This window comes from Aristolochia californica, unplaced genomic scaffold (assembly GCF_029961685.1).
Source record: "Aristolochia californica isolate CCGP_79_NKW_82.1479 unplaced genomic scaffold, dmAriCali1.0.hap1 SCAF_13, whole genome shotgun sequence".
In the NCBI taxonomy this organism is placed as follows: domain Eukaryota; kingdom Viridiplantae; phylum Streptophyta; class Magnoliopsida; order Piperales; family Aristolochiaceae; genus Aristolochia; species Aristolochia californica.
In genome coordinates, this window is record NW_027181804.1 from 9,887,608 (window position 1) to 10,030,843 (window position 143,236).

The following is a 143,236-nucleotide window of genomic DNA, read 5'->3' on the forward strand; positions in this document are numbered from 1 at the left end:
GCCTCTTCCTTTGTTGCTGAGATAATTCAAATCAAAATATGTTGCTCCAATAGCTAGCCTCAAAAGCTATTGCATACCAGAGGAAGATAATTGAGAAGAAGACACTGCTGCTGCAAACAGAGAAGATACCGATGCTGATCTTCAATCAGCAACATGCCATAGATGCATAATCTACAGAATTTCAATAAGGTTGCTGCCATAATAGATGTCTGGGAGAAGAGTTATGTCTTTCTTATGCTGCTCCGAAGATAATCTCTGTTGGTGGTATATTCAAAACAGATAAACCAGACAAAGCAACCTCTGAAGGTGAGCCAATTGTATCTCAGTAGCCACACCAACTGTTGTTAATTGATAGGTTCAGCCTTGTCAATACCAACAAAAGTTAATACGCAAATACAATGAATAGACTCCTGTAATAATCTCCAAAAGATGAGAGCAACTCTAATAACCAAAAAAAAAAACCGCATAGAAGAATCCCGACAAACAAGCATGATATCAATCACACAAAGACTCCAACCAAGAATCACAGGATAGCGCGAGGGAATTCTGAATTCTGAAGCCAAAATCTTGCGATGTGATTTCTGGATTCACAACAACAACAACGTGAAATATTGCCTAGCTTTGCTTGATCTATCGTGACTGAAGCGGAAACTTTCCAAATATAATCTTTCCATGTTTATCACTTACAAAGATAAACATTCCAAACTTTTCGAACAGCAATGCGTAGATTATTACAGGTCCAAACAGAAAGACATAACCTTTCAATATTGCAATAACTTTACGATGTCTATTCTCAATCCATGGAAGCCTTTATCCTAAGATAACTTCATCAAGTCGGTAGTTCAAACAGAGAAGTAACCAGCCCAGCCTATCCGAACAGAATGGCTCTTCATCAAGTCGGGAGTTTTGAACAAATACATAACCAACCTTTCCGAACAAAAGGGCTCATCAAGAGAATGGTAGCAAAATGGGTGGTGTTCAAGAAATAACAAAGAGGATTCAGAATCGAAGAGGTAATTTTCCCACCTTGAATTTGTCTGGTCTTTCATATGCAAGTATTTGCAGGTCCTTCCTTTCAATCGAATTGAGCCAGATCAACTAACATAATTACAATTTTGCCAAGAGATTAACAACACTCTAAAAAAAAACCATGAAATTGCTAGAGAGATGATAAATTTTCAGAAGCAAGATGAACTGTGAAAGATGGAAAAATTTTTGCTCCACCGGTAGATTGGAATCTCGAAAATCAATCTCTGCTCTGATACTATGTTGATTTTCAGGATTCCATAGGTAATAAGGTTAAGCAAAGAAATGAGAGAAGGAAGAAATAAGAAAGAAGAGAGTATGAGACACGTCCAAGAGAGAAAAGAGAGAAGAGAATACGTGATGGAAGAAATTAGGGTCTTAGACTTAGTCCAAACCCTCCCCCTTAAGTTGGTTTTATAGATATGAAAAATACTAATATTACATGAATACCCTTCATCCTAGTAAGAGTGAATAAGAGACATAAATCATAACTAATTACATCAATGCCACCCTAATTACATCATTTCTTCCAATAATGACTAAGAATATATATTGAGAATTATATCTCAAAAGAAATCTATGTGAGACTACTTTTTATCCTAACAAACCGAATTTATAGAGAGATATCCACATTAGAAAAATCAAGGTCATGTTGGTATCCTGTTGCATGTGAAAATCCGAATTTAAGCCGATTTTTTTTGCTTCACTTTTTGAGTTGCTAATGTTGGTTAAGTTTCAAAAAAAAAATCAAAATTTATTCAAGATTTTACCAACTTGTGTATCTTTCCTTAGTTCCTTATTTGATCTCAAATTACTTTAGTTTTCTTAAGAAAAGTCTTTCCTTATATGACTTTAGCTTCCTTTTTGACAAAGTCTGAAATTTTAGAATAAGAAAGTTTTGTTTCCTAATTCTTGATTCCAAATATTAGTGTCTCAAATCTCCCTTATTCCAAAATTTATCTTTTGAATATTTTCTTTCCAAGTTAGTCTAGTTGTGTTAAAAAATAATAGACTTATATGAGAAGGCTATGTTTAGAAAGTTTCCATATTTATAGTCCATCTCAACATTTTCTTATTGAAGGTTATTTTTCAAATTTCCCCAATTACCATATTCATAGAGGAATTATTTTTTTACCTCCCTCTTGAGTCAAACCTAGTTACTTTTTATCCATGCGTTGGTCTAAAAGTACCACCTTACTTGGAAGTATGAGAGTTGTTATCTTATTATTCACACCCTTTATTACTCAAAGTACTTTCTTCAATTTATTTTTGTTAAAATCACTTCAAAGCAATACCTATAGACCACTACCTAAAACTATAGGAGTGTGTCTAACTTCCATCTTGAGTCAAGTCTTTTATTTTTCACCAAGAGGTGAGCAATACCTATAGAACACTACCTAAAACTATAGGACTGTGCCCAACATCCATCTTGAGTCAAGTCTTTTATTTTTCACGAGAGGTTATTTGTGATTGAACTACCTTTACAAAGTGAGTTATCTCTTTGTTGTGCTCTAAAATTGGATTGATATTCCGCCATTGAAATTGAATAGAGTATGTTTAAGACAAGACCGTTTTGACTGGTGTATGGAGCTTGTCGTATGGCTAGGATTGATTTTTCTTCTCTCGCCATTATGTTGTGCAAGTTGGGTCTCTTGGTAAAGAAAAAACTGATACTCAACTTGAGGGGGAAAAGTAGAAAAATTACAAGAAAAAGGTAACCAATAATGAAGAATTCCAGGTGTTGTAGTAATCAAATTTTATGTGACTAGAATATCCAAGTAAGGGAGAGACAAGATGAGAACAAGATGAAGACTACAACCAAGATGTGAACAAAAAGAAGATGAATCAAAGCAAGGCAAATGAAATTTCTTTTCAAGCCATACAAGATTGGAATTTCTTTTCTAACACACAAATTTCTTGACCAAGATGATTTGCAAAGAGGAGTTACAAACACCAGCTTGAAGGGGAGCGTTAAAAGACACTCACGTGTGTAGGGGTGACATAGTTGGTAAATAAGGAAAAGTCCCATAGAGATGGCATAGAGTTGTAATTATTCAAGCTGGTGTATGTTCTCTAATGTCTTTTTTTTCATTTTGAAGCATATAGCCCTAAGGGCATTGTAGTCATTGTAAACACCTTCACACAACTATAAATATAGCCTCAAGGTATGGGGTAGAGCATTCAAGCTTCTTCTTCTTGGCTCAAATTTGTCCCTACACCTCTCTCTCTTTTCCTCTTCTTTCTCTCCATTGGTTTTTTTTCTCCTCTCTCCCAAAAGCTAGAATTCCTCTCTTCTCTCATTCCCTTGAGAGCTCTTGTGTTTATGTGTTGACTGTAGGAATCAACATTAAATAAGATTTGCTAGAGACTTATTTGGTTGAATGAGAAGCAATGTGTCTACAATTATATGGATTGATTACGTTTTAGGGTTTAGAGTACTAAGTGAGTATGAGGACTATATGAAACATAGACTACTTATAATGATATGACTATGCTTACTCTCTTGTCAATGGAGGTCCACAAAGGATCCAAATATGAAAATGGCTTAGACTATTACAAAAATTCAAAGATAAAACAAGAAGAGAAAATATGAAAGATAATGTTATTAATTATTTAAAAAATATAGAAGGATGGTAGCATTGCTATCATCAAGTGAGTGGGATTGGGACCATGAAAGTAAGCGAATTAAAGTGCCTACATATGTTTAAGAAGAATTTTGTTTAAGTAATGTGTTATTTATTATGATTTATCACATAATAGACTTTAAATGATATTTTTGTTGAACTTTTTATACTTTTTTTTTTATAAAAAAAAAATGTTGAACATTTTAGGCAACAAATAATGGGGAGAGGGAAGATTTAATGTTGGCTTGTATTGAGTAGGAGACTTCTTTTGAATACCAAGAGTATTAAAGTTGAAGAACAACTCGTTATATTCATAGTCATAATAGGACAGGGCGAAAGGTATGCAGTGCAAATGAAACGGTTCAGATATTCAGATTTGGACTATTAGTACATATTTCAATACAGTACTAAATGAGATACTCAAAATGAAAAAAGTGATCACATATATTCTATTTCAACTAGAAATACTCATCCAAAAATAGCGGGAATGATAAGCATTATCTATAGTTCAAGGTAAGCAGCTATAGTAACTATGATTTATGTATATGCTTACTTAAAAGAATAGTTATATTGACTTTCAATGTGCAAATTTCATAACTATTTTGGAGCAATCGATGGGACTTACATAAACGTTCATATTATTCAAGGATATTGTTAGGTTTTGGAATAAAAAATAATATTTATTACAAAATATGATGGTGGTTTGTAATTTTTATGGATTTCACTTTTGTAGTAGCTGGGTCGGAAGGTTCGATAGCTGATGCTTGCATTTTGATACACACATTAGATGCACCTAACGGGCTTGTTGTCCCAAGAAGTAATATGTTTGTATTTTTTTATACATGTTATATTTATTCTTATTAATCATTATTGTTATTTCATATTGTAGGAAAGTACTACTTGTTAGACGTTGGATATACTAAGCACTTATACCCATACAAGGCTGAAGTAAAAATTGTTATTGCATATTGTATTGTACACAATTTTGTACAGTTACATATCTCGATTATGAAGAGATTGACGGAGAGCAACAAGTAGAAGTAATTGGGGATGATGCAGGGTTTGAACAAGATAAAAAAGAAGATGACAATGATTTGGACAAAGAAACTAACCAATCTATATTCTAGCATCAAGGTGAAAGAGAACTCAACAAACCGAATTAGATAACCGTTGTGTAACAATATAGGAGTTCAAATGTGAGACAATATGTAAAGTGGACTAGTTGATTTAATTTGATGGATTTGTATATAGAACAAAATGTTTTAAAATTTTATATTTGATATCTTATTTTATTGAAAATTTATCAATAAATATATTAATGTATTAGAGTGATTAATAATGTTTGTATATATCTTCAAAAAATACACTAATAGTTATAAGAAATTTTTTAATAATTTCAAGTAATTCTCTTGTAAACACTAATAGGATTTTATACTCAAGAAAACTATTTTAAATTTTATACTAAATGAGTCTCATAGCCGGCACACCCTGAAATAGGTCCGGTACGCCATGCAGCATATCGTTTTTTTCTCGTGTCATTTCGGGATTTGGGAACCCGATACGTACAAGACCGATAGGCCCGCCCCGGCGGGATGCCATAGATCGAAGAGACGTGACAAAAGAATAAAAATTTTCAATTATAAAAGAAACTCCAAGATAGAGCAAAGGAAGCAAACAATGCAGACGTCAAGAAATCAAAATAATCTCCATCGTTTTTTTCCCAGAGAAAGCAACAGCAAAAGATCCAGAGATTCAGGTAGCAGCAGCTTGAGCTAGTTTTGCTCTCAAATCTTTTCTGAGAATCTTTCCAGAGGGAGATTTCGGGATCGCATGCACGAAATAGACGCTGTGCAGCCTTTTATAGAACACCACCTGCCACACACAACAGATTAATGAGGATTTAAGAGATGAATAAATGCCAGTTTCGCCATTTTGGTTTATCAGCTTGTTGTTGCTTTTTGTGGATTTTACTCTTGTTTTCTTCAAGTCTCGGTAATAGAAAGCTGGATAGGAATCTGCTGAGCAGGTAATTCATGGATAAATCTCTGATCGGTGCCAATCGACCTCATGAAAATCGGTAAGGGCGTCGATTCCCATCTTAGATTTCAAAATAATCGGCAAAAACCGAAAAGTGCAGTCTTCAATTACTCTGTCGACTCTTTTTCTTCAACGAATTGAAACCGATAAACCAGTCTGTGAATCCGACATTGTTGATGAAAACGGGGTTAGCAATTAATTCATAGCTATCGTCTATCGGCTCACCTGTTTGGCTATGAATTCTTTAACAGCTTCCTCCGTTAGATCAAAGTCATTGGCACGGACGACAAAAGCTACCGGAACTTCCCCGGCGGCTTCATCTTTTTGTCTGCAGAAACCAAGTTGTGCAGATTAAAATACGTTCAGAATGTGACTTTTGCTCTAGTAAAAAGACAATCATATCATAGCTTCCAAGAAGAAAATCAAAGTTGATTAGACTCACGGAACAACAGCAGCATCTGCGATGGATGGATGGCTTACGAGAAGAGCCTCGAGCTCAGCTGGGGGAACCTGCAAAGATACCGCATCCTCCCTCTTCATCATCAAATTCATGACAGAAAAAAGAAACCCAAAGAAGAAAGTGAAAGTGACCTGAAACCCTTTGAATTTGATGAGCTCCTTGACTCTATCAACGATGAAGACCTCCTCGTCCTCATCAACATAACCGATGTCCCCTGTGTGAAGCCAACCCTCGACATCAATCGTCGACGCAGTAGCTTCCGCGTCATTCAGATATCCTGTTACTAGAATTTTCAGCTGTTGTCTTCATTAAATCAAGCTGAAAAAAAATCAGTAAAAAAGAAATCGACCTTTCATTATCTGGGGACCTCGAATGCAAATCTCTCCCGGCTGGTTGTAGCCGAGGGAGAAGCCGGTTTCTGGGTCGATGACCTTGAGCTCGGCATTCCGGACGACTGTCCCGCATGAGCCGGACTTGGTCGGGAAAGGCTGCTTTGCGAAACCCAAGCACATTGACAGAACCGGACCGGCCTCAGTCATTCCATAACCCTGTGAAAAAATTGGCAGTTGAAAATTAACATTTATTTTTCAGCTTTTGGTAGTTGAAAATTAAAATTGGTTGTTCTCGATATACTAACCCGATTTAAATGAGAAATTACCATGAATCATTTTTCTTTGATTTCAGTTTTTCATTTTGGTTTATAAATTTTGACCAATTTATTTGCGAAAAAACAATTCTCTGTCTTCCTCTTTTGGCAATCACAGACTGATCAATGGAAGAAAATGAAGACAATGGAAGTGAAACGACAATCTGAAACAATTTACCTGTCCGAAAACTGCCTGTGGAACTCGACTACGTAACGCTTCTTCGAGATCTTTCCCAAGCGGCGCAGCTCCTGACAAGACGATCCTTATCGAGCTCAAATCGAATTTCTCCACCATCGGATTCTTCGCCAGCGCCAGCACCAACGGGGGAACAACCGTCGCCACCGACACGCGGTGCCTCTGAATCAACTCTAGCAGCGACACAATCTCAAATTTATGCATTATCACAACTCCAGCTCCAGCTCTCAGCGAACAAAGCAGAACGGAGTTCAGAGAGTAGATATGGAATAATGGCAGAACACAGAGAACAATGTCGTCGTTTGCCAAATACAGGTTGGGATTATCCCCGTCGACTTGCTGAGCAATGCTGGTGATCAAGCTCTTGTGGGTCAGAATCACGCCCTTGGGTAATCCGGTGGTGCCGGAAGAGAAAGGTAGCGCGACAGCGTCGTCTGGATCAATGCTGACCGTTGGTAGGTCAAGCTCGTCCGCAGAGGAAATTGCAGAGAAGGGAAGACAGTCCGTGGGCGGATCATCGATGGTGATGACGGTGAAATCTCCTTCGGTTTTGGGGAAATTCTCGTCGCGGAGCTTGTCGATGTACTGGGATTGAGTGATGATCACTCTCGCACCCGAAGCCTTGTAGTGTTTGAAAATCTCAGAAGGGGTGCAGAAGGGATTGGCGGTGGTGGTTACAGCTCCGAGGATGGAGGCACCCATGAAGGAGAAGACGAACTCGGGACAGTTTTGGAGGAGGAGCATTATCACCTGGCCTTGCTTGATGCCTAGTTTGGATAAACCCGCCGCGGTCTTCTGGCAGAGTTTATGGGTCTCCGCGAAGGTGTATATCTTGCCAGTGGAGCCGGAGATCAAACATGGCCGGTCTGAGAATTCGGAGACTTTCTCGAAACAGTAGGTGTGAAGTGGGAGATGGTCTGAGATGGGAATATCCGAGAGTTTTGATCGGAATATGAAGGTTTCAGGGGGAGAATCTCCCACTGACGGAGATGAAGAAGAAATCTTCGATTGTGTTTCGTGGGAAGCTACAGAAATCATTCTCACAGTGCAGAAAACTGAGGAAAGTCACAAACCAAAACAGAGGAAAGCAGAGTTTGCCGAACCAGAGCTCAATTCGTCAATGAAACCGAAAACGAAAGCTAACCCGGTTTTCGTTTCTCAAATCGCAACCAGCACGACCTGAATACCCAGAAACAGAGCAACACCGATTCCCTTCACGAAAAGTCAGCATAGAATCACAGACACAAAGCCAAAAACTCCCAAATTCCAAAAACAGAAGAAAAAAAAAAATCCACTCTCACTTCCAATCAGCGAAGGCGGAGAATCGAAACCCAGCTCTCAAAAACTTCAATATCTCGCATACAGGAAAAGCTAGAAACGAAATTTAGGAATCGAACAACCGTTCAGAAGAGAGAAAAAAAAAAAAAAAAGTAAGACGGGAAGAAAAGCAGAGGAGTGGGAGCAATAAATAAGAGCCAGAAGAGAGAAGGGGTTAGGTAAGAGTTCGGAAGCATGGAGGGGTAGCTGGGAAGATGAGGCCCAGGACGAGGCACGCCCCTCTCACAGTCAAGAAAACTCAGCCCCTAAATCCCATCTCCCTTCAATACTCATCACCTAACGTTCGTGTTATTCATTTTCGTGCCTCTCTGCACTTGCTACGGTCTTCTCTCCTGGAAGTTCTGGCATGTCTGCCAAAATGACCAAGAACACTTGACACAGAAAGCTTTCATTTTGCGATAGAAAACAAGAGAGTAGAGTAATACGTCAAGTTTAGGATTAACTGGCGGTATTTGGGTGTACCAGGTAGAGAGTGATGAATGGAACACATGCAACGGAGAAATGATTTTTTAGGTTTTTGTGCGGCTGTTCTTTTTGCTGGTTGGACTGAGTCGCATCTAAGAAAATCTCAACGCGCTCAAACTTTGGCTGGGAATGCTTGGGATTTGCTGACAACTTAGATGGAAAATGGAAATAAAGGACCGCTTTAAAGTTTGGTCCTACCTTTTTAACTCCTAAAGTTAAGTGGTGAGTTAACACTTAAAAAGTGACATCAAATGTTAGCACTGCCTTTACCGCTTTCTTTGCTAGATCATATTAATCATGAAAACGACCCCATCGTTTCGCAAATGCTTCATGAAACTTATTGCTTGATAAATTCATTTTTAGTAGCCAAGTTAGTTAAATTATAAAGCCACAATCCATTAGGCCTCGTGCTCTTATACCAACCATGGAATAGAGCATTTGATAATATGTCACGATTGGTTGGCCCACTTGAAGGGGTGCACCCTACACATGGTGGGTGTTTTTGCATTTTGTTTAAAAATCTGAATATCATAAAATATCAATAATTGTCACTTAAGAATGTCATCTTCTTGTTAAGCATAAACAATGGGATAAATATAAACTCGATCAGGTCTTTAAATGGAATAAAAATATAGACTTGAACCTCAAAGATTCATGTCCTTTTGACTCCTTTTATTCCTTCACCTCTTTATACTTGTGAGATGGAGAAAGGGAGATAAGAAAAAAATTAATAGATATATAAATATTAAGTATTATTTTAAAATATGAAAAATATTTCATCTTATTGATTGAAAATGTAGCATGTTTACAAAATCAGATAAATGGTTAGATAATGAATCCATCAATCATTAATAATAACTTTAGATTTTATAAGCCTTAACTTAGGGGGGGAACGAAAATTTGAAGTTCATCTTCATCTTCTGATTCAAAATCATTTCATTCATCTACATGAACTTCATCTAGGAACTTGGTGTTAGTGTGGACAACTTCATGCGCACAGGAAAACAATTTCTAATGTTAGTGCCCCGATATGAGAAAAATATAAAAAAACAAAAGAATCCCTAAACCTTAACAATATACTTAATTAAAACATAATCCTTAAACCCCAAATTAGGTAAAACATACATTATTACTACACAAATAACTAATTTAATGTATAATTAAAAAATATTAATATACTAATTAATTGAATTAGATATTATATTATTTAATGATTATTTTTTATTATAAATTAAAATTACAGTAATTACGTGAGCCAATGAAATATGCACATGATTAATTATAAAAAATAATATTATAAATAACATAAACGAATGTAATAAGTTCAGTTATTAATTTATTAATAACATATGATATACTTTAACCTAAAAAGGAATGATTAAACAAAAAAAATTGATCTAATCATAACTTTAACACACTATATATTTGTAGGTATTATTAATTCATAATATGTTTTTGTTACATTTAAAACTATTGATTTTATTAAATAAAAAATGGGTTAATCAAACCAAAATAAATGATCAAATGCTTGATTTAACAATATCTTAATTACCACTATTAAATCACTAATATAATACAATAATTAAAAAATAAATATAATGAATAAATAAAGAATTATTTTATTAATAACAAAAGATGGCTTTTTACGTGGTATTAATTAATAATATGTTTCCACAAAATTGAAATAATTCATTGATCAAATGGATATTGTAACTATATTTTATTTACCAAACTTAAATATCTAGTTTAATATAGTAATAAAATTTAATAAAAATAATATCTAAATAAAGACACAACTTCATTAATAACCTAAGAAAGATTATTCTAATAACGAGTTCGTGCCTTTAGTATTAAAATCATCAAATTACAAGCATGATACAGAAGAACAACAAATGTTAAAAAACAATAAGATATAATCATTATTTATCATTCCACATGTAAGTTGCTATGTCATCTAGAAATTGTGCGGCTCTTGTGGATTCTAATGCATGCTGCCTCCGAAAGCTTGTTGATTGGGTATCCTCTTCCCCAAGACCATCACTATCATCGTTGTCTGTATCATCCGTTGTACCTAATTAGACCCCATCACCTCCTCCACCGAACTCGTCATTTGAATCATCATCATCTTCCAATTCAAATATATCATTGTAATCGTCCCCACGGATATAATTATGCAATATGCAACAAGCAATTACAATTTGTGTCTGCATCTTAAAAGAAAATGGAGGAGCGTCTTTCAACATTTGAAATTGACCTTTTAAAGCACCAAAAGTTCTCTGAATAGTACTCTGCAAAGATTAGTGCCTTTGGTTGAATAATTTCTTGTTCATTTCTAGGAATATTATCTCCAAATTCCTGCAAATGATATTGAGCTCCTTGATATGGAGCCAAAAATCTTGGAAGATTTGCATGACCAGCATCGACTAGATAATATTTACCTAAAATAGAAATTATATTCTACGTAAAATAAATGAAGATAAAATATTACTGCATAAAAATATATTATTTACCTTCAAGTACAAATAGTCTATCTCGACGAGTCAATGTGTCCTTAAGTACATGGGAATCAGCTGTTGATCCCTCCCATCCAGCAAGTACATAAGTGAATTGCATGTTAAATGTACATGCTGCCATCACATTTTGTGAGAGATAACCATTTATGTTCCAGAACCTTTGTTGTTCTTCAAGTGGGATGTTCGCTTTGATATGAGTTCCATCAATAGCCCCAATATAATCCTAATTATACAATTTCAATTAATATTGACTAACTTTGTATAATAATCTAAATTTGTTTAGTTAGAGGTGTTAATGTAAATATGTATATGTAAAGGGGCATACTTGTCTTTTTCGTTTTGTCCAAGGGTATACTTGTAATTTCCCCTTTTCATCTTCCTTTCGAATAGGGTTTCTGATGAACCTGTTGGCTAACTTGTAAATTTGAGATTCTGAGTTTCATAAGAAAAAAACTCTCTGAAATCAGAGAGATTTACATGGTATCAGAGCGGGAAATCAAGCGATTTTGCTTCGATTTTTCTGTCTAAGGTGATTTGGTTGTTCTCGCACTCGAAATTTTTTGTTTGCTCGGTTTGAGCTCGTTCTGCTCGTCTTCCATTTCGCGCCGCTCGTCTGCTCCTCGTCCGGTGACCTCGGGTACTTGAAGACGCCTCGCCGCCCCACAAAACCTCTATCGTTGGTTGCATTGTCGTTTCGCTGCCATCAGAGGTCGGTTCCCCTCTATTTCTAGGTTATTTGTGGCTTGTATTACTCTGTTTTCGACAACTTCTGGTGCTAGTTGTGCGGTCTCTATCCGTGGAGAGCATTACGGGCTCATGGAACTCTAAGATTTCTGCAATAGGCTTACCGTTGAGGGTTATTGATTTTGAGGTTTCGGAGGGGGATTCAGCAGTAGCTCTGTGCGGTTGTTTGACGTTCTCATGTTTCTGTTTTTTTTAGAAAGTGTGATCTCGATCGAGCTCCCAATTTCCTTTCCTTTGGATAGAATCTCTGCCCAACGCCAATGAAGCTAATCCAGGTTTCTCATTGGAGCCCTGAATTATGTGTGTCTTTCCACTACCACGTGCTCTATAAGCTAGAACAGCAACATTAAATCCTTGAAATATCTGCGAAAGAAGGGGTTTGACCTCCCATGAGTATATCTTGATTGGTGCAACGATCTTCTGTTGCTTGTGGCCCTTTTGATATTGGACTTACAGTTCTATGGATTCAATTAGTCATGATTTGAAGGTTATCTCTGTCCGGTTAAATGGGAGTAATTACTCCCTTTGGAAGTTTGTGATGCAAAAAATTTTAATTGGAAAAGACTTGTGGGATTACATTGATGGACAAATCACTGCTCCAGAACCTACATCCACTGACTTCATCAAGGAAAATAAGAAGTGGTTGACTAATAATGCAAAAATCATCACTTGGATCAACAACTCCGTGGATCCGTCTATCAGTTTGCAACTTTTGAAGTATGAGACTGCAAAAGAAATATGGGACTATTTGGAAACTCTGTATGAATAGACAAACTTTGCCAAAAGGTATCAAATTGAGATAGAACTGCGGTCCGCTAAGCAAGGTGATCGTACAATTCAAGAATTCTACTCGTTTATGACACCTCTGTGGGATCAACTATATATGATGGATCCACCCTCCTTTCGGAAGCTCCCTGAATATACCAGAGCATGTGATGATCGCAAGCTTATCGATTTTCTTATGGCTCTTCACAGTGATTTTGAATTGATAAGAGGATCTATGATCCATAGAGCTCCGCTACCCACCTTGTCTGTATCTGTATATGAATTGTTGGCCGAAGAAACACGATTGAGGTCTTTGGGTGGGCTTTCTTCCAGTAAGACATCATCGCCTGATATGTCCCAGGTACTTGTTTCTGGCACACACCCTCATACTCCTCAACCATCAGGGGGCATACTTGGTTCTGGAACACACTCTCATACTCATCAGTCATTCGGGAAGCCCAAAATGTTAGTTCCACAAGATGAATGTTCCTATTGTCATGGTAAAGGTCATTGGAAACACCAGTGCCCCTCATTGCAAAGCAACAATAAAAATCAAGGCAATTTCAAACCTACACAACATCATGCCTCCAGTCGTCAACATCAAGGCCATTTCAAATCTGCACCACATCATACCTTTAGTCGTCCACCACCACATAGAGGTTTTCGTGCATCCGCTGCCATTGGATCTTTGGATTATTCAGAGGCACCTTCTGCACCAGCTCCCCCAGCAGTGATTCTACGCCTGATCTCTCATCATTAGCTGTCGAGCTCACTCGCATTCTTGGCAAGTCGTCTGCTCCCAGTACTCAATTTGCATCCCATGCAGTTATGTCTTGTTTAGCTGGCTCCAGTGACACTCACAAATGGATCTTAGATTCTGGAGCCACACACCATATGACCCCCCACTTGTCTCTTTTATATGATTGTGTTAAGCCTTCTCAACCAGTTAACATCCAAGTTGCTAATGGCTCTCCCATACCACTAGCCTCGGTTGGAACTGTCACTCACCCTACTTGGTCTTCGGCTGATGTTTTCTATGTTCCCCATCTCGCTGTTAACCTTCTTTCCATTGGCAAACTTACTGATTTAGGTCTTACAATTTCCTTTGCTTCTGATCATTGTCTTATACAGGATCGCAAGTCCGGGAGGCAGATTGGGATAGGCCATAGAGAAGGTGGTCTTTACTTGCTCGATGACTTAAAATTGCCAGTATCTCTGCAGGTGTCTAGTTTATCAGTTCAATCCATGTTGCAAGATTTACTTTCTATAAATAATCTTTTTTACTTATGGCATAATCGTCTAGGACATGTTTCTGCTTCTCGTTTATAGTTTATGATCACACACAACATGTTGGATTCTACTATTAAATCTTCCCCTCATAGTGATTGTGTTGGTTGTCATCTTGGCAAACAATGTCATTTACCTTTTACATTAAGTCACTCAGTTACTTCTTCTCCTTTTGATCTTGTTCACTCTGATGTTTGGGGCCCTGCACCTGTATCCACTAAAGGTGGGGCTCGCTTTTATGCATTGCTTGTTAATGATTTCACTCGTTTCTCTTGGATATTTCTTATGCATCGAAAATCAGATTTTTATTCTATTTATGTTCAATTTTGTGCTATGGTGCGAACCCATTTTTCCACTCACATTAAATTTTTTCGCTTTGATTCGGGTGGTGAATATATGTCATCTTTATTGCATGATTTTCTGAAGTTTGAGGGCACTATTCATCAGTTGTCTTGTCCTTACACCCCTCAGCAGAATGGTGTTGCAGAAAGTAAACATCGTCATCTTGTTGAAACCGCTCGCTCTTTACTGCTCCATGCCTTTGTCCCTTCTGAATTTTGGGGGGAAACCCTTCATACTGCCACTTATTTGATTAATCGTATTCCTTCATTTGTTTCTGGCAGTATCTCCCCTTTTGAACGGTTGTATGGTGTTTGTCCTACCTATGAGCACTTGTGTGTCTTTGGTTGTGTATGCTTTGTCTTATTACCCCCTTCCTATCGCACTAAATTGTCTGTCAAATCTGCTTTATGTGTGTTTCTTGGTTATGGTTTTGGTCAAAAAGGATACCGATGTTACCATCCTGAGTCTGGTAAACTATTTGTTTCTCACAATGTTAAGTTCTTGGAGCAGTTCTGTTACTTTCGGATTCCCTTGTCTACTCCTGGTTTGCATGATACAGAATTGTTACACATTGATCCCTTTGTTTCTGATGAGCCCCATGATGACCAGTTAATCACTCACCATCCATCCCCTGATTCACCCCTCCGTTCGGAGGTTTCCTCTAGTCTACCTTCACAACAGTCACATGCAGATACTGACTCACCTTCTCCCATGGCGCCTCTCCCTCTCGACTCTCTAGACTCTGGTGATCCGCATCTTGCCACCCCTCGCGTTTCCACTCGTGTTCGCCGTCCCCCTCAGAGGTATAGTCCATCTTCATATTTGTTCTATTCTCCCTATTTGACCTTTTTGTCTAAGATTCATTCGTTTGTTGAGCCTAAGTCATACAAGGAAGCTGCATCCAATGCAAATTGGCGCCAAGCCATTAATGATGAGCTCATTGCCTTGCACCAAACAGGTACCTGGGAGTTGGTTCCACTTCCTCCAAGTAAGCATGCTATTGGTTGTAAATGGATTTTCAAAGTCAAAACTCAATCTAATGGTACACTTGAGCGATACAAAGCTCGGTTAGTTGCTAAAGGGTCCTCACAAACTGAAGGCCTTGATTATGATGAGACTTTTTCTCCTGTTGCTCAAAGGAAGACCATCCGTACCTTGATTTCTATTACAGCAGTTCACAAATGGCATCTTCATCAATTGGATGTTAAAAATGCCTTTTTAAATGGTGATTTGATCGAGGAGGTATATATGCGGCCACCACCAGGCATTCCTCATTCTGCTGGTTATGTTTGCCGTCTTCGACGGGCTTTATATGGTCTCAAACAGGCTCCTCGCGCTTGGTTTGCGAAGTTCAGTTCCTCCTTGATTTGTCTTGGCTTTGTTGCTTCAAACTATGATTCTACCATGTTCATTCGTAAAACTGTTGTGGGGTATATTGTGGTCCTTCTATATGTTGATGATATGATTGTGACTGGTAATGATGAAGATGACATTGCAGACCTTAAACAACAACTTCATTCTCTCTTTGAAATGAAGGATCTTGGCTATTTACGGTATTTTTTGGGTATTGAAGTTGCCTATTCTTCTGAAGGTTATATTTTGTCTCAATCAAAGTACAGCTCTGAAGTGATCAGTCGTGCGGGATTGACAAATGATCGGATTATGGACTCTCCCATTGAACTCAATCATCGCCTTAGCCCTACAGATGGTGACTTGTTGTCTGATGTTACCCGATACAGAGAGGTCGTTGGGTCCCTGGTTTACTTGACGATCACCCGTCCTGATATTACCTATGTTGTTCATGTGGTTAGTCAGTTTGCTTCCGCCCCTTGTACCACTCATTGGACAACCGTTCTCTGTATCTTACGTTACTTACGTGGCACTGTGCATCATGGCTTACTTTTGTCTTCCACCTCTGATTTGGTTCACACTGGTTATTCTGTTGCTGACTGGGCTGGTGATCCGACAAATCGAAAATCGACTACTGGGTATTGTATCTTCCTTGGTAATTCTTTCGTGGCTTGGAAGAGTAAGAAACAATCCATTGTCTCTCGCTCTTCTGCCGAGGTAGAATATCGGGCTATGGCATCCACTGTTGCTGAGTTAATTTGGTTTCGCCGCTTACTTGAAGAACTTGGTTTTCCTCAACTGTCTGCTACCCCTATGTTTTGTGATAATCAAAGTGCCATTCAAATTGCCAAGAATCCTGTTTTTCATGAGCGTACGAAGCATATTGAGATTGATTGTCATTTTGTGCGGCATCACTACTTACAAGGCTCTCTCACCTTGCCCCATGTTTCCTCCACATCTCAACTTGCTGATGTCTTCACCAAATCACATACAATTCCTCGTTTTCATCATCTCATCAGCAAACTTATGGTCCTTGCACCTTCATAAGTTTGAGGGGGGTGTTAATGTAATATGTATATGTAAAGGGGCATACTTGTCTTTTTCTTTTTGTCCAAGGGTATACTTGTAATTTCCCCTTTTCCTCTTCCTTTCGAATAGGGTTTCTGATGAACCCGTTGGCTAACTTGTAAATTTGAGATTCAGAGTTTCATAAGAAAAAAACTCTCTGAAATCAGAGAGTTTTACAAGAAGGCAAGTGATGTTACCTTAAAGTATGGATAAAACATTGAATTGTTTAAAATCTTCGAGTGTGTGCGTTCTGAAGGCCGTTTGATGTAATCAGAGTAAAGTTTGAGAATAACATCCAACACCTTGTTTAAAAACCTACTTATGGTCCAGTTCGATCTATCAAACATCTCTATTGTGACACTATAGGATTGTTGTTGACCAACACTTAGGAGGAAATAGGCAAATTGTTCTTCCACTGAGATGGTCTATGTGGCTGATAAAAACCCTCTACTATTAAGTATCTCTGCCAATTTGTGAAATACAATTTGATTCATCCTGTAAAGTTTTTGAAGTTTAACAGGTGATTTGTCTAGTGCCTTTTGCAAATACAACAGACCATTAATCCCACAAGAACGTGGCACACGTCTATCGCAATGGCATAGATAGTATATTCCTATGATGACAATAATACATGTCAATCCAACAAAAGTTGCAACCATTTCTTTGTCTGTCATAATAGCAATAAAAATATGCAAATTTATTCTTCCTAAAAGTCATAAACAAAAATAAACATCAATCATAACCTATTAATCCATACTCAACAATCTTATTCATAGCCATGAAAATTTATAATTGACCACATCTATACTCATCCAGCATATTCATCCACATAATATATTAACACAATAATCATATAAAATAAAAATATTAACTATACTGATAAGTCTTGCAATGTCATAATTCAAACATCATCATTAATACATAACAATCTTCCCAAAGAAGATACTGTACTTGAAACGCATTACAAATATTCTGTGAGTTGATTTGGTCAACCATGAGCTCCCACCAAGCTAGGGGTGAGAAAACAACATGAACTCCCAGCCTGCAGCAAATGATGTATAGAATCTTTTTGTATAAAATGACACATCTTCCAATATACCTTCATCTTCCAACACTCCCCCTCACGCTATTGCGTCTTTCCATGAGGCCCTGCTGGCATAATATAAGTGAGAGTAAAAATCACTCCTAGCCAGTATGACATTGCTCCATACTCCAGTCCTAATGCTGGATGTAGAGCCGACTCTATCTTTAGTAGGTAGTGTGTCTATTGACATTGCTCTGAAGTGTCCACCACTATGTCCTTCCACAGGATAATGACTCTCAAGTGGTAGGAGTAATAAAAGTCATTAAAATGGGGGGGGGGTTGATTTACAATGGTGTCCCAAACCGACTCTCATGGTGTTCCAACCGTGATATTTTTTAGAGTCAAATAAATTATGGTATAAGAAAAGGTCCTGAGGCCACCTCTTCTTCAATAATAAAGTCCACAAAGAGACATAATAACTGCAGCTGAATATAACACGACCATCTTCCAACTCAAATAACACGAGCTAAAATAATAAACCATGTCGAAGGACCCATGAAATAATCATAATCCGATATAAATATTTCTTCTTAGATGCATAAGCTTCATCTTTTGTGCTCCCCCTTTCTTGAATATTTTGGTCACATAAACTTATCCACAACATATGGAATAAAATACATCTTTCTTGTCCTGATTCTACTTCTCCCCCTCAAGCTGGGAGGTAATGACAGTGATCCCATCTTGAACCAAATATCATTTGGATTTTGTTTAACCGTAAATACTCATTTGCAACCGACGGGTTTCTTATCTAAAGGAAGTGGGACTAGATCCCATGTATGATTTTCATAAAGGGTCTGCATTTTTTTCATTCATAGCCGCTTTCCACCCTGGATATTTGAGAGCCTCCTGATAGGACTGTGGTATAGGTACAGAGAAAATAGCCGATAGAAATTGACAACAAACAGGGGATAGGCGATGATGAGACACAAAGTTTATTATGGGATGAGAAGTCGAAGGCATGGTGCATGATATGGGCTCTTTCCTAACAGAAATAGGACGAGTATCATATTCTGGGCCAAAAATAATGGGAGAAGATGAACTTAACTTGGTAGGATCTGACAACTCAGCAGGTGTGGTGTCAGCCAGTGTTTCTGGGGGCTAAGTAGTTTTTGGAGCACGGGGCACAACGGGTCAAGGAGAACCTGGTACTGAAGATAAACTTGGAGGAGCATTATCAGAATAATATGGAGAGTCTTCAAAAGATATAACGTCCCTAGACACAAGTAAACGCTGAAGAGAGGGATTATAGCAAACATATCCCTTTTGTGTGCGAGAGTATCCTAAGAAGATACATTTCACAGATTTGGGATCAAGTTTACTGTGTTTTTGGAAGGAAATATGGATAACAGAATGATAGCCGAAGACTCTCAAGAGCAGTGAAAAAGGATCATCATCAGGTAATAATAGAGAGTAGGGAGATTTTTTACCAAGAACGGAAGAGGGTCACCGGTTTATAAGAAAACATGCGGTAAGAACTGCATGTGGCCAATAAAAGTATGGAACTTGTATGGCATATAGTAAACCGCGAGCTACCTCAAGAATATGACAGTTCTTCCGTTCGGCTACACCATTTTGTTGAGGGCTGTAGGCACATGATGTTTGATGAATAATGTCATTTTCTTGACAAAACGAGTCAAGATCTTCGGATGTGTATTCTTTGGCATTAGCCGACCGAAGGACTTTAATTTTTTGCCCAAACTGAATGAGTACCATTGCATGAAAAGATTTAAATATCAATGGTATTTCAGAACACTCTTTAAACAAAAATAACCAAGTGGTACGAGTGAAGTCATCAATAAATATAATAAAATATTTCACATGAGAAGTTTTGGAGACATTCAATACATCAGTATGAATTAACGAAAAATGAGAGACATTTTTAATATCTGGATGAGATGAGTATGTAGACCTCTGATGTTTACTCATTTAACATGCTTCACAATGAAGGTCCGATCGTGCTTTAGAAAAAATATGATGAAGAGATTGGGCGGATGGATGTCCCAACTAGTTGTGCCATAACCTGGTTTTAGACATGTGGATGCAATATTTATTTGTGGCACATCCAGGTAGTAGAGTCCCCCCTTGTTCATGGCCTCCACCAATCACCCACTTCATTTTAAGATCCTGAAACACACATGAAATGGGTGAGAAAGTTATAGAGCAATTAAAATGTTTGGTGAGCTGACTAACCGATAAAAGTTCAAAGGGAAAGTAAGAACGAAAAAAATATCAATGAGCAGAAGTGATGGTGTAAACAGAAGTGGATCATTTACCTTGAACTTTAGTTCGTGAACCATCAGCAATGGTAACAAATTTATGTGAAAAAAACATGGAGAAACTGAGTATAGTAGATGTTTGTTACCTATAAGATGCTCAGAGGCTCCTAAGTCAATAATCCAGGATGAAGAGGAGGCAGAAAACATACCTGAAACAGTGGTGGCAGTAGTGGGTGAAGAAGTACTTGGGGAGGACCCCATCATGGTCTTCATTTTTTGGAATAGTTCATAGTCTTCATCAGTAAAAGTAAGCTTTGAAGTTGTTGTGGTAGACTGAGCTTTGAAGTTGTTGTGGTAGATTGCTCTACGTTTGTATCACTCACTAAGGCTTGGTTTGCATTATTCTCATTAGCTTTATAACATCTTTCGCTAGAGTGGCCAATCTACCACTTAAAGAGCATTCTTTTAGGTGAAAGCATGTGTCTCTAGTGTGGCCATATCCCTTACAATGGGTGCATTCCTTCCCATCAGCTCGGTCAAAACCAGTCCTTCCACCTCTTCCTCTTCCTCTTCCTCTTCCTCCTCTATAAATCTGCCTCGGCCTTAGCCTTGGTCAGATGGTGTTCCCCTATGTCCAAAGTACATAGCGGATGATATTTCAGTAGTAGAGGGAGAAGCGTCTGGAATACGGAGAAGTGTAGCACAGACATCATCAAAAGTGGGAACCGCTGAAGAGCTAAGAAGGTGAGTCTTAGCAACTTCAAGATGTGGTTTAATGTTAGAAAGGCATATGGCAATAATCAAGGCCTCTTTCTATTTTTGTTGAACAGAGATATCTGTAGAGGTTGGCTAGGCAAGTTTTCATTCTTGAAGAAATCCTCGAAAGTGGGCCAAATATTCATGTATATTGTCAACTTGTTTGGTGGTAAGCATCCGTTGTAAAATATCATATGGCCTTTGTAAGTTGTCAGAGCTAGAATACAACTTGGCGCATGTCTCCCAAATTTGTTTAGCTATCTCTAGATGAATAACATTATTGGAGACATGTTCCTCCATACTGTTGATAAGACAACTAATAACCAATGTATCCTCCTTTAACCATTTGGTATAGAATATATCATCTTCATCAATATGTGGTCCATGGTTGGTGAGATGACCAACTAGGTCCTTTGTGATAAGAAATCGACGAACCGATGTGGACTAGTTCATAAAATTTGATACCCCCGTAAGGTACAGTGGTAATTCTAAGTATATCAATCTTGTGATTCATATTATCTTCAGCCATAGTAGGCAAATCAAGTAAAATAGTTCCCCAATCAAGTAATCAAAATATGACCAAGTAGAAGGCTTTAACCAACTTGGTTAATGGAGATGCTTAGCATAAATGCTAAGTAATTTTAATGGATAATGACTCATAAAAGGCTCAACATCATCCTTCTTTATCCGAGAATCTTGTTCCCACAGATTTATAAAAAAAACCAATATGCACTGGTCTCGATCAAAGTATTGTGCAAATCGACAAAAAACTACCTTGATAATCTCTTCTAATCAAAGATAATCTAAGATGCATATATTCTCATAATTTCATAAGATGAAAACATGCATAAGGGCATCTCTAAATCACCCCTTAATACCAAACACTAGTAGCATAAAATTAATAATATCAGAAATAAATACTTATCTTTTGAGCTTCAATCTTGATTCATAAGGAGCCTTCTATGAACAGTTTTTAATCATATCTTCATAGACATTAATGGGGATCCTAAATTGGTAGTTCTGATACCATGTTAAATTTAGGACCCCTTGAATAATACCTTGAGCAAGGGGAGAGAGAACGAAAAAAAGGAAAAAGAGAAGAGCTCTTGGGTATAGAGAGAAGAGAAAGAAAATAAAGGAGAGTAGAGAGAGAGCACTTCACATGAGAGAGAAGAAAAAAATAAGAAACCTGCTTGATATTTCCGAGTTCCAATCACCCCTATTTATATTTGAGGAGGTGATAGAGTTCATGTACAATTAACCTTAGGGCTCCTAATTACATTCCAACTAGAACTCTCTAAGATAAGCCTATTATGATAAGATTACATTATCTATTTAAGAGAATAATTTAACTCAACTACAAACACCTTCTTTAAGGACATGAATCAAACTAGAGAGCCAGCTCTTGGTCATATCTTGTGGGTCCCACATGATCTTCCAGCTCATGTAGATAGAGATACCAGCTCGTGGTATCTTTTTGGGTCCCACTTGATCTTCAAATCTTCCATTTAATTCTAGCACATGTTTCTTATCTCTTTGCTAGAGCTACTTTGTATGAGGACTTTTGTTGACACATCTCGAGCTCATGGTGGGTCCCACCAGCTTGTGGGGCTATGGTGGCCCACATTGTAACACGGTTTATATAATCAATCGTGTTTTCCACTTGTTGCTTCATGTTGATGACCTCTATCAAGGTTACAATATGAAAAGTACTATAAAACTGCTCAAGAACCCGTGCTCTAGTTGTTCCCAAGTATTGATGGATTCTTGTGAAAGTTCGACTAACCAATCAAAAATATTTTCTTTCAGGGAACGCTAAACTGCTTCCTCAAGAAGGTCTCCATCATTATGGACATTATTGCAAGTCTAGATGAAGTTGGCAATGTCTTGTTTGGAATTTCCATCACCATTGAATTGTTGGAACTTTGGTGGGTGGTACCCGAAGAACATCTTGAGTGTTTAGAGGCAGCGACTATAAAGCCTTACATAGGATTAAGACACTTGTGCCCCATCAACAAGAGGACTGCTTCAAACAAAAAATTGTGATAATTTTGTTAAGAGCTTCTATGTTAATGGATCCACCAATTAGTTAGAATCCTATAAATGTTCCATGCTGGTAAAGAAACAAGTTCGTTTTTAGATGCTTGTAGTTGGAATTCACTAAAGTACTTATAGATGTTTGGTGTTTGTCTATTGTATGAGAAGGTTCTCCTATATATTCGATGTAAATTCTAACTTGTGCAAGAGCTGAGTGATTTGGGCATCTCTTGCCAATATCCGTTCACCCTGTTCTGTCATCGTTTGGTGGCGTTTAGCAATCTACTCCTTAAGTATTTTTGTTTGAGCCATCATTATTTTAACCTTAACTAAGGGAGATGCAAATGGTATAACAACCTTTGAAACGGATGGAATATTTTCTACAATACTTTTCAAAATACTTGATCATTACAGGCACTATAGTTGTACTTAAGGATTGAAATTGCACCTTTGGTGGGCTGGTGAGAGGGCTATGTGTTGGTGACATCGCCACTACACTCGAGTAACTACATCGCTCTTGAGTCATTTGTGGAGACAATACAATGCTTTGGTTGTTGTCCCTCTCCTAAGAGAAAGTTAGTTGGTGGAGAGATTCTTCATCATTGCACAAGTGACTAGATCGGCATGATCCATGGGAGAAGCACTGACATGTTTCCCCTTTTTTAGAGAAAGGATCAATCAAATGTGTAGTGACTAGCTTGGAGACACACGGGTAGATTGTAGGGTCTCATGTTTGGTTGAGCAGGGGTCGAGTCAATACTGTTAACTTCCTTTCATTCGTCGTTCCAAAAGATGCCACTGAGTTGATAATGAGTAAATGGAGAAGAAGCTGAGAGGTAGAGATTGTCCCACCTAGTATGCCAAAAATGTCAACATACAAAAAGGTTTGATCTATGAAGCATCATGACCATAAGTACAATAACAACAAAATATAATATTTTAGGTGATGTGAGGCTTGATTTCTAAAGAGTCTTCTGATTTGATTTCCATGTCCGACCTTGTTTCGAGCCTTGGTTAATCTAATAGATGCACTAGAATTTTCTAGGTTGACTAGCCTTAATTTTGTACCTAGCCTCCACTTGGTTCTTGATGGAAAGATTTGATCTTTTATTGTGTAACGCTCCAAAAATAGCAATAGAGTAGTGGCAAAGAAGATTGTTTATTGCTACAAATCCAATAGGGCTTCAGGATGATTCGAGATTTGAGGTGTAGAGAACACAACTAGATTTTTATTTTTCTCATGAATAGAGTTTGGACACAGTAAAAATTGGACAATTTCAACGAGTTTAATCTCTCAAGACGGTTTTTTCTCTTCTAAGTTATTCCAAAAGTTCTCCTCTTTCACCTAAGGGATGCATTTATTTATAGAGTGGTGGAGGTGGTGCAACCACCCCACCTTTTTCTCTCCCTTATCTGCTCCCTCTCTCCTTGTTTGGGTACATATACAAAGGGAGAGAGACACATGGCAAAACCTTTTCTTTTTCCCTTTTTCCCATGAAAACATGACATCTCATGTTATATTTTTTCCACCTCTTCTCTTTACGTGGAGGTTTCCTACAACACGATGTGGCACACAAGTGTCAATTCCTTTGCTTGCTTGGCACTTCCCTATAGTGTCACATGTCATCCATTGGTCAACTCTTTTACTTATGTAACACTTAGGTGGTGCTTAAGTACCATTTAGGTGATGCTTAAATGGCCTTCTCCTTTAATTTGATCTTGGTCATGGCCCAAGTAATCGGCTTTGTCATGATCATTGATTGGCCAATAATCAATCCCAATTTTGATCAAAACTCTTACTTTGACCATTGATCGATTGTTTGATTCAACCTTTATGCTTTGATCATCGAGAGCTTTGACTTTGATTATCAGTTCATTGTAATCAAGTTCTTTCAATCTTGATTGTTGATCGATGTCGATTATTTGAACCGTTGATCAGAGTTCTAATTTTGATTGTGTCACGTTTTTCTTGAATAGCACATTTTTTTTTTATGTACAATTTCACACATTGTAAAACATATATGACAAACCTCATTAAAAATAATCCCATTCAGATTTCATGTTTGAGTTAATATAATACATTTTTAGTCAAACTTGCCTTGAAGAATTTCTATGAAATGCATAGACTGACTACAATATCATATAGTAATTCTAACGTATTCGTATTCATGTTCTTGACCTAGATCAGGAGGTAAATTTGTGATCGAGACCAAGCTGCTTAATTTAGAGATAAAACTATAAACATAAATTAAAAGTTTATAGTACAATTTTAATTCAAATTCTAAAGCTTAAGTCCCCATGTTTACAAATAAATAGCATGCCCTTAATGTGGATAAAAAGTCGAGTACATACAGCCTTAATTACTTGACTAGACTCGTCAAATGAAGACCATGATAGATAAATAAAACTAATAGCCACCAAAATAGAAGAGGCCTTTTAATACTTAAACATTTACTTCTACCAAATAACTCCAAAAAATGTCATTTAAAAGGTTCTGTATTTTTTTTTTGTTTACATTAATCATTCAAAACATATTACAAGAACAAGCTAGTGCTATTTTCATAAACTTAATGTATGATTCCCTTTTTTTTTTAATTGATAAATTTTAAATAACATGTCCAAAAAGTAATGAAAAACTTCTTTAAATTTTTATTGCCATTATAAATAGAAACCAAATAAATCAAAATTAAATTTGAAACCATAAGCTGAAAAAAGAAAGCAAAATTCATAAGATAAAATATGAAATTTGAGGCCAGATCATCACAGTTGAAATGAACACCCAATCTTTGCACCAATATCACTGGAATCCTAGACACTTTATTAAATAAATGCACAAGGAGAGTAAGTTTTAAAATCCATTTGGATTGACAAATGCAGCCTCAACCCTTCACAAATTAAGTTCCATCATCTCTTGCCAAACCAAACAAGATATTCAACAACTATAGTAGCTTGGCAAAATCAGTTTGCAGTCCATCACAAAGCCACAGCTTGGCACAGTTTGTTTGCCTTCCCAAGGCCATAGCATGGTACAATTTATTTGCAATCCATCCAAGGGAAAACTTTGTGAGAGGAAAAACTTGAAACTCATCAACATAAATAAGCAAATACATAAAGCCAGCTACTAGTGGCAAAACCATCTGAAAAGAGCATGTCATACTTTTTTTTTTTGTTAAAAAGTTTTTACCTCCTGCAATCTTCAAGGAAGTAAGAAACTTGAAACTTATGAACAAAGAACCCAACAATATAAACAAAGAGTAGAAGCAATAAATTGACATTGCTAATTCATCAAAGCTAATAACACCTAAAGAGCCAATTCATCTCACACATCTTAATAGTCTTTAAGTTTTAGCAATTTCTGGTTGAGATGTCCGTGAATTTCTAGATATTTCTGGACATAAAGTGATAGGTTCATAACAGATAGTCTCCATAAGTATTAGTGATATTCAAAAGATTTTAAAGCGACCCTACTAAGTCCAAGCTGCCACAACCATGATGACAACCATGATATTTCAGGTCCCCTCTACAGCATGTACAACTAGTTAGTACAAAGATGCCTATTGAGAAAGAATTTGCTGCTATCAGCTTGAAACTGTAATAAAATACCTAACTTAAGAAATATTTGAGACGCTCAAGGTTCCCCAAACATCGGTATGAATTAATGAAAATGGAGTAATACTTTTGACTTCTGGACAAGGTGAATATGTACTCCTTTGATTTTTTACTCAGTTGACAAACTTCACAATTAAACTCTGACTTGATTTTAAGAGTAGGAAACATATAATGAAGAGGATGTGCAGATGGATGTCCCAACCGGTTGTGTCATAGCCTTGTCTCATTTTCACTGGTGGAAACAGTATTTATTTTTGGCACATCCAGGTAGTATAGCCCCCTGTGTTCATGGCCTCCACCAATCACCTGTTTCGTTATAAGATCTTGAAAGACACAAGAAGTGGGTGAGAACATGATAGAGCAATTAACATACTTTGTCAGCTCATTAACAGATAACAAATTCAAAGGGAAGGTAGGAACAAATAGAATATCAGTGAGCGGAAGTGATGTTGTAACGGAAGTGGATCATGTCCCTTAAACCATGGCTTGAGAACCGTCAGCTATGGTAACAAACTTATGTGAAAGACATGGAGATACAAAATGTAATAAACGCATGTTACCTATAAGATGTTGGGTGACTCCTGAGTCAATTATCCAAGATGTAGATGAGGCAGATAACATACCTGAAGCAGTGGTGGCAGCGGTATTTAATGAGGAACTTGGTGAAGAACCCATCATTTTCTGAAACAACTCATATTCTTCATCAGTAAAATTTTGTTTTTCAGTTGATTTTGTGGGCTGATCCTCCTTTGTATCACCTACTAAGGCTTGATTAGCCTTTGTCAAGTCTGAGTTTTCATTGGCATTATAACATATTTTTCCATAGTGACCATTTTTTCTACAGTAACTTCCATCCTTGTAATAGCATATATAGATAATGTGGCCATATCTCCCACAATGAGTGCAATCTTTCCACAATTTTTCCATGGTTTTGATTAGCCAACTAATCACAATGGTATCATTTTTTAACCATTTGTTATAAAAAAAATGTCTTCTTCATCAATAGGTGGTCCACGGTTGATGAGATGACCAAGTAGGTCATTTGTTATAAGAAACCTCCAAACCGATGTGGACTAATTCATAAAATTTGATACCCTTTGTAAGGGTATTATGGTAATTTTGAGTATACTACCTTTTCTACTCATATTATCTTTGGCCATAATAGGCACTTCAACAAAAATAATTCTCCAAAATTTTTTTATCAAAATATCCTAGTAGTATTCTTCAAACAAGTTAGTGCATAGAGAACCTTAGCATTGACGCTAAATCATTATTCTGATATTTTTTTCTTAATAAATACCCCTCATAAGAGTCTCAATATCAATCTTCTACATTAGTGGACTCTTGTTCCCATGAAATAAAATTTAACAATCTGATCATGGAGTGGTCTCGGTTAACAAAAATTCCAAACCGACAAAACTGTTTTGATAGCTTCTTTTAGATCGAGAGGCATTCGTATCGACAATCTCATAAGATGAAAAATATTCACATGTTCATCTTTAAATCATCTTCTAAATTCGGAAACGAGTAACAGAAAGTAATAAAAAAATTAAGAACTTATCTCACGGTTTGTGATCTTTCTTCACAAATAGCCTTCTATGACTTGTGTTGACCATATCTTCTTACATCATTCCTTTTGACGTGGGGATCCTAAATTTAATGCTCTGATACCATGTTAGATTTAGGATCTTTTTTCCAATATTCCGAGCAAGAGAAGAGAGAAAGAAAAAGAAGAAAAGGGGAAGAAAGCTCTCGAGTAGAGAGAAGAGAAAAAAGGTGTGCGCCAAGCAAAGAGAGAGATATTTTACTTAAGAAAGAATTGTAGAACTTGATTAATTCTGAATTAAAATACTTTTATTTATAGTAGAGGAAGTGATAGAGTTCTTATACAATTAACCTTTAAGTCTCCTAATTACATTCCAACACTAACTCTCTAAGATAAGTCTATCATGAAAAGATAACACAATCTACTAGAGGTCTAATATAACTTGAACTCTAACTCTTCTTCAATCACATGGACACAAGAGAGGAGGCTGGCTCGTGGTCTTATCTTTATGGGTCCCACATAATCTTCCAGTTCATATTGATAAGATTACCAGCTCGTGGTATCTTTATGGGTCCCACTTGATCTTCAAGTCTTCTAACTTATTCCAGTTGGTACCTCTTATCTCTTAACTCCTGCTAGCTTGGGTGAGGACTCTTCTTGGCATCCTACGTCCTCATGGTGGGTCCCACCAGCTCGTGAACCATGGTGGGTCCCACATTGTAACATAAAGTAAGCATCCTCATGAATGGATGTCTTCCTCATGTCCCATGACCTTAGAAGTACCTTGAGAAGCTTGTCATTTTATCTTTACAAGGAAATTTCTTTTCTTATCACTTATTATATGAGACAACCCTGTTTCATTTTGAATTCATCAGATTGGGCTATCTAAAGACTGATTCTAAAGTCTTTTACTCTAGTGGTTCCTCCATGTATGACCTCAATTTTTTCCCAAAATTCCTTAGTGATCTTACATATGGATACCCTATTGAACTGGTTTGGTCCTAAGGCACATAACAAGTGGTTTATGTCCTTGGAGTTTGTTTTGAGTTTCTCCTTGTCTTCCCTATTTAGTTCACTAAATTCCTTTACAATCGAGATGTTATTTTCAAGCCTTTTGGGCTCAAAAGGGTCATTCTTGGTTACATGCCAAATCTCCCAATCCATGGATTGAAGGGAGAACTCTATTCTTACCTTCCAATATCCATAATTTGTTCCATTAAATAATTGTGGACGATTGGCAGATTATCCTTCGAAAATGAGCAATTTGTCTTGAGATGCCATTTATCTTTTTCAAAATCAAGGGGATTTTGAATTTAATTAAGTACTTAGTCTGCTTTAATACCAATTGTTGGCCCAAGTGGATTCTCAAGAGGGGGGTTAATTGAGATAATCAAATTAAATGTGAGTTGTGTGTGTAGCAAAAAATTCATGCATACAAGAAATTCAAGATAAATATAACATGCACACACCATAGTGACAAAATAATAAATGCGAAAGAAGGAAAAAGAAAGCACGAAATAAAGACAACAACATTTATATAGATTCACCTCAAGGTGAGAATACGTCCTGTCTTCCACCGCTGCAATAATCCACTATGAAGATGAAATAGTTTACAAGAGAAATCGTACACTTATAGGTATTTTTCTCTAACCTCTCACGCTATAACTTGAGATCCTCCTCAGATTAAGAAAATAAAATCCTAATAGCAGCGCCTCTCAATTATAAAGAGAAAATTAGGGTAACTGCATTATAAGAGTGAAATTCTCAAACTGCCCTTAATGAAATAACAGTTAATATACCATGGACAGGTCGATCCGCGACCAACTCAGTGTCGGACATTAATCATGCTTCACAACTTAATAATTTCCCACTTGGAGACTAATCCATCATCAATATCTCCTCTGTAGCGGCAACAACTTCTGAATCCTCAAAAAGAAGTTCAACGAAAGTTGAATACAACTTCAGTTTCTCGATCGTAATAGTCTTTCTCAACATATCTGTCGGATTTTGACTTCCTTGAATCTTCTCAAGAGCTAAGACTCCATCCTCTAGATCCGATCCGATGAAGTGATAACGCACTTGTATGTGCTTTGTTCTGGCATGATAAACAGGATTCTTTCCTAAATGAATAGCACTCTGACTATCACAATACAACATATTCTTCCCATGCTTGAGTCCTTATTCTTCCTAGAAAGACTACAACCATGTGATCTCTTTGTTGGCTTCGGTCACGGCAACATATTTTGCCTCAGTAGTGGAAAGAGCAACTATCTTCTACAACTTAGAGACCCAACTAGCTGTTGTACCACCCAACGTGTATACATATCCAGTGGTACTCTTCCTGCCATCAATGTCTCCAGCTATGTCAGCATCTACATAACCTTGTAATCCCAAGTCTGACTTTCTAAAACATAAGGTTGAGGCTATAGTGCCTCTCAAATACCTGAGAATCCACTTCACTATTTTCCAATGTTGTTTACCTGAATTACTCATATATTTGCTCACAACTCTCACTGCATGAGATATGTCTGATCTAGTACACACCATGGCATACATGAGACTGCCAATAGCATAGGCATAAGGCACATTGGCCATGTTGGCTCGCTCCTACTCTGTATAAGGTGATTGCTCTTTAGATAGCCTAAAGTGAGTAGCTAAATGAGTACTCACTGGTTTTGTATCATTCATGTTGAATCTGTTTAGCACTTTCTTCACATATTCTTCTTGTGACAGTTTCAAGACATCGGTATCTCTAGTAATCCTCATCCCAAGGATTTGTTTTACACCACCCAAATCCTTCATTGCAAACTTCTTCAACAACGCCCTTTTCAAATTATCTATTCATGTTTGCAAGCACCTGCTATCAATATGTCATCAACATATAGTCGTAGAATGATGTAGGAGTCATCAAGCTTCTTCACTTAACAACAATGATCTGCCTAACACCTCTAGAAACCATTACTACACATAAAAGTGTTAAACTTCTTATACCACTGTCTTGGAGCTTGTTTAAGACCATACAAACTCTTTTGAAGTTTGCACACCATTTTCTCCTTTCCTTGTGCTTTGAAACCATGTGCATGCATCATATAAATTTCTTCCTCCAAATCGCCATGAAGAAAGGTTATTTTTAAATCCAACTGCTCTAAGTGCAAGTCTTCATCTGCTAGTAGTCCAAGCACTGTTCTAATAGTAGTCAATCTTACTACTGGAGAGAAAATCTCAGTGTAGTCAATGCCTTCTTTTTGTTGAAATCCCTTTACCACCAGTCTTGCCTTGCACCGCTTGCTGCCATCATGTTCGTCTTTTACTCAGTACACCCACTTATTCTACAAGGCCTTATTTTCTTTTGAGAGTTTGGTCAACTGTCATGTCTAATTGGATAACAATGAATTCATCTCTTCCTCATGGCCAACTCTGAGTTGGTTGATTCATCAACTTGCACGGCTTCCTCATAAGTCTCTGGTCACCTTTATCAGTCAACAAAATATAATTAACTATACGAGAGTACCTTTGTGGTGGTCTGCTAGTTCTAGCAAATCTCCTAAGTTCAGTACAGGAATGTTCTGATTTACTTCTGGGGTATGTTGTCCTAGTCTTTTTGAGCAATATTCTCCATCACAATAACTAGAACATCTCTCAACTGAATCACTTCAGACTTCATGGCTTCATCACTTGTGCTCTCAGACTCTGTTCTCAACCTGTCTGTATACAAGGCACCTTCATTGAAGATCAAGTCCTTGCTTCTGATAAACTTACGACTTTGGTCATCCTAGAAGCGAAAACCAAACTCGATACCACCATAACCAATAAAGAAACATAATTTAGATTTGGCATTGTGTTTACTTCTAGCAGCAGAAGCAATATGAATATAAGAAACACAACCAAACACTTTCAAGAAAGAAAGGTTTACCTCCTTGCCACTTCAAACCTCTTCTGGTATTTTGTAATCCAATGGTGTTGAGGGACATCTGTTGATCAAATAGAAAGCAATGCTAATAGCCACAGACCAGAACATCTTTGGCAATCCCGCATGTAATCTCATGCTTCTAGCACACTCATTTAAAGTTCTTTTCATCCTCTCAGCCACACCATTCTGTTGTGGTTTTCCAGGAATGGTCTTCTTCATCTTGATTCCATTAGTGGCATAGTATGGCTTGAAATCACCATCTACATATTCTTCCTCATTATCTAACTGCAAGTAGGGGTGGCTTCAAACCGAGACGGTTTGCGAGCCGGCTCGATTCGGCTCGGTATCGGCTCGGTTCGATTCGTCATTTATCAAGCTCGAGCACCAAAATCGGCTCGTTTAGCTTAACGAGCCGAGCTCGACCGAAGCTAGGTTCGGTTCGTCGGCTCGCGAGCCGGCTCAAAATGAGTCGGATCGGCATGAATCGGTAACGGATCGCAAGCGAGCGAGTGAGCGGGAGTGGAAGCGAGAGCGAGGGAGGGAAAAAATTTTCCTCCCCCCTCCTCACCGTCGACCCCTCCCATCGGTCATTGTCGCCGCCTCTACCGCCGTCGTAGCTATTCGCCAGCGTCTATACCGCCGTCGCAGCTGCTCGTCGGCCGCCTCTGTGACCGTCCATTCGATTTCTTCCTCTCCTCACCATCGCCTCTGTTTCCGTCGCCGCCGACTCCGTCGTGGCCGTCATCCCCGACGATAGGTCCTCCCCGGCGCCGTAACCCCCTTCCCTTCGCGTCGTCTCGGCGAAAAACCAGAACAGGGGAGAAATAATCTCCCCCTTCCTCGCGAAATCGCACGTGCGAGATCAAAAATAAAATAAAAAAAAACTTTTTTCGATGGAAAAAATTAAAAATAAATTTTATAGAAATAATTTTCTATAAAATATTAGTGTCTCATGTGTTTTTAAACATTTTTTTAATTAAATTTTTTTATTAAAAATCATATAATTTTCTACGTAAGATTTTTCGTACCAAGATGGGGTAGAAAACTGTATAAAATTTTTTTGAATAAGTACTTAACAGTTGATGCTGTAACACTTTTAGCATGAAGCAATTTTTATTGCAATTTTGTGTTTGATACTTTATTTAATTAAAAATTTATTGATAAGTATAATAATATATTAGATTGATTATTAATTTTTATTTATTTCCCTAGAAGAGACAATAAAAGGTCCATTTAACTTTCCTAAGAAAATTTTAAAATATTTTCTGTAATTTTAAAATAAGTCACTAATAGTAATAAGATTTTATTTAAAGGTTTTTTTGGGAATATGTATCATAGGAAAAATATTTTTAGTTTTTTCTAGAATATAAATTTTTATCTAGGGGCACTAAGGAGGCCATAATAAATTATGGCCAGATTCAAAAATTACAAAACAAGATAGACAACAATTGGAGTAAAAAATATTAATATTGGTGTATTTTAATCCATTATTGAAATTCAATCCTAAACCTCCCCCATCATTATATTTTTTAAAAATGTATGCATAATTTTATATATAATTTATTCAAAGCCACCCTTACGTGCGAGATCATAAACAAGGAAAGAAAAACTCTTTGTCCCTTCCTCATGGCTCTTAAATAAATTGAAAAGATATTTTAGTAGAAATACGTTTCTAGAGACTATTAGTGGTTTTTTCAATAAATGTTGAAAAGACATTTTTAATAGAAATATAAGGACCATTAGTGCCTCATATTTTTTCAAAATATTTTTCTAATTATAAATTCTTTTTAAAAAATCATATAATTTTCCAAGTAAGTTTTTCTTGCCAAGAGGGGGTAGACAACCATATAGAAAAATTTTGAATAAGTATTTGACAGTTGATGATATAATACTTTGAGCATGAGGCAATTTTCATAGCAATTTTGTGTTTGACATTTTATGTGATTAAAAATTTATCGATAAGTATAATAATATATTAGATTAATTATTAATTTTTATTTATTTCCTTAGAAAAGGCAATAAGAGGTCCATTTAACTTTCCTAAGAAAAATTTAAAATATTTCTTGTAATTTTCTAGTAAGTCTGTAATAGTAATAGGATTTTATTTAAAGATTTTATAGTTTTTATTTGGGTGATTGTAAATTGATAGTGATATTTTATTTAATTTTGTTGTGTTTGATTATTGTATGGAGTTTATTTATAATGTTATGCAGTGTATGGAGTGTTTAGATTATTTTATGGAGTATATAAACAATTTCATGAAGTGTTTATGGAATGTATAGACAATTTTATGGAGTGTTTATGGAGTGTTTATGCAGATATTATGTATATTAATTATGCCCAATTTTAAGTAAAGGTCATGCCGAATTTTATATAAGTATTATATATATAGATTATGCTCAATTTTAAGTAAAGGTTATGCCCAATCTTATACACATATTATATATATAAGTAATGCCCAATTTTATGTAGAGGACATGCCCAATTTTATGTAAAATGTATGCATAATTTTATATACATTTTATTCGATATATATTTTTTGAAAAGTTTTAAATGTATGTTGAGGCTCGAGCTCGGCTCGAACTCGTTGGGCTCGAGCTCGATAACAATTTTAGGCTCGAGACAAGGCTCGGCTCGAAGATCAGCTCGAAATATTTAAATCAAGCTCGACTCGAACATAAGTAGGTTCGGGCTCGGCTCGGCTCGATGCCACCCCTAACTGCAAGCACTTCACCTTCAAATCTATCTCATTCTCAACCATTGTTCTCCATCTATTGAAGGTATCAAAGACATCAGATTTCTTTTTCAAAAAATAAACTCATACCTTTCTGCTTACATCATCAATAAATGTCACATAGTAGTTAGAACCACAAAGGGAAGTGACAGTTGAAGGCCCCCACACATATGTGTGAACTAACTCCAATTTTGTTGTCTTTTGCTCCTTTCAACCTTAAAAAAGTTATCCCTTTTTTGCTTGTCAAAAATACAGCCTTCACACAAACTTTTATTTATAGTTTTCAACCCTGGTAACTTCCCTTTGGATTGAAGCATTTTTATTCCTTTCTCACTCATGTGACATAGCCTATAAATCACAAGTTAGAATCAATAACAGTATCAACAACTGCAACTGTGTCTGTGCAACTCGAAGTTATGTAAAGAGTTCTAATTTTAACTCCTCGCGCAATAACTATAGATCCCTTTGTGACTTTTCGGGCAACACCATTAAAAGTCACATTATGACCTTAATCATCAAGTTACCCTACTGAGATCGGATTACACATCAGTTTTGGTACATGTCTCAACTTGTGAATTTTTCACATTGTCCCATTTGACATCTTCAAACTAACATTACCAATACCAACAATATCCAAACTTTTTCCATCAGCAAGATACTCCTTCCCATGATCTCCAACAACATAATTCTCCATGATCTCACGATGTACGGTGGTGTGAAAAAAGCTCTTGAATCTAAAACCCAAGAGTCAATAGGGTTATCAACTGACAAGAGTAAAGCATCTTGTACCTCTTCAGTCACCGTATTTGTAGTATCATTTTTCTTTTCATCCTTCTTCAGTGTTGTGCAGTTCTTCTTTGTGTGACCAGACTTGCCACAATTCCAGCATTCCACATTCCTTCCGAATTTGGACTTGCTTCTACCATTCCTTGATTTTCCTCTACCGTTGCCCTTGTTGGAATTCCTCTCGAAGTTCCTACCCCTAATATCAACACTTAGGGTAGAATTAGATGTTGATGATTTGTTGAAGTCCTTTCTATGAACTTCCTCCGTGAGAATGATATCTCGAACAACATTAAAGACCAACTTCTCGTTGCCTACAGAGTTGTTGATCGCGGCCCTCATAAGCTCCCAACAATTTGGTAGAGATGCCAAAAGAATTAAAGCACGAACCACATCATCAAATATAATTTGAACGGATGTCAATTGATAGACAATTGTGCTAAACTCATTCAAATCCGATGCAACTGATGTATTTTCTGTCATATTTAAATTGAAGAGTTTTTTCATGAGATGTACCTTATTATTTGTGGAAGGCTTCTCATACATGTCAGATAGAATCTTCATCATCCCCATTGTGGTTTTCTTTAACGCCACGTTGTGAGCAATGTTCTTCGATAGTGTTAACCAGACTACTCCCAACACTTATATATCAAGGAGATTCCACTCATCATCTTTCATACCTTCTGGTTTCATATTCAGAAGTGGTGCATGCAGCTTTTTACTGTACAAATAATCTTCAATTTTCATCCTGCAGAATGCAAAATCCATACCATCAAACTTGTCGAGCCCTAGTGTCAATCCTTCTCCACTAGCTATTGCTCTCAATCACGAACCAAAGCTCTGATACCACTTATTAGGAATTAGACGCCCTAATTCCAAACTCATAAGAGAAATAATAATAAACGCGGAAAAAGGGAAAACCTAGCACGAAATAAAGACAACAAAATTTATACAAGTTAGCCTCAAGGTGAGACAACAATCTATCTTCTGCAGCTACAGTAATCCACTATAAATATGAAATAGTTTACAGGAGAGATAGCACACTTAAAGGTGTTTTTCTCTAACCTCTCGGGTTGCAACTCGAGAAGTTCCTCGGATTAAGATAATAAAATCCTAATAGTGGCGCCCTTCAATTATAAAGAGAAAATTAGGGCAACCGCATTACAAGAGTGAAATTTCCAAAGTCAGCATAGGGAGTTAATTAGGTTCCACAACTTAACAAGATGAATCTTTCACAAATATAAATAAAATAAAGGTAAAAATTACAACCTTACTTGGAGATATGTATCTCCTTGAGAGATTGAAGCTTCCTCCTCCATTGAAGTGTGATATGAAATGATCAAGGAGCTTGGACTATATTCGCAAGGAGTGATTGAAAGAGAAAAGAGATTTTTCAAAGTGTGAGGCTCTCTCTTTCACTCTAAAGTACTTTTAAGGCAAATTTGAAAGATAGGGAGTAATGGCTTGAGGATTTTCCAATTAATGCTAATTCTCTTCTCTACTCACGGTTTGGTGGGGTGTTTATATCTTCCCCAACTCAAACTAGCTATTATTTGCCCATTTGTAAAAATCAGTACTTTGATTGATTGATCATTGTAAAGTGATTAATCGACCAATTGATCATAACATTTACTTTTCTATCAGACAGTCATTTGTCGATCAATAGATTGATCGATCAATATGTTACCGTTGGTCCTTAAGAGTTAAGTTGATCAACCATTACCAGTGGATGATCGATCATTACCTATGGATGATCGATCATCAAGATTCCCCCTGGTTGTGCAATGCAAATATGATCAATCAATGTGTTTTCCTATGAAAGATCAAGATTTAAATCCCGGTTCTGATTGATCGATCAATCTGGTAGGATGATCGATCATTCCATGAGGAATTTGCTTGCCTAGGCAAAGATGATCGATCAACCAAGTGGGATGGTCGATCATGCATTATAGCATGAAATGGTCATGTCCTGGATGATCGATCAATTGACTATGGTTGATCGATCATGTTTTATATTTATGGCCTACACAGTTCTGGATGATCAATCAATACCAGTAGTTGATCGATCATTCCACTGCCAGTTCAAAAGTGTAGACTTTTATAGCATGGGAATGTTTTTCTTTTAAGTGCTTTAGCATGTTTTAAATGATGTTTATGATGATTCTAAACATGTCTAAGTGTAAATTATAACACAAAGCTCTTATTTCACATAGGTACTTAAAGAAAGGGAATTTAGAATATTCTCTTACTGTTGAATTTATGGAAAAGAAAAATATTTCATTGACTTGTTATAATCAGAGTACATGAACCTCTATTTATAATAGAGGAAGTTAGTAGAGTCCAATTACAATAAAACTATTTTTGTCCCAATTACACCCAAACTCTAACAATTAAAGATAAGCCCTGGCATAATTAAATAACTCAATATAGATAAAAGACAAACATAACTCAAACGAAAACTCTTCATGGTCGTGACCCTAAGATAAAGATATTTTTGTGAGTCCTTCTTGATCTTCCAATTGATGTGATAAGGATGACAACTCATGGTAATCATTGTGAGTTCTACTTCTTATGTGCTTGAACCCATCTTGTGGGCCATCTTTGGTTGTGTAACCAATCTTATAATACTCTTAGATATGTGGGTCTTCTTTGGTCGTGTGGGTTTGGGCCCTATATTCCAACACTCCCCCTCAACTGGGGATGAGAGAACATCAAGAACTCCCACCTTGTTGCAAATGATATATAGAATCTTTTTTCTTTTTGTATAATGTGGCAGATCTTCCAACACTCCCCCTCACGTTGGTGCTCTCGTTCATGAGGTCCATCTGGTATAATATCAGTGAGAGCAAATCACTCCTAGCCACTAAGACATTGCTCTGAAGTGTCCCTCCACAGGACAACGACTCTCAAGTGGTAGAGTAGTAATATATGATATTAATGTGGGGGGGGGGGAGTGTAGTAACATAAATATAATAATAATAAATTCCTCCATAATGGAGTCCCAACCGTGATTTTGTTTTTGGCAGGGCCCATCATGGTTTCCCAACCGTGATATTTTTTGACAGGGTATCCTCCGTCATGGTTTCCCAATTGTGATATATTTTTACGGGATAAAGTAAATGATGATATGAGACCACCTCTTCTTCAATAATAATGTCCCCAAAGAGATATAATAACTGCAGCTGAATCTAACACGACCATCTTCCAACTCATATAGCATGAACCAAAATAATAAACCATGTAGAAAGACCCATAGAATAATCATTATCCGATGTAAATACTTTTTCATAGATGCAGAAGCTTCATCTTTTGTTCTTCCCTTTTCTTGAATATTTTGGTCACATAAACTTATCCACAACATATGGAATAAAATACCTATTTCTTGTACTTCTTCTACTTCACTCCCTCAAGTTGGGAGGTAATGGCAGTGATCCCAGGTTGAACCAAATATCATAGATGTAGCCATAAGCCCAAATAATAGAGGTGTATATATAAGCCCTCAAACCAGGGAGAAGTGAGATATTTTCTGATATATCAACTCAAAAAGTGACGCAAAACAATGGGCATAAATTCGGATTTTTCAATACAACAAAATACCAACATGACCTTTGATCCTTCCAATGCGAATATATCTTTAAATATAGATTAGATTGACATAACTTTTCTCCTTCTGAAAGTAGACTTAAATAAATTTCATCCAAGTATAACTTAACTTCATAAAATATAATTATCATAAGATAAATAATCTGATATATTTCGGTCTCTATCATCTGGCCGAACTAAATTCTATTTCTCCTGTTTTTCCAGAATGACCATTGACTCTTCCAAGATCAATATCTCCATATAAAAAATTATACCTAGAATTAGTTTAATAGGTAAGAAAATAGACTTACGTATCTTTCTTTAGATATATAATTCACTTTATAAAGTCTCTTTCCTGATAGTATAAAATACATCAGAAGTTGAGGCTTTCTGCTGCCGCTCAAACCTCTTTTTCAATCTAACTTTTGCTGCTTCAAATATCGATTTATCTTTGTAGATAACTCAGATAAAAAATTGGTTATATATTTAACAGAATAGACTTACAAATCTTTCTTTTGATATATATATTTCCATATAAAGTCTGGTTCTTTAAAGCAAAAAATACCTCAAAATCTGAAGATTGTTGCTGCTGCTTGAACCTTTTCTTAATCTGACATTCACTCATTCAAATATTGATATCTCTTTGTAAATAACTCCGATAGGAACAAATCATTTTTATTTGTAATGTAGACTTAACTGTCTTTCCATCAATATATAATTTTAAATATGGAAAACTCCGTATAGAGGTAAAAAAAAAAAAGCAAAGCAAACTACAGGTGTAGGGACTAAAAAAAAATAACTACGAACCTAGACCTAGGGTTTAGGGTTTAGAGAAAATGATCATATTACCTCTGTGGGTTGACCACGTCAACTCACAGAACCTGCTCTGATACCATGTTGAATTTATGGAAATTAAAAATACTTCATTGACTTGTTATAATCAGAGTACATGAACCTCTATTTATAATAGAGGAAAGTAGTAGAGTCCAATTACAATAAAACTACCTTTGTCCCAATTACACCCAAACTCTAACACTTAAAGATAAGTCCTAGCATAATTAAATAACTCAATATTGATAAAAGACAAGCATAACTCAAACTAAAACTCTTCTTGGTCGTGACCCTAAGATAAAGATACTTTTGTGAGTTCTTCTTGATATTCCAACTTATGTGATAAGGATGCCAGCTCATGGTAATCATTGTAGGTCCTACTTCTTATGTGTTTGGGCCCATCTTGTGGCCCATCTTTGGTCGTGTGGGCTTGGGGCCTATCTTCCAACACTTACATAAGTGATTGAGTTTGAACATTTGACTATTGTTAGATTTAGAATCCCAAGATAAGGTCCTTGACCAAGAGGGTGAGAGAGGAGAGAAAGAAGAAGAGGAAAAGAAAAGGAGAGGAAGAAGGAAGAGAGGAGAAAAGAGAGAGAGAAGGACGGCTAATGAGATGGAGAGAAAGACAGGGTTTGAGAAAAAAGTCTAAGGATGAATTTTGGAGAGAAGTCGTGAGACTTAATGATCTACCCCATGTCTTGAGTCTCTATTTATAGTTGAGGAAGGAAGTTTACAATGACTACAAGCTCTCAAAATAAAAAAACATACATCATTTTCTTTAATTACACCCTTGTGCCAACCTTATGAGAAGACCATTAAATTACATCATTTGCCACCTCCTAGACGTAGGGAAGGTATTTAACTTAATACCGCTTTGAGATATCTTCCAACACTCCACCTCAAGCTGGGGGAGAGAAAATATCATAAATACCCAGCTTGCCACATATAGTGGTTAAGTTCTTGAATGTAACTAGTTTTGTAAGAATCTCTACCACCTACCCTTGTGATGAAAAATGTCTGAGAGATAAGATACCAGCCTCAAATTTTTCCCATATAAAATGGTAGTCTACCTCAATATGTTTTGTCCTCTCATGGAAGACAAGATTTGAAGTGATATGTATGGCTTCCTGGTTTTCGCAATATGATTCCATAAAAGCTCCTTTATAAAATCCCAATTCAGTAAGAAGGGGTCTAATGCACAGAAGTTCACTAACTATGTGGGTTATAGCTATGTACTATGGTTCTGCATTGGACCTTGCAATAACATTCTTGTTCTTGCTTCTCCATGTAACCTAGTTACCTCCAACTAAGTTACAACACTTTGAAGTGGACTTCCTATCATCAGGTGATCCAATCCAATATGCATCTAAAATACCTTCTATTATTGAAGTGGTCATTATTCTTGTAGAGAAGCCTTTTTTCCCAAAGCTCCTTTTAAATAACTTAGTATCCTCTCCAAGGCTTGCCAATGTGTAAGTTGTAGTTTGTGCATATACTGACTCACCACACTTACTACATATGATATATTTGGTATGGTCATCGTGAGGTAAATAAGCTTCCCACGAGCCTCTGATATTTACCTATATCAACATCTTCTCTAGAGCTTGCACATAGCTTTGCATTGGCATCCATAGGAGTGTCTATAGGTCGACTCACCATCACCCTTATGTCCTCTAGTACATCCAAGACATAATTTCTCAGAGATAATACAATCCCATGTTGTATCTTCTCTTGGACTTCTTTCATGATGTTTGCATCACTGCCAGTTAAGACGATATCATCCACAAAAAATGCTAGTAATACTTTTTCTTTTAAGGTATTCTTGATAAAGACAGAATGATCTACTGAGCACCGACTGAATCCAAACATCAACATTGTTTGGCTAAATTATCAAACCAAGCTCGAGGAGACTATTTAAGCCCATATAGAGGCTTCTTCAATTTGCACACCGACTCCCCCTCAAGTACTAAACCAAGTGGTTGATGCATATATATCTCCTCTTTTATGTTGCCTTCAAAAAGGCATTTTTTACATCTAATTAATATATCTGCCAAGAAGAATTAGCAGCTAGAGATAATAAGATGAGTACCAAGTTAAATTTAGCCAAAGGGGAAAATGTTTCCTCATAATTCACTCCATAACATTAAGTGTATCCCTTGTCAACGAGTCAGGCTTTGAGGTGAGCAACAATACCATTCAGATTGTGCTTGATAGTGAAAACCCATTTTCAGCCCACATGCTTCTTGTTGGGAGGAAGAGAAACTAAGGTCCAAGTTTGATTCCCATATAAGGCATGCATTTCTTCTTCCATGGCCGCCTTCCATCCTGGATGTCTCGGAGCCTCTTGATAGGACTATGGAATAGAGATAGAAGAAATAGATGCAAAAAATTAACAACATGAAGAAGACAATCGATGGTGAGAAAAAAATTGGATACAGGATGAGAAGTGGAGGTCCTAGTGCAAGTCTGAAGCTCCTTCCCTAGAGCTATGGGACGAGTATCAAATTATGGGCCAAATACAATTGGGGAAAACACGCTTACCTTTGAGGGATCCATAAACTCCTTAGGTGGGGTGTTGGCTGAGTCTTCAGAGGGCTAGAGTAGATCCACATCAAGTAGCACAATGGGCTTTGGAGATGTTCAAACTGATGAAAGACCCGGAGGTGAATCTTTTGAGGAATAAAAAGATGTGTCCTCAAACAATGTGACATCCCTTAAAAAAATTAACATCTAAAGAAAATGATTATAATAGATATAACCTTTTCAAGTACGAGAGCAACCCAAAAAAATACACTTAAGAGACATAAGCTCAAGTTTACTGTTTGGAGGCGATGTGGCATGAACAAAGCATGTGCAACCAAAGACCTCAAAGGAAGGGAGAAGGGGTCTTCATCTAGAAATAATAATGAGTATGGGGATTTATGACTAAGTATTGAAGGTAGCCTATTAATAAGGAAGTAGGTTTTAAGAATGGCATGAGGCCAGTAAAAATAGGGGACCTTCATAGAGTAGAGCATGCCACATACTACCTCGAGGAGATGTCAATTTTTTCTTTCGGCTACACCATTTTGTTGAGGGGTGTAGGCACAGGATGTTCAATGGATAATGACATTATCCTAACAAAATGATTGAAATTCACTATATAGATACACTTTGGCATTATCTAATCGAAACACTTGTATTTGTTTTCCAAACTAAGTGGACACCATGGCAAGAAAAGATTAAAATATGGAAAAAAAATTCAGGTTGTTCATTAAACAGAAATAGTCATGTGACTTGAGTGAAGTCATCAACAAAGGTGACAAAATACTTAACTTGAGATATGTTTGAGATACTTAAGGGTCCCCATAGATCTGAATGAATTAATGAAAAGGGAGCAACACCTTTAAGTTCAATTCGAGGAGAATATGTTGTCCTCTGCTGTTCGCTCAACCGACAGACTTCATAATTGAAATTTTATAAAAAAATATTTAAAGATGAATATAAGTCTTGAAGCAATGCTGCTAATGGATGATCAAACCGATTGTGCCATATCCTTACCTTTATCTGAGAAGTGGCAATAGCAGTGATTGGAGGCAAGTTAATGTAATAAAGTCCCCCCTGTTTATGGTCACCACCAATCACCTACTTCATTGTGAGATCCTAGAAAACACAAGAAGAAGGTGAGTAGGTGATGGATCAATTAAATAGTTTTGTTAACTGGTAATAAAGCCCCCCTTTTTATGGTCACCACCAATTACCTACTTCGTTGTGAGATCCTGGAAAACACAAGAAGAAGGTGAGTGGGTGATGGATCAATTAAATATTTTTTTTAACTGGCTTAAGGAAAAGTAAGGGACAAATAGGAAATGAGTAAGTGAAAGAGATGGTGTCACAAAGGAGGATCCCTTGCCAAGAACTTTGGTTTGGGATCTATTGGCTATGGTAACAAACTTGTTTGGTAGACATGGAGATAGGGAATGCAATAGACTCTTATTACCTATAAGATGCTCGAAGGCCCCCGAATGAATGATCTAGGATGAAGAGGAGGAAGTGACAAAAAATTATACCTAAAGCAATGGTGGCAGAAAAAGTAGTCGAAAACACTGGAGAAGATGGAGGGGATACCATCAGAGTTTTCATCCTCTATAAGAGTTCATAATCATCATCGGTGATAGTCTTCTTTCATCTTTGTGACTCAGATTGGTCTGCATTCTTCTCATTTTGAATCGACGCTTGTGCTAGAAGATAGAGCCCAAACCCACACGTCCAAGGAAGGCCCACATATCCAAGTGTATTAAAAGATGGGCCCAAGCCCATAAAACCAAAGAAGACCCATGCATTCAAAAGATATAGAAGACGGGCTCAAGGCCCACAAATCACAGTGAAGACCCATAGGTCCACATACAATTATGGTATGATGGTAAATAATGGGTCATCTCATCGAAATGACATTGATGTAATTAAGTTAAAGTTCTAGGGTTAAAATCTTAAACCCTAAGTTCAGGGGTATTATTGTAATATAATAGTTTCATAAATTTATAAATAGAGCTTCAGGGGGAGGGTTAGGATCATCAAGTCCATAACCTTTTCTTCTTCTAATTTTCTCTCAATGTGTTTCTCTCCCTTTTTCTCCACGATCTAAATCCATGGAGTTTTGAAAATCAACATGGTATTAGAACTTTAATTTTCAAGAATCGTCGTATAGTTTTTCTTATTCCAAAAAAAAACCATATATTTTTTCTTTCTTTGTTCGTATTTTTTCTTCTTTCTCGTTATTTTTTTCCCCAAACTATAATTTTTTTCAAGTAAAGGATTTCTTTGTTCTACTGTTGCTAGTCTTTCATCATCTTGTCACTAGTTTTCTTGGTTGTCTAATTGAAACTACTAATTTATGCCTGGAAGTCTCTGATTTGAGCCATAGTTTTCTTGGTTCTGCTGACGAAGTCTCTGCTTTCACCGGCACTCATCACCGGTGCAAAGGCCGACGCACTAGAAAAATCTCCTATTTGTCGACCCATGGTCCCTGAAAATCTTTACCTGCGACTTATGTGGGGTCCTGAGATGGACACTGGCGCTTACAAAAGATTCATGTTACTGTTTCTAGAGATTGGCACCGGAGACGACGACTCCTCACGGCGAGGAAGTCGCACTGGCAACCGGACTATCGCCGAGTAACCTGCCGTTGAGTTATTTCTCTCCAAAAGTTATCGAAGTTCTTCGTCGGCCTTTACTCTGCTCTGCTGGTAGCCTCTGCTGCAACTAGAAGTATTTTTTCGGTTGCGCCGGAGAAACAACTTCTCACGGAGAGGAAATCGCCGAGCGTTGCTCTGTTGATGTTTACAATCTGAGATGTCTTGCCGTAGTTTCCGTTATAGAGGTGGAAAATGACTACTTCTGTCAAAAAGGTTCTCGTTACTGCTATCGGAAAGATCATTGCTACCTATATTCAAAAAATTATTCTGCGTTGTTGTTTTTTGGAAGTTGTCGTCGTCAAAATCATACCTTCGACGTTCTGCTTGATTCCCGGTGATGTCTCTTATTTCAGAAAGTTTCCGTTTCCGTTTCATCTTCAAGATCTCTCTATTGGATTGCTGTGTTCGGAAAATTTCCCCCCAAAAAACTCTGTTTCCGCTCTATTCAGAAGTCGGGAAGAAGACACACTGTTCAAATATTTCATGTTTCCTATGTTAGGAAACATGAAATAATCAACGCCGATTCAGTGCCGCACGCGCCCGTTCTAGCCCAACTCGGACCGAACCGAGTTCCCAGCCAACCCGAGGGAATTGCTTCTGCACCAGTCAGACCGAGTCAACTCAGACCAATTTGGTCTGGGTCAACCCGGACCGGGCCACTTATTTTCTACCTCAGTATGTGTGCCCAAGTTTTATACATATTTTGGCACGACTCGGTAATTTTTTTTCTCTGGCTGGATTATTATTTTTTAAGAATTGATAAATTATTCCTTAGTCAGCATATTATTTGATACAAATATGTACATTGGATTATTTCATGAGTCATTTTACAAGGATTATTTTGGTTCGTGTTATATGAACCCAAACACATTTTAGTTGTTGTTATTGTGTCTCTTTTAATGAGACATTATTATTGAAGAAGAGGTAGCCTCATACCATTATTTATTTGTCCTTGTCAAAAATATCAAAAATATTTTTGGTTGGGATTCCATGACGGAGGAACTTAATACCCAATCAAAAATATCAAAATTATTTGTGGTTGGGATTCCATGACAGAGGAATTTAATACCCCGTCAAAAATATCAAAATTATTTGTGGTTGGGAGTCCATGACGGAGGATTTTATACCCCGTCAAAAATTTAAAAAATATTTGCGGTTGGGAGTCCATAACGGAGGAACTTATTATTACATTTATGTTACTTTCCCCCATTAATGTCATACATTACTCTACCACTTGAGAGTCATTGTCATGTGGAGGACATGGTGGTGGAGGTGGACACTTCAGAGCAATGTCGATAAACACACTACCTATAGAAGACGGAGTGCGCCCTACATCCGGCATGAGTTAAGACTAGAGTATAGAGCAATGTCTTAGAGGCTAAGAGTGATTTACTCTCACTAGTATTATAACAGTTGGGCCTCATGAACAAGAGCACCAACATGAGGGGGAGTGCTGGAAGATGAAGGCATATTGGAAGATGTGCCATTTTGTACAAAAATGATTTTATACATCATTTGCAACAAGCTGGTAGTTCATGTTGTTCTCTCACCCCCAGCCTGAGGGGGAGTGTTGGAAGATAGAGACCAAGCCCACATGACCAAGGAAGGCCCATATATCCAAGTGTATTAGAAGATGGGCCCAAACCCATAAGACCAAGGACGACCCATACATCCAAGAGATATAGAAGACGGGCTCAAGGCCCACTTATCAAAGAGAAGGCCCATAGGCCCACATACAATTATGGCATTATGGTGAATAAAGGGTCATCTCATAAAAATGGCATTGATGTAATTAAGTTAAAGTTCCAGGGTTAAAACCCTAAACCCTAAGGGTATTATTGTAATAAAGTAGTTTCATAAATCTATAAATAGAGTTTCAAGGGGAGGGTTAGGATCATCAAGTCCATAACCTCTTCTTCCTCCAATTTTCTCCCAATGGGTTTCTCTCATTTTTTCTCCATGAGCTAAATCCATGGAGTCCTGAAAATCAACAACTTGGTTGGCGGTGACCCAGTTTGGCTTGCCATGAAGCTTCAAACAGGTATGCATCAAATGGTTATGTCCACCATAGTGAGAGCAGACCCGGTTGTCTGACCTTGAAGAACCAGAGCCACTTCTACCACCTCTTGCTCAACCTCCTCTATAATTTCTACCACGCCCTCAGGTGGTAGAAGATGTACCCCTATTTCCTGAGTACATAGCATATGATACTTCAATATGAGAGGTGGAGGAAGAATTTGGTATCCGAAGTAATGTTGCACTTATGTCATCGAATGATGGAAGTGCAAAGGAACTAAGGAGTTGGGTTTGGCCACTTCACGATAAGGCTTGATATTTGACAAGCAAATAGCAATTGCTAAGGCCTCTCGTTGCTTTTCTTGAACTGATATATTTGACAAGCAAATAGCAGCTACAAGTTTTCTCCTTGGTTTATATTAAACATGTTCTAAACACATCATATAATTTATGTAAATTCTCGGTACTAGAGTACAACTTGGAACAAGTGTCCTATATGTGCTTTGTGGTGGACAACATTATTTGCCACATGTTCCATCATTCTTTTAATTGGCCAATTAATGATAAGTGTGTCATTCTCGAGCCATTTAATATAGCAAATGCTTGGCCAATATAGGACTTCCCAAGAGGTCACCCATCCTAGTACCACTCTCGCCCAAGCTCGTTTAACATCAGAGTTCTAAGTCAGACGCCTAGCCAATACAACCCAAAAAACCAGTCTTTTAAGTGCGGAAAGCCAAGTACTTAACCCAGGTGGACTGAAACCATCTAGCTCTGACACCCACCGTTCCCGTTACCTACCGCTTCCGCTGGGATTCTAACGTGGAATGTGGTGCCCAACTCTGATACCATGTCAAGAGGTTGGTCAATGCAACCTAAAAGACTAGTCGGTTAAGTGTGGAAAGCCACCACTCAAAAGAGTGGACGGAACCACTTTGACACCCACCTCGCCCATTCTCTACCGCCTCTCACGGGATTTGAACGCGGGATGTGGCATGCCCCAAAACTCCTAATGTCAAGAGGTTGGCCAATACAACCTAAATGACTAGTCAATAGGACTTCCCAGGAGGTCACCCATCCTAGTACTACTCTCGCCCAAGTTCACTTAACTTCAGAGTTATGAGTCAGACGCATAGCCAATACAACCCAAAAGACCGATCTGTTAAGTGCGGAAAGCCAAGTACCTAACCCAGGTGGACCAGGGGTGGACGGAACCTAACCCAGGTGGACCGGAACCACCTAGCTCTGATACTATCATCTTCATCTATGGGTGGAGTTGGTTTAGTCAAAGGCCCTAAGAGATCTTCAGTAAGAAGGAATCTCTTAACCGATTGAGTCCAACTTAAGTAATTTGATAACCCTCTCAAGGGTATAATGATAATCTTAAGCAAGTCGATTTTACCACTCATATTCATATAGTCTTCACCCATCTATTATAAATATTCAATCCACTATATCAACCAACCGATAATAGATGAGAGGAAATCAAACAAGCCAAACCGAGGCAATCAACAATTCACACTAAGCCAAACCAAGGCCTTAATCATGCATGCAATCATGCTAATCCAAATTATATAATATTGATTCCAAATATTTTTTAATTAAGAAAAAATTTCAAAGGCAAGTGAAATCTCAAGGGATCTTGGACAACTTAGAGGATCTTCTTAAAGAAGGAAATTTTCCTTCTATGTCACTGGCGCCAACTATGAACACAAAATCACAATATTTGACTTCCTTCTTTCCTTAAATGATTTAGGAAAGAAATTCCAGAGAATAATCTAATATGGGAACTCTTTAAATAGATAAATCACAACACTTTCCTTTCTCCGACTTTTCTCTTGGTAAGCTCTAGAAGGAAACTTTCCTTCTATACAAAATGTGCCAACTTTGTGATTAAAACACAGTTTGATCTTACTAATCCAAAGGATAACAACCAATGGAAGATCAAAAACCATGAAAAACACCTTCACCTTCTAAAAAAAAATTCCTTCTCTCGATGATCAGAAAATAATCGTCATCAAGATCTTTTTAAAGAGTAAACACACCAACATCAACATATACTAGTGTTAAACGAATTTAATCATGCTTTGATCATGATAATCCACATACAATTCAAAAGGACGGGCAAATCTTCATCCAACATATGTTTTTCTAGGAGAGAAAAACTAATTTATATGCTTAAACCTAGCATTTAACATTCTCTTGCATGATTCAAAATAATCGAGCATAAGAAATCTTGCATGAGATGGAACACTTATCTTTTATCTAGAGAAGAATCAACCAGTAAAGATCTTTCCAAGATCAAGATCTCATCAGGAAAAATCTCATGAAAGGTAGAAAAAAAACTTATCCTTACTTGTCGAGCCTTTGTTTTACCAACAACACCACATAAAGCTTGATAAAACTCACTTAATCACAACCTTAGTGTCAGGATCCTAAACCCATAGCTCCGATACCATGTTGGATTTAGGATCCCATGATAAGGTCCTCAACCAAGAGGGTGAGAGAGGAGATAAAGAATAAGAGGAGAAGAATAGGAGAGGAAAAAGGAAGAGAGAGGGAGGCTAAGGAGATGGAGAGACAGCGAGAGGGTTTGAGAAAAAAGTCTAAGGATGAATTTGAGAGAGAAGAGGGGAGACTTAATGATCTACCCTATGTTTTGAGTCTCTATTTATTGTTGAGGCTACAAGCTCTCAAAATAAAAATACATAAGAAGACATACATCATCTTCTTTAATTACACTCTTGTGCCATCCTTTTGAGAAGACCATTAAATTACATCCTTTGCCACCTCTTTGATGCGGGGAAGGTATTTACTTTAATGCCACTTGGAGATGTCTTCCAATGACTATTACACTTGAACTCTAGTCCTCTCATTATCTTCTTCCTTGTGGGTGCTTCTTCAAGAGACGTTCTTCAATGGTGCTAGAGGTCTTGAGTTTTGCTTGAAGCTTGTTGAAATATATGATGTAATTAAGGTGGAGCTAGTGTAATTAATTTATGGTTTATGTCTCTTATTCACTCTATCTAGGGTGAAGGGTATTCTTGTAATATTAGTACTTTTGACATATATAAATACAAATTAAGGGGAGAGTTTGGACAAGTCCATTACCCTATCTTTCCTCCTCTTTTCTCTAAATTCACCATTCTTCCTCTTCTCCTCCTAAAACCTTCTGACCCCTTAATCCTCTTCTACTATGATTATATATCATGGAATCCTAAGTTTCAACATGGTATCAGAGCGGGAAAGGATTTGAGATGGAAAAGGAGAAGATTGGGAAGAAGAAAAAGAAAAAGAAAAAGAAAAAGAAACAAGAGGAGTTTCTCTCTTTTCCTTTAGTCTAATTTTCCAATTTATGGATTTTATTGGATTTTTAACTCTCATACCATATGTTTCAAATAGAAAGTTATATACTTTTGGAAAGATATTTGAGTGTAGTTTCCAACTCAAAAAGAATCGCTAAAATCAGATTTTTTAGGAAGAGAAATCGACACCTAAAGTAGCAAAGGTAAAGCACATAAAAGTTACATGTAACAGCAGAAAGCTTCAACTTTAGAGCCATTTTATGTCATCTTGAACGAGACTTTATATGGAGAATATATTTGTAAGTCTATTTTCTTACCTATTCAACCAATTCTCAATATGAGTTTTTTAGATGGAGATATCGATCTCGGAAGAGTCAATGGTCATGTTAGCTAAAGAAGAAAGAGTACTCAATTAGGCCAGATTATAGAGTCCAAAATCTATCAGATTATTTATCTCAAAAGAAGTATATTTTATGAAGTATATTGATCGATCATTCCAATGGTGGCTTAAATTGAACAACTTTCTACTGTAATTCAAAATTAGCATATGTTAGGAATAGTTTTGAAGCAAATAGATGAATTGATGTTATTCAAGAAATTCCTAATTTAGACACAAATCTTTGCCACTAGGGGTGGCATCAAGCCAAGCCGAGCCCGAACCGGCCTATGTTCGAGCCGAGCCGAGCCCGAACCGGCCTATGTTCGAGTCGAGCTTGATTTAAATATTTCGAGCCGAGCTTCGAGCCCAACCTCTTCTCGAGCCTAAAATTGTTATCGAGCTCGAGCCCAAAAATTTTAACCGATTTCACGCCAAGCTCGAGCTTCAACATACATTTAAATTTTTTCAAAATATATATATATATATATATATATATATATATATATGATAACTTGTATATAAAATTATGCATATGTTTTACATAAAATTGGGCATGACCTCTACATAAAATCGGGCATAAACTATATATATAATACATGTATAAGATTGGGCATGACCTCTGCTTAAAATTGAGCATAATCTATTTATATAATACCTATATAAAATTCGGCATGACCTCCACTTAAAATTGGGCATAATCTATATACACAATACCTGCATAAACACTCCATAAAATTGTCTATACATTCCATAAACACTCCATGAAATTGTTTATACATTCCATATACTCCATAAAATAGTCTAAACACTCCATACACTGCATAACATTATGAATAAACTCCATACAATAATCAAATACAACAAATTTAAATGACATATCACTATCAATTTACAATCACCCAAATAAAAACTATAAATCCTTTAAATAAAATCCTATTACTATTAGAGACTTACTAGAAAATTACAAGAAATATTTTAAATTTTTCGTAGGAAAGTTAAATAGACCTCTAATTGCCTCTTCTAAGGAAATAAATAAAAGTTAATAATTAATCTAATATATTAGTATACTTATCAATAAATTTTTAATCAAATAAAATGTCAAACACAAAATTTCTATGAAAATTGCCTCATGCTAAAAGTATTATATCATCAGTTGTCAAATACTTATTAAAAATTTTCTATACTATTTTCTAGCCCATCTTGGCAAGAAAATCTTTCTTAAAAATTTATATGATTTTTTAACAAGAATTTATAATTAGAAAAATATTTTCAAAAAACAAGAGGCACTAATGGTTCCTATATTTCTACTAAAAATGTCTTTTCAACATTTATTGAAAAAACCACTAATAGTCTATAGAAACGTATTTCTACTAAAATATCTTTTCAATTTCTTCAAGTGCCATGACGAAGGGACAAAGAGTTTTTTTTTCCTTGTTTATAATCTCGCATGTGTGAAATCTTTTTTTCCTTGTTTATAATCTCACACGAGTGAAATCGACTTCAGGAGGAGGGATGGCGGGGGGGTGGAGGGAGGGAGGTGGAATTATTTCTTAGAATTTAGGAAACTTAACTATTCTTCGATTTTTCGCCGAGACGACGGGGAGCGAAGGTGCGACGCCGGCGAGCACCTGTCGTCTGCGATGGAGGTGGCGATGATGGAAGCGGTGGCGACGGAAACAGAGGAGGCGAAGAAATCGGAGGGAATGTAGCGGCCAGTGAGGAGTTGTCGACGGCAACAGAGGTGGCCAGAGCGGTGTACGGGAGGGGCTCTCGGTCCCGCTCCCGATCCCGATCCAGCGACTCACCTGTTAACGAGCCGGCTTGCGAGCTTTCGAGCCGAACCTTGATTCAGTCGAGCTCGGCTCGTTAACTCAAATGAGCCGATTTCGGATCTCGAGCTCGAGAGATACCGAACTAGAGCCACTCATGAGCCAACTCGGTTTGAAGCCACCCCTATTTACCACCATGCTTCTGCTTTGTTGGATGCAAATGAAAAGAAAGTGTTATTTGTTCGATATGATATTGAGAAAAGGAAGGAGTTTTTTAAGATCCTCTATGAAGAAAGTAGAAACATGAGGATGTAATAGGATGATTTAGTAGGAGGATAATAGGAAGGGACCATGCTAATTTGTTCGTATTATAATCATTTTATTATGGATTTATGTAATTGTCTTTTGTATTATGATTTTTCTTATTGACAATGAGAATGATTTTTTTACTGCTATATATGAATTTTTAGTTATATATGAGAGTTTTCATATTGGTATCAGTGAGTTCTTAATTTTTATGTGTTTATTATATAGTTTGATATTGATATTTTATCATTATACAAGTGTCAAGATTAACACAATTATTACCAATGAGAGTATTGTTGTTCATTTAGGGTCTATTTGGAACTCCTAGAAAAGAAAAAAATTGGCAATTTGACTATTATTATTCCCAAAAATAGTTAATCAAAATGAGATCATGATCAAATTCTCATTTGCACTTACTATTTTTGGGAATAATAATGGTTAAATTCTCATTTTCTTTTCTTTTATTTTCTTTTCCATGGGGTTCCAAACAAACCCTTAGGAGCAAAAGCAACTTCCCTTGTTATTATATTAATTTACTTTAAAAATGTATCTGCACCTCAAAAAATTGGATCGAGTGGAAGGGCTCATATATGTTTAATGTTAGAGCATAATGAACATCTGTTTAGATGTGTTTATAGGATGAAACTGTATATTTGCTAAGAACTAGGGGACTTCTATGGACACCAAGATCATGAAAGTTGAAGAACAAGTTTTTATATATATGATTGCCATGGGTCAGGGTCAACGGTACCCAATGCCAATGGAATGTTTCAGGTGCTCAGTTTAAACTATTAGTACATATTTCAATAGAATACTAATGCCGATACTCAAATTGAAAAATGATTACATACATCCTCCTTCAACTAGAAATATCCATGCAAAAATAGTAGGTAATAATAAGTATTGTCTGTATTTCAAGTTAAACAACTATTGTAATTATTATTTATGTATTTATTGATTTAAAAGAATAATTATATTAACTTTCAATGTGAAAATTTTAGAATTGTATTGGAGCAATCAATGGGACTTACATAAAGGCCCATATTATTGGCAAGAACATTGTTAGATTTTGGAATCGGAAACAATACTTATCACAAAATGTCATGACAATTTATAATTTTATAGGGAGTCCACTTTTTTAGTAGCTTTGTGGGAAGGATCTATAGCTGATGCTTGCATTTTGATACACACATTAGATGCACTAAATGGGCTTATCGTCCCAAGAGGTAATATGCTTTATTTATTTATTTTTACACGTTAGCTTTAGTCATATTAATCATTATTATTGTTTCATATTATAGGAAAGTACTATTGGTAGATGTTGCGTATGCTAACTTGACTGGTTTTTTGGCACCTTATCGTTCAACTAGATATAATTAAAATGAATATGATGAAAACTATTTCCCTCGGACTGCGACAAAGTTATTCAACCATCAACACTCATCATTAAGAAACATAATTAAAAGGACTTTTGGTATGTGGAAGCAACAATTTGCAATTTTGGATCGAGCACTTGCATATCTATCCAAGACTCAAGTGAAAATTTTCATTGCATGTTGTATTATCCCAAATTTTATATGAATATTAGATCGTACTGATGAAGGGATTGGAGAAAAGGAACCAGTAAAAGTTATTGGGAATGATGTAAAATTTGGACAAAAATCAAGAAAAAGATGAAGATGAATTGGAGGAACTAATTAACTTAGCCTATAGTCTCCATATTAGGGAGAAGAATGAGAAATGAACAAACTAAATTAGCTAACCATTTTCATAACAATATAACAAGCTTAAATGTAGGACAATATGTAGAGTAGAATAGTTGATTAAACATGACTAATTTATTTTTGGATAATTTTTTTTAAAATTTTGTATTTGATATTTTATTTTACTAAAAATTTATCGAATAACTATGAGAACATATGAGATTGATCATTAAATTCCATTTATTTCCCTAAAAAAATACTATTAGGTCCATTCCATTTTTTCCTGGAATTTTTTAAAATTTTCAATGCAATTTCCTAGTAAGGCACTCATAGGATTTTATTTGAAGGTTTCTTGGAAATGTATATCCTAGAAAAAATATTTTTAGTTTTTCCTAGGATATAAATTTCTAACCAGGGCCACTAACTGAGCCTAAGAATCATAGTAACTTACTTGATAGACACATAAAATTAGCAAAGAATTTGAGGAACTTCAACAATGCAGAATTAAAATGGATAAAAAAACTAAGAAATGAGAAGTGGAAAATAATAGGTTGAAAAGCATTCTTACTTAGAAACAATTAAATAAAGTTATTATGTGCAAATATTTATCGAATAAAGCTCTGATAATTGTTGTCCAAACATAGATGCTTAAGGGGTAATTATGGTTAATCCTCAAACCATGATCAATTGCCCTTACTCATCTGATTATGAAGTTTTCTTACACTCTTTCCATTTAATTTTCTTATCCATAGATGGGTGTATAGAATCATTAATATGTATTGGAGACTTAAAACTATGATGTATATCAGGTGTATAGTCAATAAGCGCCCTCTATTGGGCATTAGTTGATATGCTTAGTATGGACTAGACAAAATCTGACACACGTGGACCACTCTCCTTTGATAGGCTCCATACATTTCCAAACACTAAGACGCCCGCCCCTATTCTCTAGTAAACGGCACCCTCAGTTTTGCTGACATTTTTCCTTTAGGGTCTGTTTGGAACCCCAAGAAAAAAAAAAGAAAAAAAATATAAAAATTTATCTATTTGATCAAATTATCCTTTTCATTAATTTTTAAAAAAATAATAATGGTCAAATTCTTATTTTATTTTATTTTATTTCTTTTATATAGGGTTCAAACAAACTCTTAGGAGGGGGGGTTAGTCCCCCAAATGGATACATGAAGATCAAGTTCATGTCTACCATGAAGATCATGTCAGTCATGCACATGAAGATCATCTTCGCACTTGGTGTTAGTGTTGACGACTTCATGTGCACTGAAAAACAGTTTCCAGTGTTAGTGCCCCAACATGAGAAAAACATAAAAAACAAGAGAAACTCTAAACCTTTACAGTACACATAATTACAACATAATCCTTAAACCCCAAATTAGGTAAAACAACCATTATTACTACACGAATAAGTTATTTAATGTATAATTAAATATATTAATATATTTATTAATTGAATTAGATATTTTCTTGTGCATTAATATGGTAATTACATGAGCCAATGAAATACGCACATGATTAATTACAAATAATAAATAAATAACGTTATAAATAACAAAAATGAAAGTAATACGTTGAGTTATTAATTTATTAATAACATATGATATACTTTAACCTAAAAATGAATAATTTAAGAGAAAAAATTGATCTAATCATAAATTTAACACACTATATATTTGTACATAATATATTTTATGTATTATAAATTAATAATATATTATCACAAAAATTAAAACCATTGGTTTAATTAACTATAGCAATCGGATAATTATGCCAAAATAAATTATCAAATATTTATTTAATAATATTTTAATTATGACTATTAAATCACTATTTTAATATAGTAATTATAAAATAAATATATTAAATAAATAAATATAATTATTTTATAAATAAAATTTATAAATTAATGATTTTGATGACGATAGTTTAATTTTTTCTCAACTTAAGAAAAATTAAACCATCGTTGTCTTCCTTAGCGGCGAGCCGGCGGGCAACGGCGACAGCAACGGGCCAGTGGGCAACGACACCGATAGAGGCGGCGCTCCGACGGTACGCAGAGAGGGAGAAGAGAGGGAGACCGAGAAGCTCTGCAACAGATGTTCGACCTCCTGTGCTTTGCGACGGAGGTCGAGAGGGAGAGGAGAGGGAGGATGGCTATTAAACCGAAGCCGATGGCTGAAATCAAAGCCGAATGGGGAAATCGATGCCGAATTGAAGTAGAAATTAAGAAATCGAAGCCCAAATGTCAAAATCGAAGAAAACAAAAACTGAAACAGAGGAAATCGCAAGAAATTGGAAGGTCTTTTGGGGGAAAAGATAATAGCGTGAGGGAGAAGGGAGTGAGATGCCGAAAGGGAGAAGAGAGGGAGAAGAGACAGAGAGATAAGAGAGAGGGAGAAGCGAGCGGGAGGTTCAGAGGGAAAGCGAGTCTGAGAAGGAGAGAAGGACGTCGTAGAGAGGGAGACCAGAGAGAGAGAGAGAGACAGGAGAGAGACGGTGGAGACAAGAGAGGGAGCAGAGAACGAGAGAGGTTTGTGGAACAAAAGAGAGTTGTGGGAACCAGAGAGGGTTGCGGGAACCTAAGAGCGACGGTGTGCAAGAGACAGAAGCCCGAGAGAGCGTCCCGCGAGCGTCATGTATATGATTCTCAAAATCGGGCGAAAAACGCTTTCTGCCGTTTACTCTTGGGACATGAACTCCTGAGTCATGGATAATCATGTACATGACATGATCTTTGGAGCTCTCTAACGACATCAGGACATGAACTGAGTAATGTGCTTGATCTTCATATCTTGAGTCATGTTGACTAACCCCCCCTTAGTTCATGAATTCATGATCATATTTGGCCCATTGGTTATTTTCACTAAAAAATACGCACACGATACATACACACGTAGGTTACCCAGTTACACTTGTTACCGTATTCATCTCCGTTGTGGGGCGACTTGGGAAACCCGTGTGCAGTTATTAAGAGCAGGGGCAGGCAGACGACGCTTTTGTGACTTGTCGTCCTTCTCCTCTTTCTGGTTTTTCCTCCGTCACAGAATTTCTTCGCGGCAAAATTCAAGCACGAGCGATCTGTGTTTCTCTTGTAGAATCTCTTAAGTCTTTTTTCTTTTTTTTATTAAATCGCTGCAAGTAGTGGTGATTCGTTACCCTAAGCTTACTACTGCCAGGATTTCCGATTCCTCAGTTTGCAGCCAATTCCGGAAGCGTTTCGTCAAGGTAAGTGTTCTCATTGCTTGATTTTGGGTTTTGAAGTTCTGTATGATGCACTTCGCTGTGCTGGTTATATGACTGTGCTTTGATTCGGATTTTTATTTGCTATACAATGAGGCGCGGATGCTCTATGGTAGGCGATATTTTACAGAATCTGAGTTTTGTCGGCCAACTTTAATTCGATTTGGCCCTGTGCCGCGTCTTTCTAGTGTTTGAGTTTTAAGGAGTTGCTGGAATCGGTCTCTATCTTCTTGCCTTAGTTATGCATTTATTTGTTTATCTGTTTATTGATAGTAACTCTTGTTGTAGTGGAGTTGCTTTTGTGTATGCCTTATTCCCTTTTATTGCAGAATCGCGTGTCCATTGGTTTTTGTTTGGTTTTCATGTACTTACCTTTATTTTTTGTGTTCATCCTTTGATATCATTCCGTCCACTGATGCAGACGATGTTGATTCTCGAAGCCTATAAGTTGCCTGTTCAGGGCCATAATTGTCAACTTTTATTTTCAAAATTTCAGTGACAGTTTGGTGTATTACATAAACTGTCACTCAGATTGCCTCAAGCGTCTAATTAGCTAGATTTGAGTGAACTGCAGCATGGTTTGAAAGAATACTGAGATTACTTTGAATCATGGGAAATGGTGACATGGATATACCTGCTAAGTCATCCAAGACATCTTCAGCACAGGTTCGCCAATGTGTTTATGAATCTTTTTGTCACTAGACTGTGTCTGTTCAGATCTCACGTAACTCTGTTTCTTTTTCTGGTGCCATCAATCCTTTCTAGGAGCAGCCTCCTACAACTAGCAGTGGTTCGGTTTTTCCAGACTGGGCTGGATGTCAGGTGGCTTTTTACATAGTTCTTGTCCCCTGCTCTCAATTTTAGAATCTGTAGGTTATTTTTCTAACAAATATTTCTTTAAACTATTTTTATATCTATAATAGGCATATTCTCCTATGCCACCACATGGCTTCTTTCATTCTTCAGTGGCATCAAGTCCACCTCCTCATCCTTATATGTGGGGGCCCCAGGTATCCCTTCCCTTTGTTGTTGTTCTTCTTTTTCGTACTATTATTGTTACATTTATCATTATCTTTTGGTGGTTTGAGTTTGAAACTTCTTTTGCTTCTGTCTTTTAAATGGTGAATCAATTGCCCAGGTTTATTTCCTCCAACTTTTATGAAAAACTAATTGGTGTTTTGCTATATGTTTTCTTGTGTAGCCTCTTATGGCTCCTTATGGTACCCCACCACCTCCATACTTTGCAATGTATCCTCATGGTGGGTTATATGCACATCCATCCATGCCACCTGTGCGTTTTCGTCCATCTTTCTCGTCATGAATTTTGATTTGTCTAACTGCTTTGTTTAATGTCATATGTTGTCAAGCATTGATAAGATCCTTGTAAAATTTATTAGGGGTCTCATTCATTCAGTCCTTACACCCTGTCACCACTAAATGGAAATGCAGAGGCTTCTGTGAGTGCTTTGATATCCTCTGCTTATTTACCTCTTATTGTTGGATTAACACTTGAAAGACCATGGATAGAGTATAACAGATGCTTCATCTTTCAGCGAGCCATGGCTGGTGGAGTGGAAGCAGATGGCAAGTCATCTGAAGGTAAGGAAAGAAGTCCCTTAAAGTCATCAAAAGGAAGTTTAGGCAGTTTGAATATGCTCACAGGCAAGAATAATGAGGTTGGGAAGACATCAGGTCCATCTGCAAATGGGGAACTATCTCACAGGTATGGTTGATTATGCATCAGTCTTTCCATGCTATTTTTTATTATATCAGATTTTGCTGGTAATTGGTACAAAAATCTGAGATATGCAGTGGTGAGAGTGCAAGTGACGGTTCAAGTGAAGGAAGTGATGCTAACTCTCAGAATGTAAGTTGTGTGAAAATCTTCTATTCTTTTGATGTACACAATGTGGAGACATTGATTTATGCTCTCAGAATGTAACTCATGATTAATGCTGTTATCAGTAATTTATTGGTTATTTTCTTTTAGTCCAACAAAGCTCCATTTGCACTTGTACATTATATGAAGGCATGCAAACATTAGTATAATTACATTTCATAGAATTTATGTTTTTAATGCTACTCAATAACATCATTTGATCTTTTTTAAGAGTCTGGTAGTATTCTTTTCAATGCTACTCTTTGTTTGATTACTAGTTATTTATTAGTCTCATTCTTCGGCATGTTCCAAGAGACATAACAAAAACTGTGTTCCCATGTGTGCATTATGAAACTTTTGACTCTTTATCGTGAAAATAAAGAAAGTCTAGAGGAGGTATTTTTAACCACTTTATGCAGGATTCACAGCAGAAGTCAAACTATGAGCAAAATTCTTTGGAAGGTAGGCTTTTGGAAATCCCTTATTTTGGATCCTTACAGGATAAATATCATTAACACAACTAACATGGTAACTTGCTTATGAACAACAGGTGAGGCTGCTCATGATGGAAATAGTGGACACGGTCCTCAAAATGGAATAGCTCGAACTCCACCACAGATGGCTCTAAATCAAACTATGCCTATGATGCCAATGACAGCAGCTGGAAGTGTTGCTGGTCCGACAACAAACTTAAACATTGGGATGGATTATTGGGGTGGACCTCCTACACCTCCTTTACCAATGTGGCGTGGAAAAGTTTCTGCATCAAACAGTGGCAGTAGAATGGTTCCCGGTGGACCTCGTGAACAGTCAGATCTTTGGTTGCAGGTTTGTTGTCTGGAACCCTTTAGTTTGAAAAATGAAGTGCTTGATTTATATAAATTACCATGGTCTCAGACAGAGTAGGAACTCCGACTCTAAGCTCTTCTAAGGCAAAGACAAAAAACCTGAACTGAATGCTGAAGTGTCCTAACAATTCTAAAAGTTAATGAGAACATCATGTTATTTTGTATTTAAACTTGTGGACTACACCTTTTCTTGGAGATGCTTACCCTATTACATGCACACAAATCTACATTCCAACTCCATGATCTCGCTTATCATGAATGTTCTCCTGTTACCCAAAAACATAAAAACTCAAAAGGTTTTCATTTTATCACATAAAAACTATCTTTATATCGGCCACTCAAATTTTTAGGCTAACACATCTGCATGATTATGCTGTTAACAATTTTATTGTTTTCGTGAATCTATTACTCAATTTTATGCATGCCATGACCATTAAGTAATTGACTATGGCATATTACCAAAAGAGATATGAGTGGATTTTTTTTTTTTTTTTTGCTTTATCTGAAAGAACTGTGCTTTGGCAGCTGTAATAGCCAGCCTGAGGTAAGGTATTTATAGGAATTATGGGTAAATTTAGCAATTATGGCATGCAGTAAAACTTGCCTAGATTACTTCTCAATAGTTCCAAGTAGTTGATACTTTTGAGTTAATCAATCATTTTACAGATTATAAACAAGGTGCATTGTGTAGTTTGCTGCATGAAAAGCCAATTGGCTTCCAGTGTGTCGTGAAGATGTGTGTTCGCAGAAACAGCTTCTTTTTTTTTTTTTTTTTTGAGAGCAATGATAAATAGGATTCATTAAGAAGGTTCTATAAAGAGGTACATGAGATATTACATTACAAGATTGAAAACTACATCCAAGAGCTGAAAGAAAAAACAAGGTAACTAGAACAAAACTATCATAACAGGTATGAACTGGCAAAGGAGGAGAGAGGGGGTGGGGTGGGAGGTTGCTTTCTCCCTCAAGGTCCAAGAGATGATAACTGCCAATCATATTCTACAATAAGCATTTCTCTCAACTATTTTTAGAAATAGCTTTTATTCTTTTCCTTTCGTTTTTTTATCAGAATGTGGGCATAAGCATACCATTCCTTTTCTGCAGGACGAAAGAGAATTGAAAAAGCAGAGGAGAAAGCAATCTAACAGAGAATCAGCCCGTAGATCTAGGTTGCGGAAGCAGGTCAAACCACTGTTTGCTCTACCTCAAGTTCTTCTTACTGTTATCTAACTCTAATGCTCTATAATGATTTTCAGGCAGAATGTGAAGAGCTGGCTAAGAGAGTTGAAGTTTTGATGGAGGAAAATAAAACTCTTAAGACAGAAGTGTCCCGCTTTAGGGATGAGTATGAACATCTTCTTGCTCAGAATACCTCTCTCAAGGTGGTGTATTCTCTCTCTCTCTCTCTCTACCTCTCTCATGTGTTAGATCATTATTTGAATTTCTGAAAGCATTACTGATTTTGCAGGAGAGGCATAGAGAAACCCCCAAAGGACATGAGACAACTAGATCTGAGAGGACCGACAGACATTCTGCTGAGGATGATCATCATAGATGCCCGGATGCTGAGGTGCAAGTGGAGCACAGTGGACATGGTCAGAGTGGACACTAGCAGTCACCTTCATTCAGATACACGTTTGAATGGCTATAATTTAACATACCATTAGTTCATCTTTGACGGATAGTTCGTCCAGAAAAGTTGTTGTGAGTAGTATTCTAGGTGGTTTTGTCATAAAAAATTACCTGTCATGTTCCAAGTATAGATATAACTTATCCTTCTTTATTATCTCAACTGATTTTTAACACATCTGTGCTCAATCTTGAACTGTAGTATGGGAACTGTGTCCTAGACTTCTCTGTTCTACAGTGAGGATAACTATTGATTTTTCCCTGTTAACAAGTGTATTACTGTTTGAGGGAATGTACTATTAAAAGAAACTGTACAATAATTTTATGCACTTTTATGAAGAGATGTTTTATGTATGATAATTTGTGCTCCCTGTGTATACAATCATTAATAGAGGAGCCGAATGTCAATTCAAACACAAATGATGCTAGTATGCTTCATGACTGCTGCACTTGAACAATTTAATCTGGTATATATTTATGAAAGCTTAAATTTTCATGCATTCTTTTGGTTGGGGAGTTTGAAAATTTAAATTTTCTTGGCAACTTATTAAAATTCTGCAGCTGGCTTTCGTTTTTGGCATGTTTATGTACAGCATCACAAGGCTGTGGAGATAAAATCATATTTCCGTGCATGTTTTCTTTTTATTATCTAACAATACGTTTCAGACAAAGATTGCAGATATTCTAGGTGAGATCAATCATGCCATATGGTGTCTCAGATGATATCTTTTGGCAAATATCATCAGGTAGAGAAGCTAGCACCAATGTCCTGAACTTGAAATGCTTCATTTTGCAGATATTTTTTCAGTGTTCTAATCTATGGAAAGCAATGGAGATGATATTGGTGAAAGCATATTTTTCTCTGAACCTTAATCCAACATGTAGAAGTGAAATGAAGGGTTAAAGCATTTAGAAAGCTTAAGTATCATGGTTCTTGCAGACCAAGCAGCCACTTTTATATCTGATTTGCCATTAGTGACAATACTGAGAAGAAAATAAGCATATATAGTAATCTTTCTTTTTTTAGATGTGTGGAGTTAGATTTCTGTGGGCGAGGATCTGGATCAACTTGTGGAAGACTCGGGCTGGGAGGAAGTACAGGTGGCAGAGGTGTTGACCAGGGCTCCTTTGGTTTGGAGACACGGAATTGTCTTAGATTCTGACGGTAATGGGGCAACTTTTGGCAGGGAAGCTGTGGTAGCACAAGAACGTGGAGTATCCCTTTTTGGTTGTGAGACCAATATCAGTAATCCATCTATTCCATGACACCTGATTGAAGATCCAGCTGAGCAGACATTGGGTGTGGCAATTCAAAAATTTTAAGGTAAAATCTTCTTCTTCCTTCATTTGGCACTCTCAGCTTGAAATTTAATTCACGTGTTGAAATGACAGATCCTGTTGGCAAATGGCTCAGACAATCATATAGAAGTGGTGAAGAGATGGAATGACTTGACAAGAAGTCAGATGCTGCATTATCTGGAAGACTGACAGTTGACAGCATCCTATCATTCAGTATCAGGAAGGTGACATTAGGGGGTATGCTCTCGCGTATCATTTTAATCAGCATAACAAAAGTGAAATAATTGGCTGTCTGCATCTCCCTGATGGCAACAAGGAGATCCTTCCTTATTGGGGGGCTCATCAGTAGCTGTCATGGGCAATATGAGTTCCCACCAGCACAATCAGGGTTAGGTAAGTCTCCTCTGAAGAGTTCAGGATGGCCCTTGTGTAACTGTGACTAATTCTTGTTTGCAGCAGCTAAGTTATGTAACAAATTTTGGTATTTTTAATAGGTTGCCATCTCTTCACATGCTGTTTGCATGCCTAGGGCTTCTTCAGCATCTTGGTTTTACACGGGTGAGTAACCAAAATTTTATTGGTTCTGAAATCATGGTACGTAACATGTTTCGAAGTCCCTTCTGTGTTTTCTGTTTTTTTAATATATATACATATAAGACATCTTGTATTGAAGTTATATTTTCAAGCCAAAAAATGCTTGTGTATTGCCTCTGCCTGTTTGCTTTCTCACTTTGTTTCTTTTCATATTCATATTGCCTAATTATAAAATCTGTCCAGGCATTTAGTTGGGCACCTTTTATGTTCTCTTTTAACTGGTATCTTGATGTTCAAGTCAGCAGAGAGAGAAAAAGACAGTTTGTTTTGCTGGGTCACCTTATGCGAGCCAAAACAGAAAAGGAAAAGATATTTGGAATGACTGGAGATGCATTTTTCCAACTAATGAATCTTGCGTGAAGGTTGGTTTCAAAAAGAAGTTTGGAGTTCACATTGCTAGATAGGTATACCACAAGTGTTTTCCGTGTTTGGTGCATGATAAGTAAATCATGCAAGTCTTGCTTCAGTTTGTCTTTATTGTCTAATTTTGTTAACATGCAATCGGGGGTAGCTGAATTTAAGATATTCATTCAGTTGAAGCCCATCCTTAGTGGTTTCATGGTTTTTGAAGTAGATCAGTCGGTTCAAGGGGTATGGAATCAGTTATGCATTTGACTCGTCTCTGACTTGTCCGAATCAGCTTCACTTGGAAAAAATTGGCTGATTTGAGTTAAACTTGGAGAAGTATGAGTTTGACTCTATCTTACTTTGTTCTTTCCAACTTGTTTTGAGTATGGATTGGCATACTGGTGGTTCAAGGTGAGTCGAACCGGATCTACTGAACCAAATTAAATTTTTACAGTTCTTATTTGATCACATATACCAGGTCGCAGAACTATGGGTTGCTTTGTTACTGTTGTATTGCTTTTCGTGTCTAATAAGAGGAGCAGATTAGGAAAGCAAGTCTAGGAGAACAAATTAGGATTATTGAATTTGTCAAAGAAAGCAAACTTGAGCTCTTCTAGCCCTTATCTGAAAATAGTTAACAATTCTAATTCACTTTTTGAGTCTATGACCGTATTTTTTTATTGGATTGAAGTGGAAAAGGACCTAACATATTTGATGCAGTGTATAGAAAGACAGAGAGAAGAGTTTCGCCTTTGGAGAACATGGGTCTGGGAAACCACACCTCACTTTTTTCTGTAAGGTAGAAAGCATTTCATTGATTTGGTTACATTTCGAAAATCCATGTGCAAAGTTACAGATAAAAATACAATAGAGATCACTCCTAAGCATTCACTTAGGAACCCACCTAATGACATGTATAACAATTTAAATGATTGTGCTATAACCTTTGACATATGTCCCGTCAACTCCTCATAGGCATTTTTGTAATCTTTTTTTTATCATAGTTAAGAACTAATTAAAAAAATGGAACTACTTTGGATAAGTTAATAGTTATAAAATGCAAAAGGGACTAAGGATTTAGCTCGAGGAAAAATCCATTTGAAGAAGGGAGAGGGGCGACCGCTAGGGGTGGCACTGAGCTGTAGCTCGGTGTCAACTCGGTTTTTTTCCGAGCTTGACCAGGCTCGCTACTTCTAACGAGGCAAACTCGACTTTTTGAAGTTCGGCTCGCGAGCCGGCTCAAGCATAAGTGTACAAATTCCAGTTTATCTTACAAATATTTGGCGGACTGAAATCCAAAATTTTTATTTCCTGTTCTGATAACAGTCGAAGCTCAAATCAGCATGCAACCAGACCTATTACCTACATTGTAGTTCCCAATTGTACCCCACGTTGGGAACAGATCTCCTTGTGTCAGCATAATAACTCTGAAGGTTAATCTACGAACATATACTTTTAATAAAGGGTTCCAATCAAAATCTAGTCATAACTTAATCAGTAATTAAAATGAAATGTATTAGAATGGTTACTACCAAAATTAGAATAGATCACTTAAGCGTCACATAAACAAAAGAAGTAGCACACGGTTGATACAAAAGAATGTTACTTAAGCAAAGAAGGTGGTAAATCAAGGGCACCCAAGAAAGGGGTGACACTGTTATAACTTACAAGATATAAGAAATAAATAAATAAAATTAACTAGGGCTAATTTATTAATTATTTTAAAAAGGAGAAAGATAGAGAAGGTTTGAGAGAGTTTAAAAAAAAATAAGAGCGAAAAAAATAGAGGAGACGACGAAGAAGAAGAAGAAAAGGGGGGAAGGAGAGAGAAAGGAGGAAGAAATACCTTTGTAAAAATATTAGTCTAGTTTTCAACTAAAAAAGGATCATTGAGAATCATATTTTTCTAGAAAGAGAAATCGACATCAGAAACAACAGAGGTTAAGCAGTAGAAATTTTTCATGTCGCAACAAAAAACCTCAAATTTCTAAACGGTTTATATCAAGAAATTGTTTCTCAATTTGATCTTTCTATAGAGATATTTATCTATATTGGAAGAATCAATGGGATGTTAGTAGTTTGTTACATGTGAAAATCTAAATCTAAGCCAATCTCTTTTGCTTTACTTTTTGAGTTAATGTTAGTTAAGTTTCCTATTTGTTTTCAAATTTTAGTCAAGCTTTTACTAACTTGAATATTTTTCCTTCCTTCAAATTTTTTTGTCTTTGATCTAACATTATATTAGTTTTCTTAAGAGAAGTCTTTCCCTATATGAATTTAGTTTCCTTTTTAAAAAAAAATCTTAATTTCATGAATTAGAAAGTCTTGTTTACTCATTCTAAATTCCAAATCTTAGTGTCCTAAATATCCTTGATTCTAGAAATTATCTCTTGAATATTTTCCTTGCAAATTGGTCAAGTTGTGTTAAAAAACAATTGCCTTATATGAGAAGTCTATATTTACAAAGTTTTTATTATTATATTCCATCTTAGAACTTTCTTATTGGGGTTTTTTCTAAGTTTCCTTTATCATCATGTTTATAGAGGAATTATTTTTTTACCTCCCTCCTGAGTAAAACTTGATCACTTTTTATCCATCTATTGGTCTAAAAGCGTTTCTTTCTTATTTGAAAGTATGAAAAGTTGTATTGTGCACCTCCTTCCTTTTGAAGTATTAGAGTTTCTATCTTTTTATTTACACTTTTAATTCCTCAAAGTACTTTCTTCAATTTTTTTTTTTTTTTTTTTGTTAAAATCACTTCAAAGCAATGCCTATAGACCCACTACTTAAAAAGTATTGGAGTGTGTCTAACATCCAATTTGAGTCAAATTTTTTTATTTTTCACCTAGGAGGTGTTTTTTGTTTGAACAACCTGTAGAAAGTGAGTAGTCTCTTTGTTGTGCCCTAAAGTTGGGTTATTTTTCTGCCTTTTAAATTGAGCGGAATATGCTTCAAACTATGACCATTTTAACTGGTGTATGGAGCTTTGTCATATGGCTAGGAGAGTTTTTTTTTTCTCTCACCATTATGTGGTACAAGTTTGGTCTCTTGGTTAAGAACAAAGAGATATTTAGCTTGAGGGGGAGAAGTACAAGAAGTATAAGAAGTACAAGAAGTACAAGAAAGAGGTAATCAACAATAAAGAATTTCATGTGTTGTGGTAATCAAGTTTTATGTGGTTAGAATATCCAAGTAAGGGGGACAAGATGAAAAAGACTACTAGCAAAATATAAACAAGAAGAAAATGAATCAAATCAAAGTAATCAAAATTTCTTTTTCAAGCACACAAGTTTCTTGACCAAGATTATTTACAAAGTGAAGTTATAAAAACTAACTTGAGGGAGAGTGTTAAAAGACACTCACGTGTGTAGGGGTGGCATGGTTAGTAAATAGGGAGAACTTCAATGGAGACGACATAGAATTGTAATTATGCATGTTGGTGTATGTCCTTCTATTTATTTTTCTTTTTGAAATATGTAGCCCTAAGGGCATTGTAGTCATTATAAATACCTTCACACAACTATAAATACAACATCAAGGCATGGAGTAAAGAATTCAAGCATCTTCCTTTTTGTTCAAATTCATCCATATACCCCCTCTTTCTTTTCCTTTTATTTATTTCCTTTAGTTTTTTCTCTCCTCTCTCCCATGAGCTAGAGTTCCTTTCTTTTCTCTTTCCCCTAAGATCTTTTGTGTTTATGCATTGTCCATAAAAATTAACACATGTCATGAACTTTTATTTAGGATCCAATTGTTATAGACACAAACTTCTTTTTTTTAGAAAAGGAGATAGGGAACTTAAGAGATTAACATTACCTATCAGGTACTCGGAGGCTCTAGAGTTAATGATCCAAGTAGTAGTAGAAACTATACATATCACAATAGTCACAACACTAGCACTGTTAGTGTTACAGCGAAGACACAAATCCGAGCATAATAAAACGATAATATCAACTACGAAGTATATAATCGAAGAGAGAAATCAAATATGAGCATAAAATCAGTAAATCAACACAACAGCCCAAGAGGCAACGATGTTACGTGGTTCGGCGACAGCCTACATCCACGGGAGGAGACAAGAATCCACTAAAATCGGAAGGGGGTGATGCATTGCGGTTCCAAGCATACAAAATCGAGCTATGATCTTCCCTCGACGAAACCCCTCTTTCTTCCCGACGAAAACCCCAAATTTTCATTGTCTCAACCTCAAAACCCGAAATCAGAGAGCTCCCGATTTAATCTCTTAATTGGGTCCCGACACAGATTCGAATCGGGTAATCGGATTCAAGACACCCGATTAATAGTTAGAAGTCCTATTCGAGGTAGATTCGTAGCCTTCAATTTTTTAATTTTTTTAGAAATTTAAAATCTTTGTAAGTGATGGTTTATTTACCTGTTTTAGGCTCAATTTTGCCTTCACTCTTGACTACATTATTTGTAGAAACCTAATCAGTTGTAGCCCACTGTGGTTTGCCATCTATTTTCCAACATGTGTCAACTAGGTGATTTAGGCTCCCATAATAAGTACACATGCGATTTGAAGTTTCATTCCTCATAGTGCCCTTCCCACCTCTTCCCCGTATGCTCTTATTATTTCTCCCTTGACCTTGTTATTCAGATTTCCTCCCCTATGGTAGGAGCACATAGTTGATAATACATCAATAGGTGGAGCAAAGCATGGGTTGGAATACATAATATTGTGGCACATATGTTATTAAATGAGGGAAGAACAATAGAGCTAAGAATTCGAGTCTTTGCCAACTTCAAGGTAGGATTTCAAACTAGCAAGACAAATAGAAGCTGATAATGTTTCCCCTTAGTTTTTCTTGAACTAAGATAAAATATGGTTGTGCAATCTTTCGTTCCAATATAAGCCCATAAATAGAGAAAACTAGTCATGCCTAGTTGGTATTTTTTTTTTCTCCAGTTTAAGGGGAAGAGTTGAAATATATATGTATAAAGGTATTTTAGTAATTTCTTGGATTTTAATAACTATTTTTGAAAATAATAGTGGTCAAATTCTACAACCAGGTTTAAAGTCTTCATCAGTTCATTGCTGAAAAGATCTTTCAAGTAGTTTTTTTTCTTCTTTTTTTGGTAATATTATATAAAACAGCTATTCCTTACATTGAAGTTCTTTTTAACTGAAATAAGATACATCAGTAGCTTCCCCCACTTCCTGTTCATATCCAATTTTTCTTTTCCCAGCAATGTGGCTGCTACATATTCCCCCTAGACTGAGAAAAAGGTTGTTTTGTAGTGAATACTCCTTGGCATTTCAGACTTTCCTCATAAGAAGAAACAACCTCTGATCCAACTCGAAGTTGGCAGCATTTGAGGGATCTCCCTTTAGCATCATTAGAAGGCCACCAAACGACACATAAATCTCCCTGTTAAGAACAGAGAAAGCCAAATTTGCATGAGGAGAACAGAAAAAGTTGGCGTCGCAAAACTATGTTAAGACTGCCATAAAAAGATCCAGTGTTATTTTAGGCCTCCAGCACCCGCTCAATATCTGTAGACATAATGAGGATCCATGTTCTCATCTGAGGCAAGACAAGGGCACAGAGGCCTGAGTGTTGACAATCCACATATCTCAGCAAAGAGAGCTCTACTTTCACTGATAATTTCAGTTTCAGAACCACTCCCATTGCAAGTTTGCATAGATTCTGGTCAAAGTGTTGTCTCCACTAAAATGTACGGAGTGGTCCAATAAAGAAATAAAAACAAGCAAGAAGCTTAAATATAACGTACACTTTGACATTAGGTCCAGAACCTTCTTCTGAAATCTTATACAACTTCCCATGCATGACGTACTCGAATTTGTCAGCAAGTGACTTTCTTCCACCCTGAACAGAAATAAATTAATCCAGAAGTTAAAATTCAGTCTTTCAAAAATGTCAAGTGACCATATCATGCTGTCAAGGAAGAAGTATTCATACAAGTTATGATCTAATAATTAATTTTTTTGAACTAGCAGTTGGAAACATATTTCGGTCCTAGTCTTCCATATTCATGGTCAACACATGGAACTAGACAACCCAATGATCAATAAAGCAGGGTGCTTAGACGATATACCTGACTGAAGTATCCACTATCTGGAGTGCCATCTAAACTTAAAGTGGGAGCTAACACCATTGTGAATTTATCCCCTGGATGAAGAGGATAAATCTCTGTATTCACATCAAGTTGCATGTACATATCAAACTGCTCACTTCGTGCTTCAATTCGAGAAACTTCACGCAAAGTAGGTGTCAGATTAAAAGGATCCATAATGCGGTAAAAAGGGAATGCAAACAAATATTTTTTTTGATAAAGTGAATGCAAACAAATATAATAATAATAAAAATAATTGTGAATTCTTAATCTAGCTGTGCCATTATTTTGCATATCAGGATTTAGTTTGCTACAGTCACAAGTCAAAGCCTCGGTAGTCATCGGAATGTGAAGATTTGCTCTGTAAAGGATTTTTGGATACAACAGGGTTTGTTGAGAAAGTTAAAACCAGCTGAAAATTCTAAAATTGAAGCAACAAGAAATATGGGAAAATTTTGGTAAAGTAATAAATTGGGAGCTTAGATCATAAACATGTATATGCTCACTACCTCAGAAATTTAAAATAACAGACAGCAAGGTTCCTTCAGGGGAGAGAAAAAGAAAAAGAAAATATTGGGAAAAAATCCAGGAAAAATAGGCTCAACATAAATTATGACAACTAGGATACATGAAATAAAGAACAGGAAGCTAACAATTGCACAAAAAAGTTTATTAATACATGAAAATACAACTCAAGAGTGTTGCATAGACATTCTCAATGTTAAAGAATGCTATCTTTGGCCCTGAAGAAATTTTTCCTCTGTCCACAAATCAGACCATAAAAAATAAAGCAATTCTATTGGTATAAACAAATTCTAAAAGGTCTGAACACCAGAACTACATTGATCTTTAAGGGTGGTTAAAGCATAGAGAATGTAGATCATCCGAGGAACAAGAAGAAGATGATCCACTTTTTCTAAGGGATCATTGTTTATGGCAGAATATGCAATGGAAAGTGCAGGATGGGGACAAGTAATCTTTTATTTCAAACCTAAGCTTGTGATGGAAAATAACATCATCCAAGTTCATCTCACTTAAGTATTCTTTAGAGGAAATAACTTCCACACCCCTGCAAGGAAATTCACTCTCTTATTTTATGCATAAACAAGGTGAACCTTGTGGATCCCATCCAAACTTTTCATTCAGACTAACAAGTTTTAGGTACTTTCTCTAAACAAAAAGATTTCAAAAAACCTTTCCCAAGCAATAACAGCCCACAGGGACCATTTTTGTAAGTCACCACAGCCAATTAAAGCCAGAATTGAGAACAAATGTGAAATATCAGATTCATGTTGAACATCCAAAGTAAATTAACTGAATTCAAAGAACCTGATAGCTGCTGGGTATGAGTATCAGTGTAGCATATTAATTATGAACAATGAGCCAGAAAAAAATATTAAAACTTACTGACTTTTATTGTATTTTGGAGGAGGGTCTGTCAGCCATGTACATTGCTTGGTTGAATAGGACGGAAAAACAAGTGGTGAGAGTCTGTCTTTTACACTTTTTTCCTACTTAAGATCAGAGGGATTCCTTTTTACCTTTGTCAAATTTCTTCCCATCGGGATCCAGCTTGGTCAAAGTGAATATATCCTCAAACAGAAAATCAACCATCCTTCAGACAAATGCTTCCGACAACTGATTTTTAGCTGACAAACACAGAAATCTGTGTCATAATCATAATTCATAGAAAATGAGTTTATTAGTTCATAATACTAATCCTCTGCAGTGACTCGTCGGACATACACAGGAAAGAAGCTGTCTAAACAGAGCAATTTCCTAAACACCAATCAAATAAAAAGATATTTAAGAAAAAAAACTTAAAAAATTCAATCTGAAACTAAAAGCAAAGAAATGGGACAAAAAGGGCTGGAGTAGATTTCATCCCTTCTCTACTTCTTTTGAATACTTCATGAACCATTACCAATTTTCTTTTTCTTTAAAATACCACTAGCAATATATTGAGCACGTAGAACTGTTAAGCTCTCAAACGCCAAAACCATGTAGAAGCACAGTCCAGTTAGGAGACACACAAAAATCTCCAAATGGAAAGTTAACATTTTCCTTCTTTCTCTTCTCAAAAAGAAAAACAAAACAAAACAGTTTCCTTTTTTCTTCACTCAAAGATGGTAGCAGCTGTGAGAATAGAAAGGCCAAAAAACAGAGAATCCATGTACACCTTTTTGAAATGAAAACTGAGCAGTGATTGCTTCAACATTTAGGTTCATTAGGGCGAGTAAACTGGATATGTCAAATTCTCTACACAACTTTCTCAGGTCACTTCATCCTCTCATATTCTTGTAATGTAGCTATCTAAAAAGAAAAGAAATCCTTGTCCTTTGATTTGGCTTGGTATGAAGTGAGCAGTACGACTGTAAGGCTTAATTGTTTTGGATAGATAGAAGATCGACACATATGACAGATTAAATCATTGTTTAAAACTATCAAAATAGGTTGTTGAGAATGCTTCTTTTAGGCTAAAAGAAATAAGCACTTTCCCTCAAAAACAGTAATCCAGGAATAGTTGAAGACGCAAACAGGAAATGGCCCATGACCTCACATAAAATTAGAAAGAACCACCTGAATTTAGTTTCACAACCAATATTTTGTCAGGCATGCTATTATGCTATCCTGAGGCAACTTTAATATCGTATCTAAATAAGCAGCAGAAGTTTCCTTCCTATCCTCTATCTATCCGCTCCGTATTTGTATTCAGAGTCAGATTTCGGCCTATAAACTTCCAAAAACGTAAAATGAAACAAAAAATAAAGAGCTATAACAAAAAAAAATGACTAGCATTGATATTGACAGTAACAAACAAGAAGCTGATCAACTCACTTTCAGCAAATGTAGCCTCGGATGTACAGAAGAGAAATGGAATCAGACTGCGGAGAAGACGAAGTCTGGAGTGGAAAGGAGGCAACAACCTGTGAGCCAATGAAGGTACGTAGGATCGTGGAGCGAGATAGAGCTTGGGAATCCGAGGGATGCTCCTCGGCTGTACTGAAAGGAAGGCGGATGGTTTAAGCCAAGTAAAGTTGATGACTAATGTTTTATAATGGCGGGGGCGATTATTATCAATGAGCAGACTTCCAAACTCCAATAAATATTAAAATAAAATAAAAAGAAAAAGAAAAAATCGAATTGAGTTGAGTTGAGGCAACTGGAACGAGTCGCAGAACCATGACGCAGCGAGCCAGCTCATTAGTGTGTCACCTTCGTCTGCAGCAGTTGACAATGACACGTATCGGCTTATATTCAGTTTTTTAAACCGGGAAGCATTTAATATAATTATAATTATAATTATTATTTTCAACTTTCAAGTAAAGACAATACTGCCGAAAAGTCAAAGTCAGCCTAAATATTTCATGCGAGGTAGGCAATCAGGCGACGACGTGTCTTCACGGCGGGCCCCGCTCGAGACTGAGCCTCTCTGTCGACACCTGAACCCATTTACGCTCCCGGCTGACGAAAACAGTTTCGCATCCTTTCTCGCCACTCCTCTACCTCCGCGGATTTCCCCGCTTCAATCTTTCTTCTCTGCTTTTACCTGCCTCGCTTCTCCTCTGGTGAAATTTCCCTTTTTTTTATTATTCATTGATATTGTTGACAAATATCAAGTTGATCAATCGGTTCAAGCTTTTAATAGATTTGAACTCGTCGCGGTTTGTTTTATTTGACTCTGATTTTTTTGTCACTATTATTTTAATGATTAGCCGTCGGGACAGTCTTCATTTCTTTTTTTTTTTAAGTCGTCGTTCTTGAGGTCTTTTGACTGTGAAGGAGATGCTCATGTGAGTTATTTTGAAGCTCGGATTGTGCTGGTGTATTTGTGGAAGGAGGTTCAGAGGTGGGGTGAACTGTAAATGACTGCTTTATTTGGTTTGATTTTTTTTTTGGATTTGTCTCCTTTCTAGGGTTTGATGGTAAAGTTCGCTTCTATATGTTGAAAGTTTTGGGAAGGTAGTTCGAGTCTTTTGTTTTTTTTGTAAGTACATGGATGCTTGTGAGTAGTTAATCCTGAAAGTTTTCGTTTTTGTTGAGTCTCGTGAATTCGTCTGAATTCTGAACAGAAAGTTATGTCTGGAAAGTTTTACTTTTTTGATAGGTAAGTCCGAAATGAAGTTTCTTGCTTTTGATTGAGAAAGCTCCCTCGTTGAAAGAAGCGTCTGCAGAGGCTCAACTCTGGTTCTTATTCTAAGTCAGGCGGATATGCAGTTGCAGTCTCTTTTGGGTATTACATGCTACTTTTTCTGATATAGGGGACGCGGCAGTATTGTGTGTGGGGTGAGAAACCGCATTATTAAGTTTGTCCACTAACTGTTTTCGTTCGAGGGAGAATTTGTTCTTTAGTTGAAAGATAAAATGGCGGAAGCGCTTCAAGAGAAGGAGTGGGCTGAAACACTAAGACAGATGCTTCCCCCGGGGGCTTCTCTTTCTGCTGCTCAACTCAATCTCGATTACTCTATCGCAATCGAGTATGATGGCCCACCAGTTTCCTATGAACTTCCAAAAATTGATCCTGTCAATGTAAATTACCCTAGAATTCCGACTGCTACAGTTATGGAACCGTTCTCTGATTCACAAAGATCAGCTGTTAATTCCACCACTCCTGTAATTGAGCCTATACGGTTGCCGATTTCTCAAATTGCTGGTTTGACTGATCCTACTTCTCGAAGCCCCAGAGTCTCCATGAGCTCTGAATCTGTTGTGTCAGTCCTACAAAATGCCGACTTTTCATGTTCTGGTTCTCCCAACTCTGCACGCAGCATACCCAATAGTCCACCCAAGCCAGCAGCAACAGAGGGGAGGAGAGCTACTGTTGTTACCTTTGATACTGTGAACGAGAAATTGTCAAGAAGCGAAGACATTGTGGAAGAGCCAATTTACTCGGAATATGTTGGGGTGATAAAGGAGAAGAAGAAGAGGAAGAAAGTATGTCACAGGTGCGGGAAAGGGAAGTGGGAAAGCAAAGAATCTTGCCTAGTTTGTGATGCTAGGTATTGTAGCAACTGCGTGCTGAGGGCCATGGGCTCTATGCCCGAAGGGCGTAAGTGTGTTACTTGCATAGGTAAGCCTATAGATGAGTCAAATAGGTCAAAGTTGGGGAAACCATCCAGGATGTTAAAATGCCTCCTCAGTCCTTTGGAAGTAAAGCAAATCATGAAGGCTGAAAAGGAATGTTCAGCAAATCAACTTCGGCCAGAGCAAATAATTGTGAATAATGTTCAGCTGAATCAAGAAGAAATGGCAGAGTTACGTGGTTGTTCAATGCCTCCAAGGAAATTAAAGCCAGGTAGATATTGGTATGACAAGGAATCAGGTCTATGGGGAAAGGTGGGCAGTTCTAAGTCCTATTATATTTCTGCATTAATGCAATTTGTTGAATTGTTCCTAGTTTTTTTTTTTTTTCTCCTTTGCTGTTGGCCATGGGTTCTGATCAGTATTTCATTTGTCACATACTTGGTAGGAAGGAGAAAAGCCAGATAAGATCATTAGTTCAAACTTGAAATTCTCCGGAAAGCTCAGTACCAATGCAAGTAATGGAAACACTCAAGTTTACATAAATGGCAGAGAAATTACAAATATTGAACTGAAAATCCTGAAGGTAGACTTTTTTTTCCATAGGCTTGAGCTAGTGGTCATTACCCTTACTGTATTACCATTGTTGGTTTACTTTGCTCTTTGGTTTGACCTTATTAAGATTTGCTTCAATAAAATTTCAACTTGACTCATTTTTTAATTGTTAAAATTGGAAGCTGAACTCTCTATGTCTTCTCTGGTTCAAATTAATAAGAATCTTGAGTCTTCCAATGTTTCTTCAGCTAGCAAAGGTGCAGTGTCCTCGTGATACACACTTTTGGGTCTATGATGATGGACGCTATGAGGAGGAAGGTCAAAATAATATAAAAGGGAATATCTGGAAAAAGGTGCAAGTAGTCTACTGATTTTTATTTTTTTCCATAGGTAGCCATTCCTTGTAACATTTGATCCATTTGCTCGACAGACATCAACACGACTAGTATGTTACTTGTTCTCAATTCCAGTGCCCCATGCAAACATGCATAATCATAATATGGCTAGGAATGTGGATACACACTTGTCTGCCGGAACTGTTCCCAGCTATCTGGAGCCTAAGAGAACCCAGAAACTTCTACTGCTTGGGCACTATGGTTCTGGGACAAGTACCATTTTTAAGCAGGTTGGTTCGTACTCTTTCCTCAATATGCATGGGCTTTTTCTACTTGGTATAAGATCTTATAGTAATACAATCTTATCTTTATCTTTCCACTGGAATGTCCTTATCTTTCTCCTGAAGGGATGGTTTTCTTGTGTGGAATCTCTGCCATTGTCTTTTCTTTAATTAGAGTCATGTTTTTTTCTCAACTCCCACAAAGCATATAGATAATTGCATCTTTTGATCAAAGTCGTGCTTTCTTTTTCAATTTCCAGATTCATATAGATAATTGCATCTTTTTATCTTCTTTGTGCTGTTCTTCATTTATTAAGGGGCCCACACTTCTTTGGTAATGGTCTAGTCCCATTTAACAGGCCAAATTCTTATATGGAAGCCCATTCACTCTAGAAGAGCTTCAGAACATTAAGGTAATGATTCAAAGCAATATGTACAAATATCTAAGCATTTTACTGGAGGCACGAGAGCGTTTTGAAGAGGAAATGTTGTCCAGGAGAGAAGGTGCACATAACGAATCCTTTGGAGCAGGTAGCATTCTCTTTGATGTGATTAAGTTTTTTTTTTTCTTTAAATTTATTAGATCATTTACTGCTATTGAGCTGAAATCTCTGTTCTATGACAAAATGTCAGTATCTTGGGTTGGTCTCGAGTATATAAATGGATAATTTTCGTCAAGTGCCACCTTAAGCCGCTGAAAGAACTATGTTTCATTATTTTATGTATCATCGTCTAATTCCTGATACCCAATAGTAAAGTTCTTTCTTCTTTCTACTTATTTTACTTGTGGCGGCACCTGTAAGGAAAACAAGAATGGCATCATACTTGAATAATTTCCTCATATCTGATGCTGGGGTTGGTCAGGTGGAGACAGAGATGAAGCTACAGGTGAGGATGAAGTTGATGCAACTAATCAGTGTATCTACTCCATTAACCCAAGGTTAAAGGGCTTCTCTGACTGGCTTCTGGAGATCATAGCCATGGGAGACTTGGATGCATTTTTTCCTGCTGCAACGCGTGAGTATGCTCCAGTTGTTGAAGAGACGTGGAAGCATCCTGCCGTACAGGCAACGTATAAGAGAAGAAATGAGCTTCATTCCCTTCCAGATGTTGCTGAGTATTTCTTAAATCAGGTAGTCCTGGGCCTTTTGGTGCAAGTTACAATGAAATTGTAAGTTTACACCCCTGATGTTTGCAATCCTATCTGTTCCTTACCTGACAGGCAGTTGAGGTTTCAAGCAATGAGTATGAACCGTCAGAAAGAGACATATTATATGCAGAGGGAGTCACCCAAGGGAACGGAGTGGCCTGCACCGAGTTCACACTTGATGACCGGAGTCCAATGTCAGAACCTTACAACGACAATTCTGATGCTCACCCACATCCTCCTAAAAAGTAAGCATTCTGATCTCATTCGGTGTTTATTTCTCTGTAGGATGACATTTTGTTTTGCTGGATTTATATTCATTTCTATCCAGGTGATTGCTTGGAATCAGAAATTTGCGAACCAAAAATGCAGAATGAATAGTAGATTGGCAGAAATCCTGAGCCTCGTGTTCTGGAACCCTCCATTATTGCTTGAATAATTTCCATACTATGTTGGGAGGGTCTAACCACATGTTCCTAATTTAATCATTTTAGGATTTGGAGTACTTATGTGTTTTTCTCTGCTGTGCATGATTATCATAAGCCATATCTGTTGAATATAAAATCAATGTCTTTTCATGCATGCCTGTTGAATTTGACTCAGCTGTGTGTATTACAGCGTGAAAGCAAGTTGAGTTGACCTGATTTTATTCTGAGGACCCAGATCCTGAGGAAGGTCTAGAAAGTTTGGTTTAAGGTCCCAATTGTATATTTCCCCAACAGAAACAAAGGAATTGTTGAACAATCGCCAAATCAAGGATCAAGTCCAAAACCTAGACCTCAACAGAATTTCCTCTTTACAAATTTTGTTGAGAGTTCCATTAACCAACTATAAGATTCCTTTGGATCAGATGGCAAATTTACGATGGAGTCTAGTGGAGAAACAGAATTTATTATGCAACTTTTTTGTATCAATCTGAATTTTGCTAACCATAACATGTTCATTTCCCTTTATAACCTGTTTTAGTTTGTGGTTCTCATATAAGTTTTCATCCTCTCTTCTGTAGATACCAATTGATCCGAGTTAGCGCCAAGGGGATGAACGAGGGGTGCAAATGGGTGGAAATGTTTGAAGATGTCCGTGCAGTTATCTTCTGCTCCGCTCTCAGCGACTATGATCAGATGGGCATTTCTGAAAACGGGAACTCTCTCAAGAACAAAATGCTGCTCACCAAGGAGCTATTTGAGACGACAATACGACAAACATGCTTCCGCGAGACACCATTTATTCTTGTACTGAACAAGTATGACCTTTTCGAGGGGAAAATAAACCAGGTCCCTCTAAGTACATGCGAATGGTTCAACGACTTCTCGCCTGTGAGGACCCAACACAACAATCAGTCATTGGCTCACCAGGCTTACTTCTATGTTGCAATGAAATTCAAGGATTTGTATGCATCCATTACCGGGCAGAAGCTATTTGTGTGGCAAGCCCGAGCAAGGGAACGGGTTTCTATCGATGATGCTTTCAAGTACATACGTGAAGTGCTCAAATGGGATGAGGAGAAGGACGAGAACTTCTTTGGACCTGAGGACTCATTTTACAGCACAGAAGGGAGTTCTTCCCCATTTGTTAAACAGGAAGGATGATACCTGCTGAGTTGCTGCACCACGGTTTGCTGGGTGAGAGCGTGCATTGGTGTCAACAACGTAGGATGAATCCCCCGCGTGGTATTTGGGTGGATTGCCTTTGATTGGCTGACATCATGTACGCTGTGTGCAGTTCCTGAAATGCACAGGCTTTTAAGGGTGAAGATTGTCGCGTTTGTAAAAAATAAACAATGATAAGATTGTACAAGGAAAATTTGTTGTTTGCAAATAAAGGCCCAGGTTTTTGTTGCTCGGATGTAAAAGCTTCGTTCAGGTCTTATGAACGTTTTCATGTTTAGAGACCTCAAGGAACACGAGGGGCCTCTATGGGAACGTAACAGAGCTATACTGGCTCTAGCAACACAAATTTTATTTAAATTATCAGCCGAAGCGTTCGATTGATTCGTGAAATAAATCTTCTACTGCTGTTTATACTAATGAATAAACCCCATTACCAAAGCTATCATAACCAATCGCTCGAAAAATACTCTCATTGAAGATCCATTCCATTCCTTTCCTTTCCTTTGACATCCGATGTAAAACAATCTACGAATCTTTACTTGTAAATACCTATTATCTATTTCGTATTAAAGCAATAATAATACAGAAGGTTGGCACTGGTTTGAAATAAAAGTAAACACAGACGCATTGAAACGAACGATCATCTCTATTTGATTTAAAGAAAAAGAAACATAAAACTAGTGATAAACCTCGACAAGAGTGGGAAGCACTTTGATCCTTTTAAAAGAACCTTGGTGATGTCTCACAAATGTTTGCAGCAATTAACCTGGAAGATTATAAGAGCAGAATCTTCCACGAAAAATAAAAAAGAAACAGCCGTGTTCTAAAAGCCCTAGTCCTATCGCACAATGTTTTGCTGAGCTTAACCACCGGGTTCTGACAAGTGATGAATTAAAAAATACATGCCTCAAAGCTGCCCCCTTGCAAAATTTTCAAGAAAAAATTTAAAAAGGAAACCCACAATGACGAGAACATGTTCTTTTACCTGCCACGTTATCTGGCACCTTAGATTGTTACAGAGGGACTGGCGACTGGCGACTGGTGACCGGTGAACGATGCCAAGAATCATGAATCACGAGGCTACGAGGTCTGGGATCTCAGACTCCACAGACAACAAAGCTGTGTGCACCTTCTCAAGCCAGTTGTCCAGCCGACTTCTCAACGATTTGATTTGAGGAATCCCCAAAACTCTTGGTTGAACCCATGATACATGGACCGTACCTTCTACTTGATCAATGATGCCCTCAATCAGATGGACCTACAAACAAAGACGTCAAAATCTTGTCCACAAAACCAGCAAAGCTCTGCCCCTACTACAAAAACCAAAACAGACCACACAGACTAAACAGGACATCTTTGGTAAAACCAATCCCCTAAAAGGGTAAAGAACATTATAAGAGAATTGCATACACTTTAAATTTGTAGAAGTATCCTTCTTTTTAAAACTCATTATTAATCCTTGGTAAATATACTACAATCAACACCAACAAGAGGCTAAAAACAAAGAATGGTACCTCTTATACTAATGGAAGACATGAACAAGATGATGTCAAGGACAAGGAGAAGAATTATATTTACAACATTTTTCAAGAGAAATTAATCAAACAAATTGTACTTCCAAAAATGCCCGAACAATTTGAAATCACCTGTACCTGAATTCAAAGAGTTCAGGTGGATTGAAGTGGTATATTTTGTAAAATTGATTATTCAGATAAACTTTCTAGGCCTATGCTCAACTACAGTTAATATGGAAGACTAGTCTTGCATTGGGACTTAACATAAAAATTGTGCAAAAGATGGACTGAACGTAATAATCATATTTTCAGCAACAACGCTAAGACTCCTACAGGGGTTTTGAAAAGGACTATTGAAAAGGACTATCTAGATCACCCATTTTGGCTTCTAACATGTACTGCTTTGTCAATTCCGCAGCGCATACATCAGAAACAATTGGATTTCAATTGCTGCTCTCTGAACCCACTAGACCTCTGATAATTTCAGCATGGATACCCCCCACACTCCTATTGATGGCTAAACAAACTTTGCTGGGAATGCTAAAGGTAACACCGGGCCCGCTAAGGATACCAAACTAAATTCTTACGCCAGCCTGCTTGGTATTCCTGACTCTTTAGGCGCAATGACCCATGCTCTTTTAAATGGAATTCAACTAGCGAAAGAACATAAGTTGAATTTCTGGAGAAGAAAAAAAAATCACTGACTTGATCAATAACTAAGTACAATTAGCCTCTATTTATAATAAAAGAAATAAGTATAATCAAATTACAATTAAAATTACCCATATCACTGTTAGACTCAAAAGTCTAATTCCTAAAGATGAGTGCTAGAATAATTAAACAACTGAACATAAATAGAAGACTAAAATAAGTAAAATCTAACTAAAACACTTCTATCAGACTCCTATAAGATTCCGCAATATTCATTAATGCTCTGTTAGACTTCTTTCTATGAGAGTCATGTAAGACTCTTCCATACCCGCTCTTCAACACTCCCCCTCAAACTGAAGTTTACAACTTCAACTGGCAAGGAAAAATATTTTTAGTCTTCAATCTTGTTTGGCTAAAAATTCTTCATCTTTTGTTCTCCCCCTTGGACTACTTTGGTCACGTAAAATAAAATACCTCTTTCTTTGTATCTTTGTTTTTCTTCCCCCCCTTAAGTTGGGGATAAAAAATATATAGAGACCCAACTTGAAAAAAATAAATATGGTAGAAGAAAAATCATTCCTACCCATATGGCAAAATTCCATACACCAATAAAAAACGGTCTGGACTGAAAATTATAAAATTCGCTCATTTTCAATGGCGAAAAAAGGCCAAATTTTAGGCATGAAAAATACACTACTCGCTTTTTAAAGGTAACTCAAACAAAAATCACCTTGTAGGCGAAGAATAAAAGACTTGACATAGGAATTCTCAGCTCAAGGAGCCATCTTTAGTGCTTTTGACAGGAACCCACAAAGAGCACGGCCTAATGGCCATATGCAGCAGCACAATAGAATGAGACCAACTAGGATAGGTGTTGGGACAAACATAAGGGAAACAAAATAGAAGCATAGAATAACTTAACTTTGTAAGGAAAAGGAAAAAGAAAGAGAAATATAGGATTAAAGAATAGATGAAAAATTGTCTGTGGGTTGACCAAGTCATCTCACATAACCGGCTCTTCAACAACATATCAGTCTCCCATACATTTGTCGAAGGCAACTATGCTGTGGGAACCTTTTGGTGGGATTGTAGTAGTGGACTTTGGAGATCACGAGTGTGAAAGGAAGTGTTTGAGTCAACCCACCAGCTCTCTATTACTTGGATATACACACACTGAGTTCAGCCAACTCAGTGGTTAACAACCATGCAAGAGAAAGGGTTGTTCTTCCATGCTTAGACATTTGTTTATGATTCTGTTTGTTAGGCATGGTGTCCTCGTAGTGGCTAACAAACCATGCAAGATAAAGGGTTGCTCTTCCATGCTTAGACATTTGTTTATGGTTCTGTTTGTTAGGCACGGTCTCCTCGTAATTTCTTTCTTCTTGTTATTTAGCCTGCCCCCTCGTTTGTTGAAGAGGGGAGGCAATTTCATAATCCTCCTCTTCTCAATAAATCTCCCCCAATCTTATTAAAAGAAGTACCCCACTACATTTTTCACAGTTATACAGTGCTAACAAATGTCAATAACTTCCACAGTTCTTTCATCCACTAGTTCCATGTAAAAGATGAAAGGAATGACCATGCTCCAATTGCCAGTCAACAAAAACTTATTAGCATGCCATCTCAAATTAATTTTCAGCAAAATACTTTGTATATTCAGACAATGCAGTGAGAAACAGACACTAAAACTCTGAAAAATGAAGCAAGTCAGCACCACAAGAAACAACTGAACAGCATAAGTGCAGAAATATGAAACAAAGAAAAATACAAGATGAGAGAACCTAGCTTAGAAAATCCTAGAGATAAATTACACTATTTACAACAAAGATATCCAGGCTGTTAGGAATAGTCCAAAAATTATAGATAGCCATTTAAGATAATTTTGACATGTTTGAGTGACACTCACAATGACCAAGACAAGGTCCCTATTAATATCAGTTAAGAGAGCAAGTTATAGAGCAGAAGAGTGGCATATGGGCCTGCTGGAGAGAAAGACTAGAAATTTTAACTAGCAAGGAACCAGCAAATTTTAGAGGAAGACTGGAGGAGGCTTCACCACCATAGTACGTCGAAAACGTTATAAAAACATTAAAAATAACTATTACTGGTAAAACAAAGGACAAAGGAGCATTGTATAATAATTTCCTGAATGCTCTATAAGTTCCAAAGTTAGTGGGTGCCATGTAGCTCTCTTCTGGTGGGAACCAGAAGAGAGTGGAGTAGGCATGGAGGCCGAGAGGCTCAGACCCAAAGCACCCAAAACAATGACAAATTGCCACTTCCAGAACTACCAATGAGAAAACAGAAATTCATAGAATTATATGCATGATGTATTAAAATCCAATTTTCATTCACAAACATCAGTTACTATGAGAAAGCCACAGAAATCCTATAGTTAACAAGACAAGGAACTCTGCGGTAGAACTTGTCTTCCAGACAAGAGTAAATGTAATTGTAGTAAGACTCACAGATAAACTTTTCATGAGAAGATACTCCACATCCTCTATAGAAAGTTTAGTGCGCTCTGCAATGACGCTCAACGGAATGGTTCGATCTTCAGAGGGACGGCTGCAAAGGAAACAATTAATAAATAGATATATTGCCGAAACAGTACACAAATGCAACAACCAAACAATTCTAATTAAATTCAGATTTGACTCCAACCAACCAAACTGAACTATAGATCAAAATATATTCTCACCTGAAAATGATCTCCATCAAACAGAGAATGTTGATCTTCTCAAGCATTTTTTTCTCATTCTGCACCAATGCAGGTTGTGCGGTGAGTGCAGCTTGATGAACACGACAAAGTTCTTGGTAACGAACAAGATCACCAGCGTTGAATGCCTGGAGTATGTAATAAAGCCACTCTACTGGTGTCCCCAAGAGGCTTTTTATCTGCCCAATACATTAGAAAGATCAAAACCAAGCACAGCAGCAAACAAACAGAAACACATGGACCAAGTTTTAGAGAACACTTCTTCAAAACAAAAAATGTTAGAGAAAAGAAAACACCATTTTAAATTACTTTAGTGAATACTTGTGTCAATCAACTCAAAGGATGCAAGTGGCAAATGGTTTTGGCAAATGGGAAAATAAATAATTTAACACCATGGTAATTAAAAAACTAAAATATACTTATGTACAACTGTATGAAGAATTTAACTTGTAGATGACAGCATAAAAATAGAACTATAAGATAGAAAATTAAATACCATCATCAAGAAAAAAAATTTTGAGAAAAATGAGGCTTAAATATCACCATCAAGGAAAATGAGCTTTTTAAATAGGGGAAAGTAGAAATTTACAGACAAGTAAAATATAACACAATCACTTTTGCCTCTACGGTACCATATTGGTTTAAGATTTTTTTTGGGAACAGCTATAGGTGCACAAAACAAGCATAAGACATACCCTGTGTCCTACCTATACTTTTCCATTTCAAGCAGAAATGTCACACACTTGAAGACAGTAAAACCAATTAATTTAAGTGCTTTCAAGTAGAATAGCTTACGATCGGGTGTGCTAGTAGTTCACCAAAGTTGTAGATGTTATCACCAAGCAATGCAGAAAGGGACAAATCAAACGCCAAATCCTGCATGCAATTAGCATGAAAAAGCTTAGTCACAAATAAATCGAGCTTGACTAAACACGATGACCTTACATGTGCATCCCCAATAACTATTTAAAAAAAAAATGTACATCCCCAATAATACTTTATTTTTCACTGTACAGATAAAATGATATTAGTTTTTCCCATTAAGAAATATAGTGCTTAAAACAGTGACTGAATCGGTATACACAGTGCCTGTAGAGAGACTAAGGAAAGCTTCTTTTTTTTTCTTTTTTTTCTTGAGAATAGTGAGTGTTTTTTATTGATAAAAACTTTGAACCACAATCTCTTAGGCTAGCTCTTGATTTCGAAGCAAGAAAACAACTAGTTACCGGTGACAAGACAAAGAAGAATCAAGCAGTGCAAGCACAACAATAGGTATATTAGTCACTAAAGCAAAAACATTAAAAAAATAAAAAATTATACTTGCACCTAGAAACTGACTGAATTTAATAGTTCAAAAGTTTATTTAATCTCCAACAACCTAGTATAGCATAAGATAATTTAACAATAACATGTAGCAAAGACCACTGCTACTGATTGACTATTGTTCTTCTTTCATCAGACTTTACAATGGAAACAGCAACACCTATAATCAAGTTTGTCCAGCAAAAAACTCATAGGAACTAAAACTGTACCATAAACTCATCTACAACCAGTTCCAGATGATTTTTGCAGAGAGCAATCACTCCCAGATGACTGTCAAACTATAATTCAGTTGTCCTGCATAAAACTGGTAGAAATTAAAACCCTACCATAACCTCATCAACAACTGTTTCCAGACAGGTTTTGCGGGAAGCAGTAATGTATTGAGGCTTTTTACATTAACATTCAATTAGTCACATTATTTAATTGATCAGAAAGTTGAAATCATATGCTTCAAATTAATAACTTTTTCACTGCTATCAAAGCACTAGTCCATTATTTACTTTCACCAAGGTCATACAGCTGGAATTTCAAACATAAAAACTCACAAAACAAACATAACAGCAAATCAGAACCTTGGGCCACATGTTATTATCAAACTATTCCAAGTTATAAACCATTTACTATTCCAGTTTATTATACACGGACAGATTTTCAAAATACTTTTAAAAGTATAATGCTAAGAAGAAACCAAACAAAAAAACACAAGATCACTAAATCTTCCTCCAAAAATTGGAGGTATAAATTACTACTAGAAAAGAGATCAGAGGTACAGCACTCACTAGAAGGGTCTTTAGACAAATGCAAGCAAAAAGTTACCAACTCTCACAGAAAGCATGAACTCCGTCCACAAATCACTTCTATATTTTTTTTCTTTTTAGTAGCATGAAATTTACAATCTTCACAAGAACAAAATGTAAATCAACACATCAACTATTACAAAGGAGATAAAAACAAAGACCATACCAGCTTAAAAGAGTCTGAGAGAGACTCAACCGTTGTGTATGCCAAATAGAGAAGAGCACTTTTATAGAACTCAGCAAATTCTTGACGAGATTTATAGAACTGTGATGAAACCCAGTGAAAGCTTGCATAAACAGAAGGATCAATATCTGTCATGCTATCCAATGTAGTCTTGCCCTCTTCTAGAAGCTTCTTGCACTCTTTCTGCTCTCCTTTCTCAAGATTGAATGCTGCTATTTGCATCTTCACATAGAGAATGGGTTCCTCTATCCGTATCTCCCTAGTTGCACGAAGCTTTTCGATTACCTCTTCAAGATAGCTGATAGCAGCATCTTTTTCTGAATACTGGCGAGAAACTATTACAGCAAAATGTGCAAGCTTAAGGAGATTGATTTTTGTTTCAAAGTCGGTGATGAAATTATTATATAATTGTATGAGAGCATCACCCGCCTGAAAAAAAAACTAGCATTGTAAGCCTTAGGAAATAATAGCACAAAATATATGCCAATAGTTGTCATTATCATCAGTAGAGGAGTGTAGCATATGCAAGTAAATGCAGCAGTAAATTGAGCACTGCAAACACTTTCCATCAAAAGAATAACAGACAGAGTAGACCAAGTTTTGGTCCATTCTATTTAACATGCCAAAAGATTTTTACAACTAAAATTCCATGACCAGTGAATAAAGTGGTACCAGTGTAGGCTTGATGCAGTGGCACACACATGGAAACATGTGCAAGACTACCATGAATTATCATACTCATCTAAAATTTATATAATATCAGTAAACCTTTAATTTAATGGACCTGCCTTTTTATACCCATCAAGATGAGCATTAGATCCAATAGAATGTATAACCCCACATACAGAAACAAGTGCATATATACATAGTATTGAGAGATAAAGGGCACTGAGAGAGAGGGAAAGATGTAAAAGGCAAGATCAGAGGAAAAGCTAAAACCCGAGGCTAAATTTCTATGCATGCAAATGTCAATAATATCCTACAGCAGAACTTGCAAGTATACATACTTTAATTTCAAAATATGTAAGTAACACCCGCAAAAATTAAAAAGAAAGAAACAACAGTAGCATAACAGAAGCAAGCCAATGCCAGAGAAAAGGCCCGGAAATATTTACAGGTGGTATCAGGTCATCTAAATCTTAATCCCACATTAAAACCACAGAATCGTGTTCCTCCTACTCATTGCTAGTTCAAGAACTGCCTTGTTATAACATCATTAATCCTGACAAAAAATAACTAAATCATACAGAGGCTCCAAATGAAATTCACAAATTATCATATTCCTCTGGCAAAGATTTTTGCATTAATCGACTGGGTTAAACACAAACTACATTTTTTCTATTCAGCTACAAAAAAAAAAAGCAGTCACGCTGACACTTCCGTCATCAATTCAAATTGTGAAACTACTTCCTGGTGTAGCAGCCATTTCAAATATATTAACTGATTGCAACATTAAGTCAAACCATCACCCAAATACCTAGGGAACTCGAGGATTACCGCCAACAACAGCAGAAGGAGAGCACTTGCGAAGATTCAGTGGACCAAATACCTCTAAGCCAATATCTTCATCTGCGTAAGTCAAAGCATCTAACTCTAGGAAATAACTCAACAATAGTAAATCAAAACATCTCCAAGGATCTCAAGCCCTAACTCCCAAGTCAAGCAAAAAATCAATAAAGCCAACGCGAACACAAATCTAAAACCGGATAGATTCAACTACCACACAAGCGTTCAAACCGAATGAGACAAACACCAAATCATCACAAACGAATCCAGCACAAACACATCACTCAACATCCTGAAACAAACAACCAACCAACGAACCTGAAAAACGGCTAGGGCAACGAATTGCTCGAGCTTGAGAGTGAGCTGGTGCCAAAGCTTCCTCTGATACAAATCCGCGAGCGAATTGTACCAGTCCGCGAGCTCCGGCTGCTCGTTACGTTGCGCCTCGAGGTACTGCAGAGCCGACATGACTGAAACCGAAGAAAAAAACAGACGCCGGCGAGAAGAAAATGATCAGATTCGATTCGCGGTGAAACAAGAGCCTTGGACGAGGTTTTCTTCGATTGACGAAATGCCGAAAAAAAAACCCTCGGGTTACTCTACTGGTTCGAGTGGCCGCCCGGTCGCTGTGATTTTTTGCCCCCTTCTTTGTTTCTCTCAAGGGCTGATAAAGAAAGGACCACGCAGAGGTTATTTCTTTTATTTTTCTCTTTTCTTTTGCCTTTTTCTTTACTGTCTACTCTTCACTCTGTTTATATTCTTGTCGCGATAGACTACAACTAATGTGCGCCGGGTGCGTGTTTAGTCGGGGGATTTAAATTCCTAGATCGGCGTGAGCATGATCTGGCGGACTTAGCTGGTGCGGTCATATCAAGCCTAGCAGGCTGCAGCAACCTTTTATGGGCTGATGACATTTTACTGTAATATGGGCCAAGCCTACTAAGTTAGCCAGGCCTCACTCAATCGTGGGCCTCGCTCATGTTTCCCATCTCGGCTGCTGAGTGATTACATTTGTTCATTAATATTTATTAAAAGATCGCATAAATTTAAAATAGTTGATATATAAAACTATTAAATAATAAAAATAATTATTTTTGAAATTAATATTTTTCATTTCATTATATGCCTATCGAATTTAAAATATTTTATTTTTATTAGGATTTATTTACGGGTAATATCATTTTTATTTAAGCATTTATTCTCCTATAAAGATGGTTATTTTATGTATCTATTTATTGAACGATACAGTGTGGGTCAAATTTTGCCTGTCCCGCTTCTGTGGTGTGCGCGTGCGTGGTTCTTGTTTCGTGCGGAACATGCAAGTATACTCTCCGGTCACGCAGAACCGTAGAAGGAAATTGGCTTCCTCTCCACGAGTGCTTAAACCCTAGTAAAACCCCAGGCGAACTCCACAGCCTGTGCTGCAGCAGTTGCCTCCCTCCTTTTTGTTCGAATCGCCGTCTTTAACCCACCCTCTGCGAATTTCTCATCCCCTTAGGGTACCCGTCTTTAGAGCCTTTTTTTCTTTCTTTTTTTCCCTGTTTTGCTTCGTTTTTTTCTGATTGAACGGTACACGATTTCTTCAAGGAAGCTCCTTCCAGCTTTTTTCTTAGTTGGTTCTAGCGTTAGAGGTTTATTATTCTCCACATTCACGTTCATTATAGCAATTTTATTAATTTTCCCGTGACTGACCCAAACTTCTCTTTGTCAAAGAAGGGAAAACGAGCCCGGGTTTGTTTCCAGTGCTAGTTTGAGGGATGGCGAAGCTGCGCGCGGTGGGTTTGGTATCTGCAATGGCATCGGCAGCTTTAGCTGCAGACCGTGCGTACGCTGATGGTCCTTTCAAAAATTTCCCTTTCTCGACTTCCCCTTCTGGTTCTACTAATCCGGATACTCGCCAGACTTCTCCGCTTTCTGGTCAGCCTACCCAGCCTTCTCCTCAGGCTCCTGCGGTCGAGGCCAAACAGGAGAGGAAGCCTCAGAATGACAATCCTTTTCCTCGAACAACAGCAGCAGGTTTTGATCCTGAAGCACTCGAAAGAGGGGTTGAGGCTTTAAGAAGGATCAATGAAGCTCCTAATACTAATAAGGTAAGGAGCTGTTTGCATTGCCTGATTATCTGTTGTAATTTGTTTGACTGGGTCTTTTACGTCCTGGTACTTGTGGTGGTTGCTAGGCCTTTGACATCATGAAGGAGCAAGAGAAGACCAGGCAAACCCAAATGGTAGCTAGGGAGAAGGAGTTTAAGGCATGGGAAGCTCAACATCAAACTGTAAGTTTAAGGTTGCGTTGAGGACCAGCTGTTTATTTCTCGTTGACATATTTCATTCTTTATAATATGTATTTTATGTCCAAAGTTAATGATATATAGTCCCACTATGATGTGATTAGATTGATGCATGAGCCATGAAGCACATTATTTTTCGCTAAGGTTGTGTATTCCAGTGAAGTTGTGATACATTTTCGATTTTCTAAACCATGGACATGGACATTTGCTAACCTTTTTTTCCAAGTAAATTTCCAAAGAAGAAACGACTTCAGCCTGCATCTGTGAATAAAAGGTGTGAGCAGATGTGGGTTTTGATGGTCTGGGCTTCCTTGAACGTGTCAAATATAATTGATTAGGTTCACTGCAAGTATTTTTCTGAGAAAAGAAAAACAGCAAGTTATTTAGAAACTGTTATGATTTGACTTTCCGGTCATGTAGAACCGTAGAAGTAAAAAGGCTTCCTCTCCACGAGTGCTTAAACCCTAGTAAAACCCCAGGCAAACTCCACAGCCTGTGCTGCAACAATTGCGCCCCTCCTTTTTGTTTGACTCACCGTCTTTAATCCTCTGCGAATTTCTCATTCCCTTGGGGTACCCGTCTTTAGAGCCATTTTTTTTCATGTCTTGCTTCGTTTTTACTGATTGAATGGTACACAATTTCTTCAAGGAAGCTCCTTCCAGCTTTTTTCATAGTTGGTTCTAGCCTTAGAGGTTTATTATTCTCCACATTGTATGTTTCACTCAGTTGCTTTCTAAATTGGGAGGAAAATTCTTGCCATATGTGCAACATTGTTAGATCAAGCTACAGATGTTATCACTGATAAAGAATGGATTGATTTATCACTCCATTATGATTCTTGACAGTCCCAAAGGTAGGTTCAGAATCCTGATTCTTGTAATGTCTGAGATTTGTTTAACTATACTGTAGTGTCTTTGTCTAGCTGTCTTTTGAGCTTAAGCTGAGTTAATTTAGCTGTTATTGGTGAATTAGTATGTTATATAAATGTATTTTTGGTCAGCTTCACTTTGAGCTTGGACCTTGCTGATAGACTGGTAGTTTTCTTGCATTTTTAGTAAAATCTTTTGATTTCAGGAAAGGCAAAGGGTAATGTATGAAGAGCAGAAAAAGTTGAACCAGCAACAAGCACAGTTAAAGGCTCAAATGGCTCGTCAAGACGATGAATTGGCCAGGAAGAGAATGGAGGTATGGTTGTAGAACTTTTGTTCTATGACCTGTCATGTACATAGTCTATTAATGGTTATTCTGTTTCTCATATAGGAGGAGCATGAACTTCAGCGAGCAAGAAATCAGGAGCTCGTGAAAATGCAAGAGGAATCAAATAACCGGTTAGAGCAAATTAGGCGTGCCACAGAAGAACATATTCAGGCTCAACATCGAAAAACAGAGCAGAAAAAAGCAGAGATGGAACGTGAAACTATCAAAGTTAGGAGCATTGCAGAAGCAGAAGGGAGGGCCCACGAAGCAAAATTAGCTGAGGATGTAAACAAACGGATGCTTGCAGAAAGGCTCAAGGGGGAGAAAGAGAAACTGATTGAAGCTATTAACACTACTTTTGAACACATAAGAGGTGCAAAATAGATTCTGATAGCATAAGGCATTTGAATTTTAGCATTTATGTTGAACAACTATTTGTGTAAATGTTTTTCTCAACAATCAAGATCCACAGGCTTAACCTGTTTTCTTTCCTTTCATGAAAGAGTGTTTTTTGTGCTAGTCAATCACACCACATTGTTGTTTGGCCGGCTTCTTGAACTTCATAGTTCTCTCACAGTAGTGTGTGTTTCTAATTCTAGATCAATGTTTTCAACACCATGTTCACACCTTCTGTATACTGAATTACCAGAGATTGGCAAGTTATATTTTTTGTTAATTATTCCACCACAGTCAGTGATAATATTTTTTCATGCCTGGATGTGTCATAGTGGGCAAAACTTGCTACAAGAACTGGGGCTTCTGCTCTCTTGAGAAAGGCATGATATGGCAGCATTACTGTGCCTATAATGGATAGCATGTTAAGGTGATCATGTAAAAGAAAAAAACAGGTCAGAATGTTAGGGTTTCTTTCCAAGGAAGTCAATAGCATTTGAATTGTGCATAATGGCCATTAATTTATTGATTTACGATGGAGTTTGCATTGTGAAAATTGGATGCTGTCGAGTCTAAGTTGGGCAGACTAACTGTGAGCCTTGGAACAAATTCTATTTCCTATTTCAAAAAAACAATGATTTTTTTACTTGGGATTAGTAATTTACCTTCTTGTTTTTAGTGTTGGTGGCCATATCTTTTTTCACTATGTCAAAGCTTGACTAACAGCATGTCTTCTTTCTGTAGCTGGTTTTCACGCCCTAACAAATCCAGATACGTTGATGATGGCAGTTGGTGGAGTAACAGTACTTGCAGCTGGGATTTATTTGACTCGGTACTGTTTCTGTTTCTGTGGACTTTGGACATTTTCTGCTAGTTCTTATTTTGGAAAGTTTAAAAATTGGAGTTTGTGATATTTGGATGAAGAAGCATTTGACACTTATCTAAGCTTAGCAAATGCCAAGATGATTTAAAGGGTAATGCATGTGGATCATGCAAAAGAAAAATCAACACAAAGAGGTCCAGGATCCACTCCCCTGGATTTTTTGTGAGAAGGACCGGAGGGAATGGAAGTTCCGTGGATATGTAAACAACCCCATGAAAGTGTTTTCATGATAATTTATGGGACAATAAATGATATACCTGTTCTGTACTCATTATTGATTGTAATATGCACAATGGTCTAACAGATCACTGAACCAGGTTGTTTGTAACTGGTTAAGCCACTGGTCCAATGACTGGTTAGAGTATTGCAAAGAAATTCCAATTCACATACTCTCTTTGTTCCTATTGTCTGAAATCTTCCTTATTAAAATGCATTAAAAATTGGAAAATGAGAAACTGTTTTTTGGGATCACCCCTTTTTGACCTATGTGGGACCACATGAAATTCTTCATGATATCTGTGTTTTGTATGATCCTGAAGTTTGTGATGAACATGAACTGATGATTTCTCATACTTCCCTGCAGAGAAGGCGCTAAGGTGTATTGGGCATATATTGATAGAAAATTGGGACAACCTTCCCTTATCAGAGAGTCCTCTAGAGGAAAGTACCCTTGGTCTGGTTTGTTTTCTCGTGGTATGACAAATGTATTCCGTAGAAGTGGTGAAGGAGCTGGTCCAGGTAAAAATGGCGGGATGTTTGGTGAAGTAGTTTTGCATCCTTCTCTCCAGAAGAGAATCCAACAGCTAGCTAGTGCTACTGCGAATACAAGATCCCACGGAGCTCAATTTCGTAACATGCTCTTCTATGGTCCACCAGGGACTGGGAAAACAATGGCTGCTAAGGAGCTTGCGCATAAGTCGGTAAGGATTTTCTCGTTGATTTGTAAAAATAATATTGGTGAATTCTGGAAGAACTTTTGCATGGGTACCAAACAAGAAGGATTTGAATTTTTTATTATTATTATTATTTTTTTTATAAAGATGTATTTATATTTACAAGGAAAAAATTAAAAAAGAGGAGGGAGCAGATCCCTAACACGGATTTGAATTATGTAGGACTAAAGATTTAGTATTTGTACTCATTTGTTCTTGTTTTTGCATCATTTGAATGTCTTCCCTTTTATTCCATCAGCAGTACTCATAAACAACACATTTCCACAGGGGCTGGATTATGCCTTGATGACTGGAGGAGATGTGGTACCTTTGGGGCCTCAGGCAGTCACCAAGATCCATGAGCTTTTTGCTTGGGCTGAGAACTCTCGTAAGGGTTTGCTGCTTTTCATAGATGAAGCAGATGCATTTCTGTGCGAGTAAGTTTTTTGTATTTATCTGAGATTGTATCTAGATCCATGAGCTTTTTGCTTGTATAGAGACATCACTGGTGATCCTACTCCAGAATTGACCCTATACTGTTTTTTACAGGCGTAATAAAACCTATATGAGTGAATCCCAACGAAGTGCTCTCAATGCCCTTTTAGCTCAAACAGGTGACCAATCCAAGAATGTAGTAATAGCCCTTGCCACCAATCGCCCTGGGGATCTTGACTCTGCTGTAATTGACCGAGTTGATGAATGTCTTGAATTCCCTCTTCCTGGTGAAGATGAAAGGTTCAAATTGCTCAAACTCTACTTGGACAAGTATATTGCTCAGATGGGTGAGAACAAATCTGGCTGGCCCACATTTTTCCAGAAGAAACAGCGAAAGATTGAAATCAAGGGTTTGTCAGATGATGTTATTAGAGAAGCTGCAGCTAAGACTGAGGGATTCTCAGGCCGAGAGATAGCAAAGTTGATGGCTAGTGTTCAGGCTGCTGTTTATGGAACCAAGGATTGCATTCTTGATGCTAACTTGTTCCGTGAGGTGGTGGATTTCAAGGTTGCTGAACATCAGCAAAGGCAAAAGTTTGCTGAGGGTGGCTCCGATTGAGATATTTATAAGCCTGCATGACTCTTTGGTGTTCAACCTGCTTTATAACTGTGATGTCATGAGGCTGCTCAGGATCATACTGATGGTGTTCAGTCTTGTTTGAGCTGCAACGCTGTTTTGACCATTATTTGTTAATTGAAGCTGCAGCTGAGCAGTTGAAAATCATTGGGTTCCTTCCCCCCACCCCATATTTTTTCCCCTCACCAATGTTGGGAATATAATTTTCTTCATATATGTAGGAGGGGATTTTGTTATGACCGATGGTCATTCCTAGACAAGGGATAGAGAAATTCTCATTTGGAATAATATAGTGGTAGTTGGAGCACTGATGGTTGTATAAGACGAGGAATTCTTTGCAGGACTTTTAAGAGCTAATGCTTCAGTGAGACTGGCAGAGGTGGGCATCCTGCTGGTGGTGCAGTGGGATCTTAGCTCTACTTTTTTATATTTTTACATTTTTACATTCGTAGAGCAATGTTGTTAAGTACTGGCAAAGTGCTTACATCGGGTTGTAATTGGTTCATTTTGGTGTAACCACCTGTTCAACCAATGATGTTATAATTAATTTTGAAAAATAAACATTGTTGTTGAATGTAGTCTCTGCAATTATATTTATCGGCAGGGTGGAGATCCTTTTAACTGGAACGACATTTAACTAACATGGTGATGTCGGATTTGCTGTGGGAAGGTTTGGAATCATTATCACTGCAGAGAAACCAGCCAAAACCCTTTCGCGCATGCTCGACCCAGCAAATGATTTCGACCAGAGGACGAGGCATAGTAGCGTTTGGTGCGGAAACGACTCTCACCCAGTTCATGAACAGTCCAGATGTAAGCGTCCACTTTCTTATAAATGTCTAAGCACTGCTGTCAATTTGATCGGGGTCCCGTCTGACACGAAGAAAGAATTTAGGGGAAATGCAGAAGCTCAGAGTGATCAAATTCCTGTTGTTTATGTCTCTCATCGTCCTCCTCGTTTCAGCACAGACGGGGAGAGGAGCACGGGTAGCGGCTGGTGGGTCTGTTGCAGCAAAAACCAGTTTTGTATGGCATAGCAAGCCATGGATGAATCATGGAAGCTCAAGAGGGAATCATATCGTGAACCAGGCCGATGATAGCAATGAAGCCGGAAATGGGGTCTAAGTGGGTCAGCATGGCTTAGAACGTCGATGGTGGTTTCTGTTTGCAATCATGCACGGGAGGTATTACAAGCTGGTGGTAGAGTGAGACTGGAACACTACTGTAAGAAAGAGAGTTTCAGAGAGAAGGTTCTGAACAGAGCAGAAAACATATCAACTTCATTCTGTTGGTTAAACGAATGACATGGTCGGTGCTCAGACATTATGCAAGCAATTCAATCAACTCAGGTTTGCTATTATTTTTTTCATTCCAAGAATTATTGTTCCTGAAGCGCTTAATTACTGCAAATTTTGAGCTTGAAGTTCTCTCCTTTCCGTTTGTGCTCTTTCAATATAATTACAGACAAGCATAGTGTTCTCCGCTAGAAAATTTTTGTAAAGAAAAAGAAACTGTATTCTGTGTGTCTGCCATTATTCCTGAGAACCTTTTCTGATAGAAATAGCAAGTCCTTCTTGAACTGATACTACAGTGTTATATATGAATCTCATTTGATTTCTAAGGCACCAGCTGGCAGCAAATCCTTCACAAAGTTGAAAAAAAACTGGTTCCATAACTCTCCTGTTCCCATGGAGAAGAACCTTTACAAGCTTGTATAGGAAAGGTTAAGCAAATGGGAGATGAATTGAGCCTCCATATCCAACAAGCAAATTACAAAAGAGAAAAACATGAGATGAATGCATAGTAATGTCTCTCTGACAGGGTGATACATGATAAATCTTACAGGAAACCAATAAAAAAAATAACAGCCAGGCATGTGACTGTTACATACATGTGGAAAGAAGAACAACGAACTTTTTGATGCCCAACGATTCAGTAATGAACACTCTAGTTTACAACTGCATTACATTCTTCAAGGAGAGCTATGATATTATGCTCAGGAGCACTGATGGATGATGGTAAGACTAAACGGTTACTTTTGGGCTTTGGTCTACTGCCTCCGACTGAATCAAGTTGGGAGTCAGCCTCCACTACAGGCAAATCATCTGTCCTCCTCACATTTGCCGAAAGACGCTCCTTCCATATCCTTCCATCCTGAATTTAGAAATCTCAAAAAATCCATCAATAGGTACTCTGTGAATTTATTTGCCTGTGCGGTGTACACAACTATATTTTTGAGTGTACGTATCTGAATCTTGCATGTTACCCATCAAAAGAATATAAAAATGACAAGAAAGCTACCATGGCATCAGAGGATAGGTACAGACTCATGCTGAGAAATGGCCAAATGTATCTGACCTTCTTATTGGTTAAAATCAGACAAATTCAGTTATTGAGAAAGAATTTCTTGACAGAATTTGTGTTACTTGTGAAACAACTAAAATCCTGATTGCACTTGATTGATCTAGTTTATCTTAAACCTTTCATTTGATGGAAGTTTTAACAGAGCTCTCTGAACTATTTTTGATGTCCCTACTTTAACAATTTTATCAAGCTCAGCAAATTTGTATCTCAGTACACTTATATCTAGTTCAGCATATGATATTCTGACTCATTATACTTTTATTTATGCCAGCATGCTTTAGTCTAACTCATCAATTCTGTCCTTCAACTACTTGCTTCTTACAACTTCTTAACTGGAGGTTAAAGCAAGTACATTTTGATTCTAGATCAGCAAGTTTTAGCCGAATTTAGCAAACTCTGCTTCTCCACAACACATATCTTGAAGTTTATATTTATGTACCCTTGTCAGCATATTTTATTAACTTCTAGGACTGGCAGAAACTCCATTCTGATAAAAATTTAATGGATTATCCACCTGAACTTTGAAGATAGTTATTGATGAGCCACCACAGTAAACTCAGGTACATTCACCACACAAGTGTATTAACTAAAGGACATATTCTTGTCCTCTTTTAGACTTGTTAGTGTACAGAGTCTGGAAAAGAGTCTCGAAAAGAGTCTCTGGGTAGGATATGAGGATGTTTTGCATAAGAGTAGTGCTGTTGATTAGAAACCCACCAGCTAAATAGATCTCTGATGCACTGAGAAGGACCAACACAGACAAAACCTTGAGCACTAAGCCCAAGATGACCAATTATTTCCAATTTACCTTAAACTTATTAAATGGGTATCAGGAATGGTTGAATGATAAACAAGAGAATTTTATGAGTAGAATACGGAGGACAGTTCATGGCAAATACACTAGTTTCAGTTCCACCAAAATCGCAGGTCACGTAGATATGCAATTTAAAAGCATTGGTTCCAGGCAAATGAAGTCCAACCATTCTTTAATATATAGTATCGTAATTTTAAACAAGACGATGATACAAGTGCCAAAAATATCAAAGCTTCCTCTTTTTTGTGAAACTGTGACAATAGTTTCAGAGTAGGAATACGAAACACAAGTGAAGAAGACAAGCATAGCATTCCCCAAAGGAGGCTTCTTTCCCAACAAAGCAGTTAGCTAAATTGTTGGCACTTCTTCGCATATCGTTTGCAAAGAGATCAAATCACAAGCATGAGAAATCAGAAAAGATCAAGCAATGTTTGAAAAACTTTTGATTGCCAAGAGTTGCAGAAATTAGGTTAAAGAGTCTTAATTATTGCATGATTTTTGTTATAAAACTTGATGAGACAAGCTTTTCACCTGATTTTTCTAGTAAAGAGTCTCTGGTTTAAAAATAATACCCTCCTTGAAAGGCATTGCTGAAACTATTCTAGTCTAGATTTTCATCATTGTGAAACTGCTTCACTGAGAACTACTAATCTCTTGTAACTAGTAAGCAAGCCAAACATAAAAGGTGAAGCATAAACAAACTGACATTGATTAAAATAAAAAGCCAAAAAAAGTAACGGTTCACAGTAGAGTCAGTTGCAGTCCTGCTTACATTCAAAATAGAAGGATCTGGAAGTGGACATTGAACTGGTTGATCACTGTCAAGAGGCTCAATAGGATGTTCAATCGGTTTAAATTCTACCGCAACTTCAATTGGATGGGTGGCAATGATCCTAGCAGAGCCTTCTGCTACTATATCTGATGGAACTGCCCCTGCTTCCCTCTCATCCTGTGTAATAGATTCAGTTAGTGAAGGCACTACTACAACAAAGAAACATTTCGCTCCAGAGAGAAAAAGGGAAAAACAAAAAATTAAACACTAACAGATAAATTCATAGAGAGGAAAAAAGAATGCTGTCCTATACTGAGCAAAAGAAATCTGAATTTGATTCATGAAATCAGAAACTTTAAATGTTTTAATCAGCTCTCACCGCCACAGAATCTTATGGTTCTCAGTGGAACAGGACTCTCAGAGGTAAAAATCAATACCTGGAGCTGTCAAATGTAATAAATGAAGGAGAAGTTTAAGCAGAAGTTATCAAATTGTGTTTCCAAAGTCTCAGTGAAACTTCAATATTAAATTTACTGGTAAAATACATCTGGAAACAAGAAGAAAAAACCATCTAAAAACAAACATGCAGATGAATGAATAGTTACAACTGAAGGAAAATCTCAAATATAAGGATAGCCAAAGGATCATCTTCGATTCGATATGAACAGATTTAATAAAAGCGCCTATGAAATCCAAACTAGTAATCGACAGTAGCTAAAACAGATGAAAGTCAACCAAATCTCAGAGAACACGAAACCGAATCAACAAGAAAAAACAGCAAGCAACTTGATGATGACAAAAAGAAAGGCAAATTTGCAGAAATCAAATCAATGACGAGGAAGGAAACCAAGAGCCTTGCCAGAAAAGAGAAGAAAACTGAAGAGATACAAAAAACCAGATTCCCATATACCCACAGATATTGAGCATCCTAAAGAATTTTCAAGTAAAATAGCATAGCAAAGAATCTAAATTTCCTTACAATTGCACTTTGCGATCGTCGATGACTGGTTCTGCTCCCGGAAAATCTTGAAAACAGACTCACCATATCTCCTTTGGCGATAAAACTAGTAAAGCTTTCTGTAAATTGACCTTTCCCTTCTTCCAACCAGCAGATACTATCCTGGCATCGACGGAGTAACGAACATAAGGTAGTTTTCTCTATGATGGGTTTTCGTTGCGACTATCTGAAACCCAATATTATATACGCAACCAGTAAAATTGATAAGGAAGGTGAAGAGAATCCATGAATGGAGAAAAAAAAAAAAAAAACATGGACCAAGCAACCACACTTACTACGATCAATTCTATTCTACTCCTCATTCTCTTTCATCCATTCTTCCGTGGTTTTTAATCTCCCTTCCCGTCTTTTTTCTAATGACGTTATCAGTCAAATGTCAAAAACTGGATTTCTCTGTGTAGTGTATCCAGCCACCGAGTTACCCATTCAAGTAAAGTCTGGACAGTAAACATGAAAAAAAAAACCATTCACAGTAGTCAACCGCTTCGATTTTCTGGTCCTACCCATCTGAATCCTAGTTTAACACCGATAAAACCCCAAAATCCACTTCATTTTCTGCTGATTCTCCTGTTCTGTTTCAAAATAAAGTTGTATTCTACCTGAAAAAAGAAGCTGTTGAACTTCTGAACCTGTTTGGCATTGAGGAGATTCTCAAATGATCATTACAAGCTGTGAAGGCCGAAAAAGAAGATCAATCTTCAGAATTCGTTGAATGGATAGTAGCTCCACAGGATGTAAGAGAAGTATCTCTGTATCTTCAGAGCTGTTGAAGCCCTGGAGGCATCCATTGTTAGTTGGCGGTTGATTAATGTGGATCCTTTGTGCTTCCTCGCACCCAACCAAGAACATGCTGCAATTGTTTCAACTTCATACGCCAGAGAGGAAATGGAGTGATGAAACGCTCGTGGCTGAGCTCGTGCCACAGTTTAGTTTTGTTGGATTTATCATTTACACAGGAACCCACCATGTGAGGTCATGTTTCCGTCGCCATGGCTGCATTCCTTGGAGGTTTCTTGGCTCAGCAGGAGAATTACAGTCGCCTTCAGAGTGTTCGGTTAAATTAATTATAACATCATTATGAAGAAATTTTAAAATTTACATCATTCAACCTTGCCCAATGGTTGACCAAATAAGGTAATCTAGTAATGCTTACATCATTAGACATCATAATTACTTAAAAAAAGCTTACACACATAGAAACAACCATTCATGGTTTTTGACATGAAAGAGTGTAGCTGTTACAATTAATAATTCAAGATCTCAAATAATACAGACGAATCTAATGTAATTATATTGATTTTGATGTGTATCTCTTCATTGATTTGCTTCTTCATGATCCAAAAATAAATAATTTAAATAGTACTAGTAGGGCAGGTTCGAGGTGTGCATTTGCTAACTTTGAAAGAAATTCATCTCTTTAGGTGCATAAGATTCTGACAATCTCTCACCAAGACACAATGACCTTAGGAGAGGGGTTAGTTAACTAGACTCAGGAGATGAACTTCAGACGTATTACTCCGTTTATCTCATGAGGTCGTTAGTGGAGAGTCGGACTTCAAGTCATGTAGATGACTAACATGACTTCGAAAATCATCTCCAAGGCGTAAGCATCATAATGTGGTTTCCACCCATATTTGCCATTCTTCCACATGAAACGATCGCCGGGGTTCGAACCCTCAACGATTTTATTTTTTCCCCCCTCTCTCTCCCGCACACCCTCTCACGCTCTCTTCTCATTTCGTTTTTTTCGCCCTATCTCCTGCACCCCCTCTCTCATCTCCCTAAACCCCGAACTCTATGCTCCCTCTCTCGTCTCCACCATATCTCTCCGGTCTCCCTCTCTCTGGTCTCTCTCTCTATGGCCTCCATCTCTCGCTGTGAACGTCCTTTCGGCGTCTTTCTCTCCATCTCGGACTCGCTCTCCCTCTAAACCTCCTGCTCACTTCTCCCTCTCTCTTATCCCTCTCGGCCTCCCTCTCTTCTCTCTTTCTTCTTCCTCTCTTCTCCCTTTCGGCCTCTCACTCCCTTCTCCCTCTCACTATTCTCTTTTCCCCCAAAATACCTTTCGATTTTGTTCGATTTCTCCTATTTTGGTTTCGATTCTCTTCGATTTTGACATTTGGGCTTCAATTTCTTAATTTCTACTTTAATTCGGCATCGATTTCCCCATTCGGCTTCGATTTCACCCTTCGGCTTCGGTTTTCCCCAAATTTATTATTAATTAATATTACATAAAAATGTATAGTGTGTTAAAGTTATGATTAGATCCATTTTTCCTCTTAAATCATTCATTTTTAGGTTAAAGTATATCATATGTTATTAACAAATAAATGCATTACTTTCGTTTTGTTATTTATAACATTATTTATTTATTACTTGTAATTAATCATGTGCGTATTTCATTGGCTCATGTAATTACCATATTAATGCACAATAAAATATCTAATTCAATTAATAAATATATTAATATATTTTAATTATATATTAAATAACTTATTCGTGTAGTAATAATGGTTATTTTACCTAATTTGGGGTTGAAGGATTATGTTGTAATTAAGTGTACTGTAAGGGTTTAGGGATTCTTTTGTTTTTTATGTTTTTCTCATGTTGGGGCACTAACACTGGAAACTATTTTCCAGTGCACATGAAGTCGTCAACCTAAAAATGAATAATTTAAGAGAAAAAATTGATCTAATCATAACTTTAACACACAATATATTTGTACATAATATATTTTAATATTAATTAATAATATATTATCACAAAATTTAAAACCATTAGTTTAATTAACTATAGCAATCGGATAATTATGCCAAAATAATTTATCAAATATTTATTTTAACAATATTTTAATTATGAATATTAAATCACTATTTTAATATAGTAATTTTAAAATCAAAATAATTATTTTATAAATAAAAATAATTATTTTATAAATAAAAATAATTATTTTATAAATAAAAATTATAAATTAATGATTTTTATGAAGAGTTTAATTTTTCCTAACTTAGGAAAAATTAAACATCTTCATCTTCCTCCGCAGTGAGCCAGCGGGCAACAACGATGGTGACGGGGACGGGCTAGGCAAAGGCGACGGCGGTGGGCAATGCCGACAGAGGCGGCGCTCTGACGGTACATTGAGAGGGAGAAGAGAGGGAGGCCGAGAAGCTCTGCAACAGAGCTCGACCTCCCGTGCTCTGCGGGAATGAGAGAGGGCAACGGGAATGAGAGAGGGCTGCGGGAATGAGAGAGGGAGCAGAGAATGAGAGAGGGCTGCGGGAATGAGAGAGGGCTGCGGGAACGGAGACGAGCGAGAACTGCGGGAATGGAGACGAGAGAGGGCTGCGGGAATGCAATGGCAGAGAGGTGTGCGGCAGAGAGAGCCCCGAAAGATAGCCTCGCGTGAGAGTCATGTAGATGATTCTCAAAATCGGGCGGAAAACACTTTTCGCCGTTTACTCTTGGGACATGAACTCCTGATTCATGTTTATTCATGTACATGACATGAATTTCGGCGCCCCCTAACGACACCAGGACATGAACTGCGTAATGCGCATGAAGATCATGTCCTAAGTCATGTGCACTAACCCCCCCTAACACTAAGTGCGAAGATGAAGTTCATGGAAATGACTAACATGAAGTTCATGATGGAGATGAAGATAGAACTTCATATTTCTGTTTTGTTGACTAACCCCTCCTTAGGTCTAGTAGACATGCACAAAACTAAGAATACTACTTGACCTCGACAAGAGGGGTAGTCTTACTTGTACTTGAAAAGAGAGGTAGTCTTATGTTAAATCACTTTCCATAGAAGGACCCTAGAAAGAGATTTTGTAAAGGAGAGAAGCTAAAAACTATAGAGATTGGAAGAGTGAAAGAGCATAGAAGGATTTTTCCAATTCATGTCTCTATTCCTCACCCTCTAGACCCCTCTTATATTGTTGATAGTATAAAACTGCAAGGGAGTGACCATTCATGACAGATTTATAAAAAAAGAAAATCCTTTAATTTTGAGAATCTTTTCCGATTTTGAAATGATTACTCCATATGCACGTTCCTAAACATAGGTAGCCATCTATTAATATGAGTTATTTACAATTCAGTTACACTTTACTAAAAAGGTTTAGAAACCATTTTAGTTACTTCTCATTTTTTTTTTAAAATCACCAATATTCCCCACCATTTTGAAAATTTAAAAATACCTAGAAATTTTAAATTTTTTTATCTTTTCAAAATTTCAAAGTATGAACAATCAATAACTTTCATTGACAGGTGTCTTTCGAACTTCAATATTCATCTAGTTGGTATTTTGCCAATTATAACCATCCTAAGTGAATGAATCTTGAACTTGGACTTTATTTATACATTTTTAAAATTTCGAACAAATATGTAGACCTACATGTGAGTTTTTACATATGAGTTCCATAGGGATAACACTTTAGGTCATACACAGATATCTTGCATTGTGAGTTTTTCTTAGGGAACAAACCCTAATTATCTGTTTGACTATGACCCCAAGTCACAATCACATCAGTGATATCTCCAAGAGTATATTGCATCCATATACCCTACTGTAATAGCCTCAATATCGTTAAGATATAGTATTATCTTTATATCTCATGCAACTAAGTACCTACTTTATAAAGATAGGACATGAAATATATTCACTTAAATTTGGTGTCCCACTAGCAACTCGATCAATTTGTCTTTCCCATTGAATCTTGACCTTGGGATCTCTAATCAGAGAGGTTGGGTTGCTATTGATGGTGACTCAAGAAGTAATCTTTAATCTCGTCCCTTGAAGCATGTTATATTTGTCCTCTTGACAAGCCCTTAGTCATATTATCTGCCAAGTTCTCCACCGATTTAATATAACTTAAAAGCTATATCTTTAGAAGATGTGAGCTTCCTTAGATTTTGTATGAAGGTCAATGTCTCTAGATGACTTTGAATTATAGTTGTTAATTTTTCCTTTCGGTATAATCATTTGATTCTCACAATTAATCAAACTAGTAGGAATACACTTATACATCATAGGAATGTTTAATAACAAACCCCTAATCCATTATATTTCTCCATCAACTAAATCTAAGGCTACCATCTTAGGCTCCACAATTGATCTGGTAATTAAGGTCAATTTAGAAGTTTTACAAACATCACTACTACCACCTAGGGTAAAAATGAAACCATCGGTGGCCTTTGTGCCACAAGAATTAGAAATCTAGTTAGCATTATTGTACCCTTATAGTACAATAATAGTATATTCCTTAGTTAATGATACCTTGTAAATATTTCAAGAGTCTTTCCATAGTATACTAATGAGATTTATCATAGTTATTTGTGTACTTATTCAATCTTCCTACCACCGAGGAAATGTCTTTTTTGGTACAGTTTGACAAATACATCAAACTTCTAATAATTTGAGAGTACATCAATTGTGAAACACTATCCCCACCACTCTTATTCAATTTTACGTTGGAATCATATAGTGCATTACCTTGTTTACAATTCTCATAAAAGAATTGTTTTAGCACCTTTTATACAAAATAAAATTGACTCAAAATAATCTCATTTTCTTTCTTTATAACTTTGACTCCTAAAATTATATTTGTTAATCCTAGGTCTTTCATGTCTCTTTACCTCTAGAATATTGACATGTTCATTAGTACAAATCAAAATGTCATATGTGTAGAGACATAAGATAATGCAACCGATCAAATGTTTTATAGTACACACATTTATCAAACTCACATATACTAAAACCATGTGAACTACCCGATCAAAATTTTCATGCCATTGACAAGGAGCTTGTTTTAATTCATATAAAGATTTGACTAACTTACACACTTTATTCTCTTGATCAATAATTACAAAACCTTTTAGCTACTCCGTATAATTTTCTTTCTTTGACTCATCGTTAAAAAAACACTTTTTATATTTGATGGATTTTAAGCTTATATAATACAATTAGTCTATAAGTACTTGTAGTGATAATAATGATTAGAGAATAAGTGTAAAAAAAACTAATCTAGCTTTGTATTTTTTAATGGACCCATTAGGATTATATTTCTTGTTGAAAATATATTTAAATCCAATTGGCCCAAACCTTGGTGATAAGTCGGTCAATACCCATATATTATGTTAAAGGATTAAATCCATTTCAATTTAATGGCTTTTCCCCATAAGGATGCATCGCTAGATTTCATTGCTTTGGCATCTATGAAAGGATCATTTTGTTGGTTCTTTTCTTTTACAAGTTTTTAACTCCTATGTTCAGCTTTTATAGTACTTCGGTATCCTCATTTTGGGATCCCAAAGTCTTTCCTAATCCTTATTTTCTCATCTCTTTCATAAGAAACACAATTTAAAAAAAATATTACATCTTATAAAAATATCAAAGTAAATCTTATTGCAGTCAATAATTGATATCTCTTATTATTTTTTGCTTATCTTATGAATGTTTCATCATAGGTCTCAGGGTTAACTATGTCTCTTTCTTTTAGCAACTCCATAAGACTGAGGAGAGAATACGGAGTGGGTGGTATCATACATGATAATGTATTCCTACCTTTCAAATATTCTAAAAATATATTTTCTCCTATCTAACCTAAGTTTTTATTTAAAAAAATTTCTTGATTTGTTTATCAACTTCTTATATGTAAAATTTAAAATCTTCTAGGGCTTCATCTTTAGTATATAAATAGGAAAATTTCACTACATCTTCTATGGAGGTAATAAAATACCTTTTACCTTCTCTAGTTAAAATACTACTTATCTCACTGATGTCACTATATGTTAGCTCAAATAGGTTAGAACTTCTACTTGTCCATTTAAACAACTTCCTAGGTTATTTCAACTGGACACAAATTTTATATTTATTTTTTGTATCTATGTTTTATTTAAGGTATTAAATTTAAGTATATCATTTTGTTTTAGGGTGTTCAAATTATCATGTCCAAGTCTACCATAATTTATATCAAAACAATATTTAACTTAAATAAGACATATGAAATATAGCACTTCCCTAGAAAGGATCCACCCTTGGTGGTTAGAAGTTTATTTGACTCAAACACTAAGTTAAAACCTAACTAACTCAAAAGGAAACCACTAGCAATATTATTTAGAACATATCACACTTGACACATTATGTAGTGTGAGAGTACTCTTGGATGTAAACTTAGACTTCACTTCTCTTTCTGCAACAATTTGTGCAACATTGGATTTGCCAGTGATTAGAAGTCTTCCTTTAACTTCCACTTATGAAGAGAAAAAGAAATATTATTGTAGTTATTGATAGTAGCTCATGTATCAAACCCTTCGTCGGTGTGATTATACGTATAACTCTATGTTAGTTGTAACTAACCTATCATTGGGACCAACAAAGCTTATTTTAGTAATCATGTTCGCTTGACGACTTGGCACTTTCACCTGCTTCAATTTACCTTTTCTATGCATATATTGCTTGGCAAAGTGTCTTGATTTTCTGAAGGAGCAAAACGTATTCTATAGTTAAGTGTTTTTTGGGCTTCTTCCATTAGAGGCTATCCTTCTTGGTTTCAACTAGGTTAGTTTTTCCACTAACTTATACTACGTCATACAAGTTATGTTTTTATGTTATTTTTAAGCTTCTTTTTTAGACCACTATGAATCAATCCCCAATACAAATAGTTGTTCTTCTCATATTTGTGTTTGGTGACTGATTTTCCAAGTTTGTGTTCTTCTGGTATACTAAATAATGGGTCATCCAAAGCCACATAAAACATTTTAAGAAGTGGTCAATCACTATTGCATTCTTGTCTACAATCTAGTAAAATATTTTCCATAAAACTGTTCAAGTTTCAATGTTTTGTTTATTGAGTCCTTGGATTTACTTGTCCTATTGTTCTAGTAGGTGAATCTTTTTTGAAAAATTTGGAAATAGTAACTCAGGAACTAAAATAACATAAAACCCAGTATAATTGTATGGGTCCCGGTGCATACCTATTTACTAATTCGCTTTTCACAACCCATAAAAATAATTTAACTAATAGTTTTTGGATAGGTCCCAGGCATGTATCCATTGTCTTTGAAAGTGATTATCTCCTTGTGTGCACTAGATTCTAGTGATCCCTCCACAAGATATTACGTAGAACTAAAAGTACCACTAGTTTTTGAAAAGAGGGGTAGTCTGTCTAATAACAAATCACTTTTGACAAAGGGACACTAGAAAGAAATGTTGTAAAGGAGAAAAACCAAAAGCTGAAGATTAAAACTTAGAGATTGAGAGGGTGAAAGAGCATAGAAGGATTGCTCCAATCTTTGTCTCTATTCCTCACCCTCTTTACCCCTTTTATAGCATTGAGAATCTGAAACCTCAAGGAGTGACCATTAGTAAGAGTTTTGTAATGGGAGAAAATCCTTTAATGCTAAGAACGTTTTCAAATTTTAAAACAATTACTCCATAAGCACGCTACTGAATGTTGTGTAATCATCTATTAATATAAAAGAGTTACAATTCAAAATGTACAAACCATTTCAGTTGCTCCAAAAAATTACCAACAGTGGCCCTGACCCTTTTGCTGGTTATAGGAGGTTGGGTTTTTCCTCTACCCTCGTCATCACTTTTTATGACCTCATGACTCCATCTCCTAGTTGCCAAAAGATCTTTTCCTTTTAGAAGTTTAAATTGCCACTGGAAAAAACACAATACCAATTAGTTTTTCTAATGTTGATTACACATGTATGTAAGACTGTTCACAATCAGTCACCTAGACGGTTCCCGATCCGTCACTTAAGTGACCCATCCGTTAAACGGTTTTCCACTGATGGCGGTCGCTGGTTACGACTTTCAGTTTTTCGTCGTTTGGTGGTCTCCTTTGATGGAGAGGAGCCTATAAAATGGGGTTTGGTCTAGCAAAGGCATGCCTGACCATTGCCATCGACGAGCCTCTGTGAAAGACGAGACGTTCTGTTCGCCGGAGACGATAGCCAAGAAGCTCTGTTCGTCGGAAGTTGACGCCATGTCAGAAGGTACAATTTTGGTTTATGAATTTCATAAATATTTTTGAAATTCGGTTAAAGTATTCCTACATGTGGTATCAGAGCCATCCCTCTCTGATATGGAGTCATTTCCACGGAGAGGAGTTCTCTATGTACGCTGCGAGTGCCGGCTCTATGGAGCCAACCGCCGTCTTGCTCGGTGCTATACGTCGGTCGGCGTCACCGTCGAATGACGGTGGCCGGATTCTAACGAAATGCCGACATCTGGCAGAGGGTAACGGTGGACACTGAGCATCCTCCCTGCAACGCATGGCAGGAGTATGCGTGTGGCTAGAGGTTGAAGACGACCTCCAACGCACGTAAAAAAAAATTATTGAGGTTAAAGTATTCCTACAATGTATACTTAAGACGCCATTCCTCCAATGAAACTTAAAACAAATAAAATAAATAATGAGGGATCATATCAAATGCAAGAGAATGACAAAAGGAGAGAAGAAGAGAACATCCAAGAACACCAAAAATATTCTTGCCTTGGGGCAAATAAAACTTACTGTAAAACTCATACCCACCAATGAACCAGTCTCATGAGCAAATGATCACCAAATCAGTCAGATTTTGACTAGTACCATTGACCATTCAAAGGTTAATCAATAAAAGTACAGACCTACTCAATCACATTGAAATATTGTAATTTGAGGTAATCTATACAGATGACTACTGATTGCTTTCTTCTCCCAGTCAACCATTGAGATTATATGGGTAAAAACGTTTGTATAGACTATTTTCTTTCTTAAAGATACAAACAATTGATCCACTTTTGTTGAAATTATGGTAGAAGGGTAATTTGGTTATTTGACCATCAGATAAGCCACATTAGCTCTAGTCTGTTAGATTACTTCTCATCTATCTATGCCTTTAATTTCATTCAGTTCTAATAAATATTGTATGAGATATAAGCATACTCGTACTTAACGGATTTTTGTTATTTCTGTAATTGTTCACTTGTTGATTTTCAGGACTACATGTATTTAGCTCATGGAGAAAAAGAGAAAGACACCCATTGGGAGAAAACCAAAGGAAGAAGAGGTTATGGACTTGACATCCTAGCCCTTCCCCTGAAGCTCAATTTATAGATTAATCAAACTACTGTATTACAATAATAACCATGAACTTAGGGTTTAGGGTTTAGGGTTTTAACCCTAGATCATTAACCTAATTACATCAATGCCATCTCTATGAGATGACTCTTTATTTACCTTCCTGCCATCATTGTATGGGCCTATGGACCTTCTCCTTGATCTACGGGCCTTGATCCCATCTTCCACATCTCTTGGCTTTGTGGGTCTTCCTTGGTCTTATGGGCTTTGGCCCATCTTCCAACACACTTGGATATGTGAGCCTTTTTTGGTCGTGTGGGTTTGGGCCCTATCTTCCTACACTCCCCCTCAAGCTGGGGGTGAGAGAACAACATGAACTCCCAACTTGCTGCAAATGATGTATAAAATCTTTTTTGTATAATGTGGCACATCTTCCAACACTCCCCGTCACGCTGGTGCTCTCGTTCATGAGGCCCAACTAGCATAAGAAAAGTGAGAGTAAAATCACTCCAAGTCGTATGACATTGCTCTTTAATCCACTCAAATAACTCATGTTGGATGTTCAACAAACTCCTATCTTCTGTAGGTAGTGTCACTTCTATTAATGTAAGTTGTGGGTCTATACGCTGTTCGAAAGTGTAATAAAAAAAAACTCCTCCATCACTGTGTCCCTCCACAGGACAACGACTCTCAAGTTGTAGGAGGAATAAATGTCAATTCATGGGGGTATAACATAGAGTTAGTAATAAACTCTTCCATCACGGTGAAATAACACAGATATCCTTACGGGTAGTGGATGTAATAATAAGCTCCTCCGTCACAATGATGTAACATATACTGAGGCCACATCTTTTTCAATAATAATGTCTCATCCAAAGAGACACAATAGCAGCAGCTGAAATGGGCTTGGGCCCATATAACATGAACCAAAATAATCCTTGTAAAAATGACCCATGAAAAAATTCAATGCAAGTAACTATTCCAAATAATATGCTGACCAAGGAATAATCTGTTAATACATCAAAATAATAATCCAGCCAGAGAAAAAATATCGAGTCGTGTCGAGTCAAATAGTAGATCAATATATCCAAGTCATGGAAGAAATATGTATAAAACTTGGATATGTATACCGAGGTAGAAAATAAATGGGCCATGTCTGAGTTGACCTAGACCGAGTTGACTCAGTCCGAGTTGGTCCACCCACTGGATGAGCGCATAGAATGAGTATGGCGGGTCATGGTTTGCTAGGAACTCGGCCGGTCCAATTTGGGCTGGAACAGGAGCGGGCCGATGCTCGATTAAATATTCCTAACTAAGAAAAAATTTAATCGCAATTGTCTTCTTCTTCTTCAGCAACGGCAACAAACAGAGCGCATAGCTGGCAATGACTCATCGAGATTAATCAATAAATCGGCAATACAGAGATAACTTCCATAATAGCAGTATCGACAATAGAAAGTGTTGATTTTCAGGCTTCGGATGGAAACAACGCTGATAACATTCCGGCTCTGGTTGCTAGCGGAGAACTTCTAGAAATAATATCATTCTAGTGGAGAGTTTCCATAGGATCCTACCAAATCAATCAAGTTGATGTATAGAACAGATCAGTGAACAAGATCACCAGAGAGTTTCCATCAGGTTATGTCCCGAAGGTAAGAAAAATCAATCTTCCAAGCTTTCTTCCCAATCATGGCTCAATTCCGTGGCGAAAAATTGGCCAGCTTCACAACCTTGCTAAAGCGAGTGATGGCGATCAGAAGCATGATGGCAACAAGAAGGAAAACCAGTTCGAGCCAGTGGCTCTATCTTCTCGTGTTGATCGCAAGCAATGCAAACAAAAGGGCTCTGAAGCCGTCGTTGGTGTTATGCTGTTATGCCGAGTCAACTCGGATCAACTCAGATACAAGAAAAAACAACAGTATGCAGTAGGAGAAAATAACGACCAATAAAATAAAAAAATGAATTCCAACGAACTATAAAAAAAGAACCATCAATATAAGAAAGAAAAAATGGGTTTCTGAAATCTTGAAAACCATACATGTGAGTCCTGAAAATCAATGATTTGATACGATGTTGATTTTTAGGACTCCATGTATTTAGCTCATGGAGAAAAAGAGAAAGACACCAATTGGGAGAAAACCAAAAGAAGAAGAGGTTATGGACTTGATATCCTAACCTTTCCCCTAAAGCTCAATTTATAGATTAATGAAACTACTGTATTACAATAATACCCATGAGCTTAGGGTTTAGGGTTTTAACCCTGGAACTATAACCTAATTACATCAATGTCATCTCTATGAGATGACTCTTTATATACCATCCTGCCATCATTGTATGGGCATGTGGACCTTCTCCTTGATCTATGGGCCTTCAGCCCATCTTCCATATCTCTTGGATGTGTGGGTCTTCCTTGGTCTTATGGGCTTGGGTCCATTTTCCAACACACTTGGATATATAGGCCTTTCTTGGTTGTGTGGGCTTGGGCCCTATCTTCCAATACTTCCCCCTCAAGCTGGGGTGAGAGAACAGCATGAACTCCCAACTTGCTGCAAATGATGTATAAATTTTTTTTGTATAATGTGGCACATCTTCCAACATCACTTAAGTGGTATAAAAGGAGGACGAGGCTCTCAAGTTTAGAGACCTAATCCAAGAGCATTCGTCACTAGCTACTTCTCTAACTTCTCTCCTCTCTTCTCCCTTCTCTCTCAATTTTTCCTTAGTCTCATTCTTTTTTTTATGATACTAGAGTAGTGATCTTTGTCTTTTTTTTGGGAATCTATAAAACTGAATAACACAAGATTTCAAAGAATTTTTTTTTATGATTATTTTTCTCCTCATGAAGGCTTTTTATAATACATTTACAACCTAATTTAGATCCAATTTAGATCTTGGAATGAGGAACAAAACAAGGAAACAAAATGTTTCCTATAATTACGTTAACAATTTACAGCTCATTCCAACACTCCCCCTCAAGTTGGTGCATAGATGTCGATCATGCTCAACTTGTCAATTATGCCATGAAATACTTTCCCTGATACTCCCTTCGTGAGCATATCAGCCAGCTGACTCCCGGATGGAATAAAAGGAAATTGTATAATCTTTGCATTGAGGTTTTCCTTGATGAAATGACAATCAACTTCAACATGTTTAGTGCGATCATGTTGAACATGATTTTTTACAATTTCAATGGCTGCCTTATTATCATAGTGGAGATTCATAGATTCAGCATATTCAATCGCTAAGTTCCTCAGTATATTTCTTATCCATAACAATTCGCATACACCATGAGCCATGCCTCAAAATTCAGCTTCAACACTTGATCTTGATACTACCTTCTATTTTTTGCTTTTCCACGTGACAAGATTACCTTCCACAAAAGTAAAGTAACCAGACGTGGATCTTCTGGTTGTCTGATCTCCTGCCCAATCAGAATCTGTGTATCCTTCAATGTTAGAGACACATTTTTTTTGAGAATAACAAAAAAATTTCCTAGAGCATTCTTTAAGTATCTCAAGATCCGATAGACCGCTTCCATATGTTATTCACTTGGTGCATGCATGAATTGACTCACAAACCTCACTGGATATGCTAGATCTGGTCTTGTGTGTGATAGGTAGATTAATCTTCCAACTAATCACTGATAACACCCTTTGTCTGTTAGGATTTGATCTGGAAGAATTCTGAGCTTATGATTTATTTCTATGGGCGTCTCTATTGGTTTACAATCAACCATTCCGGTTTCAGCTAGAAGATCCAACACATATTTTTGTTGTGAAAGGAAGACTCTATATTTCGATCTTGCCACCTCAATTCCCAAAAAATATTTAAGTAGTCAGAGATCCTTCATTTCGAATTTAGTGGCTAAATACTCCTATAAAACTTGCATTTTACATTGGTCATCTCCTATCACGACCATATCTTCAACATACACAATTAAAGTCGTTACTTTTCTTTCTTTGTGTTTTATGAACAAAGTATGATATGGGTTACTTTGCTTATAATCAAACTCCTTCATTGTAGCCAGGAATCTCCCAAACCATGCTCTAGGTGACTATTTCAGCCCGTACAATGACTTCTTCAATTTACAAACTTTACTTTGACATAAAGAACCGCTTTTAACTCTGGGTGGTAGCTCCATGTAGACTTCTTCTTCTAAGTCTCCATTGAAAAAGGTATTTTTAACATCAAATTGTTGCAGAGGTCAGTCTTGATTTATTGTTATAGATATAAGAATGTGAATTGTATTGATCTTAGCTACTGGTACAAAAGTATCTTGATAGTCTATTCCATACTTTTGTATATATCCCATTGCAACTAGCCGAGTTTTATATCTTTCAATACTTTCATCCGGTTTGAGTTTCACCGTGAACACCCATCGAAATCCAATTGTCTTCACTCCTTTAGGTTGTGAAACAAGTTCCCACGTGGCATTCTTTTGTAGAGCCTCCATCTCTTCATTCAACACCTTTTTTCCATTTTGGATCAGCTAATGCATCCTGCACATTACTAAGAATAGAAACCCTAGATAATTGATCAATAGTAAATACATATGATTTAGTCAACCTATGGGAGGACACATAGTTGTTAATTGAGTATTTGGTCTTGGCTTTAGGATCAGGTTCATACTGTTTCTTTGGAACTCCCCTATTCAATCTTTGTGGATATCTAGGAGTTATATTTTCCGTAGGAACACATGTTTCAATAGATTCATCAAACACAGGATCCGTATTTACCTGAGGAGGAACATTCTGGGTTGATTCTTCAGTTGATGGTACAGACAGAGGCAACTCTGAGGATTCTTCAAGAGCAATTAATGATTCACTCTCGGCTTCATGGTTGGGAGCACAGTCTTGTTGTACATCATGACAACCTGGTTGGTTAAAAAATTTATTCACCAATTCTAACTCAGCACCTACACTATTCTCTTGTTGATTAAACAATTCATTCACCGCTTCTAACTCAATAAACTCAACCCCTCCGCTATTCTCTTCACTTGAGCTCTCCCCCTGAAGAGAATTGCGAGAGACTCCCCCTGAGTAATAAGGTTTTAATTCATGGAAAGAGGCATCTACAGTTACATGGAGTTTTCGGGTGTGCGGATCATAGCACCGATATCCTTTTTGAAAATCAGAATAGCCAACAAAAACACATCGTTTGGCACATGGATCAAGTTTATTTTGCAAGACTTTTGGGATATGAACATGTATAGTACACCCAAAAATCCAGGGTTCAAGATTCGGAAGATGGGGAAAGGAAATTAGGGAATGCAATTTTTGTTGAGGAGTTTGAAAGTCTATAACTCGAGAAGGTGTTCGATTGATAAGGTAGGCAACAAATTTGACAACTTCACCCCAATAAAACCGGGGCATGTTCATGCCAAAGAGAGAGGCACGCACTACTTCCAAAATTTATCTATTCTTCCTCTCTGCCAATCCATTTTGTTGGGGAGTATAGGTTCATGAGGTCTGAAGACAAATTCCATGATTTTTCAAAAAATTACCAAGGGAAACATCAACAAACTCAGTACCATTGTCAGATTGCAAAACAAGAATATGCTTCTGGTACTGAGTGTGTACCATTGGTGAAATTTTTTAAAAGCTAGACACACATCACTCTTTTTTATAAGCTGGGATTCCCAAGTCATTTTAGTGCATTCATCAATAAATGTCACAAAATACCGAGCTCGAGAAATAGAGGGAACCTTTGCAGGACCCCAAACATCAGAATGAATAACCTCAAAAGGTTCAGAACTCTTATTCAAACTCGGTAAATAAGAGATACGGTGGCTCTTAGCCAGTTCACAAGTGTCACATTGAAAATCCAAATTATTCAAACCTGAAAAAATTTGTGGTCGCAATTTCTTAAAATAACCAAAGGAAAGATAACCGAGCCTTCGGTGCCATAACCATTGAGTTGCTTGAGCACTCTCTTCACTACTAGCTTGATTTGCATGACTGATTTTCGATCCCCCATTCTCTGTCAACTAAAAATAGTATAGTTTTACCCATCTAACATCATAACCAATAATCTTCTGGGTTAGAATGTCCTGAAAGACACAAAAGGACGACAAAAAGTAACAATACAAGCAAGCGTTGAAGTAATTTGGCTAACAGACAACAAATTTTATTCAAGAGATGGAACAACAAGGATAATATCTAATGTAACATTATTTGACAAGATAGCTGATCCTTCCCCAGTAATAGGAGAGGTACTACCATTGGCGGTGGAAATAACGGATTGAGGAGAAGGTAGGACAAATTTTAACTGACTGGAATCCCTCGTCATGTGATCAGATGCACCTGTATCAATAATCCAAGTTCTATTCTTAGAATATACAGAGAATACCGATGCTTTACCGATAATACCTGGATGGGCAACATTTGCCATAGGCAGTAGCTTTTCCCCAACAATATTTTTCTGAGGTTTTTTTGTGAAGTCCCACCACTCTGGATAACCAATAATCTCGTAACAATGTTGTTGCGAATGGCTTTTTTCCCCGCAGTGAGTGCATACCCGGTTGTTGATTTTTCTAGAGATTGGACAATACCTCCCCATTGTCTGTCTCTAGGTTGATTCAAATTTTGGGTCTGGTCCGGGAAGTAGTCCAGTTCGTTTCAGTAGTCAGGTTTGATTCGGTTCGGCAGTCAGGTTTGGTTCGTTTCGGTTCGCTCCTGTCCGATTCGGTTCTAACCCAATTCGGTTATGGTCCAATTTTTTTAATGATGCGGGTCCGGTTTGGTCTGGTTCGATTTTATCCGATCTAGATATGGTCTGGTTCGGTTCTGTTCCGGTTGTGGTCTAGTTCAGGTGCGGTTCGGATCCGTTGAGTTGACCCGCTGATCTGGGTCAATTCGATTGGCAGAGAAATAAAGGAACAATAGTTCCTAAGTTAAAAAAAAATTCACCTTTCTCCTTTAGCGACGACAACAAATCGTCGGCTTCCTTCGATGACGGCGGTGGTTGGCAGCGATAACAGGGGCAGTGGTGCAGTCATCGGCGATCGTCGGCGCTTGTCGGTGACGAGGTTTCGGCTACTGGACCGTCAACAATCGCAGAGGAAAAAAAAGAGTTCGTCGGCGACCATAGTGATTGGCAACAATAACCGGGCCGATGGTGCTGTCGTCGGCAACGAGGTTTTGGCTACAGGACCATTGATAGTCGCAAAGAAAAAAAAACAACAGAGTTCGTCGGCTTCCTTCGACCACAACTTTTTCTGCTTACCTCATTCGACGACGTCAACGACTACGGGAGCACTTAGCTCTGACCTTCGACGATGGGAAGGAGAAGAGAATTCTCCCGCTCTGATACCATGTAAAATCGAATAACACAAGATTCAAAGAATTTTTTCCTAGGATTATTCCTCTCCTCATGGAGGCTTTTTATAATACATTTACAACCGAATTTAGATCCAATTTAGATCTTGGAATCAGGAACAAAAGAAGGAAACAAATCGTTTCCTATAATTACAGTAACAATTTACAACTCATTCCAACAGAGTCTCTTCTCAATAATCTCAAATGTTTATACAGATTTCCAAAATCTAGAGGAAGACATTTACTTAACTTGCTACTGGTTTGGTAAAAGTTCAGTTTTTCCTCCTTTTTCTATTATCGTAACCATCTGGTTCATGACTACTAGTGCAAATTGAGCAGTTTTGTGCGTAAGTGCTGCCCCCATGAGGATATATTGAGTTGAAATTTATTGATTTTTGCTTTGTTTACACCACTATTACTATCTCCTTGCCTCCATCATCCTTTAATAGGCTGGCACCAACCCTACTTGTGGTGTTATTTGTGGTGTATGTTGATCGAAGTGCATATTTGACACATTTAATATTTTGGTGGTTAGCGAATATTGGGTTATTTGTCCTAACCTTATTTTTTTGTAGTATTGGGGAATTAGAAGTATTGTTGCAATGGGTTTGGAACTTCTTGAGAACACCTAATTGAGTTCATTGGAGTTGTATTAAAGTGTTTAAATGGCGGATTCCAATTAGCAAGTTGTTGTCTTTACATAAATTGAGGGCTCAAAGAGTAAGGATTCAAGGTCTATACAAATTATTTTCATTAAGCTAAATGGGGCAAATTATGTGAATTGGTCTCGTTCATTTCCTATGTTCCTTAAGGCCAAATCGAAGACAAAGTACATTAGAGATGATCCACCAACTCCCATCTCTAAAGACTAAGAGGCAGAAGACCACCAAGTTATGACTTTGGTAAATTAACATTATAGAACAAAGGTTCAATTATCAGATTTTCTTAAGAGATGTGAAATACTTTGTCTTTAATTCTATCCCAATAGAGTAATTTATCTCGTATATATGAGCTTTATGTCCGGTATTTTATTTTGAAGAGGGGTGATCAATCAGTGACTGATACTTTATTGAGATGAGTACTGTATTTCAGGTAATAAACACTTCTCATCCTTTTACTACGAGACATTTATGAGGAGAATAATTAGATTCAAACTGCTCACTTCCTTGATGGTTTGGGTTCAATGTATGAGCAATAAGGGCTCAACTACTAGTCAACGATGACGTGAGTACAAAACAGGCATTTATTTGAGTCATATGTTCAGAAGTGTTGAATTTATGGAAAGGAGAAAATGAGGTATTTTATTCCATATGTTATAGTAATTTTAATATAACAAAAATATTCAAGAAAGGGGGAGCACAAAAGATGTAGTTTTTCCATCTATAAAATTTTTTTTGCAGCAAAGAAAATTGAAGACCAAAAATCCTTTTCATTGCAAACTGAAGATATAAACACCAACTTGAGGGGGAGTGTTGAAGAGAAGATATGGAAACCTCTTACATGACTCTCACAGTAAGCTGTCTCATTGAGCCAGAACTAATATGGTGGAGTCTTACAAGAGTCTCACAAAAGGTGGTCTCACAGGAGAGTGTCAGTTTAAAGGTGTTATAATTATGTTAGTCTTCTACTTATGTTGAGTTATTTAATTATCCTAGAAATTATCTTTAAGTGTTAGAGTTTGGGTGTAATTGGGACAAATGTAGTTTTTACTATTTTCCTCTATTATAAATTGGGGTTCATGAAAATGAAAGTGAATCACTTGTTGGTGTTAATGTAATAGATGTAAAATGCATCGGAAAATATTTTCCTATGTTAGTTCCCAAAATAAAAAATATAGTGTTAACAAGAGAATGAGTTACTTTTTCTAATATACCTAAACAAATAATTAACCTAAACAAACATGGTTATTATCCTAATAAGTAATTTAATTTAGTATTAAAATATATTAATATCTAATTAATTAAATAAGATATTTCATTAATACAATAAATACGTGTGAAAAATTACTTGTGCACTAATTAATTATAAAAATAGACAAATAAAAACTAAAAAAATAACAGTAATGAATATAATAAATAAATAAATATATAATTTTATTAATAACATAAGATAGATTTTTACGTAGTATAAATTAATAATATATTTTCACAAAAATAAAAATCATTAGTTTAATTAATTATTAAAAATAAAATAATTAAAAAATTGATCAAATGTTTACTTTAAAAATATTTTAATTATCACTCTTAAATCACTAATTTAATATGGTAATAAAAAGTTAATATAATAAATAAATAAATATAGTATTTTATCAATAACATAAAATAGATTTTTGCGTAATATAAATTAATAACGATGCGAGGGAGGGCAAGAGGGAGCGTCGGCGTGAGGGAAAGTGGATGAACTAAGATTTCGATGGGAATCTTAATTCACCCACTTTACTCAGGAATTAGTTCAACTGAATGAACAAGTTCATCCACTTGAATTCACCTCTAGTGCGCGCACTAACGTGTTTGGCTCAAGTGACAATGTAATCACTTACACTTTCACTTGACTTGCATGCGCACTAACACCCACTCAAATGATTAGTAAACCAGAAACAATTATTTCTAACTATCAAGATCTTTTTATTCATTTTTCTATGTGGGATTTACTACAAGATAATTTAGGGTAAAAGCCCTGGCCTAACCATAGACTTTGATAGTATATTAGAATTTGGGTCCAATATGTTATCCCAAAATGATTAGTTGCTTAGGAGGTATATTGCCCAATAGTTCTCGATGTGGAACCTTTTTTGGATGTATCGACGATACGCAAATAACTTGGCTCTTAACTAATTTTGCCTATACAATAAAAATAATTTGGGGGTGCCTATACAATAAAATGATTAGTTGAGACCCACAACCTGGTTTCTTATCGGTCTACTTGAAGAAATATTAGCAACAGATGTTAGTTATCACAACAACAACACATGTTGAATAGTAGCTCATTTCAACCTTTTTTTACGATCACCTTAAATCAAAAATTTTGTCCCTTTTCCTTTTTGTTTTTGTTCTCCAACGGTGGGGATAATATATTTTTCTGCATGAGAATTGCAATCAACGGATCATAGTCCTGTGGCCTGGGAACGAAGTTCAAAAGCGACCACGACTCATCAATTTGAAAGTGAGAAAAAATAAAAATAAAAAACTCGTGGACCTAAATCTACGAACTTTAGGAGGATGTGATTTTTAGTGTTTGAATTATTTATTATTTTTAATGATAAAATGGAGGTAATGACATTTTCGCTTGGCTTTTTAGTGCATTGTATAAGTAAAAATAAATTCTCTTTCACTCGACGCTCGACGCTAAGACTAAACTAATTTAGTTAGATTTTAACGAAAATACTCATATTATTTTTATTAATAAAATACCTTATTAATTAATTTATTATATTCTTGATTTTTAATATTATATTAAATTATTAATTTAAGAGTGATAAATAAGATATCGTAAAAGTAAAAATTTGATCAAGTATCGATAGTAAATATTTTTGTTTAAGTATTCAATTTTTTTATAATTAATTAGACTAATATTTTTATTTTAAGTTGTAATTATTATATTAATTTAGATTAAACAAAAATCTATCTTATTTTATTAATAAAATATCCTATTTATTTATTTGTTATATTCATTAATTTTAATCGTATATTAAATTACTAATTTAAGAGTGATCATTTAGATATTGTAAAAGTAAACATATGATTAAGTATCTAAAAATTATACAAGTAACCGTGTTTGTATAGGTATATTATTTTTTATATTTAATTAATTTAATATTTTATTTTATTTTTTTATTTTTTAATTAAAAAGTTAAATAAAGTTATCTTAATAAGGTAAAATATATCAGAGTATTTTATTAATAAACTCATTGTCTACTTTCCACTAAATTTTTCATTTTTCACATTAACAAAAGAAAATATTTTACATGCAGTCAGTTTCTATTGAACACAATAATGCAAAAAAGTAATTCACTTGCATTTTCACATTCACTTTCTACTGCATTTTCAAAGTGCACTAACCTCCCCTAAATTAATGAAGTAAGTGACACAGTAGGAACTTTTTAAAAAAAAAAAAAAGAGTGTAGCCAAGATTGGTTAATCTTGAGTTAAAACTTCGTTTTTTTTTCTAATAAATTTTAAAAATTAATTTAAAATTCTTTTAACACATCAAGGTGTAAAAATGTTATTTAAAATATAACTCTAATTGAATTTTATTACCGTTATCAAATGAATATTTGGTGAATACTTAATTTTATTTTTGACAAAATTTACCATTATAAGGGTGGGCAAGCATTTTTGTATTTATTTTTTATTTAGTTTGATATTCGCTTTCAACATTCCAAGTCATTAAAGTGATTTTTTTGTTCTCAATCACGGCATGACTATTGAAAAAGATACTTTCGTACAATCTTGGATTGTTGGAACTTTTATAGAAACATAACGAATATTTCCTTTTATAGTATCAATTATTCAACAAATATTCAATAAGATTCCACTTTTCTCGAGGGTACTATTGGAAACGAATAGTATGGAGACCCAAGGATTCCTTTTATAACGGCTCCCCGCCCTCTTCCAGCCCTCTCTTATTTTCAATTCCAAGGCTTCAACGGCCTCTTGGGATTGCCCCCCTCTCCCCGTCTCTCTGCTATTCTCTCCGGCTTTCCTGCTGGGCACATCTAGGTTTCAATGGCGGATGCTTCGAAAATCAGCTGTCACTCTCATTCTCAAGATTTTGAACAGACACGGATGCTTGATGTTTCTGTTCACGATGAAATCTCTGATGTTTCCAGTGCAAAGACCTTCAGCTGGTTTTCCCCTGAAACAGGAATTTACGCCAGCAAACATGAACACATTCAACTTCCGGAAAACCCAGTTTTGGACGTTGTTTCTTTCATCTTCTCTCACAAGCATCCAGGTGTTTCGGCTCTTGTGGATTCCAAGTCCGGTGCTTCGATTTCTTACTCGCAGTTGCCAGAAATGGTCAAATCGGTGGCCTCTGGTCTTCACCAAATTGGGATTTCTAAAGGTCAGGCGGTTCTGATTTTGTTGCCGAATACCATTTACTTTCCTGTTATCTTCTTGGCTGTTTTGTCCATCGGTGCCATTGCTACTCCCATGAATCCGCTTAGTAGTTTGCCCGAGATTAAAAAACAGGTCAACGATAGTGGGGTGGTTGTTTCTTTTACCGTTAGAAGGTACCTTGAAAAGGTGGAGAAAACGGGTGTCGAAGTGATTCTCGTGCCAGAAGAATTTGACTCCAGTTCAAGCTCGCCAGAGTTTTCCATTTTCAACAAGCTTCTGTTGTGTAGTCCTCATCGTGTGCCACGGAGGGTTATCAAGCAGCAGGACACTGCGGCTTTGCTCTATTCCTCTGGCACTTCTGGTGTTAGCAAAGGAGTTGTTTTGACTCATGCCAATTTGATAGCCACGGTGAAACTTTTTGTCCAGTTTGAAGCCTCACAGTACGATTATCCTAGTTGGGAGACTATATGTGTGGCTGCTATACCCATGTTTCATGTTTACGGTCTTTCCCTGTTTGCAATGGGATTATTATCGACCGGATCCACGATTGTGGTGATGGGACGATTTAATGAGGATGAGATGGTCAGAACTATTGAGAGATACAGGGTCACACACTTTCATCTTGTTCCACCAATATTGGCTGTACTTACTAGAGTAAAAAGCCCTGATAGACATCTGTTGAGGTGTTTGAAGCAGGTCTCCTGTGGTGCAGCTCCTGTGAGCAAGAATGCCATACAAGAATTTCTTGAGAGGTTTCCACATGTGGACTTCATCCAGGTAAAGCTACTCGAAAAAAAAGATGATCCAGTTAGATTTTTTCTTCACTCATCAAATGATGCTTAATTTTGATTCTCTAACCCGTCTTCATCAATTTGTGACAATGTAAGTCCTGAAATATCTTGACTTGTATATGATCTTTTCCTGCATCTAGAATGAAAATTCCAAAAGTAAACATATTTACTCTTACTTAGGGCATACCCAACAGGTGAAAGTTATTGTCAACTTGCCTTTGATGATAACATAAACTAAGGAGTTGATTGAAGTTCAGTTCTCAGTTCTCACCACCTATTTTTCTACTATTAAAAGTTCATAATTTCAAGACTTCCATCTTTGTAGATTGATTTTGAGGATCCATGGATTTTTTATCAACTTATCAAGTGAACATCTCTAAAAGTAATTGAGAACTTATTCCCCCAAAATGCTGCTTGCCAGTAAAAGTAATGCTTATGTGTACTCATATCACTAGTCTACATATAATGCATCTTTAGTTGAAAAAAATATATGATCTGCTACATTCTACTTCATATGTCAACATAGACTGGCACCTATTTAGACTTCTTGCATATGATAAGCAGCATAAAGTACCTTAAGGATATATAAGCATAAGTGTACATCAAAAATTTTATTGTAAATAATCATTGACGGCTGCTAATAACCTAAACCTGCTTTCTAAGTTATGTTTCAGGCCAATGATCCGATCAATAAGATGACTTGCTAAATGAGCACCCACCATCCTGTGTCTGCCATTTACTGGTGGAACATCTAAATTTCTATTTGACACCGGAAGGATCTCAATTTCTTGGGATTTGATTTTCACAAGCTTTGTCAATGTCCAGGGCTATGGGATGACAGAGACTACTGCGGTGGGAACTCGTGGCTTCAATTGCAATAGGTTTAAAAATTATACTTCAGTGGGACTACTAGCTCCCATCATGGAAGCAAAGGTGGTAGACTTGGAAACTGGTTACTGCTTGCCTCCTTGCAACAGTGGCGAGCTTTGGCTACGTGGGCCATCTATAATGCAAGGTTAGCCCTGTACTGTTGAAAAGTAAAGTATCTTTGTTTTCAGTATTTCTTGAAATTTATAATAGCCTTTAGGAATTCTTTAGTTTTTGGCTCTTTTTGTATTTCTCAAAATTTCTGTAACATTTAAATAAGAAATTCTTTGGGATTTTGGCAGGGTATTTGAATAATCCAAATGCAACATCATTAACAGTTGACCGAGATGGTTGGCTAACCACTGGAGATATTGGGTGTTTTGATCAAGATGGTTTCTTGTATATATCTGACCGCTTGAAAGAGATGATTAAATATAAAGGCTTTCAGGTGCATCTTTTCTCTGAACTTTGAATCTATATTCTTTTTGCAAGATATGATCAGATGAACCGCACATGATGCACAAAATGTGGAGAAGCCAGTTTGAATATTTGGAGAAAGAAACAGAATATGCATTTTCTGAATATTGTCACATCTTTTGAGAGTTTAGTTTTACAATTGGGCTTGAGTGCTCACTCGCCAGCATTCATGAAGAGTGTGGCTCTGACTTATACCACAAGCCAAGTGGGAGGCACCAATTGCTACTTTCTGTTTTATAAGTGTGAATATGTTTTCACCCTTGTCTCAGTTTTGGTTTTAATTGATAGAGGAAACTCCACTCTTCAAGCCTGTTCATTAAGGTTAGGGTTGATGAGATTCTAGAACTTTGTGAAAGAAAGGTACAATGTAGACTCTTGGCTTCTGTAGCAAGATTTCAAAGATCAGTTACTCTGTCACAAATATCTGAGCTTGGCTTTCTTTAGGAGATTCTGGATATCAAACAGTAGGATCCTGAAATTGCCTTTTCAATTATTTAGAGCACATGAAATTTAGGGAAATTGAAAATTATTTGGGTATCAGTTTCACCCCATATCCAGGCATATTCTTACTTATGCAGGTCGCCCCAGCTGAATTGGAGGGTGTAATGATTTCACACCCTGACATCATCGATGTTGCAGTAACAGCGTAAGAACACACTCTGTAAACAGCATTGAAGTAATTTAGTTTTTCCTTTTCATCTTGTTTTTTGTTTCCTTTTGTGCTCAGTGTTGAAAGCCAGGAAGCAGGGGAGATACCGGCTGCATTTGTGGTCAGGAGGCCTGGAAGTGAAATTTCTTCAAATGATATAATTGACTTCGTGTCTCAGCAGGTAAGCTCTCCTTTGAATTTGTAAAATTTCCAAACTTATCTAAAGTTCATTCCACATCATCATCATGCACAAAGATGATGGATTCATATCCCATGCTTAGAAGATCTTGTGCTTTGTTAAATGGGAAGAAGCCTCCTAACTTTTCTCTGTTAATTGGGTTTTTTGGCCTTTTTCTGTCTCATTCATGGCTGTCAAGCATCTCTCTACCCCTTCTTCTTTTGATTTTAACTACTGTGGCAGGTTTCACCTTACAAGAAGGTGAGAGAGGTGGTGTTCGTGAATTCTATCCCAAGATCTGCTGCTGGAAAAATCCTCAGAAGACAACTAAGGAATAGAAGAGGGACTTGTAAAATGTAAGAACTCTGTTGACATGATCTCGAGCTGGGGAAGACGGTAGAGATGCCACAAGATCAACAACGTCGATAGAAAGGAGTAAAGTTTGATGCAGAAAATGCAAAAATCCATTGCAGATTGTTAACAGAAGTATGAAGTGATGCAAAACCCCGCTAGAAAGATCATCAAAGCGCGTGGTGGGAGATGACTAAAATATGTCTTTCTTCATGGATTTGGTTAAGGTATATATGCTGGAATAATTTTTGTACGGCCGCAAAAGGTTAATCATCTTTCAGGTTTGAAGTAAATAAGAGTAATCATCAACCAACTAAAGAGAGAACTAGTGAAATCAATTAGGATTAAAGGTATTTTGAACTCGAGTCGAACTCAAATAAAAATTGAATTAAGCAGAGTTTTTTTTTTGAGTCAAGTTTGAGCAGCTTGCAAGTCTGATTGGCTCGGTGCCACCTGTCTTTTAAGACATTACATATAAGATATTTTTTAGTTAAATTGAATAAGAGGATTAAAAACCATTAATTATATATTTTTATTCCAGTAATCAAATACGAAAATAATCTTATTCTATTTGAGAAGCATTTTACAAGTGAAGAGGAATTGAGTTCTATTTGATTAGGAAGTAACAGAAACTCTAATTCTTTTATCTTTAAAGGACCCCTTTCAGAATAACAAACTTCCGGCGGTTCCCTTCAAATACCATAGAGTGGGACCTCCTCCAAGTACGGAATCCTACCTTCGGACGACAGTTATTTGACGAGATTTGGACCTTCACGCCTTCAATTCTTTCACTAAAAACGCCCTCCGAATCAACCCGCCAATTACGAAAGCGGTTCAGTCTCTTGTCGCTTTCCTCATAACGATATCTAATACTTGTGCGTATCGGAAATGGGGCCCACATGAAGATCTTATATTTCTCTTTAACCGTACATATTTCCTGTTTTTTCCCTTGAAGGGTCTCACCTTCAATGAATTTTAAAAGAGTATACACTCTTAAACTATTTGGGGAATTGGATAATTAGATCTTCATGTTGACGATGCCATTGACCTCATTTGAAATTTTTTGAACTTGAAGCCTCCTTTAGAAAACCTAGCAAGGAGTACGCCTGACGTATTGAACTAAAAAACTTAATTCGGCTTTCTGTCTCCAACTGCGAGGACATTTTCGTAAATTAGTGGATGCCTATTTAAATTACCAGCGCCTCCGTTCATCCGTAGACTCGACGAAGAAAAAACCAATTGGCGATCTCTGGTTTTCTTCTCTCTCAGAAGAGGGGAGAGATTTTCGCCCAATTATCCCCGCGAAACTCCCTCCCTTCTCTCTTATACTTCTCTCCTCTCCAGCGCCAGCCATTAATTAAATTCGGAATTTTCAGTTTCCCGTCCCATCTGGGACGTTTTAACCAGATCGGACGGTCGATACTTTGATGGCTCGGAAGCGCAAGAATTTGCTCAAGCACGGCGAGATCGAGTCCCCGGGATTGCCTACAGTTTGCTTCCAGCCGCAACCGTCGCCGGTGGAAGACTCTGGTGACGCTTCGCTGTCACCGGAAAAGCCTGTTCGTGTTTACGCGGATGGAATTTACGATTTGTTTCACTTTGGCCACGCTCGGTCTCTCGAGCAGGCCAAGAAATTGTAAGTGCTATACAATATTTCAGAAATGTTTATGTTATACAGCATTATTATCGCCCGTTTATTCATTTATTCCTTTTGGTATGTGATCTCTCCACTACGGCCACGCTCGGTCGCTCGAGCTCAGCTATTGTGTTTTGGTATTTTCATAGTGTTGTTATCCTTTGTGATTTCATTTATTTGGTGTCTTGCTGATAATGTTTCCAATAACGATGGCGGATTCGTTGAATTGGAAGCTGATGAGATTGTATTCTGTGTTGCTGAATTTTTTTGGTTGTTCACTGTCTAGCCTCTCTCTGTCTTTTGTGATCCGTTTCATTTGTTATTCAACAACATCGCTTGAGTCGTCGTTTGGTGTAATTTGGAATGTGGAAGCCGATATGTGAAAATTGGGCAGTTGAGCCGGGATTACGTGAATTAATACTCGTTCTTGCGGCTTATAGCTTTTTTTTAATTAAAAAATTACTTAGTTGTTATAACTGAACCACAATATCAGACTATAAGCCGATAAAATAGTTAAATCCATTGAAGAATTTGAATGAACTGAATGGTAAATGCCATGGAAAAGAGGTTTGGCTAAGCAGTAATAAGTAAGATCACATTATTTATATACTTTATTGAATTTCTGGAACTCTATGGAAAAGGTTACATCGCTACTGTATGATTGCAACTAGTGTAAATATCCTATCTATAAGTTGTCGTCTGCCCAGATTTCTTTTAAGCAAACAGTTTGTTAGATTTGCAATAGTTCTGTATTTTTCCAAAAATTAATGGTTATTTTAGTTTGATAAAGTTCTGAACTCTTCTTTCACAAAGGTGTGCATGAACTATGTCTTGACTTGGTGTTCGTATAATTTAGGTTCCCCAATGCATATCTACTGGTTGGCTGCTGCAACGATGAGGAAACACATAGGTACAAGGGGAAAACTGTTATGACTGAAACCGAACGTTATGAATCTCTTCGCCACTGCAGGTATACATCTATTTCTACTGTTTAGCAGATGTTACTGTTTCTTATGGGATCCTTCCTATTCTTGTTTGCTTCCCTGAATGTGCTTGAAGGTATGATATTACATGTTGCTGGTTACTACTGAAGAAAAATGATGGAAGTGTGGCCTGTGAAGGGATTAAGGTCATTAGTTCAAGTCATAGCTTTACACATTCAGTAGTAGCGAAGACATATTTGTTTTCTTGTTGACATATTTACGGTTGTTATTTGTTGCTAATATTATTGCTGTTACCATTATCATTATAATTGTTATTATGCATTTTTTGAACTTCTAATTATCCATTATCATTGTCACCATTTTTATTGCTCATGTGATAGGCATTGTGTTTATAGTTCTAAAGTGGATCAAAGAACTCTAGGCATCTTTTCATATGATGTCGAGTGTAATTTTTTACATCAACTAGCAATTCTCTGCTACAAGTATTATCGACTATGTTAGTTTCTTGCATTGCGAACTTACAGCATAAATTATTGACAATTAAAGGCTTGAGACTAACTACCCATCCAAGTTTGCTATTGCACAAGTATGATGGTTCAGAGACCTTTATTTGTTTTTTGTACATCCCAAAGTTTTTATAAGAAAACATGAGACACTGAAAGTGGGACTCAGATTGTAAACAGTTCTGTAATTTATAGAAATGTCAATTTGAGAAAGAATAGGCAGTAGCATAGTGAGGTATGCTTTTCTAATTTAGTTTTAATCCAGGTGTCTTCATCAACGTTAAATTTGATATTATAAATTATTTTTGAATATCGAGTGCCAATGGCCTTGGTCTCTTGATGTGCTAATGTGCTTAAACATGGTAGTTCCTACTTCTCTCTCTCCCTCCCTCCCTCCCTCCCTCCATTTCTTTAAAACCACCGAGCTTAAGTGTATTGACTGTTGTTTACCTGTTGTCATAGGTGGGTGGATGAAGTTATTCCTGATGCTCCATGGGTCATCACACCAGAGTTCATTGAGAAGCACCAAATAGATTTTGTGGCACACGATTCACTTCCGTAAGATCAACACATATGTATTAACTGTTGTTTCCTTCTTTATTTTTCTCAGTCTATCAGTCTGGTCAAAGATGGCCTGAGCTGTATGTTCATGATAATGCTGCTGACGGTTGGAACATGCCATCTAGAGTTGTTTAAAAAAATCACTAGTTCCAAGAAGACCTGTTTTTTGTGATGGAAATCCTAATCTTTTGTCATTTATTTCAACCCTCTGTAGATATGCGGATGCAACTGGAGCTGGCAAAGATGTCTATGAATTTGTTAGTTGTTCTGTTTCTTGGACTGATCTTTTCTTTATGCCTCAGACTTGGTTGACCACTGACTCTTTTGATGTAGGTTAAAGCCGTTGGGAAATTTAAAGAAACAAAGCGCACTGAAGGTATTTCTACATCAGATGCCATTATGCGGATCCTGAAGGATTACAACCAATATGTTATGCGTAACTTGGCTCGTGGTTACACAAGGAAGGACCTGGGTGTGAGCTATGTGAAGGTAAAAGTAATTGCTGTCTGATGTTTGTCTGAAGTCTTTTTAAAAATTGAAAATTGTGTGCAAAGTGGTATTCTTTCTAACTCCTTTGTCTCAATGATTTTGGCAAAGCTGATCTCTGACTGCAATTTTTGGTTATCAGGAAAAGCAATTGAGAGTGAACATGGGTATAACTAAACTGCGGGAGAAGGTAAAGGAGCAGCAGGAAAAAGTCGGCCAGAAGGTTTGTTTTACCAACCTTCCATGTGATGAAGCAAATATATAAAATGAAAGCTTTCTTTGTCAATATGCTGCTTTTTCTAAGGTGGGGATTAAGGATATGGTTATATAGTTGGTTTGATGTGCTTAACAATGCCTTGGATTTTTGAAGCTATGGTGGATGGTAAACCAGTTTTTGGCATCCAGTGCAAAATCAAGCTGTTCTTACAGATGTAATAATTAGGTTATATCAATGGATTTTCACTTCTTGGACCTGACAAAGTATATCTATTGTGCTCTTATGTCTCCAGCTTTTTAGGCTTGTTTTTATTCCATCCAAGACGAGACATGGAATCATCTACTTTTGAAGAAAAAATAACATTTATGTACTCATCATAGATGTATCGTGTGATTGACTCTGTTATTTTGTTTGTGCTACATGGAGCACATAGAGATTGACACACTCATTGACATTCAATTTGCAGTTACACACTGTAGCAAAAACAGCCGGGATGCACCACGGAGAGTGGGTGGAGAATGCAGATCGTTTCATGGTAGGCTTTCTTGAGAAGTTTGAGCAAGGATGCCATATAATGGTGAGTAGGAGTAGTGAATCATGTAAAAGCATGCCATCAGACTCCAAGAGATGGAGAAACATGGCCATCCCCTTGTTCATTTCCCTATTCATGTTGTTTTTTGGCCCTTATTTTGCCTTGAAATGGTGATGATGAAACTTATGAGCACCATTCTTTCGGATCAAGACCTTTATATCAACAAACTAACAAAACAATCTTGACCACAAACCAAGGACAAGCCTGCGGAACTCTATTGCAATTTTTTGTCTGCAGTTTGAACCGATGATATTTTTTGAGAAGAAACGGCTACCAAAGACGATCGAAGAAGTGGCCAACATTCCCAAGTAAAAGGCTGAGCCTCTTCAGGTAGAGGAAGTGGAATTTCAGAGTTTTATTTTTTTAATGGATTTACCATGATTTAATACCTATGGTGTGAACAACTTAAAATAGATGGTGTAATTCTCTTCTCTCTTGTACCCTTTATATGCATTTTCTTGAAAACTCTCACTAACTTTCATCTCTACTAGTAGGGCGGGGTGGAAGGGGAGAAGTTGTATCAGGAGCTCTGAAAGTTAAAACTCTCACTCACTATGCTTATATTTAAACCCTAATGGATAAATGGTTGCTCCTCCTTGACATTCCTATCATTTCCCCACCGTTTTTTTTTAGAATTCTTCCTACAATCAACCTAAATTTGCTCCTCAGCATCTTTTTCCTTTATTTTCCACGATGTTTCCTTCACTTCTTGGCCTTCCAGCCATATTCTAAGTGTACCTTTGCCGGATTTGCATCACTTTTGTTTCAAAGTTTTTAGGAATTCAGCTAAGTCATCATTGATGTGTTTGTTGTGATTTTAAATGATGTGTTGGCTAATGCTTGTTTGATCCTTGATGTGGTGGTATTAAATCTTAATGGATGACCAATGCTTTAACAATACATTAGTGGGAAATATGTGTCATCAATAAAAGTCCATTGATTTACAATGGAGCCGGTATGCGAAACGACATCACAAAAAGTGCATCAATAAAAGAAAATTACAAAGTTTCAAGTGATATATGGTTCAACCTTCAATTTTAATCCTCTAACTCAATGGCAATAAACAAACTTGACTTCAAGAAGAGTTTACCTTGTATTACCTGAGCGGCTTTAAGGATAGCGACTTGACAGGGCCTTGGGCTGATTTGAAATTTAAGGTGTTGGGAGCATGATTCAAGCTTATCTTTTCTCACGAGCAAAGTTTCTACACACTTGAAACTTACAAATTCTCTAGAAATTTCTCTCACAAAGTTCTTCCAAAAAGTTCTTTCTCCAAAGTTCTCCTTGAGTCCTAAGGGTACCTTTATTTATAGGGTGGGGATGGTTCAACCTCCCCACCTTTTCCTCTCCCTAATCTTCTTCCTCCTCCTTGGCTAGGTACACATGCAAGGAGAGAAGGTCACACTACAAAACTTATTCTTCACTCCATGAGAATATGCACCTCACCTTATCCTTTGCCACATTTACTTTAAGGTGTCTTGAAGAACGTTAGCATATTACATGAATGTACACTTGAGATTTATCTTTTTTCATCTCTCATAGTAAGAAGTTGCATAGAGTAACAGTTTATGTGGTGGAGTCTTATAAGAGTCTCAAGGAAGGAAGTCTTATAAAAGAGTTTCAGTTCAAGATGTTTTATTTATGACATTCTTCTATTTATGTTCAATTGTGTAATTGTTCTAGGACTTGTCTTTAAGAGTTAGATTGTGGGTGTAACTATAATTATTTTCTATTTTAATTATTTTAATAATTTTTAGTTTTTAATTAATTATTTTCTGTTTTTTAAATACTTTATTTACTTTTTTAATCTTCTTTACATTTTTTATTATTATTAATGACTTAATTTCAGTTTTAGTTAGTTCTTTTTTATTTGAAGAGTTGCACATCAAATTTCAAGCAAATAATATTTATTTAAGAAGGAATGCAAATACTTTTAAAGACGTTAGTATATTACATGAATGTAAACTTGAGATTGTATTCTACAAACAATCTATAGCAAGTGCCCCATTTATGTAGGTAAGTTCTCTCAATTATTCATTTTTTTTCTATATTTTTCAGGTTCATTTGGATTTTCCTTTGTTTTCTAAAGAACTCGATTTAATTTTGTATGTTTCTTATTTTCCTAAGAACGGTAATATGCATCTTCAAATAAAAAAATATTTCTTAGCTATACTTTTATTTTTTATTTTATTTTTAAAAAAAGACTCAAAATGATATAATATTTTCAATTTATCTCTATCCTTTTCTATTTGTTTTTACTTTTAAGATCCTTTTTTACTGAAAATAAAGTAATTAAAACAATGAAAAAATAATTATTTCAAGATTACTTTATATTATTTATTTCATTAAATTTTATTTTATTTTATTTTTATTTTTATAATTTATTTAATTTAAAATTTTTGTTATATATATAATTTTACTTTCCATAATTTTTTATCAATTAAGATCAATATTATCTATAAAATGTTATTTTATAATTTTATTATAATAGTAATAATATTGCTAAATAATATTTAGGGCTCTAATTATAAAATATCTCAATCTAACCTAAACTGTAATTATTGAACATAAAATTGTTGAAAGTTGAAATCTAACCTAATCTAAGCACGGGTCAGGTTTTTCAAAACCTAAACACAACCTTGATCCCTGATCTTGAAACCCAAACCCCATAAAACTCAAAACGTCAAACCCGACCCCAACCTGATCACCATCCCCGCAACCCCGTCCCCAATGCTCTTATAAACACAACTTAAGCTTAACCCATTCTCGACCTGTCCCAGTAAACCTAGCTCATTAACACATTCATATGAATAACATCTATAATAAGAAGAGATCTATTCAATAAAATCTATCTTAGACATCCGTAATAAGAATAACATTAACATATTCATAGGAATAACATTTGTAATAAGAAAAGATCTATTCAATAAACCCATTAATACATTCATAGGAATAATATCTGTAGAAAGAAGATATCTATTCGATAAAATCTATCTTAAAGAAGAAATTTGCAAAGGAATGCAGGTTCACATTCATAGGAATAACATCTATGATAAGTGTTAGAAGGTGGGCTCAAGCCCACACGTCCAAGGAAGAAAGCTTACACATCCAAGAGGTAACATATTAGTAAATAAGAAGACTTCTCATAAAGATGACATGATGATGTAATTACTTATCTATTTATGTTTTTTCTCTTGTAATGTTGTAGCCCTAAGGACATTGTAAAAAAACTATAAATAGAAACCCTTGGCTAAGAGGTAGAACATAAAGTTCTCTCCTATCTTCTCAAATTCGTCCAAACTCTCCTTTCCCTTCTCTTAGAAGTTGATCTCTAAACTCTCTCTTTTCTTTCTTCTTCTCTTATTCTCCTCCTCCTCCTCCTCCCCTCCCTCTTTGGCTCAAGATCATTATGGAGTCCTAAATTTATAATAAGAAGAGATCTATTCAATAAACCCATCAACCCATTCATAGGAATATCATCTATAATAAGAAGAGATCTACTCAATAAAATCTATCTTAAACATCAATTGTTTAATCAAGTCACTTCATCATAAAGTAAGTTAATTTATGAAGTACTCAAAATTGTTTGGTTGGTAAAAATTGTTTGAAATACACATTTTCTAAAGTAAGACAATTAATTATCCCTTTTCATCATCAACCACATTACTAGATCTTCAAGAGGGCACCCGACAAAAGCAACTACTCTAATAGAACTCTTAACAAGAAAATCATATATTTTCATCTTGACACGTTTGTTAAGTTCAGAAATCTTCATCACTTCATTGTACAACTCATGTGCTTGAGTAGTTTGAATGTTCCCTAATGAAATGACAACTGCAAGTTCATCAAGACTCTCCTTGATTGATTTCAGATCATCATCTAGGACATAAAAAACCCATTGTTATTTACGCTATACTTTACTAGTTCCAAATTGTTGGAAGATATGGTGGACTACCATTTTATACGGGAAGATCCTATATACTATTTGCAGCAATCTAGGCGTTTATGATGTTCTGTCACCCCCAGCTTGAAGGGGAGTATTTGAAGATGGGTCCAAGCCCACACGTCCAAGTATGTGGAAGATGGGCTCAAACATATAGACCAAGGATAAGGCCCATAGGTCCACACAGTGGTGACATAATGGTAAATAAAGAGTTATCTCATAAAGATGGCACTGATGTAATTAGTTTATGATTGATGTCTCTTATTCTCTCTTACTAGGGTGAAGGGTATTCTTGTAATAATAATACTTTTGATATCTATAAATATAACTTAAGGGGGAGGGTTTGGACAAGTCTATTACCCTAATCTTCCTCATCTTTTCTCCAAATTCACCACTCTTCCTCTTCTCTTCCTAAAACCCTCACTCCACGACTTTTCTTCTTCTTATCACCCCTTAATCCTCTTATATTGTGATTATACATCATGGAATCTAAGTTTAAACACAGATGAAGTAGATGTTCTAGAAATTATTGCCTCCCAAATTTGATATGCTAGACCCCTTATCCAAATTCATTCGCCTCTCTTTCGCAATAGTACCACTAGACCTAGTTGGCCGATCTTTCCCAAAGAGAAATGTAAGCAATCATAGTTCAAAATAGGCTTATATCGATATTGTTTTGCACCCGAATGGGCCTATACATTTGTTAAACAAAATTAGTATACAAAGGTTAGTTAAAACATAATAAAATAAAATATGTATGAACATACCTTTATGTAATTGTCCCACGGTTGTGGAGTTGCTTCAAACATCATGGTTGATTGATTAAAACCAAATCTACTACCATTATTATGATGGAGTTTTTAAAGTGTAGCAAAGTTCTTCTTCAATGTCTTCAACCATTTTTTAATATGTTGGACATATATACATTGCAAGCCACAAAAAGATCCAAAATTGTTTAACATAACTTTCGAAGATACTAAATAGGTAGCTCCTCCAAACATCCTATCAATTTTTTGGCCCCTATTCATTTGATCTATAAGAGTCTGTTTAAGACAATTATCCATGTCTTGACTCCATATTATCCCTTCCACTATTATCCATTTTCCTGAAAATTATCAATATCAAATTTTCAACAATTAGATGCCAAATGTCAAATACTTAAAATACATGCATACATGGAAATTAAAACTCCAATTCAAATAAAATTTGAAACTATTGAAATTACAAGTCTAACTTATTACATACATACTTCAACATAAACAATTTTCAAGAAGATATATCTCATGTTTATATAATGATATAACATTCAAATAAGTTGTTTTCATTGCATCTCATCATGCCTCATTTGTTTAGCTATTTTTCCCTCAATCTTTTTGCTTGTTGACACTCTTCAGACAAATTTGTAATTAAGCACACTTCCTCGTCAATCTCTTGCTCCATAAGCTCTTGATCAACCTCTGTAATAAGCTCTAGGTTTGGATAATCTCCCATAAGCTAATTGTGAATAATACACATTGCTAATACAATATCTGCCTGAGTTTGAATTGGATAATTAGGCTATGTCTTCAAAATGTGACATCTGTACTTTAAAACACCAAATGTCCTTTGAATTGCATTCCACAACTAGGCATGTCTATGATTAAACATCGCTTCAAAATTCTCAGCACCATGAACTAAATACTTCTTAATGTGATAGTGTTTGCCTCGATATGGTGTAAGAAAACTAGCGTTTGCCGTGGTCGTCGGCTCATGAAGGTGGGATGTGATGTTATGATCATGGGTTAAGTACCTGGCTTTCCGCTACCTACCAGGCCGATCTTTTGGGTAGTATTGGCAAGGTGCTTAACATTTGGTATCAAAGTGGGACCCACGTCGCGAGTTCGAATCCTTGAGGGGGCGACCTCGAGGAGGGGGCGACCTAGCGGTGTTATTAGAGTGGGCCGCCGTGGTCATCAGCTCGTGAATGTGGGATGTGATGTTATGGTCTTGGGTTAAGTACTTGACTTTCCACTACCTACCAGATCAGTCTTTTGGGTAGTATTGGCTAGGTGTTTAACAGTATCTTTAAGATAATTTGTTTCCCTCAAGATGTTAACAAATCATTCAAATGCATCAATACCCATGCATAGTTGCTCTTGACAATATGTGTCATTTGAACAGGTAAGCCGCTCCATTAGCGTTCTTCTACCATTATTACTTCCCTCCAAAATCAGTTGGTCGATAATTTTTTTACAATGCCATACTGTTGCACAACATTCAACATATGCCACACTCCATAAACTGCAATAACATTTCTTTTTATACTCTCGTTATCTTTACTCTCCATCCTTTAGCAAATGAAAGAACAAAATACAATCAAGTATTAGAAAAAAGGTACCTTATAAGTTGTAAGTGAAAATAAAACATCTAATTATACATTCCTTTATTTGTTTCATCAAGATGACTATGACCTCCTAAGCCAAGTCCAACAATAGTAGTAAAAGAGGCATAAGATGATAATTAGCCCATAAGAGATATAAACCGTTTCTTTAACAAAATAAACATATCAAATATTTCAAGTGGTCATAACATAAAATACAAGAAGTTCTCATAAAGTTGAAATCATAAGGGAAAATAGTGACCACGTTCTAAATTCATTCACTTTGCTGAAAGTCCTTGTTTTAAGCGGGCTAGGGAGTGGTTTTGCTAGCCAAATAAACCATTCATTCTTTTTTTTTTCCTTCCGAGCACTAGAAACAAACTTGTTTGCTATTGGCTATGTAATTACCAAGTCAAGTCATTTTATCTTTGAGAACTTGGCACAACTCAAGTCACGAGTGAATATAAATGAAACAAGTACATAAATGGTGCTTACATGTAATCAAACAATCCCTTCCAATAACATGTAATCAAACAATCCCTTCCAATAACATGTAATCAAACAACCTAGGATAACAAAAAAAACCCAATGTGTTCATAAACAAAGAAGAAAAAAATACAGACAATGTTGAGTATCCACATCAAACTCTTAAAATAATTACATGAGTCAAGTTTATCATAGGAGCATACTATCCTTCTCTCTTTCCTCAAACCTTAGGAAGATGGGGAAGGGAGCAACCAAGAATGTTTTTGGTTTTTTTTAAGACATAGGAATATCATATGATGTGGTCATGTGTTAATAGGGAGCAACCTCTATTAACCCAGGTTCACTCCTATCAATGTAAATTTGGGGAAGGGAGCAACCAAGAATGTTTTTGGTTTTTTTTAAGACATAGGAATATCATATGATGTGGTCATGGGTTAATAGGGAGCAAACTCTATTAACCCAGGTTCACTCCTATCAATGTAAATTTGGGACACTAGTCAGATATAAAACATGGTAAATGATCAAAGAGGTTTGCTTCCCATATTAAATAAACCATTCTTAGGGTGAGGTAGAGGAAAACTTACAGAGCCATACGCACTCAAACGAGATAGGGGTGAGATGAAGGGAAAGGGAAATAGGGTGAGAAAGGGATTGTACTCTAACCTTAGGTTTTTTCTAAGGTCCAAAATTAGAGGTGATCCAATTAGTGCCCACCTGACATAAGGAGAGGTTCATTCAAGCTTGTATTGGATTATGGCAGTTCCACTTCCATATGAAAAAGTATTTCACTAAGAACGGGGCCTCCTGTTATACTCAAAAGTGATCATTCTAAAAGAGAATAATATTGAACAGTTAACTGTGTTTGCTGCGTGATAGTGAACAACTCCAGGATTGAAAGCTACAGTCAAATAGATTAAAGCACAAAAGATGAAACCAAAATGCAACTTTGTTGAATAAATTTGTAGTTATTAACAAGTGACAGACTAATGTACATTGTACACAAAGTAAAATGTTTACTCCTCCATTGACTACCGTTGTTTAGATTGTTACCCAGATGAAGTTTGTTTGCCATTCCCACTACAAACCCTTCTTAGCACACAAACTAAACCACGGCATTTGAATTCAAAACATGGCATGTCATACAAAATATTCCAACATGCTCTTCATTGGAATCAAACCAAATATTTGGCCATTGGAAAAACATAAAAAAAATGTTTAATTTGTGAAGAGAAGAACCGAACACCAAAACAAAACACAGAACCTGAAATGAAATTGAGTTGTGAAAGATTATGACTTGTAAAAAAAATAATAAACAATCAAGTTTAAAAACATACCCGAGTGATTTTGCGAGTCATCGATGATTTCATATTAGAAATGAGCTCCAAAAAAGCAATAAAAAACTATGCAATTGAAAGAAAAACCAAGCAGTTGCAAGTTAATCTAATTGATTCGAAAGAGATGGAAGGAAGAAGGATAAAAACACCAAACGTGTATTTCAAGCATAATAAGAAAACATGGCATACAAACGAAGAAAAGAGAAACAATTGTCTTTATCCTTCTATTGAAGTTTTTTTCAATAGACGAATAAACACCACTTAACATTGAAACCATCAGAAGGATAAACCAAATAATGTCATTTGAAACATGAACGAAGGGAAAGAGAGAGGCTAGAGAAAGGGAGGAAGGGAGAGAGGAGAGAGGCCAGAGAAAGTGAGAGAAGGAGAGGTAGATACATGCAGATCGCCCAGTGTATTGACACAATTGAGGGAAGGAAATAACATTTTTTTGCTCAATCGGATGGAAGTGGTTTTCTCTTGCTTATCGGAGGGAAGGAGCTTTCTCTCGCTCATTGGAAGGAGGGTGCTTGATTGAGGAAGATATAGGGCACAATGAAGAAAGGGGAAGAATGACATGTCTAAGATCCCATACCACCCCGATAAAATTTTCTCCTCATTTTCCATTTCTTTTCTTTTCTTTTAGAATTCTTTGATTATTTGAGAGAAAAAAATTTAACTAAAAAAAGAAAATGGTTTTCCATCTTGGTTTCTTTTCTCTCCGTGATTCTCTACTGTCAAAGAACAAAAAATCACTTTCTTTCTCCTTTTCTTTTCTTTTTTAGGGATTCTAAACATACCCTAATGATAGAATTTGGGGAGACAAGAAAACAAATAAGAAAATCTTAATCGTCAAAATTTTAAATATAGCTAATTTTCTTTTATTTTATTTTTTATTTTTTATGTTTATCCAAACAAGAGAAACTACATTTCTCTTCCATTTTCTCTCTCATTTTCCTTGGGCATCCTAACAAGAGACAAGAAACCTCTTTTCTTTTACTTTCTCTTGCTCTTTCGCTTCTTTTTCTTTTCTCTCCACTTTGTTCTAAATACAACTTCAAGGAGAAAGGTTAGTTGTCTCTCAAGACATTATTAGTATTGTATTTTTTTCAATTTTCTTACTGGAATGATGGATGGGCAAAGGGCTCTCATGAAGTGTTGTAGTCACAAGAGAGTTAATGGGACTAAAAACACCGGCTTGGGAGACTAATTAATATATATATATATATACATACATACACACGACTGATCCAATACAAAAAAAACCATTTGGTGTGAAACATGCGAAATGACTATCTCAACCATACGAAAAACCATGATAACTTTAATTTACAGATTAATTGTTAAATTAAAATAATTAAATGATTAATTACAAGTAAATAATTAATGATTCTATTAGGGTCACTAATTAATTAATTACTTAGACGTGAATTTTATTTCACAATGATAGTTAGTGGTTAATAATTAATTGCTCAAGCTTGGTTAGTCATGATATACTAATATGGTTCAGAATAATTAATGGTTATAAAATCAATTCGTTGACTAATGGTTATTAACTAATGCTGAAGGTAAGGATTTCATTTGGGTAAGGGCTATTATTTGTGGGCCATGTTGAACCGCTGATGCACCACGAGTCCGTGCCATTTCTGAGTTTCCGAGTGCATCCAATACTTGTACAGTTCACATTCAATCCTTCCAAACATGCTTCCCCCTCTCCTGTTTGTGGCCATGAAGAGCCTAGTCCAGGCGCAAAAGCTCATTCATTTTTCCTACAGACACTTCTCCTTCCCAATTTCTCGTAATCACAGTCGCTGTCCTGAGATCTTCGTCGAGAAATTGGCGTCAAACAACCGTTCATCCACGTCCATAAACCAGTTGAAGTTCCTGGGAACCATTCTCGCGGTCCCTTCAAGACCGAATCTCATCTGTTTCCAACCCCAACGCGTTTATTTCTGTCCATACAATCGTTAACCAAAATGGGAGAGTTCTCTCCCAAGTTGGGTTCCCCTTCCCATGGCGTTTGCTTCAGCGGTTCTGCTTCTCTCACCTCCCAAATTCCAGAAAATCCCCTTTTGCACGTCATGTACACCGCCGTTGAAACCGGAGAAACCCAGTTTTTCTCCTCTAAATTCTCCGAGCCGAAGATCGAGAAGACTAGTGCTTACCAGTGCTCTTCCACGGCCTGGTTGCCTCTTTCTTCCTCCGGGTGCTCCCCATGATGGCCGTGGCAGCAAAGTCCCTGCAATGGGCACCCAAAGTGGGGGCTCTACAGCAGGAGTACTTCAACCAGTAAGTAGTTGTCGTGCACCTCTGGTTTGAGCTTTCGGAAACGTGATGCTAATTGTTTGTTTGTTATTGATCAGGTCGTTGGGTTACTGCATTTGGTGCTTTCACTTGGGATCGTTCTCGCCATGGATAAGTTCTTGAAGAAGGCTTTTGTTGCAGCCGCGATTAAATTTCCTAGCGCCCTTTTCGGAATGTTCTGTGTATTCTCAGTTCTCTTGGTTTTGGACTTGACATTCCCTGCAGCTGCCGTGAGCCTTATGAACTTCTTCGAGCCTGCAACACTCTTTATTCAGAGATGGCTTCCTCTGTTTTATGTTCCATCCTTGGTGGTTCTGCCACTGGCCGTGAAAGATATCCCTGCTGCTTCTGGGCTTAAAATTTGCCTGATACTAGGTACGAGCTTCATTGGTCTTTCTCTATCACGTAAATATTTCTCTGCTTACATGTTTGTTCACACATTTGGCATATTTCTCTGCAGTTGGAGGGTGGTTAGCGTCTCTGACTGTTGCAGGTTACACAGCATTGACTGTAAGAAAGATTGTGAAAACGGAAATGATTGATGCTGAACCCATGGCAAAACCTTCTTCATTTTCAAAACTGGAGCTGTGGACATGGGTTGGGATTTTCCTTCTATCATTTGCTCTGGCACTTTTTGTACCAGCAGCACTGGGGACAAGTGCTAGAACTCATCTTCCTTTCTTACTTGCAGCAACTGTGTTGGGATACATGCTTGGTTCCGGGTAAGCACTCCCATCCCGCCTTTTGTAAGCACACAGTGAACCAACTGCAGAACACTCAAGTTTCTGATGGGATTGACATTTGCAGATTGCCATCGGGAGTCAAGACAGTCTTCCATCCAATTATCTGTTGTGCTGTCTCTGCAGACTTGGCAGCCTTAGCTTTTGGGTATTTCTCAGGGTCTGGATTAGATCCTGTTCTAGGTTCATAGCCCACTTCTGTTGCATATTATTTTGTTATCTTCGTGCAAGGTCCAGCTTTCCTGGCCTCCAGTGTTGGCTCTGAAATTGTTCAAACTGCCAGTAGCAGGACCTTCTTCAGAACTGTTGTTTTGGTCCGCTAATGAGCTTCTCCTTCCATTTGTTAAAAAATAGAATGTTATAAACAAAGATTGAGCAAGCAAAATGTGAAGGGATTGCACTTGCGAAATCGTAATATGGGAGCCATTGATGCAGGTGACTACCTCACCAAAGTGTCATCAAATCCAGGCGCCGGTGATATCCTAATGGGATTTTTGGGGTCTGTTATCATTTCATTCGCCTTCGCAATGTTCAAGCAGAGAAAGGTAACTTGAACTCAGTTGTGCTTGGCTACTGCTTTTTCGTCTGGTGCTTGAAAGTAGTAATGATTATTTTCATCTATTTCTTTCAGCTCGTCAAAAGGCATGCAGCAGAGATATTCTCGTCAGTGATAATTTCCACAATTTTCTCACTCTACTCAACTGCCATTGTTGGGCGTTTAATCGGACTTGAGCCAACTTTAACTGTATCAATTCTACCCAGATGCATTACTGTGGCTCTGGCACTCAGCATTGTCTCACTCTTTGATGGTAAGCACTTAAGCAGCAATTCATAATTTTTATGTAGCTTTCCAACACAGGTTTGCCTGCACTGCTGAAACAACTCAGGTATCAGGCGAGTCGTATCGGCCCTGTTCTGGAACTGGACTCAATCTTGATGACATCTCTTTTTCTCTCTTGGTTTCAGGTGCCAATGCATCTCTGACTGCGGCTGTGGTTGTGCTAACTGGTCTAGTTGGAGCAAACTTTGTGCAAGCAATGCTTGACAGGCTTCGTTTATTTGACCCAATCGCTCGTGGAATAGCAACAGCTTCCAGGTATAGTCTAATCCATCTAAATTTTGGAGTTTTACTGTTGATCTGTTAATCTGTTTTGGCCTTCGTCTCAGTGCCCATGGATTGGGAACGGCAGCCTTATCAGCGAAGGAACCTGAGGCCCTTCCCTTTTGTGCCATTGCTTATGCTCTAACTGGTATCTTTGGCTCGCTGCTTTGCTCTGTCCCTGCGTTGAGGCAAAGCTTACTCTTCATTGTTGGATCATAAGGATTTTCCTGTTTTATGTCTTGAACAGTACAACCACGAAATTGTACAACATGTTTGTGGTCTAGAAGAAGAAAGAAAAAAAAAAAGTGAAGATGGATAGATTCTGCTACACCCGAA

At 36.8% G+C, this 143,236-nt stretch overlaps 10 protein-coding genes and 1 long non-coding RNA gene across 19 annotated transcripts in view; 7 read left to right on the forward strand and 4 right to left on the reverse strand.

The window, feature by feature from the left end:
- Window positions 1-5,263: 5,263 nt before the first annotated feature.
- On the reverse strand, window positions 5,264-8,423 carry LOC137948184 (4-coumarate--CoA ligase 2-like). Its single transcript, XM_068794172.1, has 6 exons — window positions 6,972-8,423; window positions 6,497-6,695; window positions 6,279-6,424; window positions 6,130-6,197; window positions 5,913-6,015; window positions 5,264-5,522 (listed from the first exon to the last, which is right to left on the reverse strand). Exons 1-6 carry the CDS (start codon window positions 8,025-8,027, stop codon window positions 5,403-5,405), a joined length of 1,692 nt encoding a protein of 563 aa, XP_068650273.1. The 5' UTR covers window positions 8,028-8,423; the 3' UTR covers window positions 5,264-5,402.
- Window positions 8,424-57,643: 49,220 nt separating this feature from the next.
- LOC137948280 (bZIP transcription factor 1-B-like) lies at window positions 57,644-62,554 on the forward strand. 5 transcript variants are annotated; one of them, XM_068794312.1, is made up of 14 exons: window positions 57,644-57,844; window positions 58,281-58,525; window positions 58,625-58,681; window positions 58,783-58,869; window positions 59,061-59,150; window positions 59,257-59,316; window positions 59,413-59,458; window positions 59,501-59,582; window positions 59,672-59,726; window positions 60,158-60,200; window positions 60,289-60,566; window positions 61,691-61,768; window positions 61,843-61,968; window positions 62,055-62,554. In XM_068794312.1, the coding sequence occupies exons 2-14, from the start codon at window positions 58,469-58,471 to the stop codon at window positions 62,196-62,198; spliced, it is 1,203 nt and encodes a 400-aa protein (XP_068650413.1). In that variant the 5' UTR covers window positions 57,644-57,844; window positions 58,281-58,468; the 3' UTR covers window positions 62,199-62,554. The 5 variants fall into 5 exon arrangements, with proteins under 5 accessions (XP_068650413.1, XP_068650414.1, XP_068650410.1 ...); XM_068794313.1 differs by having other exon boundaries at window positions 59,522-59,582; XM_068794309.1 differs by having other exon boundaries at window positions 59,413-59,582.
- A 441-nt stretch (window positions 62,555-62,995) lies between these two features.
- LOC137948282 (uncharacterized) lies at window positions 62,996-65,222 on the forward strand. The gene is made up of 3 exons (XR_011111617.1): window positions 62,996-63,539; window positions 63,608-63,907; window positions 64,009-65,222. It is a non-coding gene; the product is annotated as an uncharacterized lncRNA (long non-coding RNA).
- Window positions 65,223-69,559: 4,337 nt separating this feature from the next.
- LOC137947963 (DNA-directed RNA polymerases II, IV and V subunit 8B-like) lies at window positions 69,560-73,560 on the reverse strand. The gene is made up of 5 exons (XM_068793839.1): window positions 73,391-73,560; window positions 72,094-72,201; window positions 70,535-70,692; window positions 70,211-70,305; window positions 69,560-69,846 (listed from the first exon to the last, which is right to left on the reverse strand). Exons 2-5 carry the CDS (start codon window positions 72,164-72,166, stop codon window positions 69,735-69,737), a joined length of 438 nt encoding a protein of 145 aa, XP_068649940.1. The 5' UTR covers window positions 72,167-72,201; window positions 73,391-73,560; the 3' UTR covers window positions 69,560-69,734.
- Window positions 73,561-74,045: 485 nt separating this feature from the next.
- Window positions 74,046-79,731, forward strand: LOC137947962 (extra-large guanine nucleotide-binding protein 3-like). 2 transcript variants are annotated; one of them, XM_068793837.1, is made up of 9 exons: window positions 74,046-74,402; window positions 74,661-75,889; window positions 76,023-76,160; window positions 76,378-76,482; window positions 76,560-76,754; window positions 77,105-77,276; window positions 77,610-77,878; window positions 77,968-78,140; window positions 78,899-79,731. In XM_068793837.1, the coding sequence occupies exons 2-9, from the start codon at window positions 74,918-74,920 to the stop codon at window positions 79,479-79,481; spliced, it is 2,607 nt and encodes an 868-aa protein (XP_068649938.1). In that variant the 5' UTR covers window positions 74,046-74,402; window positions 74,661-74,917; the 3' UTR covers window positions 79,482-79,731. The 2 variants fall into 2 exon arrangements, with proteins under 2 accessions (XP_068649938.1, XP_068649939.1); XM_068793838.1 differs by having other exon boundaries at window positions 74,066-74,121.
- A 467-nt stretch (window positions 79,732-80,198) lies between these two features.
- LOC137948792 (26S proteasome non-ATPase regulatory subunit 13 homolog B-like) lies at window positions 80,199-88,906 on the reverse strand. The gene is made up of 6 exons (XM_068794964.1): window positions 88,515-88,906; window positions 86,673-87,119; window positions 85,182-85,262; window positions 84,369-84,565; window positions 84,136-84,235; window positions 80,199-80,760 (listed from the first exon to the last, which is right to left on the reverse strand). The coding sequence occupies exons 1-6, from the start codon at window positions 88,662-88,664 to the stop codon at window positions 80,575-80,577; spliced, it is 1,161 nt and encodes a 386-aa protein (XP_068651065.1). The 5' UTR covers window positions 88,665-88,906; the 3' UTR covers window positions 80,199-80,574.
- A 675-nt stretch (window positions 88,907-89,581) lies between these two features.
- LOC137947976 (uncharacterized) lies at window positions 89,582-95,456 on the forward strand. 3 transcript variants are annotated; one of them, XM_068793854.1, is made up of 9 exons: window positions 89,582-89,827; window positions 89,910-90,286; window positions 90,373-90,468; window positions 91,558-91,668; window positions 91,744-92,053; window positions 92,818-92,905; window positions 93,540-93,876; window positions 94,177-94,325; window positions 94,438-95,456. In XM_068793854.1, the coding sequence occupies exons 2-9, from the start codon at window positions 89,954-89,956 to the stop codon at window positions 94,940-94,942; spliced, it is 1,929 nt and encodes a 642-aa protein (XP_068649955.1). In that variant the 5' UTR covers window positions 89,582-89,827; window positions 89,910-89,953; the 3' UTR covers window positions 94,943-95,456. The 3 variants fall into 3 exon arrangements, with proteins under 3 accessions (XP_068649955.1, XP_068649954.1, XP_068649956.1); XM_068793853.1 differs by having other exon boundaries at window positions 89,913-90,286; XM_068793855.1 differs by having other exon boundaries at window positions 89,582-89,695.
- Window positions 95,457-96,588: 1,132 nt separating this feature from the next.
- On the reverse strand, window positions 96,589-100,632 carry LOC137949090 (uncharacterized). 2 transcript variants are annotated; one of them, XM_068795365.1, is made up of 4 exons: window positions 100,528-100,632; window positions 99,890-100,030; window positions 98,911-99,087; window positions 96,589-97,114 (listed from the first exon to the last, which is right to left on the reverse strand). In XM_068795365.1, the coding sequence occupies exons 2-4, from the start codon at window positions 99,953-99,955 to the stop codon at window positions 96,908-96,910; spliced, it is 450 nt and encodes a 149-aa protein (XP_068651466.1). In that variant the 5' UTR covers window positions 99,956-100,030; window positions 100,528-100,632; the 3' UTR covers window positions 96,589-96,907. The 2 variants fall into 2 exon arrangements, with proteins under 2 accessions (XP_068651466.1, XP_068651465.1); XM_068795364.1 differs by lacking the exon at window positions 100,528-100,632 and adding an exon at window positions 100,204-100,295 and having other exon boundaries at window positions 99,890-100,094.
- A 21,328-nt stretch (window positions 100,633-121,960) lies between these two features.
- Window positions 121,961-126,127, forward strand: LOC137948237 (4-coumarate--CoA ligase-like 6). Its single transcript, XM_068794244.1, is given in 7 exon segments — window positions 121,961-123,157; window positions 123,997-124,186; window positions 124,341-124,486; window positions 125,094-125,161; window positions 125,243-125,345; window positions 125,586-125,674; window positions 125,676-126,127. Coding segments are annotated over 7 exon segments (1,776 nt in total). The 5' UTR covers window positions 121,961-122,044; the 3' UTR covers window positions 125,743-126,127.
- An 800-nt stretch (window positions 126,128-126,927) lies between these two features.
- On the forward strand, window positions 126,928-131,318 carry LOC137948262 (choline-phosphate cytidylyltransferase 2-like). Its single transcript, XM_068794282.1, has 7 exons — window positions 126,928-127,329; window positions 128,186-128,299; window positions 129,239-129,334; window positions 129,552-129,594; window positions 129,671-129,826; window positions 129,966-130,046; window positions 130,507-131,318. The coding sequence occupies exons 1-7, from the start codon at window positions 127,121-127,123 to the stop codon at window positions 130,744-130,746; spliced, it is 939 nt and encodes a 312-aa protein (XP_068650383.1). The 5' UTR covers window positions 126,928-127,120; the 3' UTR covers window positions 130,747-131,318.
- A 9,395-nt stretch (window positions 131,319-140,713) lies between these two features.
- Window positions 140,714-143,236, forward strand: part of LOC137948665 (plastidal glycolate/glycerate translocator 1, chloroplastic) — a 2,539-nt gene continuing 16 nt past the window's right edge. The window contains exons 1-8 of the mRNA XM_068794781.1: window positions 140,714-141,043; window positions 141,118-141,433; window positions 141,519-141,780; window positions 141,866-141,981; window positions 142,234-142,343; window positions 142,430-142,607; window positions 142,765-142,894; window positions 142,966-143,236. The exon at window positions 142,966-143,236 is cut by the window's right edge and continues 16 nt beyond it. Coding sequence (XP_068650882.1) covers window positions 140,768-141,043; window positions 141,118-141,433; window positions 141,519-141,780; window positions 141,866-141,981; window positions 142,234-142,343; window positions 142,430-142,607; window positions 142,765-142,894; window positions 142,966-143,119 — 1,542 coding nt within the window. The 5' untranslated portion in view covers window positions 140,714-140,767 and the 3' untranslated portion in view covers window positions 143,120-143,236. The remainder of the gene's footprint in view (window positions 141,044-141,117; window positions 141,434-141,518; window positions 141,781-141,865; window positions 141,982-142,233; window positions 142,344-142,429; window positions 142,608-142,764; window positions 142,895-142,965) is intronic.

Bases quoted from the DNA above. Each gene is read 5' to 3' on its own strand.
- LOC137948280 (XM_068794309.1), top strand. From the start codon at position 58,469: ATGGGAAATGGTGACATGGATATACCTGCTAAGTCATCCAAGACATCT. The intron at 60,201-60,288 runs GTAGGCTTTTGG...TATGAACAACAG, and splicing joins TGAGCAAAATTCTTTGGAAG to GTGAGGCTGCTCATGATGGA. The intron at 61,769-61,842 runs GTCAAACCACTG...AATGATTTTCAG, and splicing joins GATCTAGGTTGCGGAAGCAG to GCAGAATGTGAAGAGCTGGC.
- LOC137947976 (XM_068793854.1), top strand. From the start codon at position 89,954: ATGGCGAAGCTGCGCGCGGTGGGTTTGGTATCTGCAATGGCATCGGCA. The intron at 90,469-91,557 runs GTAAGTTTAAGG...TTTTGATTTCAG, and splicing joins GGGAAGCTCAACATCAAACT to GAAAGGCAAAGGGTAATGTA. The intron at 92,906-93,539 runs GTACTGTTTCTG...ACTTCCCTGCAG, and splicing joins GCTGGGATTTATTTGACTCG to AGAAGGCGCTAAGGTGTATT.
- LOC137948262 (XM_068794282.1), top strand. From the start codon at position 127,121: ATGGCTCGGAAGCGCAAGAATTTGCTCAAGCACGGCGAGATCGAGTCC. The intron at 127,330-128,185 runs GTAAGTGCTATA...CGTATAATTTAG, and splicing joins CTCGAGCAGGCCAAGAAATT to GTTCCCCAATGCATATCTAC. The intron at 128,300-129,238 runs GTATACATCTAT...CTGTTGTCATAG, and splicing joins GAATCTCTTCGCCACTGCAG to GTGGGTGGATGAAGTTATTC.
- LOC137949090 (XM_068795365.1), bottom strand. From the start codon at position 99,955: ATGGTGAGTCTGTTTTCAAGATTTTCCGGGAGCAGAACCAGTCATCGA. The intron at 99,088-99,889 runs GTAAGGAAATTT...TCTATTACACAG, and splicing joins GACGATCGCAAAGTGCAATT to GATGAGAGGGAAGCAGGGGC. The intron at 97,115-98,910 runs GTAAGCAGGACT...TTCTAAATTCAG, and splicing joins CAGATCCTTCTATTTTGAAT to GATGGAAGGATATGGAAGGA.
- LOC137948184 (XM_068794172.1), bottom strand. From the start codon at position 8,027: ATGATTTCTGTAGCTTCCCACGAAACACAATCGAAGATTTCTTCTTCA. The intron at 6,425-6,496 runs GTCGATTTCTTT...TTCTAGTAACAG, and splicing joins AGGTCCCCAGATAATGAAAG to GATATCTGAATGACGCGGAA. The intron at 6,198-6,278 runs GTCACTTTCACT...GTATCTTTGCAG, and splicing joins TCAAATTCAAAGGGTTTCAG to GTTCCCCCAGCTGAGCTCGA.
- LOC137948792 (XM_068794964.1), bottom strand. From the start codon at position 88,664: ATGTCGGCTCTGCAGTACCTCGAGGCGCAACGTAACGAGCAGCCGGAG. The intron at 87,120-88,514 runs GTTCGTTGGTTG...TTTTTTTTTCAG, and splicing joins TTGCCCTAGCCGTTTTTCAG to GCGGGTGATGCTCTCATACA. The intron at 84,566-85,181 runs GTAAGCTATTCT...TGTATTGGGCAG, and splicing joins AACTACTAGCACACCCGATC to ATAAAAAGCCTCTTGGGGAC.
- LOC137947962 (XM_068793837.1), top strand. From the start codon at position 74,918: ATGGCGGAAGCGCTTCAAGAGAAGGAGTGGGCTGAAACACTAAGACAG. The intron at 76,483-76,559 runs GTGCAAGTAGTC...TTTGCTCGACAG, and splicing joins AAGGGAATATCTGGAAAAAG to ACATCAACACGACTAGTATG. The intron at 77,277-77,609 runs GTAGCATTCTCT...GGGGTTGGTCAG, and splicing joins TAACGAATCCTTTGGAGCAG to GTGGAGACAGAGATGAAGCT.
- LOC137947963 (XM_068793839.1), bottom strand. From the start codon at position 72,166: ATGGTTGATTTTCTGTTTGAGGATATATTCACTTTGACCAAGCTGGAT. The intron at 70,306-70,534 runs GTATATCGTCTA...ATTTCTGTTCAG, and splicing joins ATAGTGGATACTTCAGTCAG to GGTGGAAGAAAGTCACTTGC. The intron at 69,847-70,210 runs GTACGTTATATT...TGTTCTTAACAG, and splicing joins TCTGGACCTAATGTCAAAGT to GGAGATTTATGTGTCGTTTG.